Raw genomic sequence first — 144,179 nt, forward strand, 5'->3', positions numbered from 1 at the left:
TAACTGACTGTATGTATGAGTAATTGTATGGGTGAATGAGTGAATGTGTGTGTAGACGTACGAATCAGTGAGTGCGTATGTAGTAACTGGTATTGGTGTGTCATGATGTCATCAGTGATGTCATTTGAGATGTCATCAGTGATGTCATTTCAGATGTCATTAGTGATGTCATCAGTGATGTCACTGAAGTATGGTGTTCTGTGTTTAACTGTATAGATGAAGAAATGGAAGTGTGATTGATTCTTTACAGGACTGACTTGGTGTGTGAGTAACTCCATGGACGAGTGGCAGTGTGTGACTGTCTGCATAGGTGTATGAGTGCATATGATAGTGTTGTAATAATGAGTGACTGTATGTATGAGTGATTGTATGGGTGAATGAGTGAATGTGTGTGTAGACGTAGGAATCAGTGAGTGCGTATGTAGTAACTGGTATTGGTGTGTCATGATGTCATCAGTGATGTCATTTGAGATGTCATCAGTGATGTCATCAGTGATGTCATTTGAGATGTCATCAGTGATGTCATCAGTGATGTCACTGACCATGTCATGAATGATGTAATATGTGACATCATCAGCAGTGGATTGCGGGTGCGCGATATATAGTTAGTGCAACTAACTATATATGGAATTTCAATGGTTTTGTGTGAGTAAAATAAGGTTTTCTAAATGCTAATTCCTAACTATATATGGTCTATAACCTATGGTTTTTTCAGTGAATTTTCAAGGTTTTGTAAATGCTAATTCCTAACTATATATGGTCTATAACCTATGTTTTTTTCAGTGAATTTCATTGGTTTTTTAACAGCTAATATCTGTAGCTGTAAAATGTATTCTTCTTTAAATCCAAAAATATATTTTATATGTTTATTAATAATTTTTTTTTTAAATATTTTTTTTTCTTCGTTCCCGCTTCGTGAATCGGGAAGCTTCCCGTTAGCTGACCTTGATGCCGCGAAATAGACCGCGAGCCGGTAAACGTTTCTTTACCGCAACTGCCGCGTTAGAAAACAACATCGTGACGCCTCCCGTCCGCATGACGTTTCGCGTTGTCGCGTGATACGTCATATGACGTGCTACGTTAGCGAACTGGTACGCTTACCGAGTCGCAAAGCACAGGTTTCTGGAAGCAAACCGGGAGGCCCTGCAAAGCGCTTAACGTAAACACAGCAGGTCATGTGACTTGGTAATAACACTTTTCATTGGTTCATTTCACTTTTGGTTTCCTAATGATGTAAGACTAGGTCATATAATCTAAAATGAACACTTTTCATTGGTTGAGAACTATTGTTTTTCCCAAATGATGAAAATCCCTCCTTCTTTCCTCACTCTGACTTTCATCATTGTGAGAGAAAGACCCTTTGTTACCAGTGAGCAATGGCTTCTTTAGTAGCTTCAGCTGGTGCTTCCCCACCACCTCCACCACATCCAAGGAAGAGTGGACCACCTGCTCAAGTTATAATTCAGCAAGAAGAGGAAGAAGAGGAACAGGACGACGAGCACGAAGAGAGGCACTTTTTGCCTGAGGAGCCCAGGACGTCTCACCGGAAAGAAAACTTCATTTGGCAATTTTTTAAAATTCCCAAAGGTCAGAAAAAAGTAAATGCAAGATACGTAACTTGCCTTATATGTCAAGATAGACTGTCCAGAGGGACCGACAAAAAATACAGTTTCGGAAACTACACAATGCATCGCCATATGACTAGGTGGCATCCTAACAACTACAGTGCTGCACAGTTTCGTAACGACCTAGATAATCTCCCTATTATGGCCAGAAGATCTGTTGTACCGGAAGTAACGGGACCAGAGGGCAGGGAGATGGTGCCAAATATACAAACGAGATTTCATGAAGTAAAACAAGTCTGCGTATATTGCAGTGGATTCATTTGCTACGGAGAAAGAAGCATCACTCTGATCAACAGAGCTATTGACTATCATATGCAAGTTTGTACGAAACGCCCCAAATAATAAATACTTTTTTTTTGTTTTGTTGCTCCTGTTGAGCCCTTTACAATGAATCGTTTTCATTGCCCCCTCCAAGAAAAACCCAAAAAAATATAAAACTGTTCAGAAAAATTCAAAAAAAGTAAAAAAATGTTCAGAAAAATAATAAAAAAATATAAAACAACAAAAACAATAAAAAAAAAAGTTCTTTTCAGAACTACCTCCCCGTTATTAAAAAATTGGTGCAATATTTGGAACTGTGCCAACCTCTATTTCTCGTAGTTCGCTTCCCAGTTCGCTCGCCGGTACGCGAACCGGAAGTGAACCAAATTTTTTTTTAAAAAAAAAGAACAGTAAGTATAAGGGAAGGAAACAGACACTTATGTTAAAAGAAAGACAGCTATAGGGGAGTAAACTAGAGATACTATTACCCGTAATCCACTGCTGATGATGTCACATATTACATCATTCATGACATGCTCAGTGACATCATCATCAGAGGATTGCGGGTTTTTTGGCAACGTGCCTTATCCACGGTTTAATAACGCTGCCTTTTGCTTTATATAAGTTTTCAAATTGTATGAAATATATACCAATAGGTCGTTATGAACCTTTAGGTAGTGCTTTTCTTCATGAGGTCTGGTCGCTTCCATACACATACAGATGTTTCAAAGATGATCAAGAAGTTTATCTGAATGGAGAGGAATGCACTGAGACGCCAGATCATTCACTAATGTGTAGGCACATACAGTTACACGGTTCATGCAACAAACACCGACCAAATATGGCTTGCGTGTTGCAAGGCACGCCAGTTCCTGCTATCATCCCCACGTTCAAGTTGTTGGAAAATGGTAGTTATTTGATGCTCAATAATGAAGATTGTTCTGGGTTAATTAAAAGTATTCCTTTTATCGTAACAGTAAGTGAACGGGTTATTTGCTGCAGAAATGTTCTATTTCCTCCCACACATGAACATAGGGAGTTTTCAATCTGGCCACAAATACCAACCTTGGGAGCAGATTTCAACGGCATGGCAAGAATAAGAGCTCTTTTGTCTCAGAGAGAGGTGGCCTTGAGTTCGGCCCGTGAAACTTTCGTGCTTCACATAGCGAACACCCGTACAGAGGTGCAGACCCTTTTCAATACTGATTCGCCTTTCCATTTCAGCAAGATGGTTCGGACTATCTTTAACGCGTCCTCCACAAAGGCCCTGGCGCACTTTTTTAAAGTTGTTACCAGTGGTCTCGTGACTTCATTTGAGAAAATCTTTGGAGTCATCCCTGCTTTCTTTCATTCTATTTTTTCCACTGTGCTTCGTGGATTCCCATTTTTACTTGCATTACCAGCGGACGCTCTTGTGCTTTTTTACATTTTTAAATATGGATGTCCCTCCTGTGCAAGCTCCCGCCCTGCAGCTGCTGACACTGTTCCGCAATCGCATGCTAGAATATTATGGCACAATGCCGTTGGCGATATTAAGCACGGCATATGAATTATCTTTTCGATTCTCCTACTTCACCTGTGTCCAGCCTGTATTTCACTGCCTGACCTGTGATTTCGATTGGGCCATTGATTTGTGTCTCTGCGGACCGGTTTCTCCTGACGTCGACTTTAATCAGCTGATGACTCCTATCATTACTCACGAGTTGGTTTGTCCTGGCGAAAGGATTATGGCTGTGGCATTGATGCATGGACTAATTGGTCCCTGGAATTTACTGGCGGCAACACAGTCTTTCTTGGAACAGAGCTTTCTTGAAAACCCACCGAGCTGTCCTCTGATGGTGATAGAGGATCCGGTGCTGGGAGAGCACGTATGTTCTTTTCCGCTTTTAAATTGGATGGCTGAACTCTTTTCGGATGAAGACGGTGACTTCCTATTGGAGGCTGTTGCAGCTTATTTTGCATACACAGTTATGTCATAGACCTTTTTCATGTTTGATATGCTGAGTACTAGCATTTCATTGACAATTCATTGACTTATTTGTCAAGTTTTTATTATTTAGCTTGCCTATTGGCTTAAGACTCGATAAAGTACTTGGCTGTTTCGTTTTTCTTTAGCATTAAATTTTCCTAGTTTTTAATGTTTTACCTTGCGGACCGTCCACATATAAAGTTGCAATCTGCTCTCATGAGATGGCACTTCTATTATCTTATTCAGTTCGTTTCCGGATCATGGGGAGGTGTCATCTAGGTCCTGGATATCTTTACACCGTGTTAAGTTAGCATGGGCTCATTACCGGTTTAACCGCCATTTTTCCTTTTTTGCAACTTCTGCACACGACACTTAGTTGTTGCTTTAGCTTTCAACCTAGTAGTTCATCGTGGTTTACATGAGAATAATATGTTATTGCTCTACTATCTGCTTTGCTTGTTAAACTATATCTGTACAGCGAGTGCTGAAGTTTCAAGAACAACACGATACAGAATTGTTATGAGGTCTGATCTCCACGACTTCATACTCATAACATAAGTGCAGCTTCTGCCAATTCTGGGCATGAGGCGGGTTTTATATTGCTTTGCCGAACACACATACACAACAGTTGATGCGGTTCACATGAAGAGAGAGCTGGTGTATGCTGATGTGATTCGTTCAAATCTAAGACACTAAAGTATGGGCACGCCCTAAACCAACACAAACAGACCTTCTTAGCAAATAATATAATATGTGTATTAGGGAGGGTGAGATATAAGCAGCCGCGGGCCGTGGAGGGAGTTACGGTGGGGCATGGAGGCGGGGAGGGGGAGGGGCAGGGTGGAGCCCTCTCCACCCTGCCCCTCCCCCTCCCCGCCTCCCTGCCCCACCGTAACTCCCTCCACGGCCCGTGGCTGCTTATAAGTGTTGCTAACTCTTATTCATTTACAGCATGTTAACATACTGTCACCATTCGCTTTTTATGTACTAGTAACTATGCTGGTAATTTTGCTACTGATAATATGTGTACTTGTATTATCTAAGATACTACGCCTGAGAAGACGGCATTAGTAAATAAACATTTCAAATACACATGTGTTCTTCTTAACTCCATGTTCTGGTTTCTAAGAAATATATAACGACCGACTGTTCATGAGTTCCACGTATCCTGAGGTACTATAAGTTCATATTCTGGATTGTCTAAACATTGAGAGTTTGTTATATCCAATGTGACACTGTACCTAGCTTGCTAAGGGGTTTTTGATTACTAAGGTGAGTTTTGGGGCACCCTAATTCGCCGAGGTTCCAATCCTCTGTCCACAGTTCTGTGTGAGAACAGAAACCCTGCGACAGGGGCACCCCCGACCCTTGCTGGAGCTTCATCACACTTGCGATACAACTCCAGCAATGCGCCACCTTTACGGCACAGATACATCACGCATCTGTGCTGTTTTTGCCCCATGATGCGCCGCATTGTAAATGCAGCACACCATAGGTGACAGAACAGCAGCACAGAATGACTAACACATCCCTGGTGATGCGCCAGTCATCATAAATCTATCCCTATGCTTCTTATCTTGTTAGAGATGAACCGCCATATGTATCATCAAAGTTTTTTGCATTTCCTAAATAGCGAACTTTAAGGAATAAATAGCGATTCTTTACCATTCCTAGTTTGCGATGAGCTATTTGCTAATTACAAATTACCCATTCATTTCCTTCATTTCCATAGGGCGGTTGGACTTACTTTTAGCTCGAACGGCTGAATGGATTTCCACGAAACTTGGCAAAATTGTAGGGACTGGTAGCCCGATGTGCCTTTGCTATGTCTCAAGATATATGCTCCAGTGGTTTTTACGAAAATTAACTTTGAAAAATATATATTGGGCTACATTGGCCTATATATATGTTGGAGCCCAAATGTAGCCCAATGTAGCCTAATGAAGCCCAATGAAGCCCAATGTAGCCCAATGTAGCCCAAAGATGGCCGCCAGAGACAAAAAAAACAAATGTAGCCCAAATATCAGCCAGATGTAGCCCAACTATAGCCCAGTGACAGAATGACCAATCAGCTTTGCAAACCTCCGTTACGCGAAGCGGAGCGCTGTTACAGATATATATCTTTTTTTGAACGTTAATTTCTCAAAATCCACTGGAGCACATATATTGAGACCTACAAAAGGCACATCGGGCTACCAGTCCCTACAATTTTGCCAAGTTTCGTGCAAATCCATTCAGCCGTTCGGGCTAAAAGTGAGGCCAACCGCCCTATGGAAAACTCAATGTTAAAAACACGTTTTGGGACCCCCCTTTTTTCTCGACCCCCCCTGGACGAACCCGCCCCCAATTTTCAGGGGCTGCTCAGAAACAAAATGTGCCATTTTCCTGAAAATTTCAGCCAATTCCGTCCACAAACGCCAAAGTTATTTGACATAGAATTTTCGAAAATCCCATAGAGAAAAAATCCTAACTATATATACCTACTGGCGACCGCCAGTAGGTAATATATATATATATATATATATATATATATATATTGTCAACACTTTGTATAGCAAGACACTTTCTTCAGACACACTCTGTCAATGCTCTCCCAGCTTCTGAAAATATTTAAATCATTGTGTTCCTGTTTTGCCAAATGCCTCTAGTTCTTTCATTTTGTTAAGGTAAATTCCTATCTGAGCAACATGGCCAGTCACACAGCCACTCACTCATTCATACAGTCATTGACATACCCGCTCACTCATACATACAGCTACCAACACAGACACACACTCCCCCATACAGCCACTCATACAGCCGGTCACTCACCCATATAGCCACTCTTGAACTCAGTCACTCACCTATATACTACTCATTCACTAAATCACCCATGTACCTAAATTGCATTTACTCACTTACATATACATGCATGAACACACTGACCCATACACATACTCATGCACTCAATAATGTACCCATACAACACTCATATACTTAATCAACCATACATACACTCATGCACTCATTCGATCACCCATAGATGACTCATGCATTCAATCAACCACACACCACTGTTTCACTCATTCACTCACACATGCATAAGTCATACACTTACTATCTCACCTTTACACACACTCAATCAATCAACCATATACAAACTCATGTGTTCACTCAATCAGTGATATATATAATAAAGTTTCTCTCTTACTCACACATACACCACTCTTGCATTCCCTCACTCACGTGTACACCACTCATGTACTTGTCAATCACCCATATACCACTGATGCACTCACTCATTCACACATTCATGCACTCATACTCTCTCGCTGGCCCATACATGCCTTCATGCTCTCTCTCACTTACTAGTATTAACTTGCCTTTGTGAATACCAAAATGTAGTAAACGTTGACTTCAGTGTAAGTTCTATACCATCTTGACTTACACTCGAGAGGTCGCTCCACTCGCATCCTCTTCATCTGATACTCCCGGTATCGTAGCAATTATCTCTGCTTTGCAATTCGATCCGTTAGCGCGCACCTCTGGGCATAATCTCTGGCTGTGCATTTTTGAGTATAACTTTTCATAGCGCTTTTGACTGTGTTTAACTGGCTGTGCATTATTTTACATTGTATTAACTATTAGCATAGCGCTTGGACTCCGCGCTTCTATTCCGCTTTGACTGCGACTGTATCTTTAAGTTGTTCTCGCCCTCATAGCGCCCCATTGCTTCCACTGCCTGTGCCCCAATCTCGCCCTGCCTTGCAGCGTTTGTTGTTGTTGCTGCCATCTTGTTTGTTGACCCGAGCCCTCCCTCCACCTCGCTCCCGCCTCCCAGCTGCCCCTCCCATGCTCCGCCCCCCCTACTCTCCATTTAGGTCAGATGGCTGCACGCGCAGCATCCAAGCGCTACGGCCACGCCGAAGGTGAGCCAAAGGTAAGCCCGTCTACGCCCGTCCGCGCCTGGACCGCGCCCAGTGCCAGACCCCCTGGTTCTCGCACTACTCAATCCACTCGATCCACTCGCTTAATGTATGATGCCGCCACTCTCCTTGCCCTGAACCCCGGACGCACCCCACGATGCTGCGTAGCTACCCCAGGAGCCACCCACGGACCATTCGCCTGCCAGTCCTGCAAATTCACCTGCATCAAGACTCACACCAAACCCACAAACACCAAACTGAAATCCAACACCAACCACCTTAAATGCATCCTCCTCAACACCTGCTCGGTTCACAAACACGCCATCGACCTTTGGAATCTACTCGACACCACTTCCCCTGACATCGCCTTCCTAACAGAAACCTGGATGAATGCCTCTTCAGCCCCAGACATCACCATAACCATCCCGGACGGCTACAAGATCATCCGTAAAGACCGCACCATCCAAACAGGAGGAGGCATCGCCATTGTCCACAAGAACACCATCCGCGTCTCAACCAACTCAGAAGAGAACCTAGCTATCGCCGAACACCTCCACTTCCAGATCCACACCGACCCCAAGACCACTCTCAAAGGCACCCTCCTCTACAGGCCACCAGCACCACATACCAAATTCAGCGAGGACATCACTGACTTCATCACCCCACACGCCCTCCCCTCGGAAGAATACATTCTTTTGGGAGACCTCAACTTCCATCTGGAAAAGAGCAACGACAACAACACCACCACCCTTCTGGACAACCTCGCCAATCTCGGACTCAAACAACTTGTCAACACCCCCACACACTATGCAGGACACACACTCAACCCTATCTTCACTTCCAGCAAGCATATCTCCTTCACTCACACCACACCCCTCCACTGGACGGACCACAGCTGCATCCACTTCATTTACAACAAGACCACGTCTCACAACCACCCTCAACCAACTCTGGGAAGAAATTGGAACAAAATCACAATCGACCAGATCTCCACATTGCTTCTTCAAACCGCCGACAAACTAGCACCCTTGAAAAAACATCAAGTCTAGCAAGGAAGCAAGAACGCCCCCTGGTTCAATGATGACCTTAAGAAATCCAAGAAGTCTGTCGCTCCCTTAAGAAAAATTGGAAAAAAAAACAAACACTATCACCCAAACCGCATTCAAAAACGCCACCCGCAAACACCACCAACTAATCCGGACAGCCAAGAAATCAGCACTCAAAGACCGACTAGACAACAACGCCCACAACAGCAAGGAACTTTTCAACATCATCAAAGAATTCACCAACCCCACCGCCAGCTCAAACGACATCACCCCTTCTCAAGTCCTCTGCGACTCCCTCGCCTCTTTCTTCCATGACAAAATCACCGACATTCATAACAGCTTTGACAACCAACCTGTAAACCAGCCCACCCCACCCCCCTCCGAACCTGTACCTCCTCCGAATAACCTTCTCAACTGGAACCCAATCACCACAGAAGACACCATTCACCTGATGAACTCCATCCACTCTGGATCCCCTACTGACCCATGCCCCCATCACATCTTCAACAAAGCAAACTCCATTATAGCACCCCATCTCCGAGACGTCATCAACTACTGCCTCAACTCCGCTACATTCCCAGAAAGCTGGAAACACGCCGAACTCAGCGCCCTTCTGAAGAAACCCACAGCTGACCCCACCAAACTCCAAAACTACCGCCCCATCTCACTCCTCCCATTCCCTGCCAAAGTCATTGAGAAAGCCATCAACAATCAGCTTGCCGCCTTCCTCGAAACCAACAAATCACTTGACTCCTCACAGTCTGGCTTCCGAGCCAAACACAGCACCGAGACCGCCCTCATCGCAGCAACAGACGACATTCGAACACTACTGGACAACGGAGACACAGTCGCCCTCATCCTCCTTGACCTCTCCGAAGCCTTCGATACAGTCTGCCATAGCACCCTGATACAACGCCTCAGAAACATCAGAATTCAAGGAAAAGCATTGGATTGGATCATTTCGTTCCTCGCTGAAAGAACTCAGAGAGTCCGCCTCCCCCCTTTTAAATCAGAGGCTTCCGAAGTCATCTGCGGAGTCCCACAGGGATCATCACTCAGCCCCACCCTCTTCAACGTCTACATGAGCCCCCTCGCAACCATCGCACGTCAACACAACCTCAACATCATCTCCTACGCTGATGACACTCAGCTGATCCTCTCACTCACCAAAGACCCAACCACCGCCAAAACAAACCTACATGAAGGGATGAAAGAAGTAGCTGAGTGGATGAAGCTCAGCCGTCTGAAACTAAACTCGGACAAAACAGAAGTCCTCATCTTTAGAGCATCCCCTTCTGCCTGGGACGATTGGTGGTGGCCAACGGCCCTAGGAAAAGCCCCCATACCGACGGACCACGCACGGAACCTGGGCATCATCCTGGACTCCTCACTCTCGATGACCAGACAAGTCAACGCCGTCTCATCATCATGCTTCAACATCCTACGCATGCTCAAAAAAACATTTCGCTGGATCCCCACCGAAACTAGAAAAAAGGTCACTCATGCACTGATTACAAGCCGTCTGGACTACAGAAACACCCTTTACGCCGGTACCACCGCAAAACTGCAGAAAAAACTCCAACGCATCCAAAATGCTTCAGCCAGACTCATTCTAGACATCCCTCGCAAAGACCACATTTCCGGCCACCTGAAAGACCTGCACTGGCTCCCCGTCAACAAAAGGATAACGTTCCGTCTCCTCACCCACGCACACAAATCCCTTTACGAACTTGGACCGGATTGCCTCAACACGCGCCTTTCCTTTTACACCCCCACCCGCCAGCTGCGCTCGTCCAGCCAAGCTCTCGCCGCCGTCCCGCGCATCCACAAAGCTACCATAGGGGGTAGATCCTTCTCCTACTTAGCGGGCAAAACCTGGAATTCCCTTCCCACCCACCTCCTCCTCACGCAAAACCACCTAGCCTTCAGAAAACAACTTAAAACATGGATATTCGATAAGTAAACTTCCCCCCCTCCCTCAAGCGCCTTGAGACCCTCTGGGTATGTAGTGCGCTATATAAATTCTAACTTGACTTGACTATACACTTTGGTATTCACGAATGTAAATTACTACTAGTAACTTTATTACAATTAAAGTTACAACTAATACAGTAACTAGTATTAAAGTTACTACTAGTAGAATACCTAATAGTAAAGTTACCACTAATAAACGTATTATTAGCAAGTACTTGTGGATACCAAAACGCAGTAAACATACACATACATCATATTTGTTTAACTTTTCAAAAAATAATTGTTTGGAAATGTAACCTAAATATAGGGAAGTTTAGAATCCATTTTGCACTGCCAAATTTATACACATATATAACTACTTATATGTGTTGTCTAATGGTTACATGACCTTATGTTGTTTTTCAAAAATCATTCTTTACCTCAATCCACCAATACCAAACTGAGGATAAATCAATAAGTAAACTATGAATTGTATTAAACAATAGATTCTATTGTTCAAAAAAGTAAACTTAAATGCTATCATTAACTATACAGAAAATGTTAAAACATTATGTAACAAATATATTTTCAGACACTGAATTAACATGTATGATGGATTTAAATTATCCGGGTAAAAACAGTAGTTGGAGTCATGTTTGCAATAGATCTTTTCACCCAGAGGCAATTGTGTGGAATATATTTGCCCCAAAAGTAAATACTAGTGCCTCACTGAAGAAAAGTTGGTATTGCTCTTCTTGGTGGTGGTTTTTGTTGGAATCATCTCCCACTGATCCAGCCACATTTTCCCTGCTTAGTGAGACTGTTGAATCCACAGTTTCAAAGTTTGAGGTGATGACAGTTGTCTCCAGAGGTTGAAGGGCCTCCCTTTCTGTATAGGAGCATGGAAGAGTGATGGCTCATATTGAAGGTCTATGGAAAGTGGCATATGAATCTCTAATAGCCATACTGATGCCCTCAAACCATCCTGCACCAGCCAATGAAGGAAGCACAAAATTGACATCTACCTCACTATAAGGTCATTGCACTCCCTATACAACTAGTAGTTTTTTCTCCCCAAGAAAGTGATTGTTTGTTTTGAGGATCCCTATTACCTCGTCCACCTGGACTTCTTGTCTGGAGACTTTTCCATGATATTGTGTCCCACAGTTTCATGAAAGCTGTGGGTATCAATGGCCATGCTCAGCTGTCTCAAAATTAGCCTAACCCCGGCTCACAAGACCCTGTGGCCTTTGAACAGTGTGTACCGTAACAGTGGGTCCTTATTCAAGATGTTTCACCACAGGGAGCTTAGACACGCCTAACAGACCAGACTGCTCCTCATAATGATCCAGACCAGCAGGAGTTGTGTCTCCACTGAAAGCTTATACAGAAGATTGGGATTTTTTTAGAAGATTTTTGAACTTCAATTATGGCTGATTTGTACAATGTTATGTTATGTTATAAACTGTTTTGTAACGCGCTCAATTACTACCAGAGTGTCCTGGCGCGGTATACCGCTGGGGAACCCGTCCTGGCTTTCCCTGTGGGATGTCCCCAAGGTGAAGCCAGGCATCCCCGGCGTTGATGGGGCCATTGTGGAGATTAGGCAAGCTAATGCCCAGAGTTGCCGAGTGGGATCCCTGGTTAGAGTAGGCACCGAGGCGAGAATTATCGAGTCCGCTGACCCTGGTCCACGACCCTGCCGCGTCGGGAATTGAACCCAGGTCCCAGGCCGACTCCTGCTTCCGGGTCTGCCGCCTCTAACCAGTGAGCCACACCACTCCAATGTCAAGAAGAAGAAGAAGACATACTAACACTTCTTGAATATTGATTGATTCAAGAACATTTATCAATCTGACCCTTAGTTTTGAATGTTTTTTTATCTCTAGAGATATTGCAGACTCATTTATGTGTTCCTAATGAAGAAATAAAAAAATAATATTTTCCACCTTAGATAAACACTACTTTAGCATGACTGAGATGTGGTTCTACAACACAAACATTATATAAATACCAAGAAGTAAGATGAAAAGAAGAGATATGACTTCAAACTAGTAAGTCCTTAAACAACAACAACGTGTTTAGAAGTAGTCATTGGGATTACATTGGTTCATTGTTTTACCTATGTGTCTTCACTAATGTCCAACACAACGTCAGATGTATTGTTTGAGTGACAAATTACTCCTTCCTTTAAATCAATATGTTGGACACCCGGATTTTGCTGTTGTTTTCAAATAAAGTTGTATATATTTAACATAATTGTAAAATGGCAGATGGGTGTGGACCATACTACACACACCAATTTCCATTTCAAAATGTATCCTCAGTATTATTACTTACTTGAACAGGCTAAAATAACATATTGTTCAGTATAGTTTTATAGATAAGCACAGTACATGTATGGAGCTGGTGTTAGTGGAAAATTCAGTGCAATGCAGTGTAAAATACAATACAAGCCCTTTAACTAGCATGGTGCATTATGGGAGATGTACTCAATTACCACTAATGCTGTTAAAGTAGTCAATTGCTTGCCAATGCGTTTCCTCCGTCTTGGGACTTCTTCAGGGCTTGTTCAAGTTCTAGTTCTGATATTGATGGTAATTATGGCTCCAAGCCAATCTTAACAGCAACGTTGGTGAAATTGTATATTGTATTGGTCTGAACGTTTTCGATAATATATCATTATTTCTATCTAGACACCAGAAAGTCGATCTTATATTAAAATGATTAAGAAGGTAATCATTATTTGTAATTGTGTGACCATCTATGATTTCGTTTTGATAATCCGGGGTAAATGACCAGACGTATCTCATATACTCCCTATTATAAAAATGATGAAAATTACTACGTTATCTGTATTACATCTGTGTGTTTAGTGACCTTTTTTAAACAACTGTATCATCCAGTGGCCGGGTAATTCAAGTAACCTCAAAGTATTATTAATGCAATGTCTCATCCTCTGCACAGCCACAATCAACTGGTATCTCCAAACTATGATTATCAAAACAAAATCATAAGTGGTCGCACAATTACATATATATTATGTAGTAGAAACAGAACTTGAACAAGCCCAGAAGAAACAAGAGGGATGAAACGTATTGGCAAGCAATTGTGTGGTGATTTTAAAAAAGACAAGTGATTTACAATAAAAGATTTACTATAACTGCGATCAAGATACACTTGAATGAGTTGTATTAGGTTAATTATAAAAAATGTTTATTTACTCTTCTCGAGTGCAGGGTCAATTTGTAGCTGTGGGTGATGGGGGTTTCTAACAAACTTCTTTGGGATGCATGTGGGGCACATTCCAGACATGTTGCACTGAGGTTTAGCACTGATCTAAGAGGCATATTAAGTAGTGACATCTGGTGCTGCACCGTTCAAAGCTCTGACCCTGTCTCTTTGGGTAAAATATTTAAATATTATAAACTACACTTTCAGAATTCATAGGTAGTGAAAAGAGGGCTATATCCTTTTCTTCAAGGAAAAATAGCCACTATATATCTCAAACATCTATTTATGGGCATTAATGTACACACAAAGATACACAAGAGGTAGATCATTGCAGAAAAAAACACACAAGATTGAAATTCTTCGAGAAAATTGATCATAATTTTATTGGAAGATTTAAATGATCATTACAGCTGCAAATGGAATCAAATGCATTATCAAATCATCACTGCTCCCAGCATTTATTGACTGAGCAACAATCCATTTGATTTTTCAGTAAAGGACAAGAGGATATTAATTAAATCAGAAACTGGCAGAGCAAAGGGAAAGTTATCCAGCAAAAGCAAAGGCCTGTTGTTAAGAAGTAAGAAGAGACAGAGCATCACTGGTGTCAGCAGCAATAGATCCAACAAAGGAGGAAACAGAAGGGATTTGATTCAGGACAGAAACAACCTATTCCTTTCCTCTCTGTAGACATTATGTCAATCAATTACGATCCCTAAGTACATTCAACAGGTGTTTTTTTTTTAGCATGAACAAGTATTAAACTGCTGTAATCTACCACATCATACAATTGATCAAGTGTTCTAGGAAACACCTGCAGCTCCTTGATAACATAGTTAGCATCCCCAAGCGCTTGTCTTATAAAACTCTCATCCATACATAGTTGGGGAAACTTAAAGCCCCCAACCATGTAATAAGTGGTATCGAGGCCCGCTATAAGGATTAAATGCCCGCCATCTTTAACCAGTGATGATACATTTTGTAAAGCACTGCAGAACCCATCTTTATTTGTCACGTGGGTCTCCAAACAATGAGTCAAAATCAGACAGTCAGCCTGAGGCAGGATGATGGGAGACAAGGGGTTACTTTTGTTGGCATCATATCTAAGAACATGCTTGATTTTTCTTTGTAACATATTTTGCTTCTCAGGCCATGCGTCACTAAAAATAAAATAAAAAGGTTTTTTATTTAAATGTATTATTGATAAAAACATGTTATTTTCTCACAAGTTATGGCATAGTTTTCAAAACTGTGAGGGACTATATATATATATGTATCTACAGCTTTTGAAAAAAAAATATTTAAATATTGTAAAATAGAAAGACTGCGAGATGTTTTGTCCCTATAGTGAACTTTACTCTAACCAATATGGGATTTGTATGATATAGACATTACACCACATTGAGACTGGTCCAATCTTTATAGCATGTGCTCCAAAAAGACAGGCACAAACACATGTATCATATACATGTGTACACACACAGAAAAGCATTCTGAAAGGTGTTTGTGTTTTACTGACACATTATTTTGTAGGCTTAGCAAATATCAGTTTATAACTGCATTACTGCCCTTCTGCACCTCGTTTTCTAGATTGTAGTTTTACCCCAGGACACCATATCTGCTTGTTATGCTCACCTCCCCTTTAACCCCTCCCATGCTGGTGATGACCCCAAGCCGTCACGCCCCGCGGTGGGCGTGTGCTGATGACGGCTGGGGTTCATCATGGCCCCGCCCTGTTCATTTGTTTACAGCACACGGGGGAAATAGCGGCTGCAGCGAAGGGGTTAAATGATTGCATATCTCCAACAGATCCACAGTCACACCTTAGGAACTACCACTTCTCTCTCCTGATCATAGTAATCAATATACAATGTTTGAGTGATCAATATATTTTCCAAACCCTTCTCTCTTGGAGTAACCAGGACTCAACCAGCCTGTGTCCTGCCCAGAAGTCAGAGTAAAGAATCTCCCCTATAGAGAATTATCACAATGAGGTAATGACATCTTCCACATACATGTATGTATTATTTAAAGTTAGACTTTCCAGAGGCTGGAATTCCTAAGATATTTGTCTGTTAATGAATTTCTTCCAATTTGATGAATCTCTACAAAACTTAGAGAACCTAGAGCTTTTACTACATCAGCAGAGTGTTGTGGTGATTAGTGAACTAGGCGCAAAGAAGAAAGAGGGGGCCTAAAAAGTGTTTTTACTTTATTGAACTTTACATAGAAATGTGTATTGCAGGTAGTGTTAAAAAAACAGCTGAACAGATGTTAATGAAACTTGAGAACAGTATAGATTAACGGGTGCAGATGATCCTTTTGGGTAGTAGAGGTAAGTAGTATTTTAAAACTCATAAGGCATTTGAACTTGGAGATATCTGTGGCCACAGTAATTTGTTTGTCTGTTTTATAAGTTAGGGGCATAGATTTAGGTACTTTATTAAAGTGGTAATAGGAAGGCAAAAATTATATAAAGTTTTTATATATATGTTATCTTTTTTTTCTATAAAGTTCACAGACTACTATGTCTGAAGTACCAAAAAGTTAAATATGCAGAAAAAGGGAAAAAAACAATCTAATACACTGACAAGTGCTTCGATTTTCTACATATTCAAGTTGTTCAAAAATATTTTGTACATAGTACTCTGAAACCTGCAACCTGGTGTGTATGACACTTTGCCCAATTCTGGGTACTAGATGTGTGCTGCCCTCTAGTGGCGAAGTAGCGAAGTGAGCGAGCCTCGTGAGCTGGGAAGACGCTGAGAAGACGCCAAACTGCGGTGCGGCTCTTCCACTACCCCTGCTGCCCCCGCTGTTCCCGCTGACATCGGGACATTGGCTGCCTCTTTCTCGGTTGTGGCAGTGGCGGGCAGCCAAGTGGGGCTGGGCGAGACAGAGCAAGCGGTAAGAGGCGCCAAGCCGCGGCTCCCCCCTTCTGGTTCACCCTGTGTCACCAGCCCAGATTGCAGGATTGCCAATTGCCAATCACGTGGAGCAGAGGAGGAGGAGAGGAGGAGAACAGGCTGCGGGTGTGAGCGGTTGTGAGCACGGAGCGCGGAGCCGAGAGCTGGGAGAAACAACACACGGCAGCAGCAGGGTAAGCCACCGCCGCAGCAGCCGCCGCAGTAGCCACAGTAGCCGGGGGAATCACCGTCGGAGAGCCACAGAGCGGTACCCTGATTAGCTGTAAGCTGCGTGCGGCTGTGAATGCTGAGTCTAGTCGCGCTGAGATAACAACACCGCCGCAGTAACAGCCAGGGGTAACCGCAGGCGAACTGCAAAACTGCAAGCTCGGTTCCCCGCCTGGCTCCCTCCTGAGCTACAGACTAACGAGCCGGCGCATGGAGCGCAGAGCTGGTAGGCGGGTTGGAGGGCTGGTGGGTGATTCTCGGCCGGAGACAAAGCAAAGGGAGAGGCGGAGAGTCTGAGCCCCAAGCCCCGAATGCGCCGATCCCCGAGCCGTAGCGTGAGAGAGAGAGCTCTGAGCCCTGAGGGAGAGCCCAGAGAGAGCCCAGATGGAGCACAGAGAAAGTGTGTCATATCGGTGGCCAGCACATGCTCCCGGCTCCCAGCTTTCGTCACTTCGGACAGAGGTGAGACAGTCGCCAGGCAGCAATTGTCCTTCCCCACCCGGGTTGGTGTTGGTACTGCCGGTCCTCATCATCCTTCACTGACCCCAGTCGCAAGGTTCCACGAGTCGAAATAAACTATAGCTACCAGCTACCAGCCCTAGCTACCCAGCTCAACTGCTATCCGGCTATGAGGTCAGGAAATGTGAGAAGGTCAATTACAAAACCAGTATCAAAACAGAAAAAGGGGGCCACAAAAAATGCCGGAGCCCCCATCACCAACAGACAAAGACTCCTGCAAAATAATAACAATCATCAAGGAAAAGGAAAACCCTAATAAGACCAACATTGCCAAAGAAATCTGTGACGACACGGGCTGCCTCTGGTTTGCTGGCTTGGAAGCCACCAAAGATAACAATCCAGAAATTACAACAGGCCTAGTCAATGCAACAAAACTAAGTAATTCATTTAAAGGAACAAAAAGAAATAGAACTGAAGACCTCATAACTATAGACGGAGCACCAGCTAGGAAAACCTCATTTTCCTACCAACCGAAAATTTACACTAAATTTGCGTTCTTAAAACAACCAGGAGCAGCAATTTTCACAAAAAACGAAAACCTACCAACTCCACTGGAGCCTGGGAAGATAGTATATCCTCCATTACAAGCACAAAAAAAAACAGGGATGGAAAAAACACTAAAAGTTATTGTAGCAGACATCCATGCCGTTAACAATAACACGGCATCAATTGATATCAGGCCAAAAATTAAAAATGAAGAAGATGGAGCAGAATGCACAACAACAGACCGGCCAGAGGAGCTTAGTAGCTCATCTGGCGCTGAACCAAAAAGCCCTCAAGCCCTCAAAGTCTCCGCTCGGAAGGATAACAACAGAAAGCTCCCCAGACAAGGAATCCCTTAGGGGGTCAAGCACAGATAGAGCACTAGACGCATTAGATGCCTCAATCATCCTAGAACATCACGATCCACAGGCCTGGGGCACACAACTAACCCGATCGCCGTGGCAAAAGTCTCAGAGCGCACGGGACGAAAGGTCAGCAACATCTCGATCAAAAAGTAGTCTTTCACCGCCGGAGAAGAGCGCACAAGACGGCCCCCAAACAGCCCCAAAAGAGCAGAGCGATAAGGGACGTCTTAACACACCAAGAAATCAGCAAAAGACGATCACATACACTATAGATAGTGACAGGACCTTCCTTGCAACACAGGAATGGCAAGACCTAGTGGCGGCTTACAACCTAAAACCTACCACAACTCCCAGTTCTAGCAGACCATAGAGCGAGAGTAAAAGCTCGTTCATCACCTTCTGGGCAAACCTAACAAATACAATTCAACTATCAGCAACAGCCTTACAATATCAATCAGAGAAATTAGACATGCAGCTAACAATTAGACAGCCAGCTAACAGTACTGCAAACACTAGCCGAGTTCACTTCAGGGATTGAGAGGAAACTAGGAGACTTAAACGGTCTCAGAAAATGGGGTCAGGAAGCAGCAGAACTTTCTGCGCTAGGTAGAATAGAATGCGACTGCTCGCCAATAATAAATAAACTATCAACGTTACCAACAATGCTGGAGAATCTCCTGGATAATTTGAGACCAACTGCATCATCGGACTTGAAAGATACTGCCAATGAGGGAAACGTCACTAGGGACTCCCAAACACATGAAACCGCAAAAAAAGCAGAGAATAATCCATTCCAAAACGATAAGACCTGTTCCCCTAAAGCCAGACAATCGTCAAAAATCTCACTTCCAAACCTTTCCCCTCAAGAAAGATCCAATACAGAGATCCTACAAATGCACAAATTTGTCAGAAACAAAAAAAAGAAGGGCAGGAACAGAAAAATGACAGTCGCTGCCCATGAACAGGAGGGGCAGCCGACGGAACAAGAACATCAAGCAGAACAAGAAGTGACGTTGGCACTTTCAAACCAGGTCGAGCAGCCCCCGCCCCTGGGTAAAAAATCGGCAATTACAAGGATCCCCAACAACTTTAAAATTTCAAGATCTAAGGAAATACTAGAGTCAGAAATTGAATATTCTGGGCATAAGGAGGTCACACAGGCACAATTCCTTCAACAGCGGGAAAGATTTGAGCAAGTGACTGACCTACGTAGCCCAGCAACGAGTCACACCGACAGTCGGCCAAGGGCCACGCTACAAAACGTGAAAGAGCCAACTCTGGACCAGGAATTGGAACAACCTAAAACAAGGGCAACTTCAGCCATAATGGATAATAATAATGACCAACTCCCCGACTGGGCCAACTTTCTCGACCAAACCGCACCCCAAGTAACCAGAGCTATGCCATCAAACAAGACAGATATATTAACATTTGTTCCAGAGAATAAATCTAGAGGCAGAATGGACACCTTGAACAGAGGAAACATAATAAAACTGATTAAATCTATCAAGGGTTTGGAAGGCATCACTTCAACTGATTTATTTGAAATTGAATTCCAACCCGCACTCGAACAGAACAAACCTGAAACGACAAAGACAACATGGTCATCTAACGATCTGGTCGATCGAATCTTAGGAGAACTCAACAAATTCGCTCAGTGGGGAATAAAGCTGGAACCAGGTAGAGGGCCAGCCTACCCAACACCGTTTTTAGAGGAGAGTGTAAAAGAACACCTGCACAAAGCTACATAAATTTTAAAAGGAGTTCTCAGCCGGTCTCCAGGCCATCAAGGGAGGCCCTTACATACCAAAACGGTAACAGCGAAACTATCAACTCTAAATCCGGATATAATACAGCGAACAATAACCAACAGAGGTGGGCAATGACAAGGGTCCCCTGTGCAGCCCTCAGCACATACTACATTGAATAACCTCAGAATATGCATCAGGAATATAAATGGCCTGACAGACAAATTGGACGATCATGAAACATTAAAATACTTAAGGTCATTTGACCTGATATTGTTACAAGAAACCTGGGAAGAAACCGAGATAGTCCTAGAAGGATACATGACGCAAATCGTACCAGCTACCAGGACCTCACCCTTTGGCCACAGATCAGGAGGACTGATGATTCTTGCTTCAATCCTTACAATAGGATCAATGAAAGAAATAAAGGCCAAAACCATAGCCCCTAACATCATACAGGCAACTGGCATAACAACTAACACTAGAAAGCAGGGCGACACCCTCATCATAATCAATTCCTACATATACCCGAAGCACAGGTGCAAGAGAATTGGTAAAGGAGACAGCAACAATCTTGGACGAGGGGGAAGCTGAGAATTTAATCCTGGCAGGCGACTTTAACCTCTTTCTTTTTGGAACCGCAATGGAAGACGAACTAGCACAAGACCTCAACAGAGACTGGGGAATTCCAACCCAAGCACAAGCACTTCCAATTAAGCAAACTAAGTGCTCAAAACATTTGTTAAAAGAATTAGAGCAATTAAATCTAAGGGTGCTGAATGGCTGGTTTATAGAAGACACCCCCCCAGCATTAACCTACCACTCCGCAAAAAGCTCCTCCCACCTGGACTATACATTTGCAACCTTCTCACTATTTAACATCATTAAATCCTTTAAAATGGGTGTTAGTGATCAAAGTGACCATCTGCCACAAGAAGTTGTTTTAAGGACAATCAGAGAGAGTCCCATGGAAGTCAGGGCCACCGTCGGGTCCGAATATACAACAGACTTCAAACGTATAAGATACAAACAAGACAAGATCGGAGAACTGTCTACAAACTCAAAGGAGCTATTTCATCAGGGCAATTTGGCTGCAAACCCAATAGAGGCCTGGGAGTGGTATACGAAGACCCTCAGGATCAAATACGCAACAAAACCAAGGGCGCTTAAAGGTAAACTTCCGAAGTCTAAACCAAGTAAGACAAGCTCACTGGAGATAAAAAGACTCAAACGGAACATAAAGCAGCTTTTGAACCAACTCCGCACACAGCCTAAAAAGGAGTCTCTGCAAGATGCCTTACGCGGTTTAAAAGCAAGATTAAAAAAGGCAATCTGAATTGTTGCTGGGTCTTGTCGTGGCCAAACGGGATTTGGCACCAGCCTGGAAGAGTGATCGAGCCCCCCCGCTGAACGTATGAAAGGCAGGGATGGATTATTTTATGGGGCTGGAGCGCCCAGTGTTTGAGGCCAGAGGATGCCCCCGAAAACATTTCAAAATTTAGAAGAGGTGTGCGGAATATAGGGGTTTAACTCTAGTGCCTCCAGTGGAACCTGAGGATGGTGTAGATTTGGAAGATGGAATCCAGGCCTGAGGAGGCGCATGTTTCCTGGATTGATACAAACAGTTACTAGAGGCTCACTGTGATTACGTGCACTGGGTCACTGGGTGGACGTGGGTGGTGGTGGGGGACAGGTGGGGTTGTTTTTGATTGGGTCTGTGAGATGCTCGTACATGTTTTGATATTTGGCATGGATCTCCTGACTGTGGGGAACTGCGTATATGCCTTACCTGATCAATAACATAAAAATGTTGTTGTGGAAAAGAAGACTGATGGGGCAACGACCAATAGTAAAATAACAACAAGCAAGGAAAAAAAATCAACATAACAGCGGATCGGATAAAAACTCAAATAAAGAAAGGGAAAATAGAAGGAGCTCCATGCCCAAACGGGATACCACCGATAATATTTAAATACAACACCGATTTCTGGAGCAACACGTTAGTACCACTCTTTAGGTGCTTACAGGAATCTGAAACCTACCCGAATCATGGAAAGGATCGATTATAAGCCCAATTTATAAGCAGGGAGGTAGGAGCAACCCTTGCAATTACCGGCTGATCGCCTTACTAAATATAGAGGCAAAGTATTACGCCGGTATTCTATTGCTGAACTGACATCTTGGGCAGCCTCACACCATATAATTCCGGCAAATCAAACAGGGTTCTCCAGAGAACAAGGAACCACCACCAACGTCATGGCCCTAACCTTGATGACTGATGCGGCCAAAATAGGAAAGAACTCACTGTTTTTATGTTTCATAGATTACAGCTTGGCCTTCGACCATCTGGATCGGGGTAAGCTTGAAAAATGTGGGATCCCACAACCCCTCTTGAAACAGTTGATTCTACTCCACACCAACACCTGGATCAAGATTAAGCTGGGCGACGGGACGCACCTCTCCAGGCGAATTAACACCTTTAAAGGCCTGAAACAGGGGTGCGTCCTAGCCCCCACCTTGTTTAATCTTTTCCTCGCAGACCTATCAGGAGAATTGGATAGCATCAACTCGCATGCCCCGCGGCTAAGAGACATCACGCAGTCCAATCTCCTCTATGCCGATGACCATGTCCTAATAAGCCGCACTTCAACTGGCCTCCAGCACCTTCTAAATACTACAAGCTCATTTTCACAGCGCAACGGACTAACTATTAACTTAAAGAAAACAAGAACCATGGCCGTGAACTACAAGAAGGCCAGGAAAATTAGCTGGTACTTGGACGGACACAAACTGGACCATATAATGTGCTATAAGTACCTGGGGGTCTTATTAGACAGCAGAGGCTCGTTCAAACCCCAATTAGAGTCGCTACATCGAAAAGGCACCATGAATTATCTTGCGAAGAAGCCCCTGAAGAAAATACTGCCAGACTGTGCCAGACTGTGCACTTGACCCGTTTCTACAAGTACCGTTTCGCCTTCAACCGATGCTGACATATGGGAGCGAAACAACTCTTGGAAAAAAAGCACTGACCCTTGACAAAGTGATCAGTAAAACGTACTGATCCATCTTTCCCACTACCCAGCTATGTATCCCCTGCCCAAGTCCACCTGGAGTTCGGGGTCCAAAAACAGACTGTGGAAAGAAGGGGCAGCTTCATAAAAAGTTGGCATAAGATTAGAAATGCAGAGCAAGGCACCTTAAATGCCCACCTTTGGATTGAGTTGCAACGTCGAGAACGATCACATGCAAGAAAGTATCTGACGGAATCGTTAGAAAGACTCGAACTGTCTGACCTCTGGGACACCCCAGTAGATCATAATAGTTTCAAAAAGCTAGTAACGAAAGTAACAAAAATATTATCATTACTAGAAGACAAGGAAACTCTATCAAAAAGGGCTCACGGATGGACAGTCCTAAACGACTACAAATCATTAACCCCTTCGATGCTCATGACGGGACGGTTCCGTCATGAGCTACGGTTGAGCTGAGCTCATGACGGAACCGTTCCGTCATGACCACGCCCGTTTTCATTAGGGCCCAGCACCGGAGGGGGAAACGCGGTCGCGTTGAAAAGGTTAAAGCGTCAAACATACCTAGATCACTGATTTAAACAGAAAAACTTCTAAAGCTGCGACTCGGCATACTATCAATTCTCCCGCATCTGGCCCCATGGAAAAGGAATCAGGAAGATCAAACTTGCCGCCTCGGTGGAGCAGGATCTGAAGATCTAACCCATATAATATGTATCTGCCCAAGCTTAACAGACATTAGGAAATCTTTACTACGTGCAATGTGGAACTAGAAGGGCACTAGATCCTGCAGACAGGCAGTTAAACTATGTTTCAACCACAGGAGATCCAACTAAACTGCCGTTTTACAAAATTCCTTGATGTAGTGATGGAGAGAATCAATGAAATACAAAACAAAACAATTGTGTAACAGAAAGACAGTGCCTTTGAGCACATCTCGGGTCCGCAGCTCCAAAGAACAATAACAAAAAGTAAATTGTTAACATGAACCCACAAAATTTTAACCTTCAATAATTAACATGATCTTACAAAATGTTAACCTCTAATAATTAACCTGTATCCATAACATAAATCTCTTTTTAATGCTATGTATTTTAAATTGTGAGTCTTAATTAACTGTGCAATAAATTTACCTTACCTTACCTCAACTCTGGGCCACTCTATAACCCTCTGCTCCATGCTGCCCCACTATACAACATTCTACTCTACTCTATACAACTCAACCCTGCAACAGTCTACTACACTCTATATCACTATGAGATATTATACTACATTATGCCCCATAACACCACTGTATGCCACTGTAGGGCACTCTACTTCACTCTAGGACACACAAAAATACAAATCCTTCAATACTTCTACACCCCACTGTACTCTACTATTCCACTATATGCCACTTCACTAAATCCAGTATTTTTAGAGCACACAGCTACCCGCAGGCCATCAGGAAGATTAAGAGAGCTATTGCCTAGAGTCACATGGTGCTGGGCTGACATGCCGCCTGTGCCAGGGATCAAACCGTGAGCCCCAGCATCCGGTGTCAGTCACCCTAGCTGCAGAGCCACACCTCTTCCCTCACACTGTATGCCCTCTATGCCAATCATCTCTACAACTTTATACAACACTCTACCCTACCACACTCTATAACACTGTACTGCACACTACTCCTTTCAACAATACTGTTATGTATGCCACTCCACTCTCTGACACTTTCCAAAACTCTATAGCCTGCCAATCAACTCTAGGGTACCCCACATAATGGTTGTCTACTCTATAACACTCAACTATACACCACTTAACTCTATACCACTCTACTCTATGCTACACTGTTCTATGCCATTCCACTCTACCCAACTCCCCCCCACACCACACCACTCCCCTCCACTCCACTCTATTGCACTCTACTCCACTTAACAACACTCAAACTCATTTCACTATACCACCCATGATTCCTCTCTATAGTACTCCACTTTCTTACCTTTGCAATAAGGACTCTTTAGAACTCCACTTTCTAACATTTGCAATAAGGTCTCCAATGTACAGGACTCCACTTTCTTAAATTTGCAATACACACTGGGAGACACAGACGTAAATGGGGGGTGTCTGTTTTTCATTGACATGATTGTACTCAGGCAAGCAAAGGTTTGTTAGAAAGGCAAACACTGGGCATTCACCACAGATCAGAACACCAGATCTGTGAAGTATGATGTGCAAGTATGTGTAAGGAAAGTATGAAAAGGCAAGAAGGAAATATAAAAAAAGATCAGGAGTGTATGGAGACAGCAGCCTACAAAGAATACAACAGTGCAAACATGAATGTAAAATTCAAGTGCAGCACCCAGGGAACGGGACAACCATACCAAACTATACTGTACTTTAACCACTTTTATACACCCATTATCCCACACCCTACAACATCTCTCAGATATGTACAATGACAAGAATAGGTGTACAGCAATCAGCCAGAAAATAAGAGACTTCTCAAGTAGCAATACACTGGACGCTGAGGATCATATACTAAGATTGAAGAATATGAAACAGTCAAAGCAACTAAAGACTCTGACCAATAATACAGATAATTGGAGCAAAAGACTAAGGATGTGTCAAAAAGATGCAGTATTTTAAACAGTGCAGCTATGTTTAGTTAACTCCGCTTGTCATAGGTTGGTTAGCTGCCGTTAAAAATAGGATAGCTACAATCCATTTGTTCACAGGGCATCTGAAATGTACAGATCTTTAAATATACTCTGGAGCAGATAGACAGCCAATGAGGAGGTTTTAATGCGAGTGAAATTATATATTCATACATTTATATATATATTCACTCAAAAAACGATATGTTTTAGTGGTGTTATAGTTAGCTGGACATTTTACTCATACAAAACCATTGAAATTGCTCCTATATAGTTAGTTGGACTAACTATATTTCGCGCACCCGCAATCCACTGCTGATGATGTCACATATTACATCATTCATGACATGGTCAGTGACATCACTGATGACATCACTGATGACATCTCAAATGACATCACTGATGACATCATCCAGTGACTGTGTGTTTCTGTAAAGTTTGAATATGTTTTACATATTGAAGAATGAGTAGATGTATAAGTGTCTGGATGAAGAATTTAGTAGGTGCGTGACTGACTGTATGATTGAGTGAGTGATTAGATGTGTCTTACTGAATGCATGGGTTAGTGACTAAACTGTCTGAATGTGTGCATCAGTATGTCTGCTGTTGTGTAAGATGCTGTATGTGTTGATCAGTAGCTATATGAGTGGCTATATGGGTCATTGATTGGTTGCCCAAGTATTTGTATATGAGACTGTGTCTGTGTGTGGGTGACTGGGAGGTGTGGAAACAGCTGTATGGGTGGTTTGCTGTGTGCATTGGTGTGTTGGTGAGTGAATGTATATCTCAGTGCTACATGTACAAGTAAGTACATATGTAAAACACAGTGCATGTGAGAGTTGGTATATATAAATGCCTATACATGAGAGCCAGTGATTATGCAAGTGGCTGTATGGATCAATGTGTACTTGTATCAGTGATTGTTTAAGAGAGTAAGTATGTGTTAGTATATGTTTGAATAAGTAAGGTGTTGTGTGTATAACTGTATAGATGAGGAAATGGGAGTGTGATTGATTCTTTGCATGACTGACTAGGTGTGTGAGAAACTCCATGGATGAGTGAAAGTGTGTGAGTGTCTCTATAGGTGTATAAGTGCATATGATAGTATTGTATTGATGAGTGACTGTATGTATGAGTTATTGTATGGGTGAATGAGTGGATGTGTGTGTAGACCTAGGTTATATTAAGGTTATATTAGAGTGTGAGGAGGTGCATCGTATTATCACATGAATGATATAATCAGTGATATGATCAGTGATGTCAAATGAGATGTCATCAGTGATGTCATCAGTGATGTCATTTGAGATGTCATCAGTGATGTCATCAGTGATGTCACTGACCATGTCATGAATGATGTAATATGTGACATCATCAGCAGTGGATTGCCGGTGCGCGAAATATAGTTAGTCCAACTAACTATATAGGAGCAATTTCAATGGTTTTGTATGAATAAAATGTCCAGCTAACTATAACACCACTAAAACTTATAGTTTTTTCAGTGAATTTCAATGGTTTTTTAAATGCTAATACCTAACTATATATGACCTGAAACCTATGGTTTTTTCAGTAAATTTCCAACGTTTTTTAAATGCTAATACCTAACTATAAATGACCTGAAACCTATGTTTTTTTCAGTGAATTTGCAAGGTTTTTTAAATGCTAATTCCTAACTATATATGGCCTGAAAACTATGGTTTTTTCAGTGAATTTCAAAGGTTTTTTAAATGCTAATTCTATTAGCGGATAACGTTTAAATATATTAATATCCTAGTGGGACCACCTGAGCAGCCCTAAGGGGTCAGGGTGTTTCTACCCTGCCCCCTTTTTGTGTTCTACACGTTTGTTTTTCTGCTTTCTTGTGCCTAATTCCTAACTATATATGGCCTGAAACCTATGTTTTTTTTCAGTGAATTTGCAAGGTTTTTTAAATGCTAATTCCTAACTATATAAGGCCTGAAACCTATGGTTTTTTCACTGAATATGCAAGGTTTTTTAAATGCTAATTCTATTAGCGGATAACGTTTTTATATATTCAGACGTTTTTTTAATGCTAATTCCTAATTATATAAGGCCTGAAACCTATGGTTTTTTCAGTGAATTTGCAAGGTTTTTTAAATGCTAATTCCTAACTATATAAGGCCTGAAACCTATGGTTTTTTCAGTGAATTTCAAAGGTTTTTTAAATGCTAATTCCTAACTATATATGGCCTGAAACCTATAGTTTTTTCAGTGAATTTTAAAGGTTTTTTAAATGCTAATTCTATTAGCGCATAACCTTTAAATATATTAATATCCTAGTGGGAGCACCTGAGCACCCTAAGGGGTCAGGGTGTTTCTACCCTGCCCCCATTTTGTGTTCTACACGTTTGTTTTTCTGCTTTTTTGTGCCTCAGTCTATTAAGACCCAAGATGGATGCCAACAATTCCTGGTTAGAAGTGTTGACAGCCAATGAGCATGCAGCTTTCTCGGGAAGGCATGCTGATTGGCTGTCACTGTCTGTCAACACTAGCACAAGATAGATGCCAACACCTCCTGGTTAGAAGTGTTGACAGCCAATGACCATGCAGCTTTCTCGGGAAGGCATGCTGATTGGCTGCCACTGTCTGTCAACACTCAAAACCAGGAAGTGTTGGCAGCCATCTTGTGCCTTGTTAGAACCAAGGCACAAGAAAGCAGTGAAGCAAAGGTGTGAAACTCGCAAAGGGGCCAGAGTAGAATCACCCCGACCCCCCATGCCTGCTCAGGGGGTCCTACAAAGACCCCAAAGGCAAAAATTTAAATGTCGGGGTACGCGTACCGTGCACGTACCCCGCGCGATTTTTAAAAAAAAATGTGTTTTTTTTTTGCCTTGGGGGTCCTTGTGGGACCCCATGGGCAGGTCTAGGGGGTCGGGGTGCTTCTACCCTGCCCCTTTTTTGAGTTCTACATGTTTGTTTTTCTGCTTTCCTGTGCCTCAGTCTACCGAGGCACAATATGGCTGCCAACAGTTTCTGTTTTGGAGACAGACATTGGCCGCCAATCAGAATGCATCTCGAGCTCAAAAAGTAAGCTTACAGTAAGCTTACACGTAAGCTGCTATAGATATATACATTTTTTTGAACCTAAATTACTCAAAATCCACTGGAGCACATATCTTGAGACATAGCAAAGGCATATCGGGCTACCAGTCCCTACAATTTTGCCAAGTTTGGTGAAAATCCATTCAGCCGTTCGAGCTAAAAGTGCGACCGACCGCCCTATGGAAATTAACATGGGGAAAACACGTTTTGGGACCCCCCTTTTATCTCGGCCCCCGCTTGACGGATCCCCCCAAACTTTCAGGAAAGGACCGGAGCGCCGCGAGGCAAAGTTGCTGGAAAATTCAGGCAGATTCCTCAACCGGCGCCAAAGTTATTCCCAATAGAATGTTGCGATTTCCCTATGGAAATCGATCCTAACTATATATACCTACTGGCTATCGCCAGTAGGTAATATATATACATATATAAATATATATATATATATGTATTACCTACTGGCGGTCGCCAGTAGGTATATATAGTTAGGATTTTTTCTCTATGGGATTTTTGAAAATTCTATGTCTAATAACTTTGGCGTTTGTGGACGGAATTGGCTGAAATTTTCAGGAAAATCGAACATTTTGTTTCCGAGCAGCCCCTGAAAATTTGGGGGGGGTTCGACAAGGGGGGGCCGAGAAAAAAGGGGGGTCCCAAAACGCGTTTTTCCCATGTTAATTTCCGTAGGGCGGTTGGCCTCACTTTTAGCTCGAACGGCTGAATGGATTTGCACGAAACTTGGCAAAATTGTAGGGACTGGTAGCCCGATGTGCCTTTGCTAGGTCTTAATATATGTGCTCCAGTGGATTTTGATAAATTAACGTTAAAAAAAATATATATATCTGTAACAGCGCTTCGGGTAGCGCTCCGGTTCGCGTACTTGACGCGTAACGGAACTTCGCGAAGCGCAGCTGATTGGCTCTCCGGTGTCTGTCAACATTCTAAACAGTCCGGAGCGGCCGCCATCTTGTCTCTCGGTAGGATCGAGAGACAAGAGGAGGCCAAAACAAAGGGGGAAATGACCATAAGGGGGCATAGTAGATCCTCCCTGACCCCCTAGGTTTGATGTGGGGGCTTTTGCGTGGGGAGCAGCCGGTACGCTTTTGTGCAATGGGCGGTGGTAATCTAAATGATGAGGGGGGGGCAGCGTTCAAAGCACATCAGCGTGCATAAACACGAAAATGTTTTTATCTACCACGTACTTGACTTATCTCTCTGAGATGCATTCCCTTGTGTTTCGGCAATGGTAGTCTGTTCATTACATAGATCGCCCGAGGGCGGTAGTACAGACCGCGTGTAGGAAAGGGTTAAAAGCCAGGGGTATAGGAGTATGTAACAAGCGAGCCATTTAATTGAAAAAACTAAACGTGACAAACGGTTGCAGGATCAGTGAAGGTTGATTTTATAATTGAAAGTATAACAGGATCAGTTACAATAAAATCGTCCATACGCACACCATGGGCGAGTATCATGGGTAACATTATTTCGAAGCTTTATTAATACAATAATCAATAATGAAAAATCGACATCAATAGGGTTGTCCGTATTCCTAGTCAGTACGCTTCCCCGCCCGCCATGTGCACAAAGACCGCATACATCCCCCATAACGTCAAGGCTAAGTAACTAGAACGTCATAAAGAGTTGCAAGTCGCTCCCATACTGGCGCCATTTTGGTCGAGGCCAGGCAGGTCCAGAGTATAGTTCAATGTCTCCAATAAGTAGCGGCAGGACCAGAATCCCTTTCTGCAGTTCTGGCTTTGTCATTACGAGCACTAGAAAACAAGACATTCTGGGCAATACCACCCTTGACGCAGCCCTTTATTCTATAAGATGGTGTCTTTCAATAGCCAGGGGTATAGGAGTATGTAACAAGCGAGCCATTTAATTGAAAAAACTAAACGTGACAAATGGTTGCAGGATCAGTGAAGGTTGATTTTTTAATTGAAAGTATAACAGGATCAGTTACAATAAAATCGTCCATACGCACACCATGGGCGAGTATCATGGGTAACATTACTTCAAAGCTTTATTCATACAATAATCAATAATGAAAAATCGACATCAATAGGGTTGTCCGTATTCCCAGTCAGTACCCTTCCCCGCCCGCCATGTGCACAAAGACCGCATACATCCCCCATAACGTCAAGGCTAAGTAACTAGAATGTCATAAGGAGTTGCAATTCGCTCCCATACTGGGGCCATTTTGGTCGAGGCCAGGCAGGTCCAGAGTATAGTTCAATGTCTCCAATAAGTAGCGGCAGGACCAGAATCCCTTTCGGCAGTTCGGGCTTCGTCATTACGAGCACTAGAAAACAAGACATTCTGGGCAATACCACCCTTGACGCAGCCCTTTATTCTACAAGATGGTGTCTTTCAAAAGCCAGGGGTATAGGAGTATGTAACAAGCGAGCCATTTAATTGAAAAAACTAAACGTGACAAACGGTTGCAGGATCAGTGAAGGTTGATTTTATAATTGAAAGTATAACAGGATCAGTTACAATAAAATCGTCCATACGCACACCATGGGCGAGTATCATGGGTAACATTACTTCGAAGCTTTATTAATACAATAATCAATAATCAATAATGAAAAATCGACATCAATAGGGTTGTCCGTATTCCCAGTCAGTACCCTTCCCCGCCCGCCATGTGCACAAAGACCGCATACATCCCCCATAACGTCAAGGCTAAGTAACTAGAACGTCATAAGGAGTTGCAAGTCGCTCCCATACTGGCGCCATTTTGGTCGAGGCCAGGCAGGTCCAGAGTATAGTTCAATGTCTCCAATAAGTAGCGGCAGGACCAGAATCCCTTTCGGCAGTTCTGGCTTCGTCATTACGAGCACTAGGAAACAAGACATTCTGGGCAATACCACCCTTGACGCAGCCCTTTATGCTACAAGATGGTGTCTTCCATTCAGAAAATATTGTTGGCAGCATTTTGAAAGGAAAGATAAACGGCCGTTCTCCTAGTGAGTCTCACATTGTTACATTTATGAAGAATGTTGAAGAGTAGTATGTTGAAAATCTGAAGCCATCGTTCTACAAACTCTCAACTAGCCTTGGATGGAAAAATCCTGAAGAATGTACAAACTGAAAACCAGCTTTTGTCTGCATAGCATCAGCAGCAACACTTGAGTCAGCTTTGTGTGAAGCCGCCATCTTGATCCAATCAATACCGTCCCCCTGCACACATTCATTGACCAGGCCGCATTGCGAGGGCACCGCAGGACGTGTCTTCAGGTCAAACGGATTGTGGGACAAGGTCCAGAATGGAAGAGTCACCAAAAGGCAAAAAGTTCCGCCAGACCCCGGGAGCCGGCCGCCTATGTCGGGGGCGATCTCAGGCCACACCAGGGCAACAAGACTTGGGGAGGGGGCAGGAGCCAAGCGCCCCCTCCCAGTCCGCGCCACCACACCGCCCCTCGGGGGCCTCCGTCAAGCGGTTCAGGGAGGCACCGCAGGCAGCGGTTCTTCAGATCAGTGGCTCTCACCGGCAAGGCTCCCCTCCGTCAGCAGCGATCGTTGGCGCTGTGGTTGCGGCCGGAGGCCCCGCCTAGTCAACGCCCCGGCCTCTTCATGTCATAGGCCGCAAGAGTGGGCGCAACTCAGCTGGGCGAGCGAGACTTGGGGAGGGGGCAGGAGCCAAGCGCCCCCTCCCAGTCCGCGCCACCACACCGCCCCTCTGGGGCCTCCGTCATGCGGTTCAGGGAGGCACCGCAGGCAGCGGTTCTTCAGATCAGTGGCTCTCACCGGCAAGGCTCCCCTCCGTCAGCAGCGATCGTTGGCGCTGTGGTTGCGGCCGGAGGCCCCGCCTAGTCAACGCCCCGGCCTCTCCATGTCGTAGGCTGCAAGAGTGGGCGCAACTCAGCTGGCCGAGCGAGACTTGGGGAGGGGGCAGGAGCCATGCGCCCCCTCCCAGTCCGCGCCACCACACCGCCCCTCGGGGGCCTCCATCAAGCAGTTCAGGGAGGCACCGCAGGCAGCGGTTCTTCAGATCAGTGGCTCTCACCGGCAAGGCTCCCCTCCGTCAGCAGTGATCGTTGGCGCTGTGGTTGCGGCCGAAGGCCCCGCCTAGTCAACGCCCCGGCCTCTCCATGTCGTAGGCCGCAAGAGTGGGCGCAACTCAGCTGGCCGAGCGAGACTTAGGGAGGGGGCAGGAGCCAAGCGCCCCCTCCCAGTCCGCGCCACCACACCGCCCCTCGGGGGCCTCCGTCAAGCGGTTCTGGGAGGCACCGCAGGCAGCGGTTCTTCAGATCACAACAGAGTCTCATGCTCGATCGATTGAGCTGGCCGAATCAGGCAACAAGAAGGTGGGGGGGGGCACCTCTTGCTCAACCACCACCTGAGGAGGTGGTACTCTCTTCCTAGGAGGTGGTGGTGGTGGTGGGGATGCACCAGCTGAAGCTACAACACTTGCCATTGCTAAGTGATGAAAAAAGGTCTTCCTCTCACAAAGATGAAAGTCAGAGTGAGGAAACAAGGAGGGGTTTTCATCATTTGGGACAAAAAATAGTTCTAAACCAATGAAAAGTGTTATTTTTAGGTCACATGACCTAGCCTTACATCATTAGGAACCCAAAAGTGAAATGAACCAATGAAAAGTTTTATTAACAAGTCACATGACCTGTTATGCTTACGTTACGCGCTCCGCTCCGCGCCGCGCCCCCGATCGCTTCCGGGAAGCTGCGCTTCGCGCCTCGCGCACCGGAGCACTTCCGGGTGCGCTAACGCGGTGCGTCATATGACGCTTTACACGACAACGCGATACGTCGCGGTTACGTGACGCATCACGATGTTGTTTTCTAACGCGGCAGTTGCGCAAACAGAACGTTTATCGGCCGGGCATATGGAATACATACACATTCATACCATACAATCAGGGCATGTACGCACAGTCACACCATACAATTTTTCACGTTCACAGTGATGGTCTGCACTCCATGCAATATCTCACAGCGCTTGTCTATGTATTTCCCTACATGGAGCACGGTGCGGTCCATGTCCACTCCATTCTTCAGTCGGAACTCCGATGTAACCTACAGAGGAGAAAAGAAAGGGGGGGGATACAGCATTCAGAGGATGTCAGCGCGCGCAAACACGAAAAAGCTTCTACTTACCATGTATCAGACTAGCTGCAGGAACGTGTGATACAACAGATCTTGGCTATCCCTTTCGCATTATTTTTCTGTGTAACATATCCTCCCCTTCTTATGATGCCAAAAAATGTTTCATTTTGTTTGTCTCTAAATTCGAGTTCACTCTTCGTGTATTTGTTTCTCAATTAGTCTTATTTTATGGGACAAAATACCACACCGTACATTCGGCAGATACCTTAAGCTACGGTCGACCATTTTCTAACAATTCTGGAAAAAGGGCAGGTGTGACGGATACAAATTTCAATCAATCCAAAATTCAGGCAAAGGGTCTGCATTATCTGTCTTCTATTGTTTGGGAATAACAGCCATTATTCTAAAATCCTACCAACCTAGATGATTGTTATGACGCTGATACCATACTTCCTTCGAAAACTCTTTTTTGCAAAAATGTCAGTATACAAATACGGGCCTACAACCACGTGGGCCGGCCACGGAGCAAACTGGAATCGTATATGATGAGGGGACCTTTACACTGTAGAAAAACGTAACGGGCGGTCCATTAGGTTGCAGGAATTAAGGTGTCTAACAGTTGCGGAATCGGTGGACGTTAATTTTATAATGAAAGTACGACAGGACCAGTTACAATGAAATTATCTAGATATACATTTGCGGGCAAGTACCATGAGTAACGTTAATTCGAACTTTCAATAGTACAGTAATGAATAATACATCAGAACTTAATATCAATAGGGATGTGCAAATGTTCAATCAGTACCCGTCCCCGCCCGCCATGTGCTCCAAAACTGCATACATATCTCGTGATATCAAGGCTGAGCAACCAGTACACATCAAGTAGTTGCGAGTCTCATTTATACCGACGCCATTTTGGGCGAGGCCGGGCAGGTCCAGAATATAGTCAAAATGTCTCCACCAACCAGCGGTCGGAACAGAACCCCTTTCAGCAGTCCAAAAAGTTCCGTTAAATGACAACAGAAGGGACAGGCAACAAGAACCATCAGTCAAAGAGGGGAGGGCAAGTTCTTCTCTACCGGGTCACGTTGGGTCTCCACCGGAACTGATCGAATTGGTAGTCTACAGTGTTTCTGGATGTTTCAGACTGAAGCTGGCGTCAGCATGAGAGCACCCCGTGGCTACGTCGTGGCCATTCCGCGAGCAATCATGGCAGTCGCTCCCCACCGGAAGTCTGCGGGAGTCGGGGGCCCCGGTGACTCTTGTAGAATCTTCAAGGCTGAGGGGACGCTTTTGGGAATGGGGCCCATGCCCTAGCAGTCAAGCGTCCGAGTTCCAGGGTTGCCCAGAGCCATCCTTGCAGGCCAGGCCCAAGTCTGTGGAGCCGACCGCCATTTCGTGAGCTCCGTGGCAGCCGCCTGTCGCTGTACCGCAAGAGTGGGTGCAATTCAGGCGGATGGCGGGTGAGACGCTGTAATAGCAAGAGCAGGCACAACTCAGCTGGCCGAGCGAGGCACTGTGCTGCAAGAGCGGGCGCAATTCAGCTGGCCGAGTGAAGTGCTGGGGTGCAGCTGAGAAACCTCCACCTGGGGAGGTGGGGGAGGCTCGTTCGCGCCGCCTCTCCCTTCCAGTGCACCCCACGCCGTCTCCTGGCGCAGGTATATGTGATGGTCGGACCAGGGCACCGCAGGAAGTGTCTTCAGGTCAAACGGATTGTGGGACAAGGTCCAGAATGGAAGAGTCACCAAAAGGCAAACAGTTCCGCCTGACCCCGGGAGCCGGCCGCCTATGTCGGGGGCGATCTCAGGCCACACCAGGGCAACAAGACTTGGGGAGGGGGCAGGAGCCAAGCGCCCCCTCCGAGTCCGCTCCACCACACCGCCCCTCGGGGGCCTCCGTCAAGCGGCTCAGGGAGGCACCGCAGGCAGCGGTTCTTCAGATCAGTGGTCTCACCGGCAAGTCTCCCCTCCGTCAGCAGCGATCGTTGGTGCTGTGGTTGCGGCCGGAGGCCCCGCCTAGTCAACGCCCCGGCCTCTCCATCTCGTAGGCCGCAGAGTAGTCGGGGAGAAAACCCAGGAACGGCGGCATGCATTTGGATCGATGTTGCAGCAGGCTGCCATGTAAATAGTTATTTAATAAAACGTTTTACCCTGTTACTTTGCTGGTGTGTTGTATATATTTATAATATTTGCATAGGGTTTGTCGTTATTTTGGGCGGGGTGGGCGGCGGAGCCGAGCTGTCTTGCAGCCATCATGGCATCGAGCTCGGTTCCTCTCACTAGTTTCATATTTCTCATGAGGGGTGGTTCCTAATGTTTCTATTTTAGCGAGGTTAAAAAGAGATCCCATTAGTGGCCTACTGATTTTGCTTGATTCCTTTTGTTTTTTCTAACGATTTTTCACTATCTGCAAAGACTAAACAGAGTATTGCGACTCTGTGCTTGTTTGTAAATAGAGAATGAACCAAAGAGAACCAATTCCAAAACAGTAAATGCTTGGATAACAATCAATCAAATGGAGAGGGAAGCAGGCACGACTGATTCCAACGGGGGCAAAGGCCTGCGTTACCTACCCTTCATTATCTGCAAAGAGAGAATACTCCTAAAAGAAAAGAGGGGGGGGGGCAGCGTTCAAAGCACATCAGCGTGCATAAACACGAAAATGTTTTTACCTACCACGTACTTGACATTTTAAAGCTTTTGATATTTGCTAATAAAAAACCATTGAAATTCACTGAAAAAAACATAGGTTATAGACCATATATAGTTAGGAATTAGCATTTACAAAACCTTGAAAATTCACTGAAAAAAACATGGGTTATAGACCATATATAGTTAGGAATTAGCATTTACAAAACCTTATTTTACTCACACAAAACCATTGAAATTCCATATATAGTTAGTTGCACTAACTATATATCGCGCACCCGCAATCCACTGCTGATGATGTCACATATTACATCATTCATGACATGGTCAGTGACATCACTGATGACATCTCAAATGACATCACTGATGACATCACTGATGACATCTCAAATGACATCACTGATGACATCACTGATGACATCTCAAATGACATCACTGATAACATCTCAAATGACATCACTGATGACATCACTGATGACATCTCAAATGACATCACTGATGACATCACTGATGACATCTCATTTGACATCAATGGTCACATCACTGATGATATCATTCATGTGACAATACAATGCATCTCCTCACACTTTAATATAACCTCTGTTACACCCAGTGTTAAATACAGAATATAATTTTTTAAACCATTGACACACCAATACTAGTTACTACATACGCACTCACTGATTCCTACGTCTACACACACATTCACTCATTCACCCATACAATCATTCATACATACAATCACTCATCTTTACAACACTATCATACACCTATACAGACACTCACACTCTGCCACTCATCCATGGAGTTACTCACACACCTAGTCAGTCCTGTAAAGAATCAATCACACTTCCATTTTCTAATCTATACAGTTAAACATAGAGTACCTTACATGTTCAAACATATACTAATACATACTTACTCTCTTATACAATCATTGATACAAGAACACATTGATCTGCACAGAGTCACACATCTCCCAGCCAGCCACACACACACTCAGTCTCCCATACAAATACTTGGACAATCAATCAATAACCCATATAGTTACTCATATAGCTACTGATCAAAACATGCAGCAGTTTACAGAACAACAGACATAATGATGCACAAATTAAGACAGTTTAGTCACTAACCCATGCACTCAGTGAGACACATTTAATCACTCACTCATACAGTCAGTCACGCACCTACTAAATCCTTCATCCAGACACTTCTACATCTACTCATTCTTCAATATGTAAAACATATTTAAACTTTACAGAAACACACAGTCACTGGATGATGTCATCAGTGATGTCATCAGTGATGTCATTTGAGATGTCATCAGTGATGTCATCAGGGATGTCACTGACCATGTCATGAATGATGTAATATGTGACATCATCAGCAGTGGATTGCGGGTGCGCGATATATAGTTCGTGCAACTAACTATATATGGAATTTCAATGGTTTTGTGTGAGTAAAATAAGGTTTTGTAAATGCTAATTCCTAACTATATATGGTCTATAACCCATGGTTTTTTCAGTGAATAGATATATATATTCACTGAAAAAACCATAGGTTATAGACCATATATAGTTAGGAATTAGCATTTACAAAACCTTGAAAATTCACTGAAAAAACCATAGGTTATAGACCATATATAGTCAAGGTTTTGTAAATGCTAATTCCTAACTATATATGGTCTATAACCTATGGTTTTTTCAGTGAATTTCATTGGTTTTTTAACAGCTAATATCTGTAGCTGTAAAATGTATTCTTCTTTAAATCCCAAAATATATTTTATATGTTTATGAATAATTTTTTTTTTAAAATATTTTTTTTCTTCGTTCCCGCTTCGCGAATCGGGAAGCTTCCCGTTAGCTGACCTTGATGCCGCGAAATAGACCGCGAGCCGGTAAACGTTTCTTTACCGCAACTGCCGCGTTAGAAAACAACATCGTGACGCCTCCCGTCCGCATGACGTTTCACGTTGTCGCGTGATACGTCATATGACGTGCTACGTTAGCGAACTGGTACGCGAAGCGAGTCGCAAAGCGCAGGTTTCTGGAAGCAAACCGTGAGGCCCTGCAAAGCGCTTAATGTAAACACAGCAGGTCATGTGACTTGGTAATAACACTTTTCATTGGTTCATTTCACTTTTGGTTTCCTAATGATGTAAGACTAGGTCATATAATCTAAAATGAACACTTTTCATTGGTTAAGAACTCTTGTTTTTCCCAAATGATGAAAATCCCTCCTTCTTTCCTCACTCTGACTTTCATCATTGTGAGAGAAAGACCCTTTGTGATAACTGAGCAATGGCTTCTTTAGTAGCTTCAGCTGGTGCTTCCCCACCACCTCCACCACCTCCAAGGAAGAGAGGACCACCTGCTGAAGTTATAATTCAGCAAGAAGAAGAAGAACAAGACCAGGAGGAAGAGCACGAAGAGAGGCAGTTTTTGCCTGAGCAGCCCAGGACGTCTCGCCGGAAAGAAAACTTCATTTGGCAATTCTTTAAAATTCCCAAAGGTCAGAAAAAGGTAAATGCAAGATACGTATTTTGCCTTATATGTCAAGATAGACTGTCCAGAGGAACCGACAAAAAATACAGCTTCGGAAACTACACAATGCATCGCCATATGACTAGGTGGCATCCTAACAACTACAGTGCTGCACAGTTTCGGAACGACCTAGATAATCTCCCTATTATGGCCAGAAGATCTGTTGTACCGGAAGTAACGGGACCAGAGGGCAGGGAGATGGTGCCAAATATACAAATGAGATTTGGTGATGTAAAACACATCTGCGCATTTTGCGATGGATTCATTTCCTACGGAGAAAAAAGCATCACTCTGATCAACAGAGCTATTGACTATCATATGCAAGTTTGTCCGAAACGCCCAAAATAATAAATACTTCTTTTTTTTGTTTTGTTGCTCCTGTTGAGCCCTTTACAATGAATCGTTTTCATTGCCCCCTCCAAGAAAAACCCAAAAAAATATAAAACTGTTCCGAAAAATTCAAAAACAGTAAAAAAATGTTCAGAAAAATAAAAAAAAAAGTTCTTTTCAGAACTACCTCCCCGTTATTAAAAAATTGGTACAATATTTGGAACTGTGCCAACCTCTATTTCTCTTAGTTCGCTTCCCAGTACGCGAACCGGAAGCGAACCAAAAACAGTAAGTATAAGGGAAGTAAACAGACACTTATGTTAAAAGAAAGACAGCTATAAGGGAGTAAACTAGAGATACCATTACCCGTAATCCACTGCATGACATGCTCAGTGACATCATCAGCAGAGGATTGCGGGTTTTTTGGCAACATGCCTTATCCACGGTTTAATAACGCTGCCTTTTGCTTTATATAAGTTTTCAAATTGTATGAAATATATACCAATAGGTCGTTATGAACCTTTAGGTAGTGCTTTTCTTCATGAGGTCTGGTCGCTTCCATACACATACAGATGTTTCAAAGATGATCAAGAAGTTTATCTGAATGGAGAGGAATGCACTGAGACGCCAGATCATTCACTAATGTGTAGGCACATACAGTTACACGGTTCATGCAACAAACACCGACCAAATATGGCTTGCGTGTTGCAAGGCACGCCAGTTCCTGCTATCATCCCCACGTTCAAGTTGTTGGAAAATGGTAGTTATTTGATGCTCAATAATGAAGATTGTTCTGAGTTAATTAAAAGTATTCCTTTTATCGTAACAGTAAGTGAACGGGTTATTTGCTGCAGAAATGTTCTATTTCCTCCCACACATGAACATAGGGAGTTTTCAATCTGGCCACAAATACCAACCTTGAGACACGTTTCAACGGCATGGCAAGAATAAGAGCTCTTTTGTCTCAGAGAGAGGTGGCCTTGAGTTCGGCCCGTGAAACTTTCGTACTTCACATAGCGAACACCCATACAGAGGTGCAAAACCTTTTTCAATTAACATTTGCCTTTCAATTTCAGCAACATGTTTCCGACTATCTTTAACGCATCCTCCACAAAGTCCCTGGCGCACTTTTTTAAAGTTGTTACCAGTGGTCTCGTGACTTCATTTGAGAAAATCTTTGGAGTCATCCCTGCTTCCTTTCATTCTATTTTCTGCACTCTGGTTCGTGGATTGGCATTTTTACTTGCATTACCAGCGGACGCTCTTGTGCTTTTTTACATTTTTAAATATGGATGTCCCTCCTATGCAACCTCCCACCCTGCAGCTGCTGACACTGTTCCGCAATCGCATGCTAGAATATTATGGCACAATGCCGTTGGCGATATTAAGCACGGCATATGGATTATCTTTTCGATTCTCCTACTTCACCTGTGTCCAGCCTGTATTTCACTGCCTGACCTGTGATTTCGATTGGGCCATTGATTTGTGTCTCTGCGGACCGGTTTCTCCTGACGTCGACTTTAATCAGCTGATGACTCCTATCATTACTCACGAGTTGGTTTGTCCTGGCGAAAGGATTATGGCTGTGGCATTGATGCATGGACTACTTGGTCCCTGGAATTTACTGGCGGCAGCACAGTCTTTCTTGGAACAGAGCTTTCTTGAAAACCCACCGAGCTGTCCTCTGATGGTGATAGAGGATCCGGTGCTGGGAGAGCACGTATGTTCTTTTCCGCTTTTAAATTGGATGGCTGAACTGTTTTCGGATGAAGACGGTGACTTCCTATTGGAGGCTGTTGCAGCTTATTTTGCATACACAGTTATGTCATAGACCTTTTTCATGTTTGATATGCTGAGTACTAGCATTTCATTGACAATTCATTGACTTATTTGTCAAGTTTTTATTATTTACCTTGCCTATTGGCTTAAGACTCGATAAAGTACTTGGCTGTTTTATTTTTCTTTAGCATTAAATTTTCCTAGTTTTTAATGCTTTACCTTGCGGACCGTCCACATATAAACTTGCAATCTGCTCTCATGAGATGGCACTTCTATTATCTTATTCAGTTCGTTTCCGGATCATGAGGAGGTGTCATCTAGGTCCTGGATATCTTTACACCGTGTTAAGTTAGCATGGGCTCATTACCGGTTTAAACGCCATTTTTCCTTTTTTGCAACTTCTGCACACGACACTTAGTTGTTGCTTTAGCTTTCCACCTAGTAGTTCATCGTGGTTTACATGAGAATAATATGTTATTGGTCTACTATCTCCTTTACTTGTTAAACTATATCTGTACAGCGAGTGCTAAAGTTTCAAGAACAACACGATACAGAATTGTTATGAGGTCTGATCTCCACGACTTCATACTCATAACATAAGTGCAACTTCTGCCAATTCTGGGCATGAGGCGGGTTTTATATTGCTTTGCCGAACACACATACACAACAGTTGATGCGGTTCACATGAAGAGAGAGCTGGTGTATGCTGATGTGATTCCTTCAAATCTAAGACACTAAAGTATGGGCACGCCCTAAACCAACACAAAGAGACCTTCTTAGCAAATAATATAATATGTGTATTAGGGAGGGTGAGATATAAGCAGCCGCGGGCCGTGGAGGGAGTTACGATGGGGCAGGGAGGCGGGGAGGGGGAGAAGCAGGGTGGAGCCCTCTCTACCTTGCCCCTCCCCCTCCCCGCCTCCCTGCCCCACCGTAACTCCCTCCACGGCCCGCGGCTGCTTATAAGTGTTGCTAACTCTTATTCATTTACAGCATGTTAACATACTGTCACCATTCGCTTTTTATGTACTAGTAACTATGCTGGTAATTTTGCTACTGATAATATGTGTACTTTTATTATCTAAGGTACTACGCCTGAGAAGACGGCATTAGTAAATAAACATTTCAAATACACATCTGTTCTTCTTAACTCCATGTTCTGGTTTCTAAGAAATCTATAACGACCGACTGTTCATGAGTTCCACGTATCCTGAGGTACTATAAGTTCATATTCTGGATTGTCTAAACATTGAGAGTTTGTTATATCCAATGTGACACTGTACCTAGCTTGCTAAGGAGTTTTTGATTACTAACGTGAGTTTTGGGACACCCTAATTCGCCGAGGTTCCAATCCTCTGTCCACAGTTCTGTGTGAGAACAGAAACCCTGCGACAGGGGCACCCCCGACCCTTGCTGGAGCTTCATCACACTTGCGATACAACTCCAGCAATGCATTCGCCGAGGTTCCAATCCTCTGTCCACAGTTCTGTGTGAGAACAGAAACCCTGCGACAGGGGCACCCCCGACCCTTGCTGGAGCTTCATCACACTTGCGATACAACTCCAGCAATGCGCCACCTTTACGGCACAGATACATCACGCATCTGTGCTGTTTTTGCCCCATGATGCGCCGCATTGTAAATGCAGCACACCATAGGTGACGGAACAGCGGCACAGAATGACTAACACATCCCTGGTGATGCGCCAGTCATCATAAATGTATCCCTATGCTTCTTATCTTGTTAGAGATGAACCGCCATATGTATCATCAAAGTTTTTTGCATTTCCTAAATAGGAATAAATAGCGATTCTTTACCATTCCTAGTTTGCGATGAGCTATTTGCTAATTAGCCGAATGTAGCCCAATGAAGCCCAATGTAGCCCAATGTAGCCCAAAGATGGCCGCCAGACACACAAAAAAACAAATGTAGCCCAAATATCAGCCAGATGTAGCCCAACTATAGCCCAGTGACAGAATGACCAATCAGCTTCGCAAACCTCTGTTACGCGAAGCGGAGCGCTGTTACAGATATATATCTTTTTTTGAACGTTAATTTCTCAAAATCCACTGGAGCACATATATTGAGACCTAGCAAAGGCACATCGGGCTACCAGTCCCTAATATTTTGCCAAGTTTCGTGCAAATCCATTCAGCCGTTCGATTATTATTATTATTATTTTTTTTTGCCCCGCGGGGCCCTTTTAAAACCTCCACATCAAACCTAGGGGGTCAGCGAGGATCTACTATGCCCCCTTATAGTTATTTCGCCCTTTGTTTTGACCTCCTCTTGTCTCTCGATCCTACCGAGAGACAAGATGGCGGCCGCTACGGACTGTTTGGAATGTTGACAGACGCCGGAGAACCAATCAGCTTCGCTTCACAAAGCTCCGTTGCGCGAAAAGTCCGCGAACCAGAGCGCTGCCCGGTCCGCTGTTACAGATATATATCTTTTTTTAAACGTTAATTTCTCAAAATCCACTGGAGCACATATATTGAGACCTACAAAAGGCACATCGGGCTACCAGTCCCTACAATTTTGCCAAGTTTCGTGCAAATCCATTCAGCCGTTCGGGCTAAAAGTGAGGCCAACCGCCCTATGGAAAACTCAATGTTAAAAACACGTTTTGGGACCCCCCTTTTTTCTCGGCCCCCCCTTGACGAACCCCCCCCAAAATTTTCAGGGGCTGCTCAGAAACAAAATGTGCCATTTTCCTGAAAATTTCAGCCAATTCCGTCCACAAACGCCAAAGTTATTAGACATAGAATTTTCAAAAAACCCATAGAGAAAAAATCCTAACTATATATACCTACTGGCGACCGCCAGTAGGTAATGTATATATTACCTACTGGCGGTCGCCAGTAGGTAGTTATAGTTAGGACCTAGTTTCCATAGGAAATCCGCAACATTCTATTGGGAATAACGTTAGCGCCGGTGGACGAATCTTTGTGAATTTCTCAAAGAGGATGGCCCGCTTTGCTCCGCTCAGTCTCTTAAAGTTTGGGGGGGATGCGTCAAGTGGGGGCTGAGATAAAAGGGGGGTCCCAAAACGTGTTTTCCCAATGGGAAACGACGATTAGACACCGCTACAGCCCGAACGGCTTAATGGAATTATAAGAAATTTGGCAAAAAGGTAGAGTCTGATTCGCAGATTACACTTTTCTTTAAATGGTGTAAATCCCTTCAGTAGTTGCTGAGAAAATTAAAGTTGAAATCAATTATATATCTATAAGCACGCACGGGTGCGCCCACCCCTGTGCACGAGCGGAATTCTGATTTGCTGTTTGACGTCTGTCAACATTCGATTCGGAGGAAATCAGAAAATGTTGACCGCCATTTTGTCAGTGCGAGTCAACATATTATAGAAAACAAAGGGGCAGAACATGGAAAGGGGCAGGGTGGAGACTCCCGGCCCCCATTGGTTTTCTCAGGGGGCCCATTAAGGACCCTCAAGGTCCCTGAATGAACTCGATGGGCCAAAAAAAACATTTAAAAAAAAGAAAATCGCGAGGTGAGCGCACCGTGCACGCACCCCTCAGCCACCATTTTGTGTTTTTTCAAACTAGGTGAAGAGGTGCGCGCACGTTGCGCGCACACAAAAAAAAAACAGTTTGAGTGTTTTGATGTTGTATGATTTTCACACATATTTTATTTAGGGGTTAGCATTTAAAAACTTTGCAAATTCACAAAAAAAACATAGGTTTCACACACGTTATAGTTAGGAATTAGCATTTAAAAAACCCTTGCAAATTCACTGAAAAAACCATAGGTTTCACACACGTTATAGTTAGGAATTAGCATTTAAAAAACCTTGCAAATTCATTGAAAAAACCATAGGATTCACACATGTTATAGTTAGCTGGACAATTTACTCATACAAAACCATTGAAATTCCCATGTTATAGTTAGTTGTACTCACTATAACTGGCGCGCCCGCAATGCACTGCTAATGACTTCACATATTACATCACTCATGACATAGTCAGTGACATCAGTCATGACATCACTGACCTCCCAGCCACCCACACACACACTCAGTCTCCCATTCAAATACTTGGGCAACCAATCAACAACCCATATAGCCACTCATATAGCTACTGATAAACACAAGCAGCAGCTTACACAACAACAGACATACTGATGCACGCATTCAGACAGTTTAGTCACTAACCCATGCATTTAGTAAGACAAATTTAATCACTCACTCATACAGACAGTCACGCACCTACTAAATCCTTCATCAAGACACTTATACATCCACTCATTCTTCAATATGTAAAACATATTTAAACTTTACAGAAACACACAGTCACTGGATGATGCCATCAGTGATGTCATCAGTGATGTCAAATGAGATGTCATCAGTGATGTCATCAGTGATGTCATTTGAGATGTCATCAGTGATGTTATCAGTGATGTCACTGAGCATGTCATGAATGATGTAATATGTTACATCATCAGCAGTGGATAAAGGAGCAATTTCAATTGTTTTTTAAATGCTAATTCCTAACTTTATAAGGCCTGAAACCTATGGTTTTTTAAGTCAATTTGCAAGGTTTTTAAAATTCTAATTCCTAACCATATAAGGCCTGAAACCTATAGTTTTTTAAGTGAATATAAATATATGTATATATAGATATGTATACACATATATATTTATATCTATATAGAGATAGATTTTTTCTAATGTTTTCTAGGGTGTCCCGAACCCAGATTTCATTACAAGACCGGAGGCTACCATTATTCTTACAACTTTTAATGCGGACCCAAGCAGCCGCATATGTCATAAAGTAAAAGTTCTATACTAGAACATAACAGATGAAACAATAGCAGTAGTAACCAAGCAATCAGCCTCTTTTAAATGCGGCTCCAAGCAGATAAGTCAAGCTTTTTACTTCCTCCTGACTGTTATATATTTCTTGCCTATATGTTACTTTCTATATGAAATTATTTTATCGTTTATATTTAGTGGTAATAAATATATTGTAACCCTTTTTTCCATTACAGCGCCTTTAACGCTTTTTTTTCTAGATTCCTCCAACCTTTCATATTGCAGGTTAAAACACGGCCTACCCTACTTCACGCTCGGATTTCTGACCTCAAATTTACGGAGGTCGGCTTTCATGATAATTTAATCTATTTCCTGGCTCGTTTCTTTCTTTCCCTTTCAATTTCGTACATAATTCGGGAATTTCGGGGGAGAGGCCTGCCGCTTTAGGCACCTCTCCCCCGTATACCTTGTATGCTCCGATTGGACCCCTTTCGCTCCGGGGCTCCCGATCTTCAGAGTCGCGCACTTCTCTTACGAAGCCTTTTGGCATTTCGCATTTGAGTAATGCGAGGCACGTTTGAGGAGCGCACCTTGGCAACGCCCGCGTCGCGCTCGCACGTTGCCAAGGAACTTTCCTCATCTTACTCTGGTCGGTCGCTCGAGCACGATCTTTCTGTTGCTCACGGCCGGCCAGCTAACAGTTTGTGTTCATCTTCGTTTCTTGCCCTGATATTTCAAGAGGAAACCCTTTTAAAACTCTAGCACATTTATATATTTTACATTTCAAGACTCTTTGTCCTACTGGACCCTCCCCATCCTATTCTTACTATATAGATTGTTTTAAAATATAAAAAAAAAAGGGGGTTAATATCATTTATATATTATTTATATATTAAAAGGCATAAAAAAAAGAGGAATATATATAAATATTATTTACATATTGTAATTAATATATTTTAGTTATGTCTGATTCCGACTCAGATCAGTCTACCCCACCAGTTTCTGATCTTAATGATGAGTCTATCAGGAATCTTATACACAAAGAAATGAGATCTTGCATGTTCTCCACACTTTCCCAGGTCATGTCCTCCAAGAGGTCTTTTCCCCCCGAAAGGGATGACCTTTATGACACTGACCTCGAAGATGAGAACGCTGATTTAAGGGGTAAGAAGCAAAAAAAGGCAAATAATACTAATTTTTACCCCAGTGAGCACGGGAGGTCCTAGCATCTTGAGATTTACGGGAGGTAATTTCACCTCACTTGCCTCAGGTGTCCCTTGCGGCACAAAATCGAAAGGTGTCCTTAGCGGCACAAAAGTTATGGGTGTCCCTCGCGACACATATTATCAAAGTGCTCAGAATGATACTAAAGATGATCTCAATATAAATGATGATGCCTCAGAATTTCAGGATGAGTATATCCTTGATCTAGATGAAAATGATCAAGACACTGACTCCCTTCTCTTTGGAGGTGACGTTCCGTCATCTTCAAAAGATAGCATTATGGACCCCTTGGGTGAGGAAATGTTTTCCCCCCTGAATATTAAACATCCTAGAAGTTCGGAATGGACCCCCCATGACCACGTTTGTAAATTTATCACTAAGTGGCTCAGAAACCCTTTGGAGAGGGAGACTCGTAATCTTTTGAGAGCAGAATGCTCAAGACCTTCTATAGAGGGTAGAGTTTGCCAAACCCCAAACCTCGACCCTGAGCTAATTACCTATTTATTTAAGCTCGGCAGGGATCCTCGTAAAGGATTGGAAAGATCCCTAAAAATATGCCAAGATAAGGTCTTAGACATCCTGGGTCCTTTGACCAAGATTATTGATGCAGCAGAGGAAAGCTACCTCAACGACTCCCCTCTTGATATCCTTTCAATTCGTGGTTGGAGTCAGAGGGCTCTAGTTTTGTTGGGCAACGCCAACGCAGGGCTCAATTCTCAGAGAAGAAGGGTAGTCTTAACCAGAATTAGCCCTAAACTAAGTGATTTGGCTGACAAGGAACCTTCTCTTAATCCCAAAGGTCTTCTCTTTGGTGAAGACTTGAATAAAAGCCTTGGTAAATATGTCAATACCTTTACCGCCTTGGATAAGGCCCATCAAAACATGACGAAGGTATTTAATTCTAATAACCTTTTTGGAAGGGCCGGAAGAAGGGGCCAATCTTTCGGCCACTTCAACAGTCGGCCCTTTTCTAGATCCAGGGTTTATGGCGGAAGAGGATACTGTGGTGTTGGGCCTTAGGCCCACATGGTGGAAGGAATGATGACACAGGACACCAGTTAGGGATAGCAGATCTGTCCTCGAGCACGTGCGCTCAGGGTCTTTTATTAACAGCGTCACCTGACCCAGTGACGTCTGTGGTGGGTGGGTGTTTAGTGTAGGGTTACACTGCAACTACTAGACTGTGTCCTGGCAGGACACTACATTCCTCCCCAACTTTAATGAAAGGAAAAACAAATGTCCAACCTGCAAGAAAAACAGAACAATAACATTTGATAGCCCCAACAGATCTTCTTCAGGCGATCGCTGGGAGAATGTTGAAAGTTTCAGGATTACAAAGTCAGTCAGATGAGCTTCACCTCGGCGGTGTACTTCAGATCATCCTTGTCTTGCTGTGTTGACGCTTATATACCGTGTTCATCACTTGGAGCATTGGGAGCAGGATGGATGTGACCCTTGAGGGGTCTCGCAGGTGTTCCAAGTCCCGTGGATGACAACGCTTGTTGGATGTAGGAGACGACTATGTCACGAGGGGTCTTTATTTGGATTTGCTGATCTTGATGCCTTCACATCTCCGTCCGGCCAAGTAACTTCCGACTTGCCTTCCTTGCCAGACTCCTCTCTCACTGGAGCCTCGAAGACTGGCCTCTCCTGCTTGGACTCTTCTCTCACTAGAGACGCTGGGAGGACCCTCATGCCGGACACGATGGGACCGGGTGGGCCGTGCGGGCTTCGCATGAGCCGCACAAAGGCATCGCTGCCGAACTGCCAACGGACTCACCGCCAAGTCTCTCATGATGTCCTCGGGGGTGTTGATGTCATCCGCCAGGATGGTCTTGCCGTTAGGACATGGGTTCAGTGTCTTCAACAGACCGTTCCTCGGTGCTAGGTGTTTACCTGGGGCCTTCATGCTTCCTGTTGCCTGTCGTGGAGCTGCCACGGCTGCACCTCTCCCATCCGGATTCCTATGTCACAGGACATGCGGCCGAGGCCCTTGTCCACTGGACTGCCACATGATCGCGTGGGCTGTGCGGGTCGCTGCGGAACTTCGGACATGGCCACAGTCGAGTCTTGTGTAGTCCACAAGGGTTGATTGTCTAGTGCTCGGGTATGCTCTGCTTCGGCAAGCTTCAGGTTCACGGGGCACCCATGCAGTTCTTCAGTGGTTGGTCTCTTCGAATGCAGGTTGTAGGGATTACTGGGATCCACACGGATGTTGCGATGTTCCTTGGACAGCACCGATGTTCCTTTGTGCTGATTGTTACGATGCTCCTTGGACAGCACCGATGTTCCTGTGTGCTGTAGTTCTCTCTCCTCCTCTGTGGAGTGATGTGATTCTCCATTCTTTCTCTTCGTTCACTTCCTCGACGCCGTCCGGTCTTCTTTCTTGCTTTCTCATGCTAACCAGGATTCTCCATGTAGCGGGCCCTCTACATGTCGTCCCCGTGGTCTTGTCCATGTGGTAGGACACTGTCTTCACTTGGCTTGGTGACTAGACCTGTCGTCGTATCTTCTCTGTTGTTGCTTTTCTTTCCTTGGTGACCAGACTGGGTGGTCGGTTTTCATCTTGGGCATGAGTTGTCATGCTGTGCTATTTTCTTTGTGGTCGCTATTCACCGTCACGGTGTTTTGGCGTTGGCGCGCTTTTCTGCGCGGAGGAGGGTTGCGTCACCGCTCCTGGTGCAACTCTGGTGCATGCTGCCATGCGTGCTGACGATGGCGCTCCGGTTGCTGCGAGACATCGCTGTCTCTGTTGGGGACCTTTGTGTACTGTCCTGCGGCGTTGGCGTGTCGCTGTGTAGGGTCACTCTGGCGCTCCTGATTCCTGGCACGTTCCGGCGCATTGCTGCGCGGTCCTGTTGTGCGGGTGTGGAATTCTTGGACGCTTGTTGCGAGTCGTTGGGTACTTGCTGCTTTGGCTGTTGTCAGGGACTTGCTGCTTTGGACCGTTGGCGGGAGTGGTTGATGCTGCGGTGAACACCTGTGGCCACAAGGCGTCGCTGCTCTCTCCGTTGTTTGACCTCGGCACTCGTTTTCCCTGGACGTTCTTCCAGTGCTTGGCAGGCGTTTCCCTCAGATGTTCTGTCAGTACTTGGAAGCTTAGTGAGGCGTTCGTGCCTCTTTCCCACGTCGCGCTGGAAGTGGCATCTGCAGACCCTCTGCTGGTGTGTGTGGGTGTCTTCTGCGTGGTTGCGCACTTACTTGCTGCGTGGTAGTAGATTCTAGTTGTGGTTGCGTTGCGTTGCGCATTTACTTGCTGCTTGGTACTGGATGCTTTCCTTGGGCCGTTACTCAGTCTGTTGCCCCTTGCTGCTGCTGACTCATCGTGGGTTTGTGCAGTGCTTGTTGCAGTTCCTTGTGGTGTGTCAGTTTGTCATTTCAGCAGGTTTCAATTGTGGCAGCTTGCTCTGTGCTGCATTATTTGGTTTGTTGCAGGCTTGTTTTCCCCCTTGGGATTCTTTTGGTGCAGTTCCTGTACACAGCCACTGGGTGGCAGTGTTGCAGACTCCAATCCAGCAACAGTCTTCTGGACCGGTAGACTTTCTGCCCGTGTTCGTTTTCTTTTGCAGGTCCTGCCTCCGTTGACTTTCCAAGGGCTGGAGCTCCTGCTGATTACGGACGTCTGGTGTAGGACTGGAGAGCTCCGCTCCACTCCATGCGGTGAGTGTGCTTTGCTCTAATTGTTGAGAGGGGGTGGGGGCAGGGCCCCGACTGTTCGCGGCTGCTCCCAGGCCGGTGAGTGTCTTTCGTGCTGCGCAGGCAGGGGAGAGCTGGGGTCAGTACACTCGCGGGTGGGCTCCGCTGATTGTTTTCAGCGCCGGCAGCTCTTCACACGCTGCCGGTCGCTCACCGCTTCACTCAGGGCCGCATCCCTCATTGCAGCGGGTGGGCTCCGCTTAATCCCTGTAATTCTCCCCGCCCGCTGCAGCTCCTTTGCTTGCATGCTGCGCGGGCCGGGGGACAGCACACGTGTCCGGCAGGTTGTGGGTGGGCTCCGCCGGCGCTGCTTTGTTGAAAGTTTATTTGCGGCAAAGCGCCATGTCCTGCGGGTGGGCTCCGCTTCGTGGTAGTACGCTGCGGGCGTTTTTTTCATTTGCACACCACGGGCACAGTCAGGGATCGCAGCGGGTAGGCTCCGCTTCAGTGCTTTCACTCTCCCCGCCTGCCGCGCTTCACACACCGCGCGGCGGGGAGTGCTGCAGGTAGGCCGCGGGTGGGCTCCGCTGGCATTGCCTTATTGTGAGTTTATTATCGGCCGCGTTCCACGCAGGCCATGCGGGTGGGCTCCGCTTTGGTGCACAGTCTTCCGGGGGAGTCACCTCCCGCTCCCGGCTCACCTTCGGCCGACGGGCCAGTTCCTGGGCTGCGGTCGTGGCGGGTGGGCTCCGTCCGGCCGGTGCACCTCTCCAGTGGGGGTCTCTGCTTTGCGGCCGTCTCAGGTGGGCACTGGGCGGTCCGCTCGGCACCGGTGGTGTTGGATGGTGGCGGCCGACGCGGGTAGGCTCCGGTCGGCTCGTCCTTCAAGGCTGGTGCGGTGGGCCTCACGGTCGCTGTAGGCTGTGGGGCTCCAACGTGCCCACCGGCTTCTCGGCGCGCTGCGCCCTGCTACAGGGGGTGCCCTGCAGGCGGGCAGCCCTCTCCCCCTTTTTCCGGGATGTATGGTAGTGGCACGCGTGGCTTTACTACCGTCCTCGTCGCCAATGTGGTGTTGGGCCTTAGGCCCACCTGGTGGAAGGAATGATGACACAGGACACCAGTTAGGGATAGCAGATCTGGCCTCGAGCACGTGCGCTCAGGGTCTTTTATTAACAGCGTCACCTGACCCAGTGACGTCTGTGGTGGGTGGGTGTTTAGTGTAGGGTTACACTGCAACTACTAGACTGTGTCCTGGCAGGACACTACAGATACCAACCCCCCAGCCAACCTCCATTCTATCCCCGAGCGGAAGAGGCTTTCGTTCCAGAGGCTTCAGAGCGAGAGGAGCTGCTGCCGACACCAACCTTCAAAGTGAGTACTCCTTCCCCTCCCCTTTCTTCGAATCCAAGAGTGGGAGGCAGCCTAAAGTTCTTTTACCACAACTGGAAACTTATCACACAAGATCCTTGGGTTCTAAATACCGTAATTGGTTTCCATGTGGATTTCTTTCAAACCCCAGTTCAGAACTCAATTCCGAAGGCAATTTGTAGTATCCTTGTATTTTCCCCTTTACTATAGAATGTTCTAGCTATGATGCTCTGTGGAATGTTGGCAGTCTGTGGGCTTAGGCTGACAGTTGGCTTGGGGCTGAGCATCTTGCAGGATGTTTCTGTTGGGGTCCTATTGGTTTATACCATCATATCTACCTAACTTGTAATAAACCACTTAACTACATCAACTGTCTCAGGACCTAATTACTACAATATTTATGGCGACGAGGTCACCTTCCCACGCAATGGGCAAAGCAGTGAAGCGAATTTCAACAGAGTATTACCCACAAGTTGTCTTCAAAAGAAATAAGTCAAGAAATTCCTCCTTCACCAAAAAGAAAATGACTAGCGCCAACAAGATGATCAACACAATTGGAACAAGAGCCACAACATTCAGTACAAGACAAGAGAATCACCAAGAAAGAAACAAACTTCACAGTAAGAAGCCACTCCAGAAACATCAGCGCATCAAGGAAAAAGGACCCCATCAGTGTCCTTCACATCGGACAGCCTTTGCCAAAATGTGCTGCGAGTGGTTTCCTTGTAAATATGGTCATCATTTCAAGCAGAAGTAAGCATGATGTTATTTTTTTTTATTCTTGTTTGGCTCTTTAAATTCAGTGCGACATGCAATTTGACATTTAAAAAGATTTAACTCGTGCCTATTAGAACATGTTGTGCACTTCCTGCTCAGATTTTAATTAATCACCTTTGATTGTTCGTGTACATGGCTAAACCGGTACTTTCACCAGCGCTAGTTCTTGACATTCATCGTTTGGGCTTTCATCGTTTGATTTTCAAATGCCTTAAAAGACACTAATTCCCAGCTTACTCTAAGCGGAAGCACTGTTTACATTTGGCACTGTTTACATCTTGTGTCTTTCAGCTTGCATCTGGCAGAGAAATGAACAAAGTAATGTCTTAAGCTGTTTAGTCGAGTAACGTGAAGCTGTGCCTTGAACTTGAACTGTCTCCAGAAGAAGAACTGGATTTTGGCACTCGAGGTATTAGAAATGTTTATTTTACATCGTAAACATTTTTTTTTTCATTATCAAACCAACATTTTCATCTGCGCCATACGTTGTGCACGAGATAACAACTGCCAATTTAAAATTTGATTATGTGCGCGAGAAACACACGTGAGGCTTACCTCTGCTCTTGAGGACTTTGTGACGTTGTGACAATATGCTTCTATTTCACATCTTGGAGCAGCGCTGTGCGGAGAGCCACTCGGTGCAACGTGGAAACGTGACACCATTTTGGTCGTTCACTGTCACCATGGAAACCTTCTCTAAGGAAAAGCACGTCATTTCTTAATCCTTCATCTTAGGAAGTAAAAGTCTCGAGTCTTTACAAGTTTAAGCTCTGCGAAATGGTTGTCCTGTCCTGGTAGTGTTTTTTTTTTTAAAGAAGAATTCTAACAGTTTAAAACGGAGAAACTGCAGCTTCTGCCTATGTAAGATCGATGTTCTGCTTTTGAGACCTCGGGTGAGAGATCGCTCACCGGAGCATAGACTTACTCCTTTATATTTTGCTGGCCATTTTTATAAATGAGAAATATTATGTTGCGGTGTTGGGTGAAATTGTTTTGAGCTTATATGTATTTTGGGACTATATGCAGTTCTTTTTGTGATGACATGCATTTTGAGACTATACGCAGTTCTTTTTGTGATGACATGCATTTTGGGATTATATGTAGTTCTCTTTGTGATGACATGCATTTTGGGATTGTATGCAGTTTTTTTTGTGATTACACGCACGTTGTGTAGGAGTGGGTTGTAGTCCCATTTCCTTTTTGTGTTGACACGCATTTTGTGTAGGAGTGGGGTTGTGGTCCCATTTTCCTTAGGAGTGGGTTTTGGATTTTTATCCTTTTTAGGCTGTCCCATATCCTATTAGGGGGTGTCAGTCCCACCTAGGTAACGTTACACTAGGGTTTGAGTCCCATTAGTGTCCCTTATGACAGGGGTATGTTACACTAGGGTTTGAGTCCCATTAGTGTCCCTTATGACAGGGGTATGTTACACTAGGGTTTGAGTCCCATTAGTGTCCCTTCACACAGTAGTGAAGTTTTTCTTGGCTACGTCACAGTCTTCTCATGAGAGAAGCACTTCCGTGTGGGTTTCTAGTCCCATTACCCAAGTCTTTGGTTTGTTTACCTCTTGTTTAACATGCTTGGTCCTTTGTTTTTGGGACAGGTTTAGGGTTACAGTCCCTTTATACTTACATTTGCTTTCAAGGTCTTTTGATTGACTGGTAAGTTTTGGGTTTGGTCCCATTTTTCTTGTTTTTGGGACACTCTTAGTCTTTTTGTTTTTTGTGCAAGTTATGGGTTTTAGTCCCTTTATCTTGTTCACTGTTTCAATTCTATTAGACGGTTTACTTTAGAAATCTCATTCTATCGCTCTATTTCCATTACACGTGGGTTGTAGTCCTATTGTGTCCTTTATACAAAGTTTGGCATTTTTTTTTGCTTTGTCTGAAGTACTTTCTTGAGGTTTAGTGAGCTCTTCTCTGTTTTTTTTATTGAGATGTTGGTTGTTTCATTTGAGCTCAGGAATTTACATATTTTAAAATTGTTCATTATTAGAGGAGGAGGAGGATGGTGAGGTTTATTCTATCTGTTCACTTTCCTTCTTTCCTCTTTATCAGCTGTTGTATTTCTGTTTTCCCTCTCGCGATGTTATTTTATACCATCCCTGGGTTACAGATTTCTTTGTATTTGTTTTATGTTTCTGTTCTTTGATTTTCCCTTTAACTTTATTGTGTTCCGTTATAAAGGGAGAGGATAATGTAGTATCCTTGTATTTTCCCCTTTACTATAGAATGTTCTAGCTATGATGCTCTGTGGAATGTTGGCAGTCTGTGGGCTTAGGCTGACAGTTGGCTTGGGGCTGAGCATCTTGCAGGATGTTCCTGTTGGGGTCCTATTGGTTTATACCATCATATCTACCTAACTTGTAATAAACCACTTAACTACATCAACTGTCTCAGGACATAATTACTACAATATTCCACTTACTTTGGATCAAGAAAAAATAATAGAGTAAGAAATGTCCTCAATGCTCCAAAAAGGTGCTATTATAGAAGTCCCTTTGGAATTCCTGAGGTTTGTAAGTACTCTTTTTCTCGTAGAAAAGAAGGACAAAGGTTGGAGACCTGTTATAATTCTCAGTGAACTCAGCAAATACCTTGATTACAGACATTTCAAGATGGAAAGAATGCATCTTCTTGGGGACCTTTTATTAGAAGGGGACTGGTTAGTCAAATTGGATCTGAAAGATGCCTACTTTACCATCCCCATGGCCAAGGTTCATCAACCTTTTCTTCAATTCATTTAGAAGAACAGTCTTTATCAATTCCAGGCCCTTCCTTTCGGCCTCTCCTCAGCCCCTTGGTCTTTCACCAAGGTGATGAGGGCAGTCACCTCATCTCTGAGAGAAAAAGGTATTCGTCTCATCATTTATCTAGACGACATCCATATACTGTCTCAGGATTACGATCAGATCATTCAAGATCTCAAAACCATTGTAGACCTTCTAGAAAAATTGGGCTTCGTCATAAACAAGGAAAAATCCATTCTTTTCCCCTCCAAAACGATGGAATTCCTCGGTTTCACTGTAGACACAAAGAACTGTCGTCTTCTTCTTCTTCCCCCAAAGAAAATCTCAAAAATAAGGAAAGAGATAAAACATGTCCTGAAACAACAAAATCTCTCTTTGAGAGAACTAGCCAGACTCTTGGGCCTTCTCTCTTCTTCCATTCAGGCTATCTTTCCGGGCCCCTTGAACTATCGAGCCCTTCCAAGAATAAAGGCAAAGGCTCCCAGATCAGGTCTCTGGTATGGAGACCGCGTATCTCTAAACCAGGAGGCTGTGTCAGAACTGAATTGGTGGCTAGACAATTTGGACGCATGGAATGGCAGGGCGATCTTTGGTTCAGCTCCAGATTTTGTCTTAGAATCAGACGCGAGCCTTCATGGCTGGGGTGCTTGTCTCCAAGATCAAAACACTGGTGGGATTTGGTCTCAAGAAGACTCCTTTCAACACATCAATTATCTGGGATTGACCGCAGGGCTCTATGCTCTAATGAGTTTCAAGCAGTCTCTCCAAGGCAGATCAGTCATTCTGAAAATGGACAACATGTCCGCTGTTGCCTACATAAACCACTTGGGTGGCACCAAATCAGAGGACCTGTCGAACCTGGCCAAGAAACTTTGGATATTCTGCTTGGAACACAAAATATCTCTCAGAGCAGAATGTCTTCCGGGAAAATCCAACCTCTGTGCAGATTGGAATTCGAGGTTCCTCAGAGATTACAGCGATTGGAAACTCAACACTTCTGTCTTCAATACACTCAATCACTTCTGGGGTCCTTTCCAAATAGACCTTTTTGCCAGCAGACTGTCTTTTCAACTGGAAAATTATTACAGCTCGATGCCCGATCCGGGTGCTCTCGCGGTGAACGCTTTCCTCCAATCTTGGGAAGGGTTCGGCGGTTATGCCTTCCCTCCATTTGCAATGATCCAGAGAGTACTTCAAAAGGTGAGACAACAACGCTCTTCAATAGTTTTGAAATCCATTTTGGCCGTCCTAGGCATGGTTTCCCACTACTCTGGAACTAACTTACGATCTCCCGTTTCTGATTCCTTCTCTCCCAGACCTCCTCACAGACGTAGACGGTCGAATTCACCCTCTCGTTCAGACAGGGAGTTTGAACATTCTTGCCTGGAAGGTGTCAGGAGATCTAACCATCTCGCTAGACTTTCGTCAACAGCTTCTACTCTCCTCGGAGAATCTTGGGCTCCCGGTACACATTACCGGTATAACAACATCTGGAAGATATGGTTACGTTGGTGCTTGGAGAGGCACCTGAATCCCGTGGAGGCACCTATTGTTGATATAGTTAATTTTCTGGGAGAACAATTTGATAGAGGTCTAAGTTACAGATCTATTAACTGTTATAGGTCTGCCATTTCACCTGGCCATTCCCTTGTCAATAATAAGACGGTAGGTAAGAATCCGATTATTTGTAGAATTCTTAAAAGTGTAAGGATTAGGATACCTCCCAAACCAAGATACCAATCTCTTTGGGATGTTAAATTAATTCTTGACCTTTTCTGTTCCTGGCCTGAGAACTCTCTGTTGAGTAATAAGAATCTCTCCTTAAAATTGGCAACTCTTCTTTGCTTAATATCATGTCGAAGAGTTTCTGATGTTAAGACTCTTGACATTCATATAAGTGTTATGATATGTTTGGAGTCAAATTTGAGTTACATAGGAGAACCAAAACTATGTCTGATAGTATTTTTTACCCACGTTTTGACATGTGTAATAGACTTTGTGATGTTCACTGCATGAAAGAATATGATTTAAGAATGAATCCTCTTTGTCCTCAGGGTGTTAATCAATTACTTATCTCCTTTGTTAAACCTCATAAAGGCATTTCTTCCAGTTCTATAGCAAGATGGGTTAAACTTGTTATGGGCCTTGCTGGCGTCAATCTGGATCTTTTTAAACCACATTCCATCAGAGGTGCTATGGCCAGTAAGTCTTTCTGGTGTGGTGGTAAGTTAGAAGATATTCTTAAATCTGCTGATTGGTCAAATTCTAGGACATTTGCTCATCATTATTGCAAACGTATTACTCATATGTCTGATGCTGTTTTACATGACTACCAACAAGCATAATGGTAGCCTCCGGTCTTGTAATGAAATTGCAATTCTCCTATTAACATGACCAGAGAATCTGGATTTCATTAAAGACACGGAGGCTAACATTATCCCTCCCACCCATCCCTTGGGTGGTTGTGTTTAAATTCATTGTTGCTGTTCTCTCTATGCTTTTTGCAAGATTTATCTTTGATTGCTTTATGATTTACTACAAGATTTATCTTTATTGTTCACTTTTTATGAATGTTCTTTTTTCTGAATTCATTTATACCTTTTTCTTTTCAGATAACATCTCATGAAATTTATTTCTTTGGCTCCTGTTCTACATCCTTTGGATTTGCTTCCTGTTATTCGCTCAAGTTATACTCCGTGGGCGCTCCTTGGACTTTTCCTTCCTTTTCTCCACATTTAAAAGAGACTGATTGCCTGGTTACTACTGCTATTGTTTCATCTGTTATGTTCTAGTATAGAACTTTTACTTTATGACATATGCGGCTGCTTGGGTCTGCATTAAAAGTTGTAAGCATAATGTTAGCCTCCGTGTCTTTAATGAAATTCAGATTCTCTGGTCATGTTAATAGGAGAATCGCAATTTACCTATATGTAGACACATGGTTCCACCGCAGTGGATCCATGGAACCACACTCCAACACAATTGCTGTGATTGGCTGTCTGCAATCTGCGAGAAAAGTTGCAGCCGCAATTTTGTGAATTAGGACACAGTTCTCTGGGAGGGGGAAGTAAAGGAAATGATAGGATACAAGTAGTCAGGAAACAGGTTTTCTAACCCAATGGAAATGATTGAGGGGTCTGTGAAGGATCTCTTGTGGGCATGAAAATATTGTCATGTTTTTTGTATGCACAAGATAGACTCACACACCTAAACAGTAACTCACACATGCACTCACAGATACAGATAACTACCCATAAACCCACACAGGCCTCACACACCGCCACGTACATACCTATACAGCTACTTACACACACGCCCACATACCATCAGCCACTTATACAAACACTAACACATGCATATATCACAAACCCACTGACACACCCACTCACATACACTCAGAGTCTCACACAGCCACTAATACACCCACCTATCACACACTAATATGCCTACTTACACATCCACACCACCACTCACACACCAACTCAGACACCCATATAGCCACTGACACACCCACTTAGAGACCCAGAAAATCATGCATGCACCAACTCACTTCCTGGATGAAGTTTTGGCAGTCAATCAAATTTCAGTACTATTTCCGTATTATTTTGGGCTTCCAGATATCTATATGATTTAAACCTAAAGAATAGATCTACACCAAATCACAAACAGCACACTTTTCCGAATCATCATCTAGATTTCTGACACATTTGGTATAATTCCGTGGAGCAGTTCGGCCTGTAGTAATGTTGAAAAACTGAAAAATCTCAATAGATATAACCTGGGAAAAACACACTTTGGGACCCCTCCTTTTTCTCAGCCCTTGCTTGCCAATTTACCCCAAAATTTTCAACACAGCAGCTGAACCAAAAGTGTTGTGAAACATTTCTGAATATTTTTCCACTAGTGCCAATTTTATTGGCAAAATAAAAAAAAAATGCATCTTCTATTGAATTTTTGATCCTAACTATAACTATCCACTTTCACCTGTGAATGTTGGCACATTCTTAGACTAACCATGTTTGGTAGACTGGAGAAAGCGTCAAAATGTTACGCCTTACCAGATAAGGCATTGCAGGAGAAATATCTTCATTTCTCCTTGTATTTTCTCTTTCTATGTGCGCTGTCTTCTGCAGCACACGTAGAAAGACAAAATGCCTCTGAAGATTGTTTTTGGGCAGGAAGGAGTCTTTCTGCACAAAAATAAATCTGCCTACAGTGCAGGCACCCGTGATGGAAAGGTGCCTTATTTATCATTAGGCAGCCAAAATTGCGACAGCGCTAGGAAAGGACAAGAATGTGCTTAGTGAAAAAGTTAAATATGGCCCACATTCATATTTGACCTGTCTAGACGTAGAGTATGCATCTCCTCAGAGCAGCAAGCAAAAACGTTGTCACTCTGCCTGGCTCTCTCACCTCAGTGGAAGTCCACAAATGTTCTCTTGAAAGTCCAAAAAAGACTGAGATGGGGTTATACTCACTCGTTTTTCATGCGGGGCTTGATCTGGTTACCCCGCGTCCACTACAGTAAGGCATCATTTACATTTCATGCAACAGAGCAAGCTGGCTTGTACCCTTGGTATATCTTTTATTGTAGTTTAGGCTGAATTATGCAAGTGACGCTAATATGGCCAATCTCTGTCATCAGTTCTCTACATTGGCTACCTATCTGCTCCAGAGTTAGTTTGAAAGCCTGTTAATGTGTCCATCAGTGCGGTTACTGACATGCACATCTAAACCCTATGCTCCAAATTGGTCCTTGTGCTCAGCCCACCAGTTGTTGCTTACTTGCCTTGAGCCTAAACAGAATTGTGTAATTCTCTCCTATTGACCCTCGGTGCAACTTAGCTATCTTTAGGAAAGTAATGTATACTTTGACATTATTTAGATTACAATGGACAGGCAATTTTTGCACTAGGATGATGGAATAAATTAGTCTATCACTCTGGTGGTGGTACTGATGGAGCGAGATAGAAAACAGAAATCTGTTTGAACTCGTGAAGTCACACTTCCATAAATAAATTAATAATGCTAACAATTTGTGCTATGTGTATGCTAATTCAATCTAGTTTAAAGTTGCATTTTCACAGAACACGCGGGAAACTAACATGTGTGCTCATAAATGTGCATTATGTTGCATTCTCATGTATGTGGAAAATAATAAATTAATTTTGTCTATTGTCATGTCATAACTAATAGCAGCTGTTTTTAAAATAAGGGCATGTGCTTATTTTACTTTCCTTGTCTATGTGATGTCATTTCTACTATTCTAGGTGCACATAAGGTTTTATGGATTCATGAAGACTGGTAGATATAAAATGCTGCTTTATTTGTGCTTTACTGCTAGGTAATTTAGACTAATGGGTTAATTATTAGCAATGATGGGAGGCAACAGAACAAACTGTATTTCTTTCATTAATTATTCTTTGTGTTTGTTTATATAATAGTTTTACAAATGAAGCTTAGAGATGGCTGCAGAAAAATAGTACACTTTTAAAAGTGGCGCAGGAGAGGTGGCGCAGAAAATTGACGCTCTTTGAAAAGAGGCCTAATGATGAAAATGGCTCAAGTGAAAATAATTCTGAAAGGATGGAAAAAGCCTCTGAGCTTTTATTTTGAAAGGTTTTGGATTGAACTGCTAAAAAGATGACTCTTTGGAGAAATTTGCTAACGTTTGCTAACGTGCCACGGGAGTTCAGAGCTGACAGGCTCAAGGTTAAAAGGAAGCTTTCGCTACAAAATGTAGCAGCCTAAGGAAGAACTGCCAAGACTTCTAAATGAACAATGAACTAGTGAATTTGCCCGGGCATGTAAGAAGGAGGTGTCACAGTTTACTGTGGTACGAGGTGGCTCAGCCAATGGAGAACTAGAATTTGTCTGCTGGAATGTGAAAAATAGTTAGCTCAGCTTAATTTAGGGTATAAGAATAGGTTCAGAGAACACATAGTTGGCTTACGCTCGAGAAATCTGGAGGACGATGTTATGCTGATGGACTTTACACGTGAGGAAAGAAATTTTTTATTAATTACTTTATTACTAGGTGATGAGGGTAGAGACAGAGATATAGTTAGGATTTTGGAAAATGCTTAATTTTACTTATTCCTGCTAATGAATAATAATTCTTGATTTATGCTCTTTTTATTAATACTGAATAAATCTTTCTTTATGACATTTTCTAATGCTTGTTTAATAAAATACCAAAACCTAAGTTTTTCTAGATGTGTTTAAATAAACTTTCTAAAATGACAAGCTGGTCTTGATTATTGTAGATAGTTTTAAACAACATATTTAGATCTTATCGCCTCATGATTCAGTCGCTCTATTGTTGATATGGGCCTAGTGTTGTATTGTAAGTTTGGTGGTAGTAGATAGTGTCATTTGTGCAATATTTTGGTGAGAGCGCTGGATCAATTCATGGTAGCCATCGGACGGTTTATATATGTTGTTTTTGACATACATGTTACATGCATGATACATATATGTTGGTAAATTCATAGGATTAAATTTTAACACATGTTGAGTTTGTTTATTTTGTGCTATGTGTGTACCGGTACAAAAACTGTGTGATGAGAAGCTAGTCATGCAGAATATCTGATCTGTTTCTGTGATATCGCCGAGTATCACTGTTGGTATCGCCGTGTACCAGAGGTGTTGTCGCCGTGCAACACAGTGTTGTCGCCGTGCAACACAGTTTTAGGGCTAGGTGTGAATCTTGTATAGTGAGGGTTATCTAAGAAATTAGAGCAGCATGAGAATAGGGACAAAGCGCCTTCCATAAAACTCACTGTGATAAGAGCATTAGGTATATTCGAGCTTGAGTGAAGGGTAGAGTAATGTCGGTGCATGATTACCTATAAACAGGTTAGAGTCCTGTAAGGGTACATGTTTTATATCTATAAACAGGTTAGAGTCCTGTACGGATAACGTCGTTATTTTGCTAACGGTGCATGATTTCTATAAACAGGTGAGAGTCCTGTACGGATTTCATGTGTGTTTGAAGTTAGGGAATTTTCAGTGTGAAAGTGCGAGTTTGATTTGTAATTTATGTTCAAGTGGAACTTTCGAACTGTCACTTCGCGGTGCGTTCAGAGGAAAACGAGTTCATAATTTTACGTGTTAGAAGGGTGGGGTAAGAGTTGCTCTACTGACAATTGAAAATTATCCTTAGTGAGAATAGCGCCGACTATTCCGAAGTGTGGATACTTGAATGTATGTAAACTATCCTAATTAGAGAAGCAGACAGATGAGTTTCGTTTTATGTATTCACTAAAATGTACCAAAAGTAATTCTAAGGTACTTAGGAATGTTCTAGGTAAAGTCTGTACCATTCTAAGACTTTCTAAAAAGTCGTGCGTTGTTTAAATGCACTTAAAAGCACTGCGCGCTAATTTTAAACCATTGAAAAGTGCCCCGATCGAAAATTGTAAGGGAGGGGCTGTTTTAAGAGTGAGACCGTGTGGGGAGAGACTGAAGCTGCAGCAGCTGCTTACGTCAGAAACAGCCGCACTCTGATTGGGCTTGTCATCATAAAATAGCTCCCTGATTGGTTGATATATAATGGCATCAGAGCAGAGCTATACCGTGATTATTTAGCAAGTGTCCCTAAAGGTTAAATTTATATTAAAGGGTAGGTCTTAGTGGATTTGCTGTTTGTATGGTCCAAATCTGATCTCCAATATATAACAAGAGCACACTTGAACATAAATTTAAGCCGCCGCTTTTGTTTTCCTCGCTATAATAGCTAAACGCGAGAGGAAAAGATTGAAATAAAAACGGAGTTGGGAACGAAGGAGCCGCCTTTCTATTGGCTCAGATCCTGACTCGTCATAAAAGAGCTGTGTTCCCATTGGTTAAGAGGCCGTAGCATCATAACAGGGCTGTTCCCTGATTGGTTAGAGTGTCACAGTGGAATTGCGCTGTGATTTGTTGACAGAGCTTCAGTGTTTAGAATGGAAGCCTGTCGAAAAATTTTAACAATTATCTAGTGTTCTCAAAAAATTTTCACGAACATACTCTAAAATAAAGTTAAATGCCCGTTTTGGTTCCTTTCCTTAAAGCATTATTGTGTATCTTAATGGTAGAAAGGGGAGGCAAGGCGCGAAGTGCTAAGAGCAGCAGCGAGGAGCTGAGAGCTGCAATGACTGTGTGGGCAGCCGCGCTCTAATTGATTGCAAAATTTGGCGCGTCATTGTAGAACCGCGCTGAAAATGAATTGAAGAAGTTTAGAGCATTAGGACAAGGAAAGGCGTTGTTGCTTAAATTTTATTTACATCTTACAAATATTCCCCGTTTTAATTTGGTTGCTAGATGTGTGCTAATGCTTTAAATTAAAGCTAACTGTGTCGCGCGAGCATTTTGTGAAGGAGGGGGGCTGGAGCGAGTGAGAGAGCTGTCAGCTGCAGCGGCTGTCTACGTCAGCCGCCGCGCTCCCATTAGTTGAAACGCCGTCGCGTCATAGCAGGAGCCGCCCTCTGATTGGACAAGGCTTCGTGACTGTTTGTAGGAGCCGCGACCGGATTGGTTGAGGCTCGAGTGTGGGCTTTGTGCCTGCCGAGGAAGTGTAAGTGGTCGTAGCTGATGCACGTTACCACTATCCATAAAATTATCAATTTTAATTTTAAAGTGTCCCCATTTTTTTGATTTTATCGTAGGTTTGCGCTATTGATTTGGAGACGGGGATTGTCGCATGTGGAGTGAATGGCAAACGTTGTGAGTTGTATTAGAGGAGGAAAAACTGTTTAGAGCGTGAGGAGAGAGAACTTAAATTTGCAGCAGCGGGGTGTGGTAGAGTCGCCGCGCTGAATAGTGTGTCATGGATAAGGGTCGCGCTCTGGTTCGCAGAGAGCGGGGAGGCGCTCTGATTGGTTGAGATTATTGCTGGCAACGCTTTGGTTGGCTGGGGCGCGCTGTTGTTTCAAAGTAATTGCCGAGTAGATTATAGAGTGTGGAAGCACCCGCTTTGGATTTCCTTCCTAGCCAAGTTGTTATGGTGAGCGTGGAAGAAAGTGAAAGACTGCAGTAGTAGCAGTACATATCATGGCAGAAGCTGTGCTGTAGCTAGTTGAGCATTGCAGGAGCGGTGCTTAGATTGGCTAGAGCATTATTAGGACTGCTGTGATTGGCTATGCTCGCGAAAGCTGCGTTCTGAAGCACTCTGTTATGATTGGCTGAGGGACTGCACATGGTTGATGTGTGTTGTGTTACCAGATGCCCTGTCAGCAAAGTGCATGTGCGCAATGTTCTTTCTCACACTCCCTGACGGTAGCTTTTACAGTGGATATTAGCAAACAGATTAGGTTTCCTTTTTTCCACAGGTATATGTTGCAGAAGGTGTGTAAGTGCAAATAAATACAATTTGAAAATAGCTAATGACATTTAGGTGTTTTGTTGTTTCAAATTAAATATTATATTGTGTTTTTGCAAATTCATGTTTTTCTTTACAGGTAAATTATAATTAGTGATACAGGTAAATTAGGAGATATATTAAATTGACCAAATTATAAGGTTTTCTACACCTGATAGTGTTAAATTAATTAATTAATTGATCAGCAAACGCTGCAAAGCTAATTTAGAGAGTACATTTACCAAATTTTCTAAAGAAACAGAAAATGTCTTCCTTGTACAAGAAAATGAAAAAGGTTGTAGCCAAATGCGAGAGCAAATTAAAGATTCCCAAATTAGCGAATGTAAATAATAAAAGTGTCAGAGTAGAAAATATTGATCAATGTAAAATTGATATTGTAAATATGGATCAGAACAGAAATCCAAGAAGACTCCCAGAGCAGATTGATGTAACGCCAAAAGTCCAAGATCAGATTGATAGAATGACAGCTCAAACTTCTTATAAAATTAATGCAATTGAAAAACATGATGAAATGCCTAGTGCTTCTGGAATTAATATTCCTGATTATGTAAATTCATCAAATGATTTAAAGGAGTCCATGAAAATTATGGAAACAGAGATAGTCCCTACACTTAGAAAAGATGAAACTATTCCCGCAGTTTTAAAGGTCCCATTAACTGAAAAGGTTTATTCTATTGTACTTGAAATTGAATTAGTAGGGATTGCAACCGAGCAAGAAACAGAGATGATTTCAGTTCTGTTAAGTGAGAAGTCTGATATTGATCTGATTAAATTGACACAGCCTGATGAGTCAAAATTATGGTCAAATGAAAAAGAAACTGAGATAAATGAGCTAAATAAAGAGCTACAAATACAGCAACAGGTAATGATTCAGCAGATTGAGATGGCTTCATTGCCATTGCAAATTTTTGTTAATAAAAAGACAGAGAAAACAGATACATGATTAAATAAAGAACAAGAAAACAGTCTAAAAAGAATAGATGCACTTCCAGAATTGTGGAATGAAAATAATGTTCTTTTGAGTGAAGACATCAAAGTAAAGGATACAATTGATAAACAGATTGAAACATTAACTTCTGCAGGTTTACTTTTCAGAAATGCAAATTTAATTAAAGGGTTGATTGATGATATTCAATTGGCAGAAAGGTTTGCTGTCGTGATATGTGCAGCATACAAAATGAACGATGAACATGCTTTGAGTTCACTAATACTAACATCTGTAGTTGAAACATGGCAGGTAGTCAAAGACTTACAAGATGAAGCAACTCATGAGGAGGAAAACACATGGTTGAGAAACACATGGTTGAGTACAGAATTTAGACAGCGAGATGAGGATGAGATTTGGTTACACAAAGATGACAGAATAGTTTTACCAAATAACATAATTACTGACATGGACAATATGTACCATAAAATCGTAGAATCTCTTTACCAGAGGTGTCTGGCTTGCCAGCAAGTGAACTCAATTAAGAGAACAGTTGTGAGATTGGAAACAGAAAGAGAGGAGAGTGATTTATTGACCAGATTACAAATGGATTTCTGTGAGATGGCACTGCATGATAAACTGTGCTACATTTTTGTGATTTTCTGTTTGATTACAAAATGGTTTGAAAGATTTCAGATGCGACATGATGATAAAATTACTGTTGCAAATTTAGCAGATGGCAAAAGACATATTGAAAACAGATTGTTCCATTGTACAGATAGAATAGAAATTTCAGGTGTTGAAGAGCATGAGAATATTACTATAAAAGTCAGAGATGCAAAAATGTGCCTAGCTGCAGGTACAAAGTGGACAGATGTCCTTCCACTTGTTTTGATGTTTCTGAGAAACACTACTGATAAAAAGACAGATTTAAGTCCACGTGATATTATGATGGACAAGGTCATGAGACAGACATTCATACCAGAGAAAAGAATGATGACTATCAATAATAGCATCAATTTGGAGAATTTCAGGAATTTATCAGATGAAATGATTTCTGTGTTTGATGAAGATGAAACTGAAGTGCAAACAAGAGAAAAAGAGCAAGCACTTGATTTGTTACCAGGAAAAAGAATCAGGAAAAAGGTTTGTCTAAAAAGAAATTCTCTAGTGCCAAGGTGGCAGAAAAGGAGGCCAGTCAGTCTTGTCACAACAAATGCAGAGAAGTGCAAAAGACTGAAGAGGTGGATTGACACTGGCCATACTTTTCGTGTATTTACACCTGAAAATCCTGATGAGGATAGTGTCACAATTGATGATTCAGATTCTGAAGAAGAGCCTGAAGAGAATCCAGATCTTGAAGATCGACAAGTTGGTCGACATCTGGAGAACATGAATAGAAAACAAGCCTTGATTGAAGAAGACTTGAAAGTTGTGACTGAAGACTCAGAAAATGATGGAAATCTGCCAGAAAAAGAAGCAGAAGAAGAATGTGATCAGATTGTGATTCAAGACCAGGAGAGTATTGAAAAGCAGGAAAGTAGCTCTGAAAGCAGGAACAGGAATTCTGAAACTGGGAAGTTGAAGGTAATTGAAGAAGAAAATGAATTGCCAAGTACCAGCTACAAAGATGATGTTCCTAACGGAGTGAAGCTGCCGAGTAAAGAAGTACCTGAGTCTGAAGTTGAAATTTCTGACACTGAAACTGATGAGAATGATGAAGATTCTCAAATAAGAAAATTCAGAAAAGAAGCTTGGAGAACAGAATGTAATGTGACCAAGCAAAAGAAGAAATTACTAAGAAAAAGTGATAACTGGCCAGAAGAAAACGAAGGCCTAAAATTCAAATTGAGATACAGATCAAAAGAAAAGATTGATGAGATATCAAGTCAAAAAGATTCTGAAAAGAAAAGTAAGGCAGGAAAGAAAATAGAAGTGATACCTGTAATGGAGGTAAATAGTCACAGTCAGAAAGAGATTGAAAACAAAAGTGACAATGATTGAAGTACATACCTGTTAAATTTTAGGTTTTCTGTTTTTGGCACAAGGCTGAAGAAATCTTGTTAGGTGACACAAGGTCGAAGAAATTATGTTAGCTGAAGAATTAATATGTGACATTAGGTTGAAGAAAAACTGTTAGAAGGTTTAAAGAATAAAAAAAAAATTAAAAAAAAAATTGAAAAAGGGGGGTGTTGGAAATTTTTCGAAAATTTAGGTAAAATTTTTAAAATTTTTTGTTTTATTTTTCTTTGCAAGCTTAATGAAAATACATTCAACAAGTTTAAGATGCTCAATCTTTAAGGGATGTTGTAAGATGTCTCTGATATATATGCTTCTAATAATTCAGCTTTGGTTGATTTAGGTGGTTACTTTTCCTTTAGAAATTAACAAAGAGAAGTTTAAGGTCAATAGGACAAGCAAAGTTTCAGCTAGTCAAGACAAACATAGTATAATACTGACATTTTATTAGTTATAGTCTTTGCAACACATTTATTGAAGCTTAGTTGTATGTTACACAAGAGAAAGAAATAGAACTAGAGGGGTTTCTTAAAACTCAGTATGAGAATTGTAGATAAACTGATGAGATAAGTCTTTAGAAATACTAATACAGGTGAAATTGAATCATGTTCATCTTTGATAAAAAATTTTGCTAAATTTTGGGTGGTGGTGTGGTGATTTGTTAATCACCAGATGAGGGAGTTGATGGAGCGAGATAGAAAACAGAAATCTGTTTGAACTCGTGAAGTCACACTTCCATAAATAAATTAATAATGCTAACAATGTGTGCTATGTGTATGCTAATTCAATCTAGTTTAAAGTTGCATTTTCACAGAACATGCGGGAAACTAACATGTGTGCTCATAAATGTGCATTATGTTGCATTCTCATGTATGTGGAAAATAATAAATTAATTTTGTCTATTGTCATGTCATAACTAATAGCAGCTGTTTTTAAAATAAGGGCATGTGCTTATTTTACTGTCCTTGTCTATGTGATGTCATTTCTACTATTCTAGGTGCACATAAGGTTTTATGGATTCATGAAGACTGGTAGATTTAAAATGCTGCTTAATTTGTGCTTTACTGCTAGGTAATTTAGACTAATGGGTTAATTATTAGCAATGATGGGAGGCAACAGAACAAACTGTATTTCTTTCATTAATTATTCTTTGTGTTTGTTTATATAATAGTTTTACAAATGAAGCTTAGAGATGGCTGCAGAAAAATAGTACACTTTTAAAAGTGGCGCAGGAGAGGTGGCGCAGAAAATTGACGCTCTTTGAAAAGAGGCCTAATGATGAAAATGGCTCAAGTGAAAATAATTCTGAAAGGATGGAAAACGCCTCTGAGCTTTTATTTTGAAAGGTTTTGGATTGAACTGCTAAAAAGACGACTCTTTGGAGAAATTTGCTAACGTTTGCTAACGTGCCACGGGAGTTCAGAGCTGACAGGCTCAAGGTTAAAAGGAAGCTTTCGCTACAAAATGTAGCAGCCTAAGGAAGAACTGCCAAGACTTCTAAATGAACAATGAACTAGTGAATTTGCCCGGGCATGTAAGAAGGAGGTGTCACAGTTTACTGTGGTACGAGGTGGCTCAGCCAATGGAGAACTAGAATTCGTCTGCTGGAATGTGAAAAATAGTTAGCTCAGCTTAATTTAGGGTATAAGAATAGGTTCAGAGAACACATAGTTGGCTTACGCTCGAGAAATCTGGAGGACGATGTTATGCTGATGGACTTTACACGTGAGGAAAGAAATTTTTTATTAATTACTTTATTACTAGGTGATGAGGGTAGAGACAGAGATATAGTTAGGATTTTGGAAAATGCTTAATTTTACTTATTCCTGCTAATGAATAATAATTCTTGATTTATGCTCTTTTTATTAATACTGAATAAATCTTTCTTTATGACATTTTCTAATGCTTGTTTAATAAAATACCAAAACCTAAGTTTTTCTAGATGTGTTTAAATAAACTTTCTAAAATGACAAGCTGGTCTTGATTATTGTAGATAGTTTTAAACAACATATTTAGATCTTATCGCCTCATGATTCAGTCGCTCTATTATTGATATGGGCCTAGTGTTGTATTGTAAGTTTGGTGGTAGTAGATAGTGTCATTTGTGCAATATTTTGGTGAGAGCGCTGGATCAGTACCTCACTAAAGATTTATAATTTCCCACCGACAGGTGGTCATTCATAAAGCATTGGCAGGAACCACTGTCCTAGCAGTTTCCGTCGAAGTCTTTCGATGTTAAGTGCAGACTGTTCCAGTAGCATGACCAAAGATTTTTTTTTTCTTTATTCATAAAAAATCCTTTGCAATTAATCAAATAATGCCTCCCCCTCCATGGAAGCCATTTCCAATGTGGTGGGGACATTTTGTTTTCCTTTACCACCAGGGTGTGCCTGGCAGTGACAGACAGTAAAAAAACAGCTATATGTCCACCAATCCTAATTGGGTGGATGGACATATATCCAATTCTCCACCAACACTTTCTTCTTTGCGCAATTGGAGACATTTGGTCATGCTCGTCATGGTATAATCACTGATGGGGTTAGACTCAATGTCCACCTGCATCTAAATTGAGCGGGGTAGAACCCGAGGTTGGTGGGGTGGGAACTGTGGTACCTTTACAACAGAGTTCCTGCCCAAACCAACATATAAATCAGGCTCTTGACTTTGTAATCAGAAATTCTTCTTTTTCTAGCACCTACTTGTGATCTATCGTACTCATCTTTTTAAATGTGTTAGTGAAATCTAAATAAAATAGCATCATTTGACGATTTATGAGTATAAATATTGACACCGTATCAAGCCCCAGTTAGCCAAAATCCTGCATTTGACATTTGAAATAAGATACTACTGCTGTTTACATTTATTCAAAAATGGGCCAACGGAAGTATGCTTACAAAACTGTGCACCAATTATGAAACAGTTAAAGAAATTGAGGTCGAACTTGTATTCTTTTGCCTAGCATATTTTTTTAGAAGAAGTGTGAGTGTCTAAAAATATAGGATTGCTTTTTGTATTTGCAAATCTAATATATTTCCCATTTTATTCCTGACTGTGCCTCTCTTCTAGCATTTAGCTTGGTTAGTAAGGAATCAGCTTTTGTTAATATTCTCCTGACCATCAATGTGTTTGACATTAGTACTCAAGGCCTGATTAGAGTTTGTTAAGTGGAATATTCTGTCTGCTATATTACAAGTGACCCAGGATATAATATACTGCGATAATGGGGACAGGATACTCTGTGATATTTGTGAAAGAATATTCATCTGCCAAAGACAAAATCAGGCTCTAAGTCATAGAATTGTTCACATGAACGGATTGAGTCTGGCAGCCCTTTCTTTGAAACTATGGGATTTTGAACTACTATAGCTGACTTAGATGTCAGACTCATTGTTGCTTAGTAAATGCTCTCAAGTGTATCTTTTTACAAAGGGTCTATTCACAAAGGTAAAGTTATATGTTAGTAAATCTACATAGGGGAGCTTACTCATACACTATTGAGTAACTTTGCTACTTTTGGATATCACCATTCACTTAATAATTATAAAAAATGATGTATGGAATTAATTAAAACAATTAATTAAAAATAATTGTACAAAACTTAATAATGTTACATTCATTTCTCATTTAAAAAACATGATTACATATTAAAATGTGATAAAAATATATTTACTTTTAAATAGGTTTTTAAACAATAAAATACATGTGTTCCTATTTTCAAATAACTTTAATATTTAGTTCCATTTCATTTTATTTTCCATGGGGGTTTATTTGAAGTTATTAGCGGGAATATTTTCCATGGGAGGCCCGTACATTATCAGTTGTTAGCCATGTGTGAGGCTGGGCTTACACTACCTCTGATGAGGAGTACATGTCCAATAATAACTTTAGAATTGCAGTTTGTGAAAGGTAATGTTGTTACTCTTTTGTAGATGGGTGAATATCCTACCTAAACCCTATCTAATCCTCTATACTCCGTCATTAACCCCTCCCCTTCAGCAGTTAATATTTCCCATTGAAACAACTCCTCCCTGTCTCTCCCATATTTGCAACACAAATGCATTCTGGAGACTCCATAGCAGGGGTGGGGACCTCTGCACAAACAACATATTGGGGAGACACAGGTGGAACCACCGCATGAACGTTTGTGAATAGCTTGTTGTAGTATGTTAGTAGTACTATTGAAGTAGAAATAAACATACTACAAAAGCATTTTGTGAATAGGCACCTGAACATTTACTTAGATTTGGTATCTTAAAATGTGCTCTTGATTTGTTATGGCTGAAATTGTACAATGATAAAGTAGGTGAGAATTGTTCTAAGCTTTTCCATTTTTAAGGTTCTCTCACTATTTTGAATAAAAAATGTTGACATTTCATATACTAAGCTTAGGGCATGGTGTAGAAACAGCTAGAGTTTGGGAGTTGATCACCACGTTCTTTTAAACTATCTGCAATACAATCTATAAATTGATATAGTTACATTGCGAGATTTCAAGTGTCAAAAAAGCTGAGCTAAGGCATATTAAGTAGGGAGGACACGTTTTGTGACTCCCATCGACTGGCTCCAAACACAAGGATGAATGATTACAGGGAACAGCATATCATGATCCCTGTATTTGAATTCCGAAATGTGATATTTTTCAAAGGAACCTGCACTACTGTTCTAAACAAAATCCCATTTGAGAACTTCATTTACAGAAGCAGGCATCCCAACAAACTCCCTGGAGAGGAAACTGTCTAATGGAACCGCATCCCTTTTCGAATGTTTTATCAACTCCTTTGAGAATTAAGCAACTTGTTTAACTTTTATGAGCACAATTGCAGTAACAAACCAGTGACACACCTCAATGCTAATCCTAAAAACAATGGAGATGCCTAAAGCAAGACTTCCCCTATTTGTGATTCAGAATGAGTTGATAACCTTTTGTGATACAAAACAAATTACCAAATCACAATTAGCAAAAAATTGCATTTCAAGAAATGGTGAGAGGTTTGTCATGCTTGCTTACTGACAGGTTCAAAGATGGAAAGAAGTTTGATGAACGCCCTACAAATCTCTAGTTTCAAAAATGGAAAAGTGGCATGAACCTGCTGCTCACCAATGGAAACATTGAAATTAATTTCATAAAGCCAAAACTGCTGGCCTCATCGTTAGGCAGGCATATGTAATACATCAGCAGGTGCAGAATACATACTAAGTATGGGCGAATTTTGAGGATTTGCGGTCCGCGAAATCTCCCGAAATGGCAAAAAAATAACAGAGTTTGTGGAAAAATCCGTGAACTCACGGATTTGCACAAATATACTAGAACACTGTTTTTACTGGCTAATCAGTAAGTGCTAGCTCGTTGGGTAAATGTATAGTGCTTTTCTTACACTTCAGCTGCTTAAAGGACCAGAAGATTTGTCTCCAGTGACCATGTGTGCCTGTAACGTTGCCACAGCGGCAAAAGGCGCCGAAGTCCCCTGAGTGAGCTCTCCATCATAGTTGGGAAAGGGTGGGAAAATGTTTCATAGCGCTAATGAGTGGTGGGCGGGGCCAAACGGGCGGGACTTCAATGCAAGTTCACATGCCTCTTGTTTACAAAGGGTCAGAAACCGAGCAGGGCAGCAGATGAGGAGCCTCATGGTCACAAAAACAACAGGGGGGTGGCGCTCGAGAAACTCATGGATGCAAAGACCTCCCTCAATGATTACAGCTAATTTTGTATGGCTGATATGAGGATAAAGCACACTTGCCCAGCCTCGACCTTGCTCACAAATCTTTAGTGCTGATTAATACGTTACTGCATTTGAGCTTCAACTCGGGCACCTGCTTTATTTATATCTGTAAGTGCTTCCTGTTGAGGTTTAGTTTTTGTGATAGGAGCAGCGTGTCAGAATGAATCCTGCCCTGCATATTTGTCCATGAAGATGCCACGTTTTGTTCAATACCTCTACTCAACTGGAGTACTTTCTATTGGCTAATCGGTAAGTGCTACCTCGTTGGGTAAATGATAGTGCTTTTCAAACACTGCAGCTGAGTAAAGGGCCAGAAGATTTGTCTCCAGTGACCATGTGTGCCTGTCCCTTGAGTGAGCTGTCCATCATAGTGGGGAAAGGGTGGGGAGACGTTTCATACCGCTAGTGTGTGGTGGGTGGGCCAATCGGGCAGGACTTATATGCGAGTTCGCATGACTCTTGTTTATAAAGTGTCAGAGGCCAAGCAGAGCAGCAGATGATGAGAAATCAGCCTCTTGATCACAGTAGTACAGGGGGATGGCGCTAGAGAAACTCATGGATGCAAAGACCTCCCTCAAGGATTACAGCTAATTTTTGATGGCAAATATGGGGATAAAGCACACTTGATCAGCCTCGACGGTGCTCACTAATTTTTTGGGCTGATTAAAACGTTACTGAATTTAAGCTTCAACTTGGGCATGTGCAAAAAAAAAATATATATCTGCCCGCGAGTGGATTTGCGGATTTTTTGTCAATTTCCCAAGATTCGCGGTTTGCGAAATTGCCGAAAATTCACAAATTCCGCAAGCGGAACGGATTGTCCACCCACACTTAATACATACCTGTTGCCCTGGTGCTCACACACTGCCTTTGCTACATGACTCCAGTCCAGAGCTCCAGGTTCATTTCTCCACCAATTCTCCATAACTGCTACACACTGATCAGTGGAGCCACCAAGAACGATGTCTGAAAAATGTTCGCAGGCTGGAAAGGTCCAATGGAAGTAAGGACCATAGGACAGCTCCATCAGGAGCTCCCCTTTCACAGCACCTGGTAAAAAAAAATTACAGAAATGGGTAATTGATTAGGATTTTTAAAGTCAATAGATTATATTAACCTCTGCTCCCCTGGTAACTTGGCACAGATCATTCAGGTTTATTTTTAGAGACAGTGTGTAAATTATTTGTTCAGCACCTCAAACAGTAAAACAGTGAAAACACCATGCAAGAAGATACCACACCTGTTTAGACAAATATAGTTTGATTTCATGAACAAAATTAGACAACACTAATCCAAAAAGGAGAACTTGAGTCATGAATTTTTAAAGAATAAACTGAAATGTAGTGCTTAAAAGCATAATTCGCCAAGCTGGGCTATCTGGTCATACTTCACTGGAACAAATACAAACGATCAGATCAACCGCGATGAGTGTATCGATGATGGGGCAAACATGCGAGGAGCAACGGGGTGATTTGTTATTGTTTTTTATTTTTTTTATTATTTTCATTGGCATTTTCAGATACCATAAAGCAACAGAAAAAGGAAAAACATCGACCGTTGCACAACAACATTCGTCCTCCCTCTAAGTACATCATCATTGTAACCCTTCATAAAGACATACACATGGAATGGAGCATAATTTATACATGTTAGTCTATCTGATGCAATTTCAGATATTCAGCCTGATACATCCAGTAGTCTTTTGGTCTCGAACTCGTCGGGAGTTCCTCTTCATATGTCAGTAAGGTATCCTTGCAGTAGATGAGGTCCACAATACATTGCCGTATAGTTGGAGCCCCTGATCTGTTCCAGCTAAATGATATCCTGCGTTTTGCCAGTAACAGCGCTATTACACAAAATGTACGGTTTGCTGCTCTTACATTAGGTACCAGACCCAATGAACACGAACCTATTGTACAGTCAATAGGAACAGCAATCATAGCACTCAGCATCTTAGTCACTTTAATCCAGTAGTATGCTATTTTCGGGCAACTCCATGTAAGATGGACAAACCCTGCATCCTCCACCTGACATCTTTTACATTTCGAATCTGCACTTAATCCATATTTATAGAGTCGTTGTGGTGTGTAGTTCATTTGGTGTAAATATTTGTAGTGTATTATTCTCAAGTTACCATTGGGTGTCAGAAGGCAGGTGAGTGTACATGTTGTCCATTCTTCCGTTGTTAACGGGGTGGACAGGCTAGCATTCCATTTATTTAACGCTTTCTCTGTGTTGCCTGCAATATCCTCCTGCAACCTGATATCAAGTTTAAAAACAATGTGATGTGCTGTAGGTACTGTTAGTACAAACTGCTAGGAGGATAACTGTTGTGGCTCCCTAGGGTGTGATGAGTAAAGTTCCTGCATTGCTTTTTGCAGTCTGTAAAGTGTAAAGTTAAAAAGTAGCGTAGGGTTACTAATGAAGGTTAGAGTATCTAGTATTCTAAATTGCCCATCTTGAAATAGATCTCCCATTGTGTCCATACCCGTCTGTTTAGGCAAATCCATGCCTACTTTTTCTTGAGTGACTGAAAGTGCTGGATGGTAATGTAAAGGAAGGGCCGCCGCATATAATGGTAGTTTGTTCGCTTTCTTGCCCATTAAATACCAGACTTCGTTGTTAGCATCAATTGTATTTATGTCGCGTGCGTGTAATGGGGGTCGTCGATGCAGTAAAATAGCCGATAGGGGTATTGGGAGTGCATCGCCTTCTTCTATTGCTACGTGCGTCATAAAAGGTATTTCGTGATATCAATAGTGGGCAAATTACACTTGTGCGCATAAGTAATAAAGCAGGAAGTCTTGCACTTTAAACCCACCTTGTGCATACGGGAAAGCAGCAGCAGGGACAATCGGATTACCATTTTCAGAGCACCAGGGGCTACGACAAGGTGGAGAACCAGGCTCCCCCATTCTCCTGAGGTGTCACCAGCACCTGTATATTTCTCGCGTTTCCCGGTCCGTGGGAAATGCTCTCACTTGGGGGCTTTCTACGGCCGAGAGGGAGGCTGAACTACATCGCCCATTATCCAGCTGGGCTGGGACACTCCTCCCCGCCACGCCCTCCACAGGTGGTTTAAAGACTGCACCATTAACGCGCATCGGGGGATGCACGTGGGACGAGCCGGGTGAAGCCCGGGCCAAGGGCAGGCCCGTCTGAGCCCATCAGAGACAGTAAGAGACTGGGCTGGGCCACCGTATTTGATTTATATATTTTGGCTCTTTTGCAATCGGCTCTTAAATTCTGGTATACCTACCGATCCTTGTAAAGGATAATGTCACAAAAAAATCTAAAGGGAAAACTGCATGGAAGCAAGGGAGCGAGTGGCAAAATCACCGTCACATTAGATGCATTCATTACAAGGGCTGCTTCTGTGCTTGAGAAGGAGATAGCATTAACAGAACGCCGTCTATCTCTGGATCCGACGTTCTTGAGAAGATCCTCTCTTGGGGGGATTGCCGCAGTGCCCTCTCCAGAGCATACAGTTACCATTAGTTCTCAGCATAATGTTATATCTCAACAACAACAGGATTTATCGATCATCTTAGACTCGAGCGAGGCTGAAGCAAGCTTTGTTTCCTTAATGGCCTATCCCAGAGTGGACCCTGCCCCCTGTGAACCCTTGCATTTGTCCAAAAAGCCACTTACTGGAAAAAATATATCTGACCATACGTTGGCTACAGGCAATAAGCTAAAACGTAAGTGAGGAGGAAACCAGCAGAAAGGGGGGCAAACTAAAAAGCCTAAAGTTATTCCATTTCACTCTATTGTAAAGGTTACTGAGGCAAGGGAAACTAGACCTAAACATGATGAGGATTTGGTACTTAGTTCTAACAGTCCCACTGACAATAGGGGTGACTCCACAATCAATGAGGTCAGGAGTAAGGGGTGTACGTTAGAAAATATGGAACATCTGGTTAAATCTCTAATGTTGCCCCTACTGGAACAAATGAGAAGGATGAGTGACCAGTTTGGGATACTAGAAACTACCCAGGATAACTGTGCCATGTTAAAGAAGTTGGTAGTGAATACATCCATTCAAATTAGTCCCACCACTTTACTTGGAGATAAACATCTGAGTACAGTTAGTAAAACGTCAGGGCAAGTGAGTAAAGTACAACCCAAGCTGGTATGTGGAAAGGTAAGCAGTAAGGTCACTGAGGGAGTTAGACCCGTAGTAACCAGAGCAATAGCCATGGGGCACAAAGACAAAGATAGTGCTGAGAAAAATTTGGAGAAAGTAGAAAAGTTCAAAGTGCCGGAGAAAGATGCACAATTAAGCAGAAAAGGATCCCAAATGAGAATAGATCTTCCATCAGATTCATATCCATATGTGATTGTGTTAGCTGGTGTCCCTGAGTGGCAAAGATATAACAAAAGGGGGGAGAGAGAGGGAAGTGGAACCAGTCTCCCTAGGCATTATGAATAAACAAAATAGAATCCACTCAGAGGGTGGCAGTGGTCCCTAACATAATGGGGAACACACAGTGTTGTTTAAATGCCCCTCACACACCAACAGGCCCCTTGGTGTCATGCTTCATCATCGGGGCCTTCGCACCCCTCTACGGAGTGCGGCATGCTGTGACTAACAGCTACGTAGGAGCACTAAGTAGTGAACTATGTGAGGGTGTGTGTGTATATTAAGGGAAGAGTGTGAGTGAGGTGAGGTGAAAAAAGTGAGTAAAAAATACCTAGCACGTAGGAAAACAAATATTTATTATGTCCTCGGCTGGTATTGATAAAAGGTGCAGAATCTGGTTGATAAAATACGTACTAGGGTATATCAACCATTAAGGTGTCAACATGTTTCGGAGCACAAGGCTCCTTCTTCAGGACGAGGATATGCACTTTATCCTCACCTTACTCACATGAAATGTGAAAGTGTTTGAAAATTAAAAAAATAAAAGTGTAATGTACCTATCAATGTTTATAAATAGGTATGTTCGTTGCGCCCAATTGGCGTTTGAAAAAACCTGTGAAAAAAAGACATAATAAATATACTAGTCGGATGTCCAGGAACATAGTAAACATAATAGTCGAATGTCCAGGAACTGACTTTCCTAATCAAATAAGGGTAAGTAACAGAACACAAATGGGGGTCTGGTACCCTGTGAAAAAAGTGTATCATCAAAGGGGTAGGGAGGTAGAGAGAAGATCCTTTCAGTCTCCGTAGTTAACTCTTCTAATCAAAAAGGGAAAGGATCACTTGTCCTGCTTAAACCTTGGGTTTCACAAGTCAAGGAACTGGTATCTCCCAAATATAACTCTCATACACGTGTAATTTGGATGGTTCTTTCTCAGCGGTATATAGTGGGTACCCGCTATTTTACACGTGCGTGCGTAATCATCGAGTTATTTTTTGTATTGTGCACCCTCCACCAGGAGGTTTTGCCTTTGGTTTAAGGCAGTAGTGATCGTGAATAATAGGGGAGGGGTTGTGGTGATGATAAAATTAAAAAATCCGAACAGCCAGACTAGGACAATTTTAATAGGTCTGGATTCGGACTTGGTTAAAAAATTAGTGGTGCACTTTTTGAATTTGTAAGGGGTTCAAGTGCATTTCATGTCTAAAAAGAGGTCAACATGTTTCAGCCTTTGGTAGTCAGAGGATCTTAGGCTTTCGTCAGGACCAATAGGGGTGAATAAATAGTGAAAAAGCAAACTTTGTGAGAAGAGAAAAGGTAAATTGACCTGATCCTTCGGAATTCAAGGTTTCATTGTACCTGAATAATGAAAAAACACACAAAAACAACAAACAACAAATAGGGAGACAGGGTGCGGGAAAACACGTATTATATACAGTAGTTCCTTGTAGTTTATCAGGAACTCATGAATGGCAATGCTTTACCTCATACTCATTTCAGGCGTCAACTCTTCCTTTTTCATACTCCGATAGGTAGGGCTAGTACTGTATTTTGGTGCCCATAGGTTTATCATAGTACTTTCTCAGTGCGTGGTTTACGGTGAAAACTAGTAGGTGTGGCTGGTCCGTAGTGGCTTGCATACCTCATACACACCATGCTCACTATCGCATATCACACGTGTGGTTATAAATATAAATACAAATATAAATATAAACATGCTCTTTTCATTGTGAGAAAACGTCTAAGAGTCGTTGTTGCGAAGTGCGTGGTGAATGGCTATCATTGTGCCCAATGCGTTGCGCGCGCTAATGCATACCTTGTTTAGGATGAAGAATTACTTCATCGGGGATGAAGGCTTGTCGAGAGAGGTATACTAGGGGAGTATTAAGAACAAGTCGTTACAAGCCGTGGTGTATACTTGCGGTTTGGTTCCCGTGTTCCTGACGGAATGCGCATCGCATTACCTGTGTCCCTTCTAGCTCGGACTCTGCCGCATGTGCTGGCTCTGCCTCTCAATCACCCGGAACTACCAGGAGGTGCGGTTCCGGGTGGAATTTAACACGCTGTTACTGGAAAGGGAAGAGTTACTTCCCGCTTTACTTGTAACTTGTTATTCGGATCGGATATTGGAGGGAAGAATAAACACAAGTTGTGGGAAATTTAATTAATTAAATGTGATGTTACACACCAAAATAACTAATTGATTGAACATGTCGGATTGTGAGCCGAATTTCGCCAGATCGGTTCTTTGGGGATTATGAACCTGCTGGTTGACCAGAGAGATCCTATTTGATGTCATATTATGATTTTAACCAGAAAGAAACTGGGGGCATTGTGAGGCGCTGCTTACGCATATTTTTGAGTAAGGGCGTATTTGAATAGAGAGCGGGTCTCATAAGGGGCATGAGTTGGCCAGTGTAATTGGAGGCACTAGGGTAGTTACTCTTATGACAATGTGTCTTGAGTCAGTGGATGGGTTGGTTTGAAGAAGCCACTAAAGTTTTCACTTGAGGTACTGTAATGCAATGGGGCTTAGGTTCATCTGCTGAGGGATAGCCACGGGACAGAATCGTTAAGGCCCTGGGTATCCGTTTTGAGCCTGTGGACCCAGCGTTGCTCCTTTTCGAATAGTATTCTTGTAGCGTTTCTATCTACTGTGTCCAGGCTTTCAAGGATCACCCAGTGCAGGTCACTGGCTGTATGTTGTTTTTCTTTGTAATGGGACGACATCTTTGTCGATGATTACGCACGCACGTGTAAATAAGCGGGTACCCACTATATACCGCTGAGAAAGAACCATCCAAATTACACGTGTATGAGAGTTATATTTGGGAGATACCAGTTCCTCGACTTGTGAAAACCAAGGTTTAAGCTGGACAAGTGATCCTTTCCCTTTTTGATTAGAAGACCCTGTGAAAAAAGACACTTTGAGAAGGACATGTAAAACATAAACACACAGACATACATCATAAATGTAATCTCCCTGGTGTGGATGGAGGGAGAGGGAGTTTGGTAAAGATGAAGGCTTACTTATTTTCAAAACTCAGATGGCGTCATGAGCCTATGCGTGGAAGGGGGGGTATCTTCCCTCGTTGCCCGGTAAACAACCTAAAAGATAGTAATAGCTGCATTGTAGGTGGTGGATAGAAGAGATCAACAAACAATACAAGGCTACTGATGCATAAGGCGTATCTTCGTTTTCTGACGACCCCACTCACGGTTACTGCATGGTTCAATCGCCTGCCTTCCCCTCAACGCGGCTCCGGTGAAGGGAGCAGTTGGTGAAGCGACTTGCTATTTATACTTTTCGTTTTGGTAATTAGTGTAGGCAAATTGGATAATGAATCTCGGAAGTATGCCCAAATACGGCAAACATAACCCTGCCGTTTCCGGTGTTTACACGATCAACGGGGGATTGCGCTGGACGTTACTGCGCCTGCCAGAGGGGTTAGCGCATCGTGAGATGCGCATGCGTCAACCTGCATCAGCAAGCGCATGCGCGAGAGTGCAGTGCTGAGCTTTCGTGCATGGGCAGTGCCGACTGACGAATCTTTTGCCTGCATAGTATGAATGTGTATCTCAGAAAAGGCGAACAATCCTAGATTATATGCAATAATGGGTAAAAGTCGCCTTACTACTCCTGGGGAGTATAAAGTGGCCAAAAAGAGATTTTAAAGTGGCCAAAAAAAGAAATTTTAATGAGGGGAGATATCCATAATGGAAATTAACGCCAAGAATAATTTGGTGTGTTCAATGTACAAAACCATGATGGTGAACCTGTCATCGGACATATTCTTATATACCGGATCATAGGTATAAGGCCTGCATGGGTAGTCTGATAGATAGAGAAAGTTTGCAGAAATATTAAGGGAAGTCACACCATGATATGTTGGGTGTCCCATGGTCACTCTTCATACCCTGTGTACAGAATGCAGGGTTAGCGTAGTTGGCTCCAAGGAATTGAGTCATTGAGCCCTGAGGTGTCGGTGCCAAGGCGAAACACCCAACGTTGCTCTTTTTACAACAACCCTATCTCTGAGGGTAGCTGTTCGATCACTGTCCATTGCAACTCATTGACACAGTGTTGAAGTTCCAGGAAGTAGGCTGATATTTTTGTTGTTGACTTCTTGCATCTAATGTTGCTTTTATGCTCGTTAATCCTAACTTTGACTTGTCTTGTGGTCATTCCCACATACTCCTTTTTGCAGGGACAGGTGATCAGGTAGACCACATTTTTACTATTGCAATTGGTAAAAGAACGTTGTTCCCAACTAGTGCCATTAGTAACGGTAAGAGTCTGGCTCTTTTTGGTAAGGTGACAGCTGTTGCAGTTACCACACGGATGGTGGCCTTTTATCCCTTGTAGTCTTGTTTGTTCCACTCTGTGTGGAGGAGGTCTTGTATGGACAAGCATGTCTTTAAGATTCCTGCCACGTCTGTGGGCGAACAGTGGTTTTTCAAGGGATAGTGTGCCACTCGTGAGTATGCGCCAATGTCTATTTACCAGTTTCGCCACTTGCTTGGTTACCGGGCTGTAGGTGGTGACACAGACTGTTCTACTCATTTGGTCATCTTTTGTCGGTTTGTCTTCGAGGAGAGCATCACGGTTGTTATTCCTAGCTCTCTTCATAGCTTTCTGGATGACAGGGTTGGGGTATTTTCTTTGTCTTAGTTTGGTGCAGAGATCTTTAGCTTGATTTTTATACTTTGCCAGGTCACTGCAGTTCCGGTGTAGGCGAAGGAACTGCCCGTACGGAGATTCTCCCTCAGGTGACGTGGATGGAAGCTGTCAAACCTGAGGAGGCAGTTCCTGGCTGTTGGTTTAAAGTGGGTCTCTGTTTTGAGAAAACCTGCTTCATGGTAGATGTTGAGGTCTAAAAAAACCATATCGATTTCTATTAGGAGGAAGGATGCGATAGCAGTGAGGACAGATAGAAAAGAGTATAATATTAGCATCAAAACGGCTAAGAGGGATTGGGAGGAAGAGCATTGGCAGCAAACTTAAGCATGCTTCCAGCTTGAAAGATTCAACTGTGTTCTGGAATTTGGTAAATAAACTCAACAGAAGGGGAGCTGAGCCCATACCAAACCACATATTGGAGCAGCAGTGGTATTCCCACTTCTCAAAATTGTATTGTGGTGAAGCAGATATGGGCAAACTACTGGGGCCATCAACTGAACTCGTGATTGAGAACCAATCACATGTAGAACCCTTTGTCGCCCGGAAAGTGTATGATGCTATTACAAATATATTACCCGGTAAAGCAGCAGGCCCGGATGGGTTACCGGGCGACCTCCTTTTGCATGACCCTAAGCTGTGGTCCGACTTCATCGCTCTTCTAATGAATTTGATCCTTCATGGACATCCTGTCCCTGAATCATGGAAGGGTGCTGAAGTAGTAACCATATACAAGAAATGTGATAGGGAGGACCCTGCCAACTACAGACCAATAAGTCTAATCAATACAATTCAGAAAGTAGTTGGCAGGGCCATCGTCACTAGAATAGGGTCTTGGCTTGATGGAGGTAACATTCTGACCCATTTCCAGGCAGGTTTCTGGCAAAATGTGGGCACGATGGACCAGGTTTTCAGGTTCTGTGGGATATTCTGGAAATCTCTGTCCATCGCGAAGGGCAGCCTATGCTTGGCCTTCATAGATTTCAAAACCGCGTTCGATGTGGTCCCCCGCGATAAACTCTGGAAGGTGCTGCTGGACATGGGGTTCCCATGTTACCTCCTGGAGTTTGTTCTAAAGCTTCACCAAGATAATTACGCTAGAATTAGGTGGAGGAGTCAAGAACAGTGAGGGTACCTGTGAACAGGGGGGTCCACCAGGGCTGTGTGATGGCCCGACACTGTTCTCCCTCTTAATAAATGGGGTGGTTGCCCACTTGATGAAGGACCCTGCAGATGCCCCAGTCCTGGCGGGGGAGAACACACCTACCCTCCTCTTTGCAGACAACACCCTCCTGATGTCCAAAACTCCCACGGGTCTACAGAAATTGCTTGACAGATTTTGTCTGTTTTGTGATGAGTGGGGGCTAACTGTAAACACCACTAAAACTAAGTTGACAGTGTTATCTTCCTCAAAAAAAGCAAGGAGAGTACTTGTTACCCTTAATGGGTCCCTGCTTGAGGTGGTGGAGGAATTTGACTACTTGGGAGTCAGGATTAACAACAGAATGAAATTTGACTCCCATGTGGCTAAGATGCTCCTAAACCTCAAAAGAGTCTCCGGAGCAATTTTGAAGAATCAGCGTATGTCCATCAGTAGGCCCATAGCTCCCGCCCTTGCCATCTATGATGGTTAGGCGCTGCCCTCTGCAGTCTACGGTTCTGAACTGTGGGGCTGCGAGAGCATCACGGATTTGGTAAGAGCTGATAACAAGTTCGTGAGGAACTTAGTTTCCCTACCGCACTCGACCCCTTTGAAACCCCTTTTCAATGACATGGGTGAACGCCCAATCGCAGACATAGTACGCCTCCGACCTTTGCTGTTCTGGGTGCGCCTGAGAAGGACACCAGAACTGGCAAATTACGCTTTGGTGCTGGATGAACTGATTAGTCTGAATAGCTCGAACAAGATACAGTGGCTTAACAAACTGAAGCAGCTGGTTGTGAGTCTAGGACTGGCCGAATTTTGGATTTTCCAGTCCCCACCCCACAAGCAAATTGTGAAAAAAATGTATTGGGAGTGGGTGCAGGCTGGGAACTAAAGAGCTTAAAGTGGGGGGAGTTAACTAGCCAATTTTTGGAACACAAGCCCATTAGAAAGCTTGAACCTTTCCTAGACTACATTCAGATCCCAAGAGACAGATCTCTTTTCTTGAAAATGAGATATGGGATACTTAATAAATTCACAGAGGGGTGGAAAAGAACGAGGGATCATTATCTCACTTGCCCAGGCTGCCCATGTACGAATGAATCTCTATCCCACTTCCTGTTTGCTTGTGAAGCATACAAGAGGGCCTGAAAAACATGGTTAAAACCAGTATGCAGGGAGCTGGGCGTTAGAGATTTCAGGATTTCCCTACGTATCCTCTCAACAGATACCACATCTTTGTATATCGTATGTGGGGTTGCAAAATATCTTGCAAGTGCTTGTTTTATTCGTACAAGGCTGTTAAATGCTAACAAAACCTCGATCATGCCTGCACATCCGGTTTACATGTATATTACTGTGAATGCACTTTATCCCTTTGTAAGCCATACCTTGTGGCTCAAATGGTTACAGCGGCAGACCTTTATGCAGAGCTCAGGCCCGGGACCAGGGTTTGATTCCTGCCTCGGCGGGTCTCGGGCTCATAAATTCCTCTGAACTGATATTCTCGCCTCAGCGCCTATTCTAATCATGGGATCCACGCTGCAACTTCGGGCAATAGCTTGCTTAATCTCCACAACGGCCCCCAACAGCACTGGGGATGACTGGTTTCGCCATGGGGGTGTCCAGGAGTGGACACTTCACAAGGAAAGACATGAAGGGCTCCTCAGCGGTATGAGTACAAGTGCTGGGAGACCATTGTTGGGTACAAAACATTTACATTTACATGTCTGGACATGTTTGTACTTTTATGATATGCACATATCGAATAAAGTATTACAACCAACCATATGGCAAAGTTAATGTCTGCATATTCATTCTGGCTTGTTTACTTGCCCAAATGAGGTTTAGTATCAACTTGTTTATGTTGCGGAACACCTTCATCGGTGGCTTTATAGCGATATTGTTAAATAAGTAAAGGAATTTTGGCAGAATCACCATTTTCACTATAGCTGTTCTGTCCACCAGTGACAATGGTAATCTGTTCCATCTTTTATTTTTATCCTCCATTGTGCTGATAACTTTGCCATAGTTCGTGCATATGACAATTTCCGGGTCCCTATGGAACCAGATACCTAGATAGCGTGTCGGCTCCTCCTGCCATTACAGCGGGTAATCCATAGGGAAGGGACAAGTGGTGTCAGTGAGCGGAATAATTTGTGACTTGGACCAGTTAATTTTGAGCCCTGAGTGTTGTCAGAATTTTCTGTACTCTCGTAATAAAGGATTTAAATTCTCAGCAAGGTCGCGAACATAAAGCACCATGTCATCCACATTTAGCGAGATGTGTAATGGGCATTTTGGAAATTGGAGTGCCGAATAACGATGATGTTGCCTAATCTTACAGGCCAGGGGCTCCAATACTAGCGCAAATAATAATGGAGATAGGGGACAGCCTTGTCTTGTACCTCTTGCTATTGTTTTAGGGTCAGATATATACTTGTTAATCTTTATACGGGCGGATAGATCAGTATACAACATTGACACCCATTGCAAGAGTATAGTCGGGAAGCCCATTCGCCTCAGAATTGCGTGTAAGTACGGCCATTCTATTGTGTCAAAGGCTTTGGCCGCGTCCAGGGGGACCGCAGCAGATTTAGTTTCAGGGATCAGGTAGTGTGACAATGCGAAGAGTGTTCTCATATTATGTGCCGTAGATCTGTCAGGGATGAAGCCTGCTTGATCTGGGCCAATCAATAATGGCATTAATGGCTTGAGGCGCGTGGCAAACAACTTAGCAAAAATGTTTGTATTTACATTGATTAGTGACAAGGGCCTATAAGACTCACAATATCCGGATCTTTTTCGGGTTTAAGCAGTGCAATCAGCATTGCCTCCCGTAATGTGGGTGGGAGGGTTTGTTTGTCGTAAGCGTCTCCATAAATCCGTATCATGTGTGGGGCTAGTATGTCCGCAAACGTTTTATAGATTTCGCCCGGAAACCCATCAGGGCCCTGCGCCTTACCGTTCGGCAGCATTTTAATTATGTCCGTTATCTCTTCGACAGTAACAGGCCGTGACAAATAGTCCCTGGGTGCATCTGAATGCCATACAATCTCTACGTCGGATAGATAGTCCATGATTTCCTCTACAGTGGCAGTAGGGCATGACATGTACAGTTGCTCGTATGTATACATGAATTCACACATTATACCTTTAGTGTCATGTTTAGGAGTCCATGTGGAGTCTCTAATCATCTGAACCAGTTTTGGGGTATGGCCTGTGCAGGTTTTATTTGCTAAGGTTTTCCCTGGCCTACCCGCTTCCCCATAGACCCGTGCTGTCTGTCGTTTTGAGATGTATTTGAGCTCGTCATTGGCATATGTTTGGTGCTCTATCAAGATTGTCTTTATGTCACTCAATATTTTGGAATCTTGTGTACATTCATATTGTTGTTCTAGGGCAGGCAGTCTGTTTTCTCTAGTAATGAGGTGTTGCCTGATGTCTTTAAGGATGCCTGCAGTGGTACTAATGCATGTTCCCCTAATAATTTCATTAAAAGCCTCCCATACCAGCACCAGGTCGTCCGTGGTTGGGGCATTCAACTCAAAGTATTCGACTATGGCAGTATGGATAGTGTCAGTGTACACCGAATCTAAGAGCGCTGTGGCAATAAATCTCCAGCTAAAAGGAGGTGGGGAGTAATGCGGAATTTGTAGTGACAGCAGCACTGGGTTATGATCGGACAGGGTACGGGGTAAATGCTTAACCGAGGTTGTCCAAAGTGATATTTTCCTCGTTCCTAACCAGTATTCTATGCGTTACCAGCTGCAGTGATGTGAGTGGCCTCAGTGCAATCAGGGTGTCTTGTTCTCCACAAGTCTATGAGTTGCAGATCCAATATAGCATCTCGTAGGGCGTCTAAGGCACGCTTATGTGGCTCCATACTATGACCGGAGTGATCCAGCCCATCCTGTAATGTGAGATTAAAATCGCCACCCCCCCCCCCCCCACAGTATATGTATATCACGGAGATCCGATAGGGCACACCACACCCTGTTATAGAACTCAGGATCATCCACATTTGGGCCATACGTATTTATCAATGCTAGTTGCTGGCTTTGTAAGGGGGCCCACTTCTATAACGTATCGGCCCTCATCATCTTTCAAGACTTTTTCAACATTGAAGTGTATACCCTTTTTTATAAGAATAAGGACTCTTCTGGAGTACATGGAGTAGTTCGAGCTGTGCGCAGATTCGGCCCATTTTTGACCAATTTTTGTCGATGCATTGGCTGCAGGGTGAGTTTCTTGGAATAACGCTATATCTATATGATGCCTGTCAAGATATGCAAACAGTTGGTGGATTTTCTTTGGATTATTAAGCCCTCCTATATTCCAGGACAAGAAGTTCAGATGTTTTGGTTGCAGTGTGTCAGCGAAGTACAAAGCAGCAGAATGGCAGACTAGGTAGAAACATCATGTGTATCGTGTATATCCAAGATGTGTCATGTACAGGATTCGTTATATTCATGTCCTTCATATGCAACCAGAATTCTGCAATGTTTCTCAAGTGCATTGGTGTTGGTACAACATCCCAACATTCCCCCACCTCCCCCCACCCACTTCAGCCTCTCAACCTTGCCAAAGACAAACCCAGTAACAAACCAAACCTTGGTACAGATGTTTGTTGGGGAGCACCCATGTGGGGGGTCCACCCGGTGCACACATCTGCATCCACATAGTGGATGTGGGCAGGTGCTCAACAAGACATACTGTGCGGATAAATAATTCCGCGGACATGAGACAGTGCAATATCCATAATTAACCTAATGAGGCAAAACATCGTCCAATATCCAATAACACTTTCCAGGCTAATAAGGCACAGTGTGGTAATTATCAGATAGTACTAACGCAAATATGAGATGCATGAACATAGGGCATGAAGAAGGTGATATCAATCAAACATTGTCCGGTGGACCCAGCAGAGCAACAGCTCATATTACCAAACAGTTATTGAAAAGCCCACTATCATATCAGTATGTACTGCAAGTCATACATGGTGTGCTATGAACGTTTTGGGAACAACTTTAGCAGTATCGAAGTGGCTATCGTATAGTAAAATATGCCTCACATTAGGGCTGAAGTCTATGCCAGATACATCAGTTTACTAGAGGCAGGTATAGGGTGTCCTGGGCAGTGGAGGCCACCAAGCCGGCCCCTAATTACCCAGATGCGACTGCATACCTAGAGCAACGTGTGGCAAGTCTCAGAGTCATTTTCTGAATATGGAATGATAAGATAATGAGGGTGGTTTGTTGCATCTTACTAGGAGCGTGGTCCACCACCGCAGGCCTCTCTGTATACATGTTACGTTCCACTGAAGAGTGCCTCCTCTGCTGCATATAACTGGTGCAACATGCTGTTGAATTCAGGAAAACTACAGATCCCAGACTTCCTAGCGGCAAGGAGCTGATGGGAGGTTTCATATGGGAGCCATTTCCTGCCTTCTGTGTCAGATATTCCAGTTCGTTTACAAACGGCAGCGGCGTTGGTCTGACCCTGCTTTGGGGATCCTTGTTCCTGGATTTGAGAGTTTCTGGTTTTGCACTTGTGAGTGATTTCTCGAGCGGCTATTCGGCCGATTTCCTGTTTCTGTTGTGTCCTCCGTTGGCGAGTCCTGTATGACTCATGCGGAGGACGGTTGTTCATTTGCACAAGGGTTTTGATCCGATCCTGCATTGCCCTCCGTTGGATGAGCCAGAACCGGCTCGTGCGGAGGAAGATCTTTGGGTATTTCATAAAAAGCTTTTGTTTGCATCATTTGCCCTCCGTTGGGTAGCCTGATTCTAAGGCTTGTGCGGAGGACGAAAACGCTTCACACCACGATACTTCATTACCAGGCTTGGTAATTGTTTCTTCCTGCCCGGACTTGGCGTCTTGCGGCCCTAGCAGTGGAAACTTTGTTTCTGGCACTTCAAATACAATCGCACATTCCAGTCCCTTGAATCTCTGGGCGACTCAGTGATTCTGTCAGAAGGTACTGTACAGTGTTCTTTAATTACGGGGTGAAGTAACCCCATTCTGGATTAAGTTCGTTGTGAATTAGACTATTGTCGGACTACGCCTTGATCACCCCTACTGAGCTGTTGAGTTAGTACAGGGTGGTATGTACAATACTTACTATCCATATATATGTGTATATTGATACTTCAGACACGTTAGGCTCCTACCAGGATAGTGGGTATGGGTTGTTATTCCCTTATGTGTTGCAGGTGGGAAGTATAGTGGTCCTTAGTCTTCCAGGCTTTGATGTTGGTGAAGAGTCGCTATCTTCAGTACAGCGTCGTTATTTTCCTTTCCAGGTATAGTGAGTGTGGGGTGTAGATCAGTAGTCATGTTACATGGTTGTTTTGTGGTTTTTCTAGAGAAAGGACTGGTTGAACAATCTTTATTGTTTGTCGTTTCAGGTTTCCCTCCCCGCAGTTCCCTCCCTTCCCCGCGGGCTTCTTTTGCCCTCGTCTGATCCTTCCTTAACCCTTGGCTATCACATCATTCGGGGTTTGGATAGATCAGGAGGTGGCCTTCATTTTACATCACGCTGATCCCAAGGAATAGATGGATAACAATACGTTAGAATCACCTCAGTCCGGATCTCGCCGCTGCTACTCTCTACTGCTTTCCCTGCGCTTGAGGCTGATAGATTTGATGAAATCATGTGCAGCTTATGGTGTGAGGAGTACAGTGGATCGGCCGTCATGTGTCACCTTCAGATTTGCTGGATAGAGCATGGCATATTCTATGGCCATGTCCCTCAGTTTTTTCTTCGCCGGGTTGTACTCCTTTCTCGCTTGCTGGACTGCCATGGTTTAATCCGGATAAAACTCTAGCTTATTTCCCTGGTGGTTGATTTCGCACCTTTCACGAGCCAGCCTTAGAACAGCATCCCTGTCTCTATAGTTGAGCAGACGGGCAACAATTGGACGTGGTGGAGCACCTGATTTAGGACGCGGGGCGAGAAAGTGATGTGCACGCTCCACCAGGAATACTGACGACAAGGCTTCTCCGCTAAATATGGTGCGGAGCAATTCTTCCACATAGGCCTCATTTTGCCAATGTTCGTGGTCTCCGGAACACCCGCTATATGTACATTATTGTGGCGGGACCTGGCTTCTAAGTCCTCCGTCTTATTGCAAATCACTTCGAGAAACTTCTCCATTGTTGCACATGTTTTCGTGGTGGATCTGGATTCGTCCTATACCGCAGAAATTCTGGTTTCCGCTTCTACAAGTCGTTCACTGTTTTTCTCGATCTTGGCCGCCACATTATCCACTCTTTGCATTAGGGTGTCCAATTTGCCATTCATCTCTTGGAGGCTTTGTTGTATAGCCCGCAGCACCCGTTCACTACCTCCGCCGTCAGCCGGGTCGTTGTCTACTTCAGTGTCTGAGTGTGCAGTTGCACCCCTGTTTTGCCGTTTTGATTCGAACTGCAACTTCGTTTGCTGTTTATCCGATTTACCCATCGCCCCGTTGTCGTGTGCAGTCTGATGTACAGAAGCAGAGGCCGTTCAGTGCAGCGGTTTAAAACAGGACACAGGTTAGTAGGTACTCTATCTCCCGTCTGTTCAATAAATTGTGTGACCAGCACCGATCGGTGGGGACCATCCAGTAATGGTTTTTGAAGGGCCGACCACAGTGGACACAAATTCCTGCGGTCAAGAGAGGAGTCCACTTGGTCACATCCACATCCACAGTGCCCAATGATCAGGGGCCAGTTTATAAAGAACTACATGATCAGGAGGGCAGCATCAAGAGATGGAAAGGATTTGTCACCGTCCAGCCGCTCCACAGCTAGGGTGACCGCAGGGAGATCGCGCTGCGCATTGGAGCCACAGTTTCACAGCGTGGGCCCAGCGACGAGAGAAGAGATGGGATTATTGCGTGGTTTTCATGCCTTTTGTTATGTGCGTTACATTTTAGTGCGACCATTAGTAGCAAGCATCAAATTACATTGCGCCATGAGCCCGTATCCAGCGCCACCTCTACCACATAGTCGCGCCAGAAATAGCCCCCAACAATGAAGGTGTGTCTTCTCCATACGATGGTGCCTTCAAAACCGTGCAGTTACTGTGCAGACCGCTGATCTTGATATGGGGACATTGGTAAGTGCAGCAATATGCAAGCGCCACAGGTCCTGCTTCTCTATCACTACATGCAGCCCTCCGCACCGATACACCAGTCCGCCATTTTGTCACCGAGGGCAACCAGCACAATCAAAGGCACTGTGTCTGTATACATATGCAGCACATACAGTGACTCCGTGACCGCAGCAGCGCACTCCGCTCTATCACTATGCTTACCACATGTTGTCCTTACTGTCAATTTTAATGTCTGTGGATCGCCGGTCATCCGTTGTCACAGGACTGCTTTACAATGCGGGCGCCGCCATTTTGAAACTGTCCGTGAGCGATCCTCAAGATGTGCCTGATGTCTTCCGAACCTCGATTTAGTGTTTGTCGGGTTTGCTCATGTCCGCAATCCGGCTAGAGAGGCTCTATTGAACACCCGCCCGGCGGAGCCGTCTCAGGCACTTGCCATTCCGCAGAGCACTCTCTGGCGCCCCCCGTGATTTGTTATTGTTAATCTATAGGATGATGGTGATGCATCAGCTCTGAGTCACGTAATGCATCTGAAATGTTGTCACTGAGCTGCAGAGTCAGTGTTACATCACGGTCAATCCTAACAAAGGTGGTGATGCATCAGCTGTTGAAGTGGTGCACTAGTTCTGAGATGCTGTGTCTATGGCAATGCATAGAGTCTGCCGGAGCAGCACCTCAGGCCCATTTCAAGGGTCCAGGACTGGGCTGGCACCACTTGGCAAGGCCGACTCACAGAGGGCAGATTACAGGTGCTGATGCAGGCTGGTTGGGAGTCTTTGATGTCCCTCAGACTTCAGAACAGGACGTGGCCCTTGGATCTCTTTGGTTCTAGATTCAAGGGATGTGGGTCCAGTTCTTCTCACCCAGGCAAGGAAGACAGCAAGCAGCAGATTAACACAGCAGAAAAAAACAGTTGTTTCAGCACAGCAGTCCTGCAGAGTGATAGTCCTTGAGGGGAAACAACCATTACAATTCAACCATTACATTGCACTACCCTTACAACGCAGGCATTAAATCACAACATCCTTTAAAACACATGACACTACATCGCATGTCACTACAACACAGGCATTACAACGCATATGATTGCAACGCATTCCATTGGAGTTAGAATGGTCATTTTTAACCCCTACATTATACTACAATTATCCTATTGTTGCACCCCCTGGAGTTAGAATAGTAATGTTTACCCCTACGCTATCCAATTCTTACCTTAACTGCAATGTAATGGTATGCATTGTAAAGGTAGTATGCGATGCAATGGAATGCGTTATAAAGGTTGTTTTTTACAATGCAATGTAGTGTCATGGTATGTAATGGAATGCGTTGTAGTGGATGCTATTATGTAAAAACTGTGTGGTAAGTGCATGCATTGTAATGTATGCGTTGTAACGTCATACATTCATCGTTGAGCAGCAAATCAGTCCTTATTCCTGCCAGACTATCCACAGGTCAAGAAATATACTGAGTTGGTGAGGTCAGAAGTCCAGTTCTTATACCCAGTGGTGACTTTGAAGTAGGCAAGTGTTGGACTTGGCCCATTTTGCAGGGTCATCCCTGAACTTTTTGCCTTCGTCCTATATTTTTTCTGACCTGTTCTTGGCTGTTTTATGACTCTGGGCACTTTACAACTGTTGATCAGTGCTAAAGTGCATATGCTCTCTGTTGTAAATTGATGTATGGATTAGTGACTCCAGGTTTCCTTGTCAGACCCTATTACAGTGCACTGCATGTGCCCAGGGCTTGTAAACCAAATGCTGCTGGGGGGAATTTTTTTGCCATTGTGCAACATTCCGTCCATCATCTTGTGTGTTTTGCTGTTCATCCTACTTGGGAAGGGTATGCCCAGACGTGGGTCCCGTTCTCACTACGCCACTGGAGTCAAGCTATCCTGGCTGAAGACGGCTGAAAGCCAGAAACCGGTCCTTGGATGCTGGATTCCGGGCCCAGGTTAAACATGGCTTGACAGTTCGGTCTGGACTGTTCCCATGAGGCACTGGGTCAAGACTGATTTGCATATGGCCATGTCTGAACTGGGGTGGCTTGGTGAGCAAAATAACAATGGATTAAACCCAGGTCTGTAGCTGGGGGTGAATGTTTTGCCATTGTACAACATACCGTCCATCATCTTGAGTGTTTTGCTGGTGGGCTTGCAGCACTGATTGTGCCACCCACCGGAGCAACTTGTAAAGTGTGTCTCAGGCCTGCCATTGCTGAACCTGTGTGCAGTCTGGCACTGCCATGTTGACTTGGCAAGTGCACTAACTTGCCAGTCCCTAAACCATTCCTTTTCTATGTATTAGCCGTCCCTAAGGTAGGCCCAAGGGCAGGGTGCATTGTTTGTAAAAGGTAGGACAAGCCCTGATGTGTGTGGCATGTCCTTATAGTTAGTGATACTATTGACAACTATTGCTTGCTATTGACTGCCTGTCTTATCAAAGCACTGATAGTCCAACCCAGAAACGCTTCCCAAGTTGCCTCACTTCATTCTGAATACAAACCAGCAAGAAGGAAATGGGAGAGTTCCTGAAGGAGGAGATTTGGGCTAAACTCAAACGATAGCAGAGAGTTCTGGGAGATAATCAACTCACCCTATTTTAAAACCTACCTGGACCCTTCTTTAGACAATAATGTAGCTGAAGAGGAATGGGTGGATCAATTTGAAATATCTTTTATCGTTCCACTTCCCCTGTCTTACCTCCCGCTATTATCCATTCAACACTCAGGATACATTATCCTGCTCCCTTGCTGAAGTGAGAAGTGGGTTAGCAGCCTGTAGTATCGGGAAGGCCCCAGGCCCCGATCAAGTACTGATAGACTTTTTTCAAGACAGTGTAGGTATCTGGTTGCCTTTATTGACCAAAGTGTTTAATAACATAGCCTTAATAGGTCCGCCCCCCTCCTGGAAAACATGTGTAATCTTCCAGATACATACAAAAGATGTTAGGGTATATGTAGGTCAGTTTGGAGTACACGCGGTTCTAAAGGAAGAAACCGCCAAACATCTACATTCTGATGACCAAGAACTTGCACAGAGGTTTCTTCCTTTAGAACCGCGTGTACTCCAAACGGCCAAACATATACCACCTGGTCTCAAGCGAGGCCGGTTCAGAAATATCACCGGATTAGCAACCTTTTGTGTGCCACCTCAAACCTACAGCCCTGAGGAGTCGCGGAATCATTACATTCACATGCAAAGAAACACTTGTCGGCTGGCTACAAAGACTTATCTAAAAAGACATTGGTGTTCTTCTTGGCAGCTGCAATTTGATCAGTAAGGTGTCCATTGTGGCACAATCATTGACTCTATCCTCTTGTTGTGTGCAGTAGGCATTTAGCTGTTTATGTTTAGCGTGTTGTCCTCACAACACACGCCTTTGAGGGGTTATAGGGCTCATCCCCTTGCCTAATTGCACCATCGCTTCTATTTTGCTTTCACAGTACCCTTGCCTTAAAACAATAGCTGAGCGACCAGCATTTCCCTTTATCCCAAAAAACCCTTCCTTCAGTTTGACTGAATGGAATATATAAACCAATTCACCATATGCCTGTTCCAAGAGCCTTAGAGAATATAACCTTCGTATAAACCTGGATATGTCACCTATTTTGTTAAAACCTGTTTGTGTTAGGGCATCAGGTGGTATTATAATTTGGGTTAAATAGACTTAAACCTACAAATTGAAACTTTAAGCAGTGACTCTCAGGAAATTGAAAATGTTGTTCATTTAATCATTTGAAATGACTTAGTCATTATTGGTGGTGGTTTTAAACCTAAATACAGCAATGATTTGATGGTGGAGGATGAGGATGGAAACTGGGGCACCAACATTTGGGAAGGGCTCGATAATATCAAAAATGAATTACAACTTGACTAAGGCTGCTATTTGGGATAAAATGGAGGATTTCAAAAGAGAGATTGAACATCAACCCCTATCTCTTAACTTCTTTGGCTACCGTTCGAATAAGCATCCCATCACTAAGGCACTCCGAATCTTGCCAATTATGGGAAACAATTGCAGGTCAAATAAGTGGCCTTGGGGGCTGTGGACACAATTACCAAAATATGCAATCTATTTGTGAAGGCCTTGTCCCCAGTAAATGCCTTGAAAACCCCAGAGATCTCCATCTCTGATCTCCACTCAAATTTGGTAGCACTACTAGAACTAATCTTGACCCACCCATTAAAAGGAAACCTCCTATTAACATGCATAGTGCAGATGGTAATCTCTGGTACACATAGGATTGTAGACTGGCAAAAAGGGTCCTGATAAATGTGATAAAAAGTGAAAAGTCCCCTACAATTCATACAGCAATAGAACTGTGTAAAAATACACTAAAAAGAGAACGGGACAACTGTGGGAAGCCAGCTGCTGTGACCCCGTAGTAGGTGAGAGGTCCAGTAAAAAAAAAGTCATCTTGATGAAGAATTCCCCATGGGAGCAGGTGTACTAACTTGATTATAGCAAACACAAGGAGATGATGGATGGCTCGCCATGTCCTGGAACCCTATCCCAACAAATCTATCTCTCCTCCTCCCTTCTTGAATTCCACAAGATGCTGAAGACGTGGCAATTTATTTAGTATGGACCATCATGGCGGTCTGTATTCAGGCCCAGCCTTACCACATAGCTACACTCACCTCAGCACCTGGATACCCTCACGGATGACAAGCAGCACAGTACAAATCGACCTTCCATGTTCAGCGCATTATCAATAATCTTTAAGGTAGTCCACCTGGTAACGGCATTGTAGAATAAACGTAGTTCAAGCAGACTTAAGCATTGCTCTGGGAAATATCTGAGCAATATCTTCATTGCTTCTCATGATGTCCTCTTTCCACATGTCATTCAGTTAACAGCTTAAGTGGGAAGTGGTAAATGCCGGTAGAGTTACAATGTGTGCATGGTGGTAAACATTCATTATTCTAAAGCGACCCAGACCCATAGCACCAGCACCCTTTCAATATGAAGCAGGGGGTGCAGGCATTGGTGCTAGGCTGAGCACAGTGAGCCACTGCAGGGAGAGACATATTATGGAACAAATATTAGACAATATTAAGTATGTTATGTCTCTACCTTTGATCCAATGCACACAGTTAAATGCCTTGCTGCCCTCAATATATAACATGTGTTTTAGGTGCCTATTCATGTAATATTCATCAAGAGACAACCCAGCATGATGAGATAGCAATGTATTCCACTTTATCAGGTATATTGATGTGTGCCCCATCAATGATGTGAAAATAGCAGTGGATACAGCAAATGCTGGCTTCACATTAGTAAATGGTATGCGCACACATTCATACACCATTTAATGCCAAAGATGTATTTATTGATATTTGATGATGCTCAATGCTGGCAAGGCCATGTAAGTTCCACGTATGTAGCTAACCTATAAATTGCTAGTAGACATGGACAACCCTTACCACCATGTAATCTTTTAGGTCCCGATTCACAAAAGTAATCTGAGACAATATCCTAACTTTATGACTTTCAGTGTTCACAAAGATCAATTAGGAGTACTTAAGTTAGGATTCCTAACTTTAGTACACCTAAATGCATTTTGTGAATACCGGAAGTTGTAAAGTTAGGATTTTGTCTCAGATTACTTTTGTGATTTGGGGCCTTTGTTTTTATGAAACTCTAAAACAAATCTAGATTAGTATAATCAATATATAAACGTGTACAATGTCTTTTGTACAGCTGTTATCAATGTGGATGAAAGGAATATGTCTGTTTCCTGCAAAGCATGATATGGAAGTTTTAATAATGTGGCAAGAGGGTTTAGAAAGATCACATGGGCAGCATTTGCAGCACCAAAGCTGCCTATAAAATCAACTGGCACAGCCAAACCCCATGGCCATCTCCCAACCTCAACAGGCACCAGCCAAAACAACTGGATAGAAAAAAAAACACAAAAAGTTGGGCAAGAAGCGGCTCTCACTAGTCGACATTATACGGAAGCACCAACGCAGTGTGGACATTATCACTGCCCAGATTAACAAGATCAATCGCCTTACGTTGGACAGCAAATGATTGCTTCATGGATGCTAGAACGCCCTCTTCCTGATTGCACAGAAGTAATTTCCCTGGACACTGCCGCCTTTTCCTCCCTTTCACCATTTTGATTTATATTTAGATAGTTAGATTTTATTTTGTTATTAGATTTAGCTAACGTGTAGGAAAAGACAGAGTTAGTGTTATGTTTTACATTTATATTTTGTAAGATAAGTTATTTAGTGGGGGATGATGTTAGGATTGCAGATTACATGTGTAGGAATACATGTTTAAATCAATTGATGTTTAACATTCAGTATATAAATGGTGTTGTATTTGTTTCATATATATTTAAGGGATTGGGGATTGATGTTTAAGATATGTTGTGTTAGATATAGATAAGTAGTAATAAGTGTCAGTACAGATATTGAAACAAGTAGATATGTTTTAGATAGTCGTAGTCAGGATTTTAGTACTGTGATATAATCTTTTTTTTTATTTTTTACTTTTTGCCTTGAGTGCTTGATGTGTTATGGTGCAACCTACACAAAAACGATATCATTAGATTATCGTGTGTATCGAAATAAATAATTTTGCAGTTCTATATTTATTTATTTATCTATTTATTTGAACAGTTTTATAGAGAGTGAACAAGACCCCAAAGGGGTATCAGAGCGCAGTATTGTGTTCTCATCAGCAATTATACAGAACTTAAAGAAGGTGAGTGAGATTACAACCTGAGGGAAAACATTGACGAATAAGGAGTAGGGTGTATCAGCGGTGCCCTAGAGCGCTTCAGGTAAAACATCATACACATAGAAAGAACCAAGATGTGCAATGAACATCCTGGAAGAGCAAAAATCAGCGGTTGATGCAGTTAAAGGAGCTATCGAGGACTAGAACAAAAAGAGGGTGAGAACATATCATAAAACATTGGTGAAAATATTTCACTTTTTAGGTTATTAACAGAACATAAGAGTATGATCAGCGCATTAGCGTTCGTACATTAGTAGCATTTAGAGCATTTTTTTAAAGGAGGTAGTAGAAGGATTGGATCTGATCTCAGTTAGCAAGGAGTTCCAGATTCTATGAGCAAGACCGGTGTATGTACGGTTGTACTATTTATTTATTTATTTATTTATTTGCGGGTTTGTAAAGCGCTTGAATCGACTCCCAATGGAGTATCTCTGCGCTTAGGAGCCAAGGACAAAAGAGAACAGAATAATAGCGGTCGGATCAAGATCTGATTACTGAACAGCAGGGTTTTGAGTTGCTTTCTGAATTTTAGATGCTCTGAGCACTGTCTAAGGGACAAATGGAGTTTGTTCCATAATGAGGGTCCCGTTATGGATAGAGCTTTACCACCGTGCCTGGCCTTTCTAGCACGGGGTACCACCAAAAGAAGTTGGTCGCTAGATCTGAGAGAGCGGGTCGGAATATATGGGGTACATTTCTTTTCCATGTAGGCAGGCCCTTGTCCATTGAGACTTTTAAGTATTACACAGCATACCTTAAACTGGGGGGTATATTATCAAGGGGTTTATCTCTGCTTTTTTGGCTTTAAAAGCCAAGAAAGCGGAGATAAAATTATCTCCCTATTACCAAGCTGTCGCTAACACCAGTTAGTGACAGCTAATAGGAGATAGCGACCATCTCGGGCCCCGCTTTGCATGTCAGTGATATTTATCACTAATGACATGCAAAGTGGGCGTGCCAAGATGTTAGCGACTGGAAACAGTCGCTAACATCGCTATCTCCTATTACCAACTTTTGGAGATATTCGCGCTAAGCGCGAATATCTCCAAAAGCTAACACCTGCCCTGAGCAGTTCTTCACCATGTTATCCAATGGGAGGTGGATAACATGGCTAAGAGCATTTGCTCGATAATGCATGAATATCGCTGACTTTTCAGCGATATTCATGCATTGCGGCCGTTTTTTATCGCATTTGCGATAAACCTTGCTAATAGCAAGGTTTATCTGCGATAAAAATCGCCGATGTGCGGCGATAATTTTTGTCTCTAAACAAGTTAGAGACAAAAATTATCGCTAGTTGTTGGTAATATACCCCTTAGTTCTCTGTCGGATTGAAAGCCAGTGCAGTTGGTCCAGAAGAGGTTGAGAGGCTGTTCTTGGGGGGGACATTTAGGACTAAACGGGCCACCGTATTCTGGATAACTTGGAGCTTAGCCAGCACACCCTTGTTTGCAGAAAATAATAGGCCATTGCAATAGTCGATACGACTTAACACAAGTGCCTGTAAGAGAGGTCTCCTGAAAGAGTCTGGGAGCAGGGGAAAAATGTTGCGCAACAGGCTAATAGTGTGGAAACAAGAGCCTATAACAAAGTTGCTGTGTTGTTTGAGCGATAATTCTTGGTCTTAGATTTTTAACAACCTGTTTGGGTTCTGGAACTGCTCCCAGATCTTGTGGCCACCAGTCTGGAGTTCCGAGCATTTTTGCCTCCCTGAATAACATGACTTCTGTTTTATTAACATTGCACTGGAGGCAGTTGGAAGACATCCATTGTGCTACAGCCTTCATACTATAATTTCTTTTTGAATCTTGGAGGTTTCAAGAGAAGGGTGGACATATTTCTGAGATTCCGGCTGGAGCCCGATAGCTCACATTTGTTTGCTAGATAGTGTTGGGTATTGTGGTGTATGCTTTATGAGTCAGGCAAGCTATCTTTAGTTGGATTCTAGCTTCAATAGATAACCAGCTTAACTGCACAAGTTGCAGTGAAATGTGATCAGATTTCCTAGAATCCATTCAAAGACTGACCGATGCATTCAGGGTAGCTCTAAGTGGGGCCTGGCTGGCTTTGGGAATTTCTGCGAGGGTCACCAACCCATTTTCCAATCTTGGGATAATTAGGGATTGGACTGCCGACCTGGGACTTTTGGGGAGAAGGAATGATTTGATTTTCTTCAGTGTGAGAGTTTGAAATTTGATCTCCTAATAGTATTACTGATGTGCGCCTGCATGTTTAGATGTTTATCAAAGGAGATATCTAAAGATTTGGCAGAGTCTATAATGTGAGTGGTGCAGTTCAGAGCAGTTAAGTGTTAAAACCAGTCAAGGGTTGGAGCGGAGTGATTAGGAAGGATGATCAAAGGACATTCTGTTGTGAGTGTATTTAATAGGAGATGGTTCTGAGCTAGCCATTGTTGAATTTAGGCTAGTGTGGCATTTAAAGTTGTTATGTCCTATTGTGGGCAAGAGTGCAGAACCTTGGGGGACTCCAATCAGGGCAGGGGTTCTGGATGCCAGGGTATGATAAACGCTGATCCTTGGCGTGGGGTTGTTAAGGAAGGAGGCAAATCATATTAGGACCAGGCCCGACAATCCCATACTATGTTGTAGGAGATCAATCACGTTTTCGTGTATGATGGTATCGAAGGCTTAGGACAGAACTAAAAGGATCAGGAGACAAGGGACATTTTTGTGAAGGGCTCCCACGGCATAATCCACAATGTGAGTTACTGCCATTTCAGTGCTGTGCCCTGCTCTGAATCCTGACTGATGAGGATCCAGGAGTGGATATTTTTCAATATGTTTGCAGAGTTGTGAGTGAACGCATTGCAAGCATTTTCGCTAGAGTCATGCTGCTGGTAATAGGTCAGAAGTTGTTTGGGTTTGATAGGTCAGTTTTGGGCTTCCAAGGACTAGGAGTAACTTGCCCAACTTTTAGGTAGTGCAGAATCTTTCCCTGTGAGAGGGATTCATGAATGATCCTAGACCAGAGAGGTAGAACGGCTGAGATTGAATCTTTACATAGCTTGGCGGGTAGATGATCACCAAAGTGGTTGGAGGGTTTCATGGATGCCATGTTGCTAAGTATCTCAGTGCAGTCTGGTTAGAGAATACTGCTCCAAGAGGCATTGTTTTTGAGTCCCGGAAATGAGTGCATCGTCATGGATTCTGCCGCCTCCCCTAATCCTGTGGGCTGAATCTTGGATAGCAGAGTTGGGGTGCTGGGTAATAGCTCCAGCTCTATTTTCATTGTTTTTTCAGCAAAGTCAGCTGTAAAATCATCACCATTAGGGAGCAGGGATAATGGAGTCGAGCTTTGGTTAGGAGGTTGGTTATCTGTTATGTTGCTGCTCAACATGATGTTTACATATGGATGAACTCACTCTGACATTGGACACCTTCCCAAACATATTATTAGTGTAGGGTAAGATAGTGTTAGTGTTAAGATTTACATTTATATTTAGTAAGATACATTAGTTAGTGGAGGCGATGTTAAGATTGTAGATTATATGTGTAGGAATATATGTATAAATTAGTTGATGTTTACCATTTAGTATGTGCATGTTTTGTATTTGGGAATTGATGTTCGAGATATGTTGTGTTAGATATAGATACGTACATTTGAAACATGCCCATACTATGCAGACTGTTATACATCACAGTCTCAGCGTGATGTGCTGCAATGTGTGAATGGCAGAAGGGAAAACATAGACTTACCATATAGACATGTTTAAATCTAAATTATACTTCCATTCTGCTGCCTCATAATATGACGTTGTTACACATTTCCACATCAGTTTTCATAGTAAAACTGCTGGTTAATAGGTCTGCAAACTGGTATGAGGAGGGTCTACCCTTTACTTTCAAACCTCTCTCTCAAATAACAACTATGCATAGTAGGGCATGTGCAGAGACTGAAGTATTTGCTCAGACCCCTCTCTTGCAAGCCCAGTGTATATAGCAGGGTGTGTCTTGGGGCTGTCCTTTCCTTTCAGGACTCTCTCTTAGATGACAGGTATTCATAGTAGGATATGTGGATGGAGTAAACTCTCCTTGAAACGTCTTTCATATAATGCTGGTGTGCACAGTAGTGAGTAGGGGGACTGCAATTTCCTCTCAGACCTCTTTCTGAGGTGACAGATATATCTAATAGTAAGAGGAGAGGGACAGCTCTTTACATCTAGACCTCTCTCTCATATTAGAGGAATGTGTGGTACAGTATATGGAGAGAGACTGGTCTTTCTGTTGAGACCTCTCTCTCAGATGATAGGTATGCATACTAGGGTGTGTGAATGGACTTGCAGAAGGGAATGGCAGTGTGTAGAGAATAACAGTCTGCCCTTTCATACTACTCTATCATATGACAGGTGTGCATAGTAGTGCATGGAAAGGGATTGGCCTCTCCTGTCAGACCTCTCACTCAGATGGCGCATGTCCATAGTAGGGTGAGGGAATGGCTTGGCTACTCTTTTCTGACCTCTCTCTCAGATGACAGGTGTGCATGGTAGGATGTGTGATGGACGGGCCATTCCTTTTCAGACCTGTATCTCAATGATGTGTGTGGGTAATAGTGTGCAGGCAATGACTAGGAAACCCTTCGAAACCTCTCTCAGTTGATGTGTTTGCTGTCACACCTCTCTCAGGTATGTATAGTAGGGTGCATAACGAGAGACTGGCCTCGCTGCTGGCACCTCTCTCAGATGACAGGTGTGTGGAGTGGTAGGCAGAGAGAGATTGTACAGCTTGCTAACACCCCACTCTCTGATAATAGGTTTGCATAGTAAAGTGTGGGAAGAGAGTGTACTTTACTCACAACTTTTACCAAGCCAATGGGTATAAATAGTGGATACTGATTAACATCATATGCAGTAAGTCTTGCAAGATTGTATCTCATTTTTCTCATCATCACTGTACTTACCTCTTACTCACCTCCTCTCAAAACAAGGACCATAAAAGCATTCATACTAATAACGTGTATTGAGAACTCATGTACTAATTTTTACCATTCACAATCCTGTAAGAGTCCTGTGAGATTGTAAAAATTAAAATATACATGTATTTTTTAGTTATCCATTAGACACCTCTTCTCTAAATCTATGGAGGGGTGAGCATAACTTTCTGCTGGGTTGCTCTATAGCTTTTTTTACCAAATTTTCTCAACAACTCTACTGTTTTACTTTTTTAAATCTTTTCTTAAAGTAACAAAATATTCAATTACCAAATGTTAATCTAACCACCACTGTGCAAGGCCTCCAAGTTTGTGCGGTGGGGCATTGGCCACAGGGATTGGCCTATGACCATGCCATGAAGCCAAGAACTGCATCTAGTCAATGCCACGCTGCACATGGCATTTGGCTGTGTAAAGTGGCTCTGTGGCCAACCCACTGAAGGAAGACAACACACCCCTTGCCAGGCTGCTTTTGGTCACAGGGACCCCAACCATTAGGTCCCAGCAACATATGTAAAAGGAACCGGGTACTTAGCCCTTTGCCCTGGAAGATTTTAGCCTCAGCTACACCATTCCCCAGAGCCCGGCTTACGATGTGAGAGGAAGCAGGGCACACAGTGTATTCCCATGCAGCTCAAGTGGTTTTAGACACATTCTCACATTTACCAACAGTGTTACACCTGGCAATGCACCAACATATATGCTTCCTCAGGGGAGGCGTATGAGGAGAAATATATTTATTTATCCCTGTTACTTCCCATTTCTATATGTGAAGCAATTTGAGGATTGTGTTTGTGCATGAAGGTACCCTTTCCTGCACAAAAGCAATCCTGCATGCAACACAGGCACCCGGGTTGAACGGTGACTGCAAAGGCACTAGCTAAACAAACTGCCACCAATATGACATATTCTTGCCATTTCTTGCCATTTCCCTATAATGTAGCCCTAAGTGACTAAGAAGCACTTGTTCACTGTGCCCCTGGAACCAACCTACACCCAACTGACAAGGCCCAATCTGGCTGAACCCCTTCTTGGGATGTTCATGTTGCATTTAGGAGAGGGCCTGTTTTGGGATGGGCTTTTCATATTGAAGCAGTGGCAAGAATAATTTGCAGATAGCTGAGACTGGACTGATCTGAGGTGGCATGGTAAGCAAAAGAGCAAAGGCCCAGAATATTACCCTGAGTGATTGCCAGTTGGTCGACTAACTGCAAAAACTCCTGTCATGGTCTTTAGCGTGTCTTCTGTGTCATTATTGTGCCTGCAACATTTTAGGAGAACTTTGTTAATTGCTCAGTGCCCACAGGACCCATGAATGCCAGAATCTTCAGAGCATCACACACAGTGGTGTCCCAGAGCATCCAGGGAATGTTTCTACTGGGTGTGAGGTCAATATTTCTACCCACACCAGGTTTTACCTGGATGTGGGAAACCGAATAAGGACTCAGACAGTATGCTCTAAGTTCAGCGGGCTGTGTAAGGTGCTACCTGAAACAGCTCCTATCACATTGGGGGATCAGAGGTTGCTTTCCATCAATGTAGGGCTAGGTCAACAGAAATCTGGTGGTCCTCCCAACACTGAATAGGGTAGGCAGGCAATCAGTTAGTCAAATATATTGAAATAAATTAGCATTATTTTTCTGACGTATACAGGAAAAAAATTCCTCACACAGAATAAATATGTTTTTACTACTTATTATAAGTGATGTATAGACATAATCTAAAGTAATTAAATTATATTTCAGTAAAACCTAATGTCACCCTAAAAATAAAATGCTGTTAAAATAATTTATCATAAATGATATGTTTTTCAGATAATTTTTAACCATTAAATAAGATTATGTACATTTTACTTTTATTTTAAGTGAATACTTTTTTTTAAAGTCACAACCATCATTATTTTCTACAGGAAGGTGTTCAGTTTCAGTGGTTGGCCATGTATGGTGCTGTACTTACTACTGTTCCTTTCTGGCAGTAGTAACTTTTCACTTATAAATGTGTCTCTTCCCCTGTTTCAAGGGAGATGTAAAAGTAAGACTATATTTTTGAATACATTTACAGTCCGATTTGTTAATACCCAAAAACAATAAATACACAACATTATAGGAATACGTTCTGCTAGTAGTTAATTTACCTTTCTGAACAGTGCCAAAGTCTCCCAATATATTAGCTGAAGAGCGGAGTGATTCGATTGTGGACTGTGGAGGCTGGAATCAGTACGTACAAAATCGAAATGGGAATGGTGCCTCCCAGACCATCAATCAAAATTCACTCTCGTAGAAGAAACCAAAAAGTTGTTCCTTCTATGGACTTTGATTTGACCCACTATTACTTAAATATTCAGCCCAAGTTATACACTCATATGTATCACACCTTTATATGCGACTTGTCCATTTTTGGTTTGTAATGATCCACTGAAGCTTTTCATAAATCATAGCATTTTTTCCTTGCTTGATTTGGGTAGAAACAGACATTTGTAAGGAAAACATCATAACATTTACAGACATAATAACAAGAGACAAAACTTATATGAATAACTGCCATCACAACATTTCTTTGAAACATGTACAGGGTTAATTCAAAAGATAGTTAATATCTTAAATCTTTAATTTTAAATACAGTTCATGACTTGATTGATTGGTGGGTCTTTGCAGGGGCACTGAAAGGTATCATTTTAAGGAGGGTGATTTCTACGCGGCCCTGTTCTGCAGCCCTGCATGTTTGTTGCGACACAATGTATGTTATAAGGTGTCATCTCTAACTCATTTTGTGTGGTTGATTCAATGTGATGGTACTATTAACATTAGCTCAACATGTTTAACTTCAACTTAGAAGTAGTTTAATGCACAGTCTAACACAGTATCCAAATATAACACAACAGTTAAATATGTTTAAAACCACAGCCACCTCCAGAAAGGTGGCAGGATGATACACCTTTGAATGCAGCCCTTGAACGTGCCATGTTTACCCTCTGGGCAAGCTAAAGGGTGTGGGGGCCTGTGATGTTGAGTCTAATTTACATAATCTATGGTAAAATACCTCCAACTGTGCATATATACTCAGGTATAACTGTGTTGTCATGAAATAGTGAGATTAAAAAAGATGCATTCAAAGAATTAGGGAAATATATTTGTTTATTGCATTTATGAATCATCAAAATTTTAATGTCACTAATATTTCATGGCATCAGATCTGTAATACAATTTGTCTCTTCTCAGTCTCTGGTGAATTCTATATATTGAGCTGCAGAAACAGCCTTCTGTGTGTTATTACACTTCTCTATTCTGAAAATACACATTATGTGTGCAACATCAGGGAAAGTAAGGGACATTTATGTTGTCCATCTTGCTTTTTAATACACAGTGTACAAGACGCTAAGAATGAATGGTAAATATTGACATACTTTACAATGTACTTTTCATTATCAATGTGTTTTTGCCCAAAGCACAAGAATGTACATTTGATCAATCATGTCAATTGCCTATCCCTGCTTTTGATTTCACTAGCAACATGAAATAAAAATACATTAATTATTAAAAACAGACCTGAGGAGAAGATTTTGTTGAAAGAAGGTAACATCCGTGTAATCAAATCATCATGGAAGGCAGAATCCTTTGCCATGTATAAAGTCACTCCCGCTGTTGGATCCAAGTATCGATCATGGAGCTCTTTCAGGTCAGAAAATGATGCCATGTTCAATGATGAAAAGTTTCAAACTTTACTTCTTCTGTGTGTGCACCTATTCTTATAATAAATAATCTAAATTGCAAATTATTGTTGAACAAAAGTACGTTTCATGTGTGGGCGCTCCAAACCTCATCGCAAATTCCTTTCTTCTTTGATGTCAGCAGAGTCAACCTTATACATATTTAGCATTCTGTTTACAAAGCATAATGCTATAAAGTGAGCCACATGTTTCATCATCTTCGTTGAAACAGATACAGCAATGCAATTTCCGCCACTGAAGTGAAAAGGATTTTTGTAAAAGTCCTTTAAAATGTGCACTTACTATTCATTCTCTTAGAAAGCTTGGATTTGGGCGTTTAGTATTTAGTGGTTTTATTGTTCAAATAAATTATTAGTATCACAAAAATACACAATACGTCGGCCCTAATTATGATGTCAGTCGGACGAGAGTCCGACTAGCATCAAATCAGAAACAGGACCGCCGGACTAGGAGTCAGTAGTCCTTCTTCCGCTATTATGATGCGGCCGCCTTCACGCTAAACGGAGAGTATATCATTTCTTTTGAGGCCTATGCTGCAGGTTGCAGCACAGGCCTCAATATAACATAAACACATTTATCCCATCCATGGACCATATGGCAGACACCATGCACTGCCTGCCATATGCTGGAGGATGTATGGTGCCCCTCAGACCTCATAGTAGAGAGCTATGAAAGGGCAGGTACAAAGTGACATCATAATCCCAACGGCAGAGCCAAAGCTGGCTCCACTGTCATTTTGGGTTTACTGTTCCTCCCGCCACCCCAACAGGCTCTGTAAGCCCCTCAGAAGCAAAGTGAAATCCCCCTGTAGACGGAAAGCCTGCGACAACCTGTTGGATGGCTTTCTGCCTGACATAACTATCGCGCCCTTTAAGTATAACCATGTGCGTGATATCAGATTCACACAAAATCTGATAAATGTGCCAAGTCGGGAATCACCACATTGTGAATATTTCTTTAAAAATAGGGTTACTAATTGGGAAGGGGTACTCATACCAACACAAAAAACTCTTTTTGGGTATATCAAAACAGCGTTCTTAGAGAATTTCCAATAAGCCCCTGGTAGCTATAGTACACACAGCCAGCTGGCTTATATGAAATGTGTGCTATGTTGAAGCAGCACCAACAATTTTAAAGCAAAAAACAAATCCAGTCAAACTTTTTACCTTTTCACATTGTCCATTAGGCTTCTTCAAAGTTTTTTGCAACTTCATCAAGATGTGCTGTCGTGGGGCTGAGCCTTACACTCACACAGTGTTAAGTTAGCATGGCTTTATTAGAAGCTTAAACGCCATTTTTACTTTCCTGTTATGCTTTGCACATCACACGCACTTGTGATATTGTTTAGAGCAGGCTGAATATATTGCTTCACATGAGAATAGCGTGTTATGTTACATTTCTAAACTGCCTTGCTAGTTTAGTCTGTACAGTGAAAGCCTGGGCCGTCAACGTTATCATGGACACTGTGTCTGTTATTCGGAATGATCAGCGCACGTTCTAGCCATAACACATATGCAGCTGTGGCCACCTCTGATACTGGCCTGTTTAAGAAGGCACTGTGCAGGCATGATCAGACACACTTGGAGAACATTCGTAGGCTGACAGCTTGTGCAGTACTCGATGTGATCCACTTCTGCTGAGTACCGGAGGTATGGGACCGCCTATGTAATCCTATGAGACCTTCTGTAGTTATAAACTAACCTACTAGCTAGGGAGGGTGAAATCTAGTTTTTTTTAAACCTGTTTCCCTTTAGCATTATAGGATGCTTTCTCCATTTGTATTTTATGGAATAATAACAATGCTGACAACCTTGTTTCTGGTAATATGTTTGCTTGTATTATCTAAGGTATTGCACATGAGATCACAGCGTTAGACATAAACATTTAAACTTGCTTGTGTCTCTTTTTACTCCTTGTTTTGGACTGTTGTAAGACTGTAACAAAAGAGTGCTCTTGTTTTCCACCTTACCTGAGGTAACCTAAGTCGCATGTTCTGGGCTGACTAATCATTGGTGTTTTTGCTATAGGACGAAGAACCAATGAGTCACTAATTGCTAGTCTGGTAGGGGCTTTGGGTACTAAGGTGGGTTTTGGTACACCCTAATTCACTGAGGTCCTAAGTCTCTATGCACAGTTCTGTGTAGGAGCAGAATCCCTGCAACATGGCGCCCAACGTGGTTTGGTTGTATTTACAAGTCGCTTGAGTAGTGCTTATGTCAGTCCATAACCCCCTCACTATCGTTTCCGGATAACAATGGTGATGGATAAACCTACCTATAGTTACATAGGTCTTTGCAAGCTTGAATCTATAAAAACAGTTTACTTTTGAATCACTACCCAGTTGTGCTACATAGTTTTGCATTGCACCACTTTCTTTTTGTGACGTTATGGGTGAAGTTGACATACTGCAGCATAGTCACATTGCGGTTCCCAATCATTTGCAAACTTATAACGTCACCTTGGAGGGCATGGCAGTTATCATGGTTGCTTACCCTTTAGAGATCTTTTACTCGTGGGTGACCTTTCCTGATGTGAACGCAAATACTGGTGTGTTCCACACATATACTCACACAGCCGTGCCCACGGAATATGTTCCTTATACAACACAGGAAGTTCCAATTAATGCTTGACAGCATCGAGTTAGGTTTAATGGCGCCCTTCCCACTCTTTAACGATGACTAGATTAGGTCCTTTGTCCATTCCAGGCGCTACTTGGCCTGTTTTGGTTGGATTTACACCGCATCCTCAAGCGGGGGCGGTACCCGTTGCTGATCCAAGGCACCTACATACTACCGCAATTGCAGGTATTAGGGCCTTAGAACAATACATTACCCACAATCTCCCGGGCGGCGGCCCCCCTGTGTTGCGGCGCTTCCAGCCGGACCGAGCGGAATGAAGCTTAGTCCTGTAATGGTTAATGCAGTGATGGGCAAGCATCCCCAAGATAAGGATAATATGCGTTTCTGGCTTGACGAGAAATTTGACCAGCTGGAAGCAGTATTTTCTAATACGAGTCCTTTTGAAAAACACAGGATTCTTACAATTAGTTAGTCTAAAGACTTGATACTGGAAGCTGGTGACTGGGGTAAGATCTTTGCGGCAGTGTATACGAGGTGCTTCGGCACTCCGTCAATGGCTGTCCTTCCCTTGGTCATTAAGTGTGTTCAAGATGAACATGGACCTGAGGCTGCGGTTGAATTGGGAATGAGACTATGCGGCACATTTGACGTAGTTTCCGATCTCATCCTTACTAATATAAAGGGAGATGCGGTGAACTTTCAGGTGTTTAATGCCTTGCAAACTGTCCCCGATGCCGATAAGCCCTGTCAGTTGCCGAGAATTATTACGGCTGCTTATAAAACCATTGGCCGTAATAGTTTGGGTGTCAAGCCATTTTCTACTAAAGAGAAAAAGAAACCCCCAGGGTCGAAGTCCTGGCACTTGGAGCAGTAGCGGCACCCTCTCCCCTCAGCACCTTGAGACACTCACGGGTAAGTAGCGCACTTTACAAGTGTTCTGATTGATTGATTGATTGATTGATTGAGCTGAATCGTCGGCGATAAGGACAGTCTCTGATCAATGTGTAAGCTGGAGGGTCGGCTTTCTTCGGCACTTGCTGTAGCGAGCTTCACCGGGCAAGTAGATAGTCGAACTGCTCCAAACCACCATGTGTTTGCCATAGCAAGTGAAGGCATATTTATACCTTGAAGGTGCCTTGTTTGACGTAAAGTCGGACATAATAACGTCATCGAAGTAGCCCAAGCGAATGTTTTTTTTTTAAAACTCCATGAGTTCTTGGACAAATCAATATTCAAGCAAGGGGAGGTTCCCTAGCAGCTTAAGTCGATTTTCCAGGAAATCGTTGTGGCTTTTCGGAACTGGTGGAAGTAGCCATGTTTGTATTTGGACTGCATGGGCTATGTCTAAATATGGGTATGATTTCAAGCCTATATTAGGGGAAATGTAAATTGTACCTATATACGGGCATGAATCGGGAAACTTACACTCAGGTCATAAAATGCTACACAAAACTCTCCTAACCGCTGAATGATAATGCCTGAAATTAGTTAATTAATTTGATATGACAACACCCCAACCAACTCATAAACTCACTCTGGTTAGATCAAAATACAATACAAAGTGAATTTCTGTGAAGTCCCTGGTAGCTATGCAACAAGCAGCCCAAAATCCACAGCAAAGAGTGTGTTAAGTTCAAGCAGTATCAACAATTTTAAAGTAAAGGACAAAACACACTTACATTCCCAAACCAATTTAGAAAGTTAGAAGAAAACCATTTGTGAACAAACAGGTATCAATATCATCAAAATACAATATAAACTTTTGAGTAACTTTACTATATTTCAGTACTCACAAGCTGCACTTTTGTGGTAAATTTGGTGCTAGGGTGGGTGATAAATGTAATGTAGAGTTCTGGCCACATTCCTCCATGGTGGAGTTTTTTCTTGCATATGGCTCCCCAACATACTATTTGTAAGCAAAAACTGGTATCTCCTAAAGTGATTTTCATGGGCGGTCGTGACAATTCAAGGTGAGAAAGCTGCCACTCGAGTAGAAAATCTACTTGGGTGAAAATAAAGAAGCATCGCCCTCGGGCATTCCATGAGATGCCGCTTGCACTGACTTTGTACCCCTGAACAAGCTCCTGGTGCTATAAATCAGTGTAAGCTGAGCAACATGATGATGTTCGCCGTTCATAGATCTCAACAGTATCTCACTGAGTTTTAATTTAACTCCCCAGAATTCCATGCAGTGAAACTCCGCAAGTTGCACCCCCCCATTCAACACTACAAATGACTAACCACTGATACTGCAACTGCCCCCTCACACACTCTGTCTGTCAGCGCCAGGAAGCCTCGGCGTCAGTGCGCTTTACAAATTGCACCTAAGATAGGATAAGATAAGATAAAATACTGGGGGTAGGGACTTAAAATAAAACCTCATAGGAAATACGGTTACATTAAATAAAATTAAAACTTCAGTTCACATTTTTTGAAATAGGTATTTTAATTTATATGAAATAATATATAAAACTGGTATCTATTTATCCATTTAAAAACTGCTCAAAACAAAGCCTGTTTAATCCCTAAAGATGTTCTGCATGGGAAAATGTTTACCACTTTGTGAGAAAAAATGAAGATTATGGTAAATATCCCAAAAAAAACTACAGACTTGATTTAGAGTTTGGTAAGCTGGTCACTGTCATGCATGTGTTGGATATCATGCCTGAGTTATTATAAGTGTACAGCATCCTATGTACCCTATGTCATTTCTTAAAAGACTTCAGGAAATGTAATTGTGATGGAGTATTCAAAATGCAAAACATGAAATCAGACTCTAAATTTTATGTGCGAGATGATAGATCATCACCAGAATTTGTATCTATGCCAGACCTGGTCTGAAGTTAGAAGTTAATTTAAAATTGTAATTGTAAATTTGCCCATGATCCAGTTGCTTTCTAATTGTTAGTTGCAAAATTCAGGATTTCCTCAGTTTCCTTACTTTTGGCTGCTAATTCCAAATTTTATTCCTTTAAATTGCTGTAGGTTAAGTTTTTTTATTGCACTATTAATTGGAATGCATCCTTTTAAGTGGACCTCGTTCGAGTTCCAAAACTTTAATACATTGAATTGAATAGAAGTTAGGTCTGAGTAATAGACAAGCACAAAAAGATATCTTTAATTTCAAAACTATATTATTTTGTGAGCACGGGCATAAAACACTTTGCATTGCAAGCGAAAGCACAACCTGGAAACATTATTAATCAATAGATTTTTGCTTCCTGAAAGAGAATGAGGAAAGTAGTGCAGCATTGGCTTGGTGCACTAAAGTAATGAATACCAATTTCCTCAATGGTAACAGGATGAGTTTATGAGTCTGCAATGGTCTTTAGGACCTTCGCCTCCTCTCAAAAAACTTTTCCAAACATTCTCAAAAAAAGCACCTTTACATTTCTCACCACATTTCAGTCGCAAAACATTCATACATGCCATTCTAATTCAGAAATAAGAAAGGGGCACCCTCACCGGATGTATGACATTACAACGCATGCTTTTACCATGCATGCCTTTACAACGCGGTATTTACAACGCATGCCTTTGAAACGCATAGCGCTTTGGGGTGCTGGATAGTGAATAGTTTAATTTACTATTCCAACTCCAGTGCCCGTGGATAGAAGGGAAGGTGTTGAATAGTAAATTAAATCTATTCCCTATCCTAGAGCGCCCCCCAGCGCAATGCGTTGTAATGGTTTGCGTTGTAAAAGTTGCGTCGTAAAGGCACTGCGTGGTAAAAGTTGGGTTGTAAAGGATGGAGAAAGATTGTTGCACAGATGTGGTCCTCACACTCATGTGTTTAGCATGTGACCGACCTGTCCCACTCCTACATGCAAAAATAGCAGCTGCATCAATATGCACGCTACTCAAGGCCCAGGCAAATCCAAAGGAAAGATCTCAAACAACATCAGTTAATATTAAGAAATGCCATGAATAAATCAGTACAAATAGGGCAAATACATTACCATCATTTATACAGGTGAAATAGTGAAGAAAACATTTAAAAGTAGAACAAATGCTGACCTACTGGATAGATAAGAAGTTCTGTTGATCACATGGCATGTTATGCTTTGCAATGCTAGCCTTATGACTAGGGACTAGTTCTTAGTGAAACATTGAAGATTAGGCCATAGGGAAACAACAAATCACTAAAAAACCAATAAAAAATGTGAATCTGTATGCCTATTAAAGTAGCTTATAAACAAAAATTGTAACATTCAATCAATCAATCAATCAATCAGAGCATTTGTATAGCGCGCTACTCACCCGGAGGGTCTCAAGGCGCTAGGGGGAGGGGGGTCCTCTACTGCTCGAACAGCCAGGTCTTGAGTTGCTTCCTGAAGGAGAGGTGATCCTGGGTCAGGCGGAGGTGGATGGGGAGGGAGTTCCACGTCTTGGTAGCCAGGTAGGAGAAGGATCATCCTCCCGTTGTGGCTCTTCGGATGCGGGGAACGGCGGCGAGGGCGTGGTTGGTCGATCGTAGCTGGCGGGTGGGAGTGTAGAAGGTCAGGCAGTCATTGAGGTATCTGGGGCCTTGGTTGTGGAGAGCTTTGTGTGCGTGGGTGAGGAGTCGGAACGTGATTCTCTTGCTGATGGGGAGCCAGTGCAGGTCTCTCAGGTGTCCAGTGATGTGGCTGCGTCGGGGGAATTCCATGATGAGTCGTGCTGAGGCGTTCTGGATGTGCTGGAGTCTTTTCTGTAGTTTGGCTGTGGTTCCGGCGTAGAGGGAGTTGCCGTAGTCCAGTCAGCTGGTGACAAGGGCCTGGGAGACCGTCTTCCTGGTTTCGGTGGGGATCCACCGGAAGATCTTACGTAGCATGCATAGGATGTTGAAGCATGACGAGGAGACGGCGTTGACTTGTCTGGTCATCGAGAGGGAGTAGTCCAGGATGAAGCCCAGGCTGCGTGCGTGGTCCGTTGGTTTGGGTGCGATGCCCAGGGCAGGGGGCCACCAGGAGTCTTCCCAGGCAGAGGGTGATGATCCCAGGATGAGGACTTCCGTTTTATCTGAGTTCATTTTCAGGCGGCTGTTCGTCATCCACTCGGCTACGTCTTTCATCCCTTTGTGTAGGTTGGTTCTGGTGGTTGCGGGGTCGTTGGTGAGGGAGAGGATCAGCTGGGTGTCATCGGCGTAGGAGATGATGTTGAGGTTGTGTTGGCAAGCGATGGCCGCGAGGGGGCTCATGTAGATGTTGAACAGCATGGGGCTGAGGGAAGATCCTTGCGGTACGCCGCAGATGACTTCGGTGGCCTCGGATCTGAACGGGGGGAGGCGGACTCTCCGGGTTCTTCCGGCGAGGAAGGAGACGATCCACTCCAGTGCCTTCTCCTGGATTCCGATGTTGTTGAGGCGCTGCACTAGGGTGCGGTGGCAGACCGTGTCGAACGCTGCGGAGAGGTCCAGGAGGATGAGGGCCGCTGTTTCCCCGTTGTCGAGCAGGGCTTGGATGTCGTGGTGGCTGCGATGAGGGCGGTCTCGGTGCTGTTGTTGGCCCAGGAGCCGGACTGCGAGTGGTCGAGGGATCCGTTTGTCTCGAGGAAGGTGGCCCGCTGTCTGTTGACGGTCTTCTCGATGACTTTGGCAGGAAAAGGAAGGAGCGAGATGGGTCGGTAGTTCTTGAGGTCGGTAGGGTCCGCTGATGGTTTCTTCAGTAGGACGCTGAATTCGGCGTGTTTCCAGCTCTCTGGGAAGGCGACGGTGTCGAAGGAGGCATTGATGATGTCCCGGAGGAGGGGTGCGATGATGGAGTCAGCCTTGTTGAAGACGTGGTGAGGGCAGGGGTCGGTTGGTGATCCGGAGTGGATGGAGTTCATCGTGCGGATGGTGTCTTCGGTGTTGACCGGGGTCCAGGCGCGCAGGGTGGTGGTGGGGGGCGTTGGTTAGGTCGTAGGGTGCGTCGGCTGAGTGCTGAAACTGTTGAATATGTCTGCGGTCTTGCTGTGGAAGAACGAGGCGAGCGAGTTGCAGAGGTCTTGCGAGGGAGTGATGTTGTTTCCGTGGCTGGGGTTCGAGAGCTCTTTGACGATGTTGAAGAGTTCCTTGCTGTTGTTGGCGTTGTTGTCCAGTCGTTCCTTGAATGCGCTTTTCTTGGTGGTGTGGATCAGCTGGTGGGTTTTCGGGTGGCGTTCTTGAGGGTGGTCATGTTGTCTTTAGTCGGGTCTCTGTGCCAGGCTTTCTCGAAGGCCCGGCAGTTCTTCTTGGAGCTCTTGAGTTCGTTGGTGAACCAGGATGCTTTCTTGATGCCGGGTCTGGCGGGGGGGTCTTCAGAGGAGCGAGGTCGTCTGTGCAGTTGGTGATCCATCTTGTGAGGTTGTTGGCGGCTTGGTTGGGGTTCGTTGAGCTGGCGGGAGGGTTCTGGTTCAGGGATTTGGTGAGTGGGTCGGTGGTGATCTTGTTCCAGCTTCTGCGGGGAACCTGTTAGGGGTGGTGGTGAGTGGTGGTCCTACTGAAGCTGAAGTGGACGCAGCTGTGGTCTGTCCACTGGAGTCTGGTGGTGTGGCTGAAGGAGATGTCCTTGCTGGAGGAGAAGACGGGGTCAAGCGTGTGGCCGGCATAGTGGGTGGGGGTGGTCACCAGTTGCTTGAGTCTGAGGTTGGCGAGGTTGTCCAGCAGGGTGGTGGTGTTGCGATCGTTGTTGTTCTCTAGGTGGAAGTTGAGGTCCCCTAGGAGGATGTAGTCAACGGAGGGGAGGGCGTGTGGGCTGATGAAGTCGGCGATGTCTTCACTGAATTGTGTGCGTGGTCCCGGGGGTCTGTAGATGAGGGTGCCTCTGAGTATGGTCTTGGGGGTCGGTGTGTATCTGGAAGTGCAGGTGTTCGGCGGTTGTGAGGGTGTCGTCGGCGTTGGTCGTGATGCGGATGGTGTTCTTGTGGACGATGGCGATGCCTCCAATGGTCTGGTTGACGCATTCCCTCCGGGTGATCTTGTATCCGTCCGGGATGGCGATGGCGATGTTGGGCGCTGAGGAGGCGTTCATCCATGTTTCCGTGAGGAAGGTGACGTCTGGAGATGTGGAGTCGAGGAGGTTCCAGAGTTCGACGGTGTTACTGTGGACGGAGCGGGTGTTGAGCAGGATGCACTTCAGGTGGTTGCTGCTGGTGCTCGGCTTGGCGGGTGCGGTGCAGGTCCGGGTGCAGGAGAACTTGCAGGATTGGCAGGTGAAGGGTCCGTGGGTGCGTCCTGTGGTGGCTAGGTGGCAGCCGGGGATCCGGCCGGTGTTGAGTGCGTTGAGGGTGGTGGTGTCGTAAGTCCGGCGGGTGGGCTGGCAGCTGCCGGGGCCAGGGGGTCTGGTGCTGGGCGCAGTCCAGGCGCGGATGGGCGCAGACGGGCTTACCTTTGGCGCACCTTCGGAGCACAATCGGCGCGCCCGCGGCACATCACACTGCGCGTACGCATACACTCTGTCATAAATGGAGAGTGGGGGGGGCGGGGCGAGGGAGGAGCAGCTGGGAGGCCAAACCAGCACGGGCAGCACACTCTGGCAGCAGAAGGAGGCTGGGCACACTCGGGGTGGACCAGGCGGTGGGAGGAGCGACCGGCTCTGACCAGGTCAGGTCAGGTCACAGCTCCTCGCCTGTGAGCCTCGCCTTATCTACCTTTGTGGGAGGGAGGAGCAGCTGGGAGGCGGGAGCGGGGTGGCGAGTGGGGGGGTGAGCAGTGCGGAGATGCTGGAGGGAGGTTGGTTGGGGTCACGTGGGAGCAGTGGCAGGGAGCGGGGAGGGGCAGTGACAACGGGCCAAAAACATTGAAAGCGCTAAGAGCGACGAAAAAACGAGAACAGGTACAAACGGGCAATTTACGGCAATACAATACTATTTACCACACAATCGAACAATCGAAGCATGCACAGAGGGCAGGCAGGGACAGGGGGCCAAACCAGCAGGGGCAGAACACTCTGGCATCAGGAGGAGGCCGGGCACACTCGGGGTGGGCCACGCTGCGAGAGGAGCGACCGGCTCTGACGAGGTCATTTACACCCATTATGTTAAATAGGGTTGGTATCATATTCAGGCTATGCTTATATGTTACTGTAAACACACTGTTCTTTATTAAGCATCATTTACTGACAGGGGGAACATAGATTTGTTGAAAACAGGTACAATTGATCTTGTGGCAGGTGGTAATTTCTGCCAAACTGGATGTTATCAGTGATGACTTGACTGCTCATTGGGACAAGGGCCCACAAAATGTGTTCAAAGATTAGAGCAACTGTGCATCAAAAAAAGTATTTTCACAGACGTTGTTAACTATCTATCATATGCCCAGAAGAGAAATAATATCTTGCAGGATAGATTCAGGGCATCTGATTCATGTACACAAACTGACACCACTGATAACTCTGTGCATGGGGTTGAGTATGAGGAAATAACGACTCATCTTTGATTATACCCGTTTTTATTCAGGTCAGTGCTAGAATCAATCAATCAATCAATACACTTGTAAAGCGCACTACATACATGGGAGGGTCTCAAGGTGCTGGGGGGGTGCTGCTACTAATCACAGAGCCAGGTCTTGAGGAGTCTTCTGAAGGCCAGTAGGTCTTGGGTCTGCCATAGGTTGGTGAGGAGGGTGTTCCAGGTCTTGGCGGTGAGGTGGGAGAAAGATCTGCCACCGGTGGTCGTTCTTCGGATGCAGGGGCTTTGGCGAGGATGAGGACGGTAGAGCGTAGCTGGTGGGCAGGGGTGTGGAATCTGAGTCATCTGTTGAGGTATGCTGAGCCGAGTTTGAGGAGAGCTTTGTGTGCATGGATGAGAAGCTTGAAGGTTATCCTCTTGTTGATGTGAAGCCAGTGCAGGTCTCTCAGGCGAGGTGAGATGTGGCTAGGGCGGGGGATGTCCAGGATCAGATGTTCCGAGGCATTCTGGATGCGTTGCAGTCGTCTCAGGAGCTTGGCCGATGTTCCTGCGTAGAGGGCGTTTCTGTAGTCCAGCCTGCTGGTGACGAGTGCCTGGGTGACTGCTCTTCTCGTTTCAGTGGGGATCCACTTGAAGATCCTGCGGAGCATTTGGAGGGTGTTGAAGCAGGATGAGGAGACGGCGTTGACCTGCTTAATCATGGAGAGGATGGAGTCGATGATGACCCCTAGGTTGTGTGCGTGGCCGGTAGGTATCGGGCTGTTCCTAGTGTTGTCGGCCACCAGGAGTCATCCCAGGCTGAAGGGGTGGAGTCGAGGATGAGGTTCTCCGTCTTGTACAAGTTCAACTTCAGTCAGCTCTTCCTCATCCATTCGGCAACAGCCTTCATTCCTTCGTGAAGGTTGGTTTTGGCAGTGTAAGGGTCTTTGGTGAGGGGGAGGATCAGCTGGGTATCGTCAGTGTAGGAGATGATGTTGAGGTTGTGCTGTCGGTGCGACATGGGTGAGGGGTGCCATGTAGCTGTTGAACAGAGTCGGGCTGAGGGAGGAGCCCTGGGGTATGCTGCAGATGATCTCGGTGGTGTTGGATTGGAAGGGGATGAGGCGGACGCTCTGAGTTCTGCCGGAGACAAAGGATGTGGTCTAGTCCAGGGCCTTCACTTGGATCCCGGCGTCGTGTAGGCGTGTTCATAGTGTGCGGTGACAAACCGTGTCGAAGGCGGCTGACAAGTCCAAGAGGATGACGGCCACTGTTTCTCTGTTGTCAAGCAGGGTCCTGATGTCATCAGTGGCGGCAATGAGAGCGGTTTCGGTGCTGTGGTTGCTGTGGAACCCAGACTGGGACGGGTCCAGGATGCCATTTTCTTCGAGGTAGCGGGTCAGTTGTTTGTTGATGATTTTCTCGGTGACCTTCACCAGGAACGGGAGCAGGTAGATGGGTCAGAAGTTCTTGAGGTTCTTGGGGTTCGACTTGGGTTTCTTGAGTAAGGCGTTGATCTCGGCGTGCTTCCAGGTATCCGGGAAGGTTGCTGTCTCGAAGGAGATGTTGATTGCTTTCTGGAGATGGGGTGTGATGGCTGTGCAGGATTTGTTGAAGATGTGGTGAGGGCATGGGTCTAAGAGAGATCCGGAGTGGATGGTGTTCATGATTTCCCTGGTGTCCTCGTCGTTGATGCTGGGCCAGGAGAGCAGGCGGTTGGTGCAGGTTGTGGTCATGGGGGCGGTGGTTGCCGGGGCGATCGTGGCATTGAAGCTGTTGTGGATGTCGGTGACCTTGCGGTAGAAGAAGGTGCCCAGCGAGTTGCACAGATCTTGCGAGGGCGGGAAGTCATTGTTGTTAGAGCTGTGGTTGGGGAGTTCCTTCACGATGTTGAAGAGCTCTTTGCTGTTGTGCATTCTTATCTAGGAGGTCTGTGAATGAGGCCCTCTTGGCGGCTCTAATGAGCTGATAGTGTCTGCGGGCAGCATTCTTATGGGCTGCATAGCTGTCCGGTGTTCGTTCGCGGAGCCAGTTCTTCTTCAGTTTTCGGCATGTTCGCTTGGACGCCTGGAGGTATTCAGTGGCTTTCTTGCTGGTGTGGCTGTTGGAGGGTGTCTTGAGTGGGGCGAGGCTATTGGCGCAGTTGTCGATCCATTGCCTGAGGTTGCGGGCGGCGGTGTCAGGGTAGGTGGAGTCAGAGGGTAGGCTCTGGGCAAGGGTTGTGGTTAGCTGGTATTCGGTGATTTTGCTCCAGCAGTGTTGAGGGATCTGTTTGGTGCGATGGTGCACAGTGGGATTCCTGGAGGTGAAGTGGATGCAGTGGTGGTCGGTCCAGTGGGGTTCGGTGGTGTGGTTAAAGGAGACGTGGGCGCTTGTGTTGAAGATGGGGTCTGGCGTGTGACCAGCGGTGTGGGTGGGTGTTCTCACGAGCTGTCTGAGTCCGAAATAGGCGATCAAGATGGTGGAATTGGTGTCGTTGTTGTTTTCGAGGTGAAAGTTCAGGTCCCTGAGGAGGATGTAGTCCATAAAGGCGAGGGCGTGTGTGTTGATGAAGTCGGCGATAGAGTCGCTGAACTGTGGTCGAGGTCCGGGGGTCTGTAGATGAGGGTTCCTCTGAGGGTGGTGTTGGGATCGGTGTGGATCTTGAAGTGCATGTGTTCGGCGGTGCTGAGGGTGTGGTCGGTCTTGGTTGAGATTCTGAGAGTGTTCCTGTGCAAGATGGCGTTTCCTTCCCCTACAATATTGGTCCAGTCCCTGTGGGTGATCTTGTAGCCTTCTGGGATGGCTATGGTGATGTTGGGAGCTGAGGTGGGGTTCAGCCAGGTCTCCGTGAGGAAGGCGATGTCTGGGGGGTACAGTTGAGAAGGTCCCAGAGTTCGAAGGCATGTTTGTGGGTGAGCGGGTGTTGAGGAGGATGCATCTGAGGTAGTTAAGTTCTTTGGTTGGCGGTTTGGCGGGCCGGGTGCTGGAGAAGCTGCAGGTCCGGCAGGTGAAGGGTTCTTGGGTTTGCTTCGGGTTGGCCTGGTAGCAGGTGTGTTCTTGTACGGGGTTTAGTGAGTGGAGGGTGCTGGCATCGTAGCAGAGTCTGGCTTTGTGGTGTTTGCCTGGGCCAGGGGTTCTGGGTCTGGGCGCAGTCCATGCACGGACGGATGCAAGCGGGCTTGCCTTATACTCTCCTTTGGCGATCCAGCGGCACGCCCACGGTGCGGCGCCATAAAAAGGGAGGTGGGAGGGGGGAAAGATGAATGGGCGAGCAGCGGGCGGGGCCGCAGTGGACGCAGCAGCGGGAAAGTGGGAGGAAGGGACGACAAAGGGGAGAGAAGGCAAAAGGGCAGTAAGTAACAGGAAGGAGGAAGGAAGCAAGATACAATGCAATAAAGCGGCCCCAGGGCCAAATACAATACAAAAAACGGTCACAGAGCAGATACAGTGCAATAAAAACTGTCACAGAGCACAATACAAAATACCGCAAAGCAAACCTACGGCCTACCACTGGCCACCAGGGATTAGGCGCAGGTGGTAGACTGCGGGTGGAGGTGGGCCTCGAACTCCCTCAGCATCAGCAGAGACACAGGCGCAGTCAGGTGGAGCTGCGTGGCGTGGGGAGCGACCTGCCTGGAGACAGGGTTACGGGTCGCTCTGAATGCCCTATAATGTATACTTTTGCTCTGGGGTTGTGGAGCATAGTTCCCATAAATTGGTATCTGCTCTGTGCTCACCCAATCCAGACATATTACCATTACCATGCAGGCTGCTCCCTATGTGTGCTATTAAAAATGGCCATTTCTTTGCCTGAGAACTCCAGTGCAAACACTGCATGTGAAAACACCCATTTGACAAAAGCTTTCCAACAAAGTACTCCTATCAGTTGAGTGCAAAAAACATACCATTTTCTGATATTCCTTGAGCGGGGGATAGAGTTATTTGAAAATCAATTTGCAGGTTGGCTTTTATCCTAGCACCACATGAGGGCTTCACATATACACATGCTGGAGTGACAGCTACAGTTTCATTACTGCAGTAACGCTGAGGATTTGTCCTTAAATGCTACATCTTCCAGCAGATGAACGGTTCCACCACAGCAGCGCCACCTTAAACAAATTTTTTGATCTCAGACAAACCTATGACTCAGATGAGGCTTACAATACATCTTGGTTGCAGTGTATTCCTGCTCTCCTTTGCTATCAGTTTGGCCACAGCAATCATCTGACTCTTGAACTGATACAATAGACCTGTAAGTATTCATCTGGGAATACATGGATGGGATTTTCCATTCAGACCAGGGGACGGAGTTCACCTCTAATGCTTACAAAGACTGCTTGGAAAAATTGGGTGTGTCCGTGTGGTACTCCTCCCACTACCAACCAGAGGAAAATGTTACAGTGGACAGGAAAAACTGAGATCTAGAACAATAGTTACCAACAAGAGTATTAGGCTCAGGTCACAGTTGGGTCCATCACCTACATGGAGGCCTGAGAAGATTAAACAATCTGCACAAAAGATTCCTGGGTGGACGAACTCCCTACAAGATCCTGTTTGGGTTTAAGATTAACCCTGGTCGAAGGACTGTAGTGTTGCCTACTTCGCCCTTTGCAAAGTAGGCGAAGCAGGCAACACTACGCCCACTCCTTGCGCGTAGCGAAGTTGCCCGCCACCCGCCTCCCTCCCGCCCTCCCGAACATACCTAATTTAATGAAATGGGCACATAAAAATAAATAAAAGACACTTACCTTGTCCCCGACGTCCCGGGGCTCCCTCTGCTCATTCACGCCGTCGTCTGCTAACCAATGCGCATGCGTGGGCGGCCGCGCATGCGCTTTACTCGTGAGACATGCAAAGCAATGTCCAAATATAATGCACCATTACTGAAGAAGTAAAGGTAGCACCAGCAGCCTCTGGCTGGATCCCCAAGGTTGGTGAACTGGTCCGGGAGACACATGTGGACAAGAAAACAAATTGTGCCTGTACCTGACCTGGTATTGAATGTAGCAGAACTCTAATTCTACCACCCCTTGCTGGTTGCAAGAACAAGAGATTTGTTTCAATAGGTCTCATAAAACGGTATCATTGGGGCAGTTCTACACAGTAGCCCATATGGAATACTGAGTAGTTACATTTCTCCTCTCACTACTATCCGGGAAGTCCCACTGGAAGTTTTTGATCAGTGATAAAGCTTTTACTCCCCGGTTGGGGATAGTACATGAAGAAGTATTTCTTCTACCTGCTACATGAACAACAACTATACAAACAACTTGCAAAGAAACACAGATTTCTATTCAGAAACCTGACAACGTTGGTGTTCACATCTACTCCAAGTTCCACACAATATGTAGAGCTGCCAGAAATAGATCAATTAGCCTCAGGTTACTTTGTTGACTTTGATAACTTATCACCAGTTTCATCTGAGCTACTACCACCTCCATTCCACCTCTCCAAGGTAGAATGCATATGTTCTACATTTGGTTATAGAAGACATACTTTGCTCATACAAAGCTATACCTGCGGATTAAAATGTCATTACTTTTCCTAGTTCTGTGGATTGGTTTTGTGACAATTGCAAAAAACACAGTTGATGGACAGAATGCAGAACAATGTCTTACATTCTCCCCAGTACAAAGATCTGGGCCTAAATCCATCGTTTTTTTGCACTCCACACCACCCTAGGTCAGACAATGGCTGGTTTTGTGACAGCCTTTTTCTTGCTTACTCCCAGAATGCTATGCAGTAGAAACAATGAACTTAATTTTAACATCCCATTCATTATCACACAGAGTGAAAACCTCTGCTGTTGCTCATGGATTTTTGGGGGATAGGGTATTGTACAAAATATTCAGTCCTACCAAACGTTTGCAAATTCCATTTGTGTTTGCATCTCTTTAAATTATTTTATCACTCCTAAGTTGTCTCTGATGTGTGGCACTTTGACACAGTGCATGACAACCTACAAGATCTTGATTATTGGAAATGTATGAATGTATTTCAAACTAGGTTTAAATGTTTTGTTGTCACCATAATAGTGATCACTCCATGCATAAAACAAGTATTCCACATGTAATATTTAATTACATGCAATGGAAACACTGCCCTACAGCAGCATTGGGTAGCTCACAAACGTTTGCAGAGACGTTTGCATATTTCTCTGGTCACGATACAAATGACCTCGATTTTTATTATTCTAGGCTTGCACCATCACCAGCAATGACAAATATGCTCACCAATACAAAGCTCGTATATTCTGAATATTTTCATTTTCATTTGTCCACACAAGAGTTTAACTGTTGAAGGGACACAGTTGAGTTAAAATCAATTTCAGGAACTGAATATTGGCAGGTTCAGTGGAATGAGGCACTATCCAGAGCATGCCAGATACAACATTGAATGATTTTCCTGAACAAAACTGTACAGCAGAGATCATGTGTTGACCTGGCTAAGGAAGAAGATTTAAAAACACCTAACATTTCCACATTTGCACGTTTGTGAACTGGCAGCGGGTCACAAACTTCACAATGGAAACAATACCCACTAAGCTTTGCAAACTTTATACAATTCTTCAGGACCAAACAGAGGGGATGGTTAGTGTGCTGTTGAATACGAGCGGATGTCATACTCGTTTTGTTGATGACCCGGTGGAGTTTAAAATCAGCAGTCCCAACCCATATTAGATTTAGACAAAACACTCAGTTTAAATATTTGATTGGATAAAACCATGATTATCCCTTCTTTCTGATGACATCAGACTACAGAACGTTCCACAAGGTCCTCAAAAAACATGTCAAAGCACTTCTTGTCTGTAATATACAATGAAGTGTGACAAGTGTCCCAGCTGGAGGCTGCTGAAACACTACACAAGATTGATGGAGACATTTTGAAAGGTCTCTTGCGGTAGTAGATAATGGTATGACTACATTGTCCACTATGATATTCTCTTTGGGTAACATTGTGTCATCTGTGATAGACTCACATCATGCACAAGACATGTCATCTTTACAAAGTTAGCAGGGTATTCCCAGAGGTGGGTCCCTTGCTCACTGTGCCACTGGATTCAAGGTTGCCTGGATGAGGAGGGGTATTACCCAGAAACTTGTCCCAGAATGCGTGTTTCCAGTTTAGGGAAGACCTGGCTTGGCAGTTTGAGCTGGGCTGTTTCCATGAGGCACAGGGTCAAGACTGATTTGAATTTAGCTAGGTCTGAACTGAGGTGGTGAAGTGAGATAAATAGTGATGATGGATTCAACCCAGATCTGAGACTGGGGGTGAGTGTCTGAAAAGTTTCAGTGCTCCATCCATCATACCCTTGTGTTTGCTTTGTTCTACCTAAGTTAGCAGAGTATGCCCAGACGGGTGTTCCTTGCTCACTTTGCCACTGGATTCAAGCTAGCCTGGCTGATGAAGAGTGTTACCCAGAAACCGGTTCCATGATTCATGTTTCCAGTTCAGGGAATATCTGGTTTGGCAGTTCAGGCTGGACTATTCCCATGAGGCACTGGGTCAAAGTTTATTTGCATATAGCTATGTATGAACTGATGTTGCAAAGTGAGGTAAAGAATGATGATGGATCCAACTCAGATCTGTACATCCCTTGCTTTGTAGAAAGGTTTGCTTAATGGCGCAAGTAATGCCTCAATTGCAATTTTTTTCTGCTATATGAAGGGCTCCTTAGCAGCTGTGATATGCCCAGATTTCAGCATATGAATAAGAAAATGATCAAGGCTTTTAAGGAATGAAATTAGAAATTTCTTATCTAGTGAAGGTTTCTGGAGTTGTGATTTATTTCACACAAGTGCTGTTTCCAACTGCCCGCTCAGTTAGGGAGGCAACACTTTGGCCTTCAATAAAGCTTTGAAATGTGAACTTTGATGCTTTGAGCAGATTGAAAGCCTTTTTGTTCCACAAGGATGTTGCCCTAACTTCTGCACAGGAAACATTTTAAGTTCAAGTTGCAAGATCTTCCTTTTAAATACTAATTTCCTTTTGGTGAGCTCCTGCACCATATTTGTAATATATCTAGTACTGTAGCAGTGGTGCAGTTTTTTCAGACAATTGGATTCCAGACAGGCTTCGGAGTTGTTCCATCATTTATACACTCCATGCTGGAAAGCTTTTTTGGAGGGATTCCACTGTTCCAGATTGTGGGGCCTTTTTCTGCTGTGCAATGGATGTCCCATTAAGAGGCCAAATGGAACTATCACTTCAATATGTGCTCCTATGTCATAAACTCATGATAGACAGTTTTGCTGCACCATTGCTTTGCGAACCAGCAAACACTGGTTCTTTCCTTCCAGACTGTGTGGCTACACTGCTTGCAGCCATATTTTGCTGTCTTTTGATTGTGCACTGGATTTATGCCTAGGAACATTGGCCTACTGGTGACTTAATTAATGTCCCTTGTGCTTACCATTGCTTCCAAGCACATTCTATGAGTCCTCTCCTCTTGGGATTACTCCCAGAGATCTACATCTCGGTTTGGCTCTGGCACTGGCTACTCCTCCTTCTTTGGCACTTGGAAGAGTTGATGGATGAGAAAATGTTTGCTCTAAGGATCTGATTCAATGGATGTCACTGGAAACATTTCCTGCAGAAGCTGGGAACAGAAATGTTTCATCTACCTCTAAGATTCCATAAACAATCTACCATTTTCGAGTAATGGAACTTTTCCATTTTATTCTAAGTTGTTTTTTAATACATTTTTTCATGTTTAACTTTTAATCCAGTTTAATGATTTAAGTTAAGGCTTTCTCTATGCTCTTTGTTATTTAAATAGATTTTCGTAGGGTTCCAATTACATTGATTGACCCTTACATTTTATCATTTGTCTAGGGGTAGCTTTTGCCAACTTTCATCCAAGGAGTGGCTCACACATGTTCAGGATAGGCCCTTTGAGAAACACTGCCATTTTAGCCTCTCACATTTCTTAAGTTGCCTTCTTTTTCACAGCACTGTGACTTTTAACATACATTTGAGTGTATGACCATCCAGAATAACATTTCCAATTACCTGGCACACTATCACTATGTCTTTAACATTCAGTATAAGGGATAAAGTTCTCTGCACAAATGTTTTATGTTATTCAATCAATCAATCAATCAATCATGGGTTTATACAGCACACTACTCACCTGTGAGGGACTCAAGGCGCTGGGGGAGTGGCACTTCCGGATCAATTGAAGAGCCATGTCTTGAGGTCCTTCCTGAATGTGTGCAGGGTCGGGGAGCATCTGATATTCACAGGGAGCTCGTTCCAGGTCTTGGCTGGGATGTCGGAGAAGGGTCTCCCACCTGTTCTGTTTCTGCAGATGTGGGGGACTTCTGCCAGGACAAGGTCGGCGGATCAGAGGTTCCTCTTGGGTGCGTGCAAAGATAATCTTTTGTTGAGTTATTTGGGTTTGATGTTGAGTGATTTGTAGGTGGAGTGAGGAGTTTGAAGGTGATCCTCTTCTCACAGGGAGCCAGTGGAGGTCTTGTAGGTGTTGGGTCATGTGTTTGTGATATGGTGTCTCAGGGATGAGACTGACTGCGGTGTTCTGGATGGTTTGGAGTCTGTGTAGTAGAGTTCTGTTGATACCGGCATACATGGCATTGCCGCAGTCCAGTCTGCTGTTTATGAGCACGTGGGTGACGTTCCTTCTGCAGTCAAGGGGGATCCATTTGAAAATGTTGTGGAGGACATGGAGGCATTTGAAACTGGCGCGTTGATCTGGCAGTTCATGGAGAGGGAGGAGTCGAGGATGGTGCTGAGATTTCATGCGTGGTCTGTGAGGGTGGGTGTGCTCCCAAGGGTGGCGGGCCACCGGCTGTTGTCCCAGGTGCAGTTCCAGGGTCCGAGGTTGGTCTTGAGCTACAAACAGCTGTCTTTCATCCAGGCTGCCACATTCCTTATTCCTTCCTGGAAACAGAGTCTGGTGTCTTTGGGCTTCTTCGTGAGTGAGAGGATGAGGTGGGTTTTGTGGGCCTAGGATACAATGCTGAGCCCATGCTGTCTGATGATGGCAGCGAGGGGGGCCATGTAAATGTTGAAGAGCTTGGGGCTGAGCAATGATCCTTTGGGAACTCCGCAGTTGGTATAGGTGGGTTCGGAGAAGAATGGAGAGAGTCTGATCCTCTGGGTTCAGCCGGAGAGGAAGGATTATATCCAGTTGAGGGCGGCTCCTTGTATCCCTGCATCATGAAGTCTGGCTGCGAGTGTGCTGTGTGAATCTGTGTTGAAGGCTGTGAAGAGGTCCAGGAGGATGAGACCAGTGGTGTGTCCCTGGTCGAGTAGCATGCAGATGGTGTCGGTGGTGGCAAGGAGTGTGGTTTTGGTGCTGTGGTTGCTGTGGAATCCAGACTGGGAGGCATCCAGGATGGAGTTCTCTTTGATGAAGGCAGTCAGTTGGGTTTTTACGAGTCTCTCAGTGACCTTGGCAGTAAAGGAGAGTAGAGAGATGGGCCGGTAGTTTCTCTGGTCCGTTGGGTCATCCAATGGTTTCTTGAGGAATGGTTTGGCCTCCTCCTGCTTCCAGTCATCTGGAAAGATTCTGGACCTGAAGGAAGCATTGATGATCTGTCCTAGTTCAGGTGCAATGGCAGCGGCTGACCTGTGGAATATGTGTGGTGGGCAGGGGTCTGATGGGGCTCCTGAGAGGGCTTTCTTCATGGTCGCGGTGATGTGTACTACGGTGGCGGGATTCCAGGCCGTGATGGAAGTCTTATCGGCGGCGAGGAGGGGAAGGTATACGGCGTCTGTTGAAGTTGTCGTAGAGAACCTTGATCTTCAGATGGAAGTAGGAGCTGAGCTTGCTGCAGAGTTCTTGGGAGGATGTGATGTCGGTGGCTTCGCTGGGTGGTTTAGAAAACTGCTGAATGACGTTGAACAGTTCCTTGGCATTGGTAGCATTGGTCTTGACTTCGTCTCTTATGAAGTTGTGTTTGGTGTCTCTAATGCGCTGGTGGTAATCATTCATGGCGGTCCTGTGATTGTTCCGTACTTCCATGGTTTTCTGGTTTTAGCAGGTTCTTCAAGGTGTCTGCAAGGAAGCATTGTCTGGCAGGGCGACAGAGGGGTGCAAGCTTGTTGGTGCAGCAGGAGATCCAGTGGTAAAATTCCTTGGCTGTGGAGTTGGTGTCGGTCATGGCACTGGGAGTGGTCTTGGAGGAGGGTGCTCCTCAGTGACCTTGTTCCAGTTCCTTCATGGCAGGAGCGGGGTAGGCTTGAGTGTGGTGGTGGTGTTGAAGGTGAAATGGAAACAGTGGTGGACTGGGTGGCGTGGCTGAAGCAGATGTTGTTCCCACCCACAAAGATTGGGTCGAGGGTGTGTCCAGCCTTGTGCATGCTACACAAACAAATGATGGACGGAATGCTGAATAAATCATACATTCATTTATGTATTTGGACTCTTCATTTCTTCTTAAATTGTACGTATTTTTTGGTGATCTTCTTGTGACAGTATTTCGCAAAGATGACATAAAAATGTTCTCTCTTCCTTTTGAAACTACTGGTCGTGGAAATCCAAAACAACATTTGGTATAGTATTTATCCTTTGATTTGAATTTTCGACAACAATATTTGCCACAACCATTGCTTTGAAATCGTAACGCTTTCCCTCTTAAATCCTTATCAATTTTACTTTTGGATATATCATATGTTGCATATTCTTCAATGAAAGACAGTACAGTGTCATCTGAGTCTTTTCCAAATTTGGGAGCATCTTTGATCCATAAGAGCATATGAATATGAGGAGCACCTCTCGCTTGATACTCTTTTCTCCAAAAGAAATCCCGAACTTCGCCAAGAGGAGTTTTTTTTTTGTTTGTAATAAAAGACATCATAGCTTCAAATCTTTGAAGAGAGAATAGGCTCTGCGACCAACTCTTCTAAAGAGTCGTTCAGGGTCATAAAGGAACTACTGAATATCCCCGAACCTCTGGTCATCCATGAGGACCCACGCAATAAATGCATAGAATTGGCCTCCTTTTTTAAAACTAAAATCGACAACATACTGGCTTCCCTTCCCCGTCAGGGGGAGGTTTCTTCCTTGGATGATAACTTCAGTTCCCAATTTAGGATGCGATCAGTGGAGCTGGTCTCTCTCGGTCCGGTCACTATGGAGGAAGCTCTTTCGGTTCTGAGGACCATGAAGAGTGGCTCCCCGAAAGACCCAGCACCTATTAAATACCTTAAACAGGTGGCTTCTACCATCGGCGGCCCAGTGACGGACCTTATAAACTTGTCCCTCACTCAAGGGATAGTCCCCCCCAGTTGGAAAGGGGCGGTGGTTAAGGCTCTTCTGAAAAAGCCTAACCTGGACCCCGCCGACCTCGCCAACTTCAGGCCGATCTCCTTGCTGCCGGGTATTAGTAAGGTGGCTGAGAAGTTGGTAAACAGTCGCCTGTCGGACTTCCTGGAAGCTAACTCCCTCCTGGGCGATTCCCAAACGGGTTTTCGTCCCGGTCAGGGGACTGACACCGCCCTGCTGGCGGTCGTGGAGAATGCAAGGAGCATTCTGGATTCGGGGGGATCAGTGGCAGTGATCCTCCTGGACCTCAGTGCTGCTTTTGACACCGTGGACCATCAGGTGCTTCTCCAAAGGCTGTCGGGGGTGGGGGTCACGGGTGTGGCTCTCAAATGGTTTGCTTCCTTCTTGGAAGGTCGGACATTTGAGGTGTGGGAAGGCCATGAAAAATCATCTACAATCCCTCTCCAGTGTGGGGTGCCACAGGGCTCTTCATTGAGCCCTACCTTATTCAACATCTACATGGCCCCCCTGGAGAGTGTGGTACTGCCGCTGGGTATTAAAATCATCAGCTATGCTGATGATACTCAGCTGGTGGTTGGCCTTTCCCAGTCGGCGCATCATCCCGACCGGCTGCACTCGTGTCTGGAGAAGATCTACACGTGGATGTGCAGTTCAGCGCTAAAGTTAAACGGTTCCAAGACGGAACTTATGCTGCTGGGGAACTCCTCTCCATCTTTGTCCCCCAGCAGTTGGCCTGACTGTCTGGGCCCGGTACCCACCCCCAAGCAGGAGATCAAGAGCTTGGGTGTGTGGCTGGAGCAGGGCCTCTCGTTTAAAACTCATGCTAAAAAGACTGCTGGCGTGTGTTTTGGCCTGCTCCGCTCAGCCCGGAAGATCTTACCTCTGCTCCCACCGTCCACTAGGAGGCTTCTCATCCAGGGATTGATCATCTCGCGGCTGGATTTCAGCAACGCGTTATTCCTGGGTGCACCTGAATCTACCCTGAACAAACTGCAGCAAGTGCAGAATGCGGCCGCCAGGCTCTTGACGGGTCTCCCCAGGCGTCAGTCTGCTCGCCCGGCGCTGAGGGCTCTGCATTGGCTCCCTGTTAGGGACAGGGTGAAATTCAAATCACTCTGTATAGCCCATAAAGTTCTGCATGGGGTAGGCCCACCTATTCTGGGGGAGATGGTCCAGCCTTACAAGGCTCCTCGCTCTCTTCGCTCCGACCATCAACATCTTCTTCAGGTCGGGAGGGTGAAGAGGGCCATAACTGGTGGCAGAAGGTTTTCGATAAATGTGGCCACTTTGTGGAATTCAATGCCCCTACAACTTCGTTCGGAAGCTAGTCTTCTTCGGTTCCGCAAACTTTTAAAGACGTTTCTGTTTTCTGTTTAACCCTGCATTATTCTTTGGTAGCGTTATTATCTGGCGAGCGCTGGGATGCCTACTTGGTAACCAGGCGCTATACAAAACTCAGAATAATAATATTAATAATAAATCTATGATTAAAATACCTGCAAACATTAACAAATCCCCATGACGACGGTACCAATACTCATTAGTACCACGCTGACATGCCATTAGATTAATTAGGTGAGAATCCAAAACAGTGTCTTTCTGTTGCACGTTATCCATAAATTCCTTTACTGAAACATTTTGCAGATGTACTCCACTTTTTAGTATATGATTTACTGCATAAGAAAGTCCAGATAAGTCACTCTCAAACAGAAGATAAAACAAATATGGAATACATTGACGAAATCTCGGATCTTCTGCATATAATCTTGTTGTCCGGTATTCAAATGCAGGAATCTGCATAGGTCGGTCATCATATCGTGCACCTTGACCTGTTGGAAATAACTGAGGAAAACAACGAGCTTACAAGCTTTCTTCCCATACACTAATGGGAGTTCCTTTTGCTTTTTTCATCTGAAATAATTCAATAGCATTCCCCATTGCTTCTTTGGAATGCAAAGGATGAACACTGTAATGTTCATAAATTTCTTCACTTCTGGACACATCCACTTTTTCAATTTGTCCAGCAGACAAATCATTATCCTCTTCTTCATTTATTTCTTCTTCTACTATGTACCCATTTTTATAGTATTTATTGTTTTTTACCAAATACAACGTTGCCTTTTTGACTTTCCTAACATCCACTAAATCTTGCCAGATTTTCTTATTCTTTGAAGGCACACCATTACACCATTAACTAAAGGTTCCTCTTCTACATTTTCAACACCAATTGTCTCACTGTTTTCTTTAAATCAAGAGGCAAATATACAACCCTTCCCTTTAATCCTGTTTGTAAATCTGAAGGATTTAATTTCCCTGTCTTAGGCTCCATACGAACAATAGTCTGAAATGGATGCTCACATTGAATCAGAATAGTCTCATATGTATTTAAATCCTTCAGTTCAGATGGAATATTCACCAACTCAAGATTATTATGTACAGCTCTAGAAGGCATTCTATTATCACTTAATTTATTATAACAATATTTACAAATACGTTGATCAGAACCCAAATCAAAACAATTTTCTACCAACAAATAAGTTGCAAAATCTTTCCACTCAATATTATTTTCCTCTTCACTTTTTGAATATAAATCAACTAACCTGGTTTGATTTTTGTAATGAGTGCGCCGACAAAACACACAAGGAAAATTTCACCTGCAACGACCTTAAACTTTCTTATTTCCTGTTGAAAACTTTCAGTATTAAAATTCCGGACATTTTCTACCACATTTCCATCTATTACTGTGTCAGTTTCTGCACTGTCTTCTTCTGGACCAAAGTAACTAACCTCAATTTCTTCACAGATCTTCTTAACATCTAATTCAGATCCATGCAAAAGAGCACTATTTAACTGTTTGAGCTTAAGTGCTGGACTTTTTGCATAATACAACTTTCTCACTAATATCCACACTTCGGTATGATGCACTGCTAACATCCTGAAATGGTGAAAAACACTCTGGCATACTTTTTTAGAAAGACAAGCCAGAGAATGCCCTTGCAGACCTGGTTTTTCTCTCACTCTGCAAGGGTTTAATTCTTGCAACATTTTAACCTTTTGTTTAAGACTTTTCTTAGCATACTTAGGTAAGAAAATGCGAAAGAAATCAATTGAATTCTGTCATACACTGCAAATACCACTACAATTCCAAGTGTACACAGGAGCCTTAGAACGTCTCCCTAAAACTTCATCAGCTATCACCTCTTCTGCATTTCTAGGCACAATTTTCTCTTTTTCAATAGAACAACCGTCCTTCACCTCATATGCTCGACCACTGGTGTCAACTGCATGCAACAAATCATTACTTTGAAAGTAACTCTCTTCATTAAAAAATGGCTCACAACTTGAACTATGCATCCATTTTCCAGAAAAAAAATTACAAAAATTACTTCTATTTATTTGTCTTTTCCATTTACTCAGAGCTTTTAAAACTTTGAATGCCTTATTCAGTGTATTTATTCTATTAATTACTTAAACAAATAACTTTTTTTTTGTCTCAAACACGCGTTCAACAATATTCTCAATATACTTTTTTTTCTTATAAAAAGCTGATTTGCTTTTAGAAATTTTTACATTTTTTAATAAATTCTAAACTACTCTATTATAAAACATACGCTTCCTGATTTCCGCAAACTGATTAGTACGTCTATTAATTTGTTCACCGCAGAGTTAAGAAACATTTTTTTTTTCTCTGATTTCTCCTTGTAGATATTGCCAAGTGGTTTTCCTTTCCCACATTATCCCAAAAAATTTTCCTTTGACATAATTTCTTTATAAAATCCTTGGTTGTCTTACCTGGAGCACTCTTCTTTTTGTCGGTCCTTTGTTGATTACGTAATTCTTCTAATTGTTTTCTCTTGGAATAGTATGTCTGTTTTTGTTTTTTTCTTTTTTCATTTTTGTTCGGCATGTTGATTTTTCTTTCTGTTCAAAATTATATTCTGTTGTGAATAAAGAAAAAAAATATTATAGACCTCTACTAACATATAACATAGAAATTATAACCACTAAATAATGTAAACACTGGTTCACTTTATAAGTAAAATTAAGGCATAGCAACAGTCTCTGAACAGTGTAGGAAATCATGTAGTGAGTGCTGTTTCTGACTTTATGGCAGTGCATTGGTGGGTCAACATTATAGACGTATTTGCTGAGAATAATATTTCAGGGTTAAGAACAGTACAGTGGTTTTCCAGCGGTGTAGGGGGTCATAGTGGAAATAATGTTTCTGACCCTAATCTCTAACACACTTCATCAAAACATGTATTCTCATTTTGATTAAACACATGAACGATCAATACTACATGAAGACTGACTCGAAAAATGTTTTATTATAAATTATAAATGTATTCGTCAAACATTTCATATTCCAATAAAACTTCCAACATGACTTCATCCGGTATTTCATTTTCATCATAAACAAAATTTTGATTTTCCAATTCAAAATCTTCTACCACTTCAACAAAAGCACAGTCCAAACTCTCATCAAAAAAATCTTCATTTCAAGTATCAGTGTCCTCTGGAAAATGTCCATCTTTCACTTGCTCTAATAAATCACTTGAGATGTCAAAATTCAAAGCAACGTTTTCTTGATGCTCTTCCATTGTACCAATAATATTATGTTGCTGGTCCTTCCCAAAAATATAAAGACTTAATTATATCTTTTTCACAAATAGATAATTAAAAACTACCTGTACCAATTGTATAAATACATACATTACCATACTTTTAAACACATTAACTACACAAATTAATCTGCCACCTTCCTCTTTTTTTAAAACAGACTCACACTGTGATCCTAGACACATAACACTATCCCTTGCAATTTATTTAAATATTTACTGCAGTCAAATGGGGTCTTATTGTGAGTTTTGTTTAAGGGTTTTCTGGACTGTAGAACTGTTGAAAGACTTTATAATTTATTTCTAGGGATGGATTTTCTGAGTTTAGCACAATAAACTGGTGTTTAAACTGTGTACACACTGAAGGTTGAACTCACAGTGCACAAATGAAAATTCACTAAAAAGATTACTACTTGCCACAGAGACAGTTGATTTTGCCTTTCAACAGCACACTCAGCATCTAAATTGCACAGCATGTACAACATTTCATGCTAAGTATGAGCAACCATATAATATTAGACCTCTGCAAATGCATATAAAAGGGTGCATTGAGATGGTACAGGCACAGATATAGAGAGATGGTGCCGATGAAAAATGAAATAACGTAGACAGACAGTAAACTGTTACTTTCAGAAAATAGATGGTGCACTGCTGCAAGTAAAAGAACAGATGGAGCAGTTACAAAAAAAGAAGGTGCAGAGACACAGTGAGATGGTATGAGCAGAGAGACACATAGTGCAGGCAGAGACAGACATGGTAGATTGCATGTAACATGCTGGTCATGTGTCTAAGATCACACTGTGAGTCAAATTTGATTTTAAATTAATCTGGGTGAATAATCTGCTTAGTTGATGTGTTTTAAAATCATGTTTGGAAGACTATTAGGCTTCAGGATATGTACTGTTAGAGAATCTTAGGCAGCATGTCTGTTAGGCCTCTTAGTTGCCAAAAAGGCTCTATGTTGTGCAATAAAGATCCAGGGTGTGCTGTTGAAATGAAAAAGGAATGTTATTTCTTGCTTACATGTATATGGTCTGTTTTCTGCCAGTGGAGATGGTGAGATGGTATGAACACAGACACAAATAGTACAAGCAGACTCAGACATGGTAGACACAGATGATAAAATGGTACAATAGAGAAAAAATGCTAGAAACAGACACTGAAATGTTACATCCAGAGGCTACATGAAGCACACAGAGTCGCAGATAGAGAAGTCAGAGAGAAAACAGTCCAACCAGAGAGTGCGAAACTACAGACAGAGAGGGAAATATTTATCATGGTAGGACTGCATAACACACACCAACAGCCATATAATAATAGGCCTCTGCAAATACACAAGAGCGTGTGCAGACAGATGGTACAGCCAGAGTTAGAGAGATAATGCAGATTTAGCAAGAAATAATTCACGCAGACACTAAACTGTTACAGGCAGAGGATAGATGAAGCAGGACTGCAAAGAAATGAACACATAGAGAAGTCCCATAAAAAGATGGTGCCGAGAGACAGTAAAATAGTATGACAAGATACATAAATAGTGCAAGCAGATACAGACATGGTACACATAAAAGATAAAATGATACAACACAGAACAAATGGTGGAAACATTGAGAGAAATTGTTAACACCATAACCTGGGTTTCTATGGGAATTCACAAGGATATATTATCGAGACCATTATCACTGATTTACCGGAAGTTTCCTGTCTATAAAAGCAGCGATAATGTATTGTCCTTTATTGATAATATGGCCCATAATCCCTTAATGTACAGAGGCACAAAATTATATTAAATAAATAAACATAACAGTATGCATTATAGCAAAACACGCTTACTACTATAAAACGTTTAACAACGGACGAATATAAGAGCATATTATCAATGCAGGCGATAATATTATGAACACTTTATCTGCAGTTTCCTGCCGATAAAGTGACGATAATTGTATCGCCGAGTCTCGATAATATACCTTATAATTCGTTAATGTACAAAGATACACCGCACAGACGCACTCCCATACAACTTTTCAACTCACCCTTCAAATTGAATTCTAGATTAACAAGAATACCACTCACGCAGACCTTAGACATTCCTGAATAGAAAAGGGAAATATTTCAGTGAGAGATAAAGATCGTTGTTTGAAAAGTTAGTGAGTAAGTAAACTTACCTGACATTTTAGAAAAAATTTAATGTAGTCAGTTGATGTATTTTCTCTAACTTAAAAGTAGAATCGATAAAATTCGTGGTAAGCAAGGTCTTAAGGGAAAAGAACACATTGAGTTAGGAATAGAAGAAAGAGTTTTGAATTAAGAAGGAACATTAATGGAAAACCAAAGATAATGAAGGATTTACAGAATAGATAACAAGCAACTGCATAAAGAAAAGTTAGTAGAAGAACACAAGGAAATGTATAATATAAGAATTAGACAATAAAGTGAGAGGCCTAGGTTAATGAATGTTACGCAATTATAGGTTAAAAGCAGTAAGAAAAATAAAGAATCGTAAGCTACAAGGTTGCAGATAAATACTAGAGGAGAGGCTAGTTTGAAATTGGAAGGGGTAGGTAATTAGTAGGGTTAGAGTAAATTATAGATGAGGAATAGAGATAGAGTAAACACATGAAGTATTCAAAAAGTACCGTGATAATGATGTCTAAATAAACACAGATACACAGTGTTGTTCACGACAATGAATACTATCTTGTCCATTATAGAAAAACACATTTACTATTTTGGAAAGGGTAAGGTTAATAGACATATTTTACATTTTTTAGTAGTGTATTTTACTATACCAGCCTGAGTCTTTTCCTATAGTCATAAGGAGTGATTGCTTTCAAACTTTAAGAAAAGCTAAGAACAGGATATCCTTATAAGTAATTATAGTTGTATAATTTTGCAAAGGAGTACAACTGTACTAATAGAATTTTATTAGATAATTATATTTATATAGTATTTTTTGTAGGCCAAAATAGGTGAAAACTGTAGTTATGTATTATATATTACGAAAAGTGATAAAATTAACTGTTTATATTTTTATATAAGGAGCAAGCACATAAAGGAAAAATTATGGAAAGAGAACAGCCTCATACTCAGGAGATTTTGGATATTATTTTGAGTATAATTGAAGAACTAATCATATCTGTCACTGGTATGAGAGTGAAGAAGGGGAAATTAGGGCTGCAGACATCAATTGTGATTTTCAAGACGAAAGCTTTAAATGCAGATTTCGTTGATGTTTTAAATTATGTTGACATTTTAGAACACATTAAATCAGAACCTGCTGACGAGGAAATGGATCTGAATTACATAGCTGATGAAGTTGTATTGGAATGTCAGTTAAATTATGAAATGTTATAAGAGTAAATGTATTGTTGAAAAATAATAAAGGTTTGAGCACTATCTACTAATGTATTTATCGTAGTAAAAGTGAAGCAGTTATAGATTCAGTTCTATATTCATTTAATGTTTGTATTGATTTAAAAAATGCAAAGTGGGTTTGAGTGTATCGATTGCTTAAAATCCGTATGGAGTATACATGCAGTCTTGTATGCACCTGCAAACTTGTGTTTTATGCCTTCAATTCCCCAGTCTGTATCTTTAGACTTCCACCAAACTCCCTGACACTGCTGTTTTAGTATTGTAGCCACTCAGCAGTATGTTCTTTTTGATTGTACGGGGGTAAAACGGAAGCTGTAATAAATTTAGTGAGGGACTTTCTTTGCAGAAGTGTAACGATGCAGTCAGTATCTAGATACTCATGGATTAAAAGAGGCCTTAGTGCATAGGTTGTTTCAAAGCTCTATGGAGTGTGGATGCACTGTTTTATGTACCAGCAAACCTATGTTTTATACGTTCAATTCCACAATGTGTATCCTAATACTTCCAATAAACATTCTCACACTACTGTTTCAATATCGTAGTGAGCCATTCAGAAGAATGTGTTTATCTGTATACTGCGGTACAACTGAGGCTGTTATAAATTCAATCAGGTTCTTTCCTTGCAGTTTTGTAATCATTCACTCACTATCTAAGTACTCATGCTTTAAAATAGGCTTTAGGGGATAGACCACTTCAAAACCCCTATAGACCATGTATGTAGTCTTCTATGTACTTGCAAATTTGTGTTTTATACGTTCAATTTACTAGTTTGTATCATTACACTTCCAGCAAACACTCTGTCACTGTTGTTTTAGTTTTGTAGTGACTCATTCATTGGTATGTAGTAATCCTATCATTACATTAAAATAGTAATGGGCACATATACAATAAATGGCACATATATGTGATGTATCTGTGCTGTAAAGGTGGTGCATTGTTTGAGTTATGTTGGAAGTGCAACATATCTCCAGAAATGGTTTGGGGGCCCTATGCTCAGACTGCTGTGTCAATCTTTACACCTGCTTCCAGATAGTGCAGGGTTTTGACACAGCATTAGTGCAAAAGTGATAAAGTGACATTTTGTATATTGTAGTCAGCCACTTTTAGGAGGTGTTTCTGTGCAAGAACGCCCCCCATATGTAGGAATGTGTCCTTCTGGTACAGGGATTTAGAATGTGACGTAATTCCCAGATACGTCACATTGTAAATACCACATATTGTGGTACATCTTTTGTACCAGTGCTTCATCAGAAAAGTGATGCAACGGTGGTGTGAAAGAGGCACAAGGGTGTTGGAAATCTGCCCCTAACAAACACTTACAAATTCACCGAGGCAGTTTCACTAGCAGTGCATTCTTTTTGAATTTACTTTTGTTATTATTTTACATTAAAAATATGAAATGTAACTTTACAAATAAAATAAATATACGTATATCTAATATAAATGTAGGAAATTACTATAAAAAAATAGAAATATAATAATTAGTATATTTCAAAATTATCGTTTACAAAACCTTTGAAATTCACTGAAAAAACCCTAGGTTTCACACACGATATAGTTAGGAATTAGCATTTAAAAAACCTTAGGAATTCACTGAAAAAACCATAGGTTTTACACACGTCATAGTTAGGAATTAGCATTTAAAAAACCTTAGAAATTCACTGAAAAAATCATAGGTTTCACCCATGTTATAGTTAGGTGGACATTTCTCTCATGCAAAACCATTGAAATTCCCTCGTTATAGTTAGTTCAGCTAACTATAACTTGCGCGCCCGCAATGCACTGCTAATACCATCACATACGACAGCACTCATGACATGGTCAGTGACATCACTCATGACATCTCAAATGACATCACGGATGACATCACTGATGAAATCACTGATGACATCATCCAGTGAATGTGTGTTTTTCTGAAAATGTGTTATGTTTTATATATATATTATAATTCACTGAAAAAAACATAGGTTATAGACCATATATAGTTAGGAATTAGCATTTAAAAAACCTTTTTTTACTCACACAAAACCATTGAAATTCCATATATAGTTAGTAGTACTAACTATATATCGCGCACCCGCAATCCACTGCTGATCATGTCACATATTACATCATTCATGACATGGTCAGTGACATCACTGATGACATCACTGATGACATCTCAAATGACATCACTGATGACATCACTGATGACATCTCAAATGACATCACTGATGACATCACTGATGACATCTCAAATGACATCACTGATGACAACATCCAGTGACTGTGTATTTCTGTAAAGTTAAAATATGTCTTACATATTGAAGAATGAGTGGATATAGAAGTGTCTGGATGAAGGATTTAGTAGGTGCATGACTGACTGTATGAGTGAGTGGTTAAATGTGTCTCACTGAGTGCATGGGTTAGTGACTGAACTGTGTTAATTTGTACATCATTATGTTTGTTGTTCTGTAAACTGCTGCATGTGTTGATCAGTAGCTATATGAGTAAGTATATGGGTTATTGATTGGTTGCTCAAGTATTTGTATGGGAGACTGAGTGTGTGTGTGGGTGGCTGGGAGGTGTATGACTCTGTGCATTGGTGAGTGAATGCATATCTCAGTGCTACATGTCAAAGTAAGTACATATGTAAAACACAGTACATGTGAGAGTTGGCATATATAAATAACTGTGCATAAGAGCCAGTGAATGTGTGAGTGGCTGTATGGATGATTGTGAACTTGTATCAGGGATTGTAAAAGAGAGTAAATATGTGTTAGTATATGTTTGAATAAGTAAGGTGTGTATAACTGTATAGTTGAGGAAATGGAGGTGTGATTGATTCTTTGCATGACTGACTAGGTGTGTAAGTAACTCCATGGATGAGTGACAGTCTGTGAGTGTCTGTTTACACTGAGTGTATCTAAGGTTATATTAGAGTCTGAAGAGGTTCATCGTATTATCACATGAATGATGTCATCAGTGATGTGATCAGTAATGTCAAATGAGATGTCATCAGTGATGTCATCAGTGATGTCATTTGAGATGTCATCAGTGATGTCATCAGTGATGTCATTTGAGATGTCATCAGTGATGTCATCAGTGATGTCATTTGAGATGTCATCAGTGATGTCATCAGTGATGTCACTGACCATGTCATGAATGATGTAATATGTGACATGATCAGCAGTGGATTGCGGGTGCGCGATATATAGTTAGTACTACTAACTATATATGGAATTTCAATGGTTTTGTGTGAGTAAAACAAGGTTTTTTAAATGCTTATTCCTAACTATATATGGTCTATAACCTATGGTTTTTTCAGTGAATTTTCAAGGTTTTGTAAATGCTAATTCCTAACTATATATGGTCTATAACCTATGGTTTTTTCAGTGAATTTCAATGGTTTTTTAATAGCAAATATCATAAGCTGTCGAATGTCAAGTACGTGGTAAGAAAAAACATTTTCGTGTTTATGCACACTAATCTGCTTTGAATGCTGCCCCCCCCCTCATTTCTATTAGGAGTACTCTCTCTTTGCAGATAGTGAAGGGTAGTTAACGCAGGCCTTTGCCCCCGTTGTAATCCGTCGTGCCTGCTTCTCTCTACATTTGATTGATTGTTATCCAAGCATTTACTGTTTTAGAATTGGTTCTCTTTGGTTCATTCTCTATTTACAAACAAGCTCAGAGTCGCAATACTCTGTTTAGTCTTTGCAGATAGCGAAAAATCATGTAAAAAAACAAAAGGAATCGAGCAAAATCAGTAGGCCACTAATGGGATCTCTTTTTGACCTCGCTAAAATAGAAACATTAGGAACAACCCCTCATGACAAATACGAAACTAGTGAGATGAACTGAACTCCACACCATGATGGCTGCAAGACAGCTCGGCTCCGCCACCCACTCGCCCAAAATAACGATAAACTCTATGCAAATATATACAACACCAGCAAAGTAACAGGGTAAAACATTTTATTAAACAACTATTTACATAACTATTTTAAACTTTTTGTTGCCCGATCCGGCTAGCTCAATCGATCGAGCATGAAACTCATGCACTCTGATGATTCAAAGTTTTGAAGAGTGCTTGTAACACTGTCTGAAGCCTATTTGCACTTGCTTCATCTTCACTATTCTAAAAGTAAGTGGGGGCTGTTTGAGTACGTTACTGCATTTGTAAACAATGTGATGCGGTGCCACCCTGAACCGCTTAACGGAGGCCCCCGAGGGACGGTGTGATGGCGCGGCCTCGGAGGGGGCGCTTGGCTCTGGCCCCCTCCCCAAGTCGTGTTCTCCTGGTGTGGCCTGAGATCGCCCCCGACATAGGTGGCCGGCTCCCGGGATCAAGCGGAACTTTTTGCCTTTTGGTAACTCTTCCATTCTTGACCTTGTCCCACAATCCGTTTCACCTAAAGACACGCTGTAGTGGGGCGCCCCTTTACCATTTCAGTTGCCATTCCGCCCGCTTTTGCTACACTGTGCCTCTTCCGCTATTCAGCTGTTTGCCGCCCGCTCTTTCGACTACAAGGTCTCGCTCACCATGTAGTTGAGTTGTTCCCGCTCTTGCGGTGCAGCGATAGGCGGCTGCCACAGGACTCTCAAAATGGCGGTCGGCTCTTCAGATTTGGGCGTGGTCCACTAAAATGGCCCTGCGACACCTTGGAACTCGGACGCTTGTCTGCAAGAGCTTGGGCTCCATTCTCTAAAGCGTCCCCTCAGCCTTGAAGATTCTACAAAAGTCTTGGGGGCCCCCGACTCCCGCAGGCTTCTGGTGGGGAGCGGCTAGCATGATTGCTCGTGGAATGGCCACGACGGAGCTACGAAATGGTGGTGCTCTCATGCTAACGCCAGCTTCAGTCTGAAACATCCAGAAACTCTGTAGACTACCAATTCGATCAGTTCCGGTAGCGCCCCAACGTGACCCGGTAGAGAAGAACTTGCCCTCCCCTCTTTGACTGATGGTTCTTGTTGCCTGTCCCTTCTGTTGTCATTTAACAGAACTATTTAGCCTGCTGAAAGGGGTTGTGTTCCGACCGCTGGTTGGTAGAGACATTTTGACTATATTCTGGACCTGCGTTGTCGCGTAATGCGTCATATGACGCGCCGCGTTAGCGCATCCGGAAGTGATCCGGGGCGCGGCGCGCAGCGCGTAACGTAAGCATAACAGATCATGTAACTTGTTAATAAAACTTTTCATTGGTTCATTTTACTTTTCTTATTCTAATGATGAAAGGCTTGGTCATATGACCTAAAAATTACGCTTTTTATTACTTTCGAACATTATTTTTTCTTAAACATATGTTATAATGTTCCAGGCTAATGTACTTTCCCCGAAAATGTACAACTGTCCTGCAAGTAAAATATATTCCTTTTTCGAGAAAAAGGGCGTTTCTTCGTCCCATGACGGAGCCGTTGAGCAAAAGAGGGTCGGCCTGCTGTCTTAGTCGCCGATACGCCAGAATATC

General features: G+C 43.3%; 1 protein-coding gene across 1 annotated transcript; it reads right to left on the reverse strand.

The window, feature by feature from the left end:
- Positions 1-14,349: 14,349 nt before the first annotated feature.
- On the reverse strand, positions 14,350-107,574 carry LOC144752106 (nicotinamide N-methyltransferase-like). The gene is made up of 3 exons (XM_078640048.1): positions 107,419-107,574; positions 74,727-74,934; positions 14,350-15,153 (listed from the first exon to the last, which is right to left on the reverse strand). The coding sequence occupies exons 1-3, from the start codon at positions 107,564-107,566 to the stop codon at positions 14,709-14,711; spliced, it is 801 nt and encodes a 266-aa protein (XP_078496174.1). The 5' UTR covers positions 107,567-107,574; the 3' UTR covers positions 14,350-14,708.
- Positions 107,575-144,179: the final 36,605 nt, after the last annotated feature.

This window comes from Lissotriton helveticus, chromosome 4_2 (genome assembly GCF_964261635.1).
Source record: "Lissotriton helveticus chromosome 4_2, aLisHel1.1, whole genome shotgun sequence".
Taxonomy (NCBI): Eukaryota; Metazoa; Chordata; class Amphibia; order Caudata; family Salamandridae; genus Lissotriton; species Lissotriton helveticus.

What these genes read in the sequence shown, in the direction of transcription:
- LOC144752106 (XM_078640048.1), bottom strand. Translation starts at nt 107,566, where the DNA reads ATGGCATCATTTTCTGACCTGAAAGAGCTCCATGATCGATACTTGGAT. An exon ending in CAACAAAATCTTCTCCTCAG is followed by an intron (nt 74,935 to 107,418) that starts GTCTGTTTTTAA and finishes TTTTTTTACCAG; the next exon opens with GTGCTGTGAAAGGGGAGCTC. An exon ending in TGTGAGCACCAGGGCAACAG is followed by an intron (nt 15,154 to 74,726) that starts GTATGTATTAAG and finishes TTTTATTTTTAG; the next exon opens with TGACGCATGGCCTGAGAAGC.